General features: G+C 42.9%; 5 protein-coding genes and 2 pseudogenes across 10 annotated transcripts; 2 read left to right on the top strand and 5 right to left on the bottom strand.

The window, feature by feature from the left end:
• Positions 1–8,561: 8,561 nt before the first annotated feature.
• LOC311106053 (toll/interleukin-1 receptor domain-containing adapter protein-like) lies at positions 8,562–10,390 on the bottom strand (annotated as a pseudogene). The gene is made up of 3 exons: positions 10,224–10,390; positions 8,973–9,542; positions 8,562–8,822 (listed from the first exon to the last, which is right to left on the bottom strand). The product of its transcript is annotated as a toll/interleukin-1 receptor domain-containing adapter protein-like (transcript).
• Positions 10,391–14,236: 3,846 nt separating this feature from the next.
• On the top strand, positions 14,237–24,919 carry LOC311106020 (signal recognition particle receptor subunit alpha-like). Its single transcript, XM_084148289.1, has 14 exons — positions 14,237–14,582; positions 16,514–16,597; positions 16,743–16,906; positions 17,147–17,307; positions 17,653–17,815; positions 17,921–18,077; positions 18,272–18,405; positions 18,531–18,649; positions 19,662–19,748; positions 19,942–20,114; positions 20,369–20,582; positions 20,801–20,964; positions 23,387–23,485; positions 23,923–24,919. The coding sequence occupies exons 1-14, from the start codon at positions 14,460–14,462 to the stop codon at positions 24,049–24,051; spliced, it is 1,971 nt and encodes a 656-aa protein (XP_084004415.1). The 5' UTR covers positions 14,237–14,459; the 3' UTR covers positions 24,052–24,919.
• Positions 24,920–25,375: 456 nt separating this feature from the next.
• On the bottom strand, positions 25,376–35,876 carry LOC311106021 (protein FAM118B-like). Of its 3 annotated transcripts, none has more exons than XM_084148291.1 (8): positions 35,584–35,876; positions 34,461–34,553; positions 33,953–34,205; positions 31,316–31,543; positions 27,593–27,721; positions 27,119–27,416; positions 26,528–26,593; positions 25,376–26,259 (listed from the first exon to the last, which is right to left on the bottom strand). In XM_084148291.1, the coding sequence occupies exons 1-8, from the start codon at positions 35,706–35,708 to the stop codon at positions 26,246–26,248; spliced, it is 1,206 nt and encodes a 401-aa protein (XP_084004417.1). In that variant the 5' UTR covers positions 35,709–35,876; the 3' UTR covers positions 25,376–26,245. The 3 variants fall into 3 exon arrangements, with proteins under 3 accessions (XP_084004417.1, XP_084004416.1, XP_084004418.1); XM_084148290.1 differs by having other exon boundaries at positions 33,953–34,256; XM_084148292.1 differs by lacking the exon at positions 35,584–35,876 and adding an exon at positions 35,321–35,368 and having other exon boundaries at positions 33,953–34,256.
• Positions 35,877–44,622: 8,746 nt separating this feature from the next.
• Positions 44,623–50,044, bottom strand: LOC311106038 (2-hydroxyacyl-CoA lyase 2). Its single transcript, XM_084148317.1, has 14 exons — positions 49,630–50,044; positions 49,037–49,238; positions 48,740–48,867; positions 48,268–48,518; positions 48,076–48,175; positions 47,818–47,915; positions 47,593–47,729; positions 47,370–47,504; positions 47,137–47,251; positions 46,832–47,001; positions 46,549–46,619; positions 46,347–46,418; positions 46,146–46,251; positions 44,623–45,992 (listed from the first exon to the last, which is right to left on the bottom strand). Exons 1-14 carry the CDS (start codon positions 49,729–49,731, stop codon positions 45,814–45,816), a joined length of 1,866 nt encoding a protein of 621 aa, XP_084004443.1. The 5' UTR covers positions 49,732–50,044; the 3' UTR covers positions 44,623–45,813.
• Positions 50,045–51,148: 1,104 nt separating this feature from the next.
• Positions 51,149–78,404, bottom strand: LOC311105655 (beta-galactosidase-1-like protein 2). 2 transcript variants are annotated; one of them, XM_084147871.1, is made up of 19 exons: positions 78,123–78,404; positions 70,460–70,638; positions 70,296–70,364; positions 70,129–70,224; positions 69,915–70,023; positions 69,706–69,798; positions 69,515–69,596; positions 67,449–67,513; positions 67,275–67,359; positions 66,868–67,008; positions 66,693–66,773; positions 66,470–66,576; positions 66,189–66,335; positions 66,011–66,082; positions 65,537–65,615; positions 65,207–65,294; positions 53,012–53,126; positions 52,669–52,785; positions 51,149–52,446 (listed from the first exon to the last, which is right to left on the bottom strand). In XM_084147871.1, exons 2-19 carry the CDS (start codon positions 70,621–70,623, stop codon positions 52,336–52,338), a joined length of 1,821 nt encoding a protein of 606 aa, XP_084003997.1. In that variant the 5' UTR covers positions 70,624–70,638; positions 78,123–78,404; the 3' UTR covers positions 51,149–52,335. The 2 variants fall into 2 exon arrangements, with proteins under 2 accessions (XP_084003997.1, XP_084003996.1); XM_084147870.1 differs by lacking the exon at positions 78,123–78,404 and adding an exon at positions 72,507–73,135.
• LOC311105656 (beta-galactosidase-1-like protein 2) lies at positions 78,279–117,242 on the top strand (annotated as a pseudogene). Its single transcript, XR_014615855.1, has 16 exons — positions 78,279–78,367; positions 79,555–79,740; positions 79,836–79,904; positions 80,001–80,096; positions 80,838–80,946; positions 81,205–81,297; positions 81,455–81,536; positions 81,866–81,930; positions 82,281–82,365; positions 86,581–86,724; positions 87,353–87,433; positions 93,884–93,990; positions 97,577–97,721; positions 97,861–97,932; positions 99,628–99,744; positions 116,427–117,242. The product of XR_014615855.1 is annotated as a beta-galactosidase-1-like protein 2 (transcript).
• On the bottom strand, positions 105,703–115,535 carry LOC311105673 (galactosylgalactosylxylosylprotein 3-beta-glucuronosyltransferase 1; the record flags this gene model as incomplete). Its single annotated transcript, XM_084147890.1, has 4 exons — positions 105,703–105,789; positions 106,943–107,239; positions 113,209–113,720; positions 115,424–115,535. 4 exons carry the CDS (start codon positions 115,533–115,535, stop codon positions 105,703–105,705), a joined length of 1,008 nt encoding a protein of 335 aa, XP_084004016.1.
• Positions 117,243–144,179: the final 26,937 nt, after the last annotated feature.

Genomic DNA, 144,179 nt, shown 5'->3' on the forward strand with positions numbered 1-144,179 from the left:
AAACTGGCTGCCTAAGTATGATCCCCAATCAGAGACAACGAGGGACAGCTGCCTCTGATTGGGAACCACACCCGGCCAAACATAGAAATACAAACATAGAATCAACACACACGTGATATTCACACCCTGACCAAACTAACTAGAGTTCTATAGGTCAGGGCGTGACACAAGAAGGAAACGGTAATAGTGTAGACAGGAGTGAGTGGAAGTGTTACAATTGTGACAAAACGGGACATTTTGCTAGAGAATGTGAGGAACCGTGTAGTTACTGTGCAAGGAAAGGGCACCAGTTAAGAAACTGTAGGCAGAAGGGGAAGAGAGAAATCAGGAGTCCTCATGACCTGGCTATTTTTGGTTGTTGTTTTTCAATTGGGTTTTTCAAATAAAAAACAACACACCTAGTATGATGTTTATAAAGGGTTGTTATTTTGATTTTAGGGGGTTTTCAACAGGTCAAAGGTGATTAGTCTTAAAGGAGCACACACAGTGAATTTTATGGAGTTTTTCGGTTTTGACTGAGTTTAGGGTATATATGATTTCTTATGAGAATAAATGTCATGAGGACTTAATGAACATTTGGGATAAGTAACATTTATGAAATATTTAGAATGATGGTAATGTTTAGTATACTATGGGATGGAACAGTTCGTTGAATGATTTCAATTGCCTCTGAACTCTGGTGTTAATTGATCATCCACACTGGTAAATTCTAAAGGCATGAGAGGAGGACTTTAAGATAGTTTATTTTACCAAGTTGAGGGTTATTTATAGTACTGTGAAAAGTGTGAAGAAATTTATAATTTGGTAATAATATATATATGATTCGAACCATAAAATAACAGAAGAGAGAGAGAGCTTTCCCTGAATGAGGGATACCTGTTGCTAGTCAATTGTACTAATCTTGGATTACTTTTAGGGGTAGAAGTAAGTTGAGGTATTATCAAATGTTGTAAGCAGGGTTAAAACACTTCTCTGGTCCCAGTCAGCTGTCAAAAGAGGAAGTTTCGATAGATAGAGATCTACTTATAGAGAGCTACAGTAGGGCCCCAATTAAGGAAGTTCACGCAAGGCGGGTGAAGCAAGGCGCAGTAAATAAGGAAGGAATATGGGTCAAAGACAGTTTACCAATTCTCCCGAAATTACTGTTTAGATATGCTGCAATATTGACACACGGGCAGAGCCATGTGTCAACGGGAGGGATGGATGGTAGAGCAGATTACACAACACTTTGTTGCATATGGGATTACTAATTATAAAAAGAAAAGAAAAAAACAAGATGTGATATCTGTGCTCAAAATAATCACCAGGGCAGACAAAGGGCACCTCAGGGTGAGTATCCTCCGGCTAAGTACCCCTTCCAGCAATTGGAAATTGATTTTATAGAGTTATCACGGAGTGAAGGGAAGAAATTTAGAGTAACCCCAGATAACGATGGGTTATCCCATAAGTGTTTGGAAGACCTTACAGAATGCCACAGTTGGCAGGACCAGAACAAGCAGACATAGAATTAGAGAATACACTAGCAGAACACATGAGAAAATTGTTCATTAACCATACCCGTATGTCTAAGAATTTGTGTCCTACAGGAGAATTAAAGGAGAAGGTGATTCATAGTATATAACCTGGAGACTGGTTGTGGTTCCAATCGTTGAGGAAAAAGGATTGAAAGCAGTCACACTGGGAGGGACCATACCAAGTCCTATTGGTAACTGCCTTCGCTATAAGAATAGCTGAGAGAGCCACTTGGGTCCACGTTACCCACTACAAAAGGTAGGCCCACATACCAACACCGTTGAACACACACAGAGTTAAAGAGAAGAACTGACCCACTAGGGTTCGGGGGTAAACTCTGTTAACGAAGAAACCCTACCCCGACCTTTCATCACTGTGGGGTGTTTATAGAGGTGTGGGTATGGGGAAGTACCAGGCAGGTGGGTCAGGGACAGGATTGGGATGGCGGTTTTGGGGATTTTGGGGGACTCTGAGCTGCATCATCATGTTAACCATATTATGGATTAATCCAGGTCAACATAAACAGGGAAATGATGCACTGATTCGATCTCGTAGAAATACTGAAACCAAGAAAGACTATTGGGGGAATTATTATTTTAATAGTTAAAGTCAGTTTAGGACAAGATGGGGGATTCAAGATACCATTCGACTTCTCCCATGAAGAGATAGGAGGTTTTGGGGGCTTTGGTAAGAAGGGGGCGTGTACAAGAAAGTTAGGTCCTAGAAGGTATGGTAAATACATTGGCACTGGGGAACACTCATGTCCTTGGGAAAGGGTGTTTAAACATACCTGGGGAACATACTATGAGAATGGAATGGACGCAGTACACCGATGGGGAATTAAACAAACCCATGATAAATGTAAGACGGAACAGGTGATAACGGTAAAGTCAATTATGCAAGATGACATAGCAAGGAACTATTGGGCCTGTGTTTCGATGATTTCGGGGCAGATATACAGTGGGGAAAAAAAGTATTTAGTCAGCCACCAATTGTGCAAGTTCTCCCACTTAAAAAGACGAGAGAGGCCTGTAATTTTCATCATATGTACACGTCAACTATGACAGACAAAATAAGAAAAAAAATCCAGAAAATCACTTTGTAGGATTTTTTATGAATTTATTTGCAAATTATGGTGGAAAATAAGTATTTGGTCAATAACAAAAGTTTCTCAATACTTTGTTATATACCCTTTGTTGGCAATGACACAGGTCAAACGTTTTTTGTAAGTCTTCACAAGGTTTTCACACACTGTTGCTGGTATTTTGGCCCATTCCTCCATGCAGATCTCCTCTAGAGCAGTGATGTTTTGGGGCTGTCGCTGGGCAACACGGACTTTCAACTCCCTCCAAGATTTTCTATGGGGTTGAGATCTGGAGACTGGCTAGGCCACTCCAGGACCTTGAAATGCTTATTACGAAGCCACTCCTTCGTTGCCCGGGCGGTGTGTTTGGGATCATTGTCATGCTGAAAGACCCAGCCACGTTTCATCTTCAATGCCCTTGCTGATGGAAGCAGGTTTTCACTCAAAATCTCACGATACATGGCCCCATTCATTCTTTCCTTTACACGGATCAGTCGTCCTGGTCCCTTTGCAGAAAAACAGCCCCAAAGCATGATGTTTCCACCCCCATGCTTCACAGTAGGTATGGTGTTCTTTGGATGCAACTCAGCATTATTTGTCCTCCAAACACGACGAGTTGAGTTTTTACCAAAAAGTTCTATTTTGGTTTCATCTGACCATATGACATTCTCCCAATCCTCTTCTGGATCATCCAAATGCACTCTAGCAAACTTCAGACGGGCCTGGACATGTACTGGCTTAAGCAGGGGGACACGTCTGCCACTGCAGGATTGGAGTCCCTGGCGGCATAGTGTGTTACTGATGGTAGGCTTTGTTACTTTGGTCCCAGCTCTCTGCAGGTCATTCACTAGGTCCCCCCGTGTGGTTCTGGGATTTTTGCTCACCGTTCTTGTGATCATTTTGACCCCACGGGGTGAGATCTTGCGTGGAGCCCCAGATCGAGGGAGATTATCAGTGGTCTTGTATATCTTCCATTTCCTAATAATTGCTCCCACAGTTGATTTCTTCAAACCAAGCTGCTTACCTATTGCAGATTCAGTCTTCCCAGCCTGGTGCAGGTCTACAATTTTGTTTCTGGTGTCCTTTGACAGCTCTTTGGTCTTGGCCATAGTGGAGTTTGGAGTGTGACTGTTTGAGGTTGTGGACAGGTGACTTTTATACTGATAACAAGTTCAAACAGGTGCCATTAATACAGGTAACGAGTGGAGGACAGAGGAGCCTCTTAAAGAATAAGTTACAGGTCTGTGAGAGCCAGAAATCTTGCTTGTTTGTAGGTGACCAAATACTTATTTTCCACCATCATTTGCAAATTAATTAATTAAAAATCCTACAATGTGATTTTCTGGATTATTTTTTCTCAATTTGTCTGTCATAGTTGACATGTACCTATGATGAAAATTACAGGCCTCTCTCATCTTTTTAAGTGGGAGAACTTGCACAATTGGTGGCTGACTAAATACTTTTTTCCCCACTGTATGTTTGAGGTTCATTTTTCAGGAGAGAAATGAATCTTCCACCCCCGAGACAGAACAGCAGGTAGATCTAATGTTATCACCAGAGGTATCAACAAATAGTCTAATACCCCTTGGAAGGCCCTCAGAAGGAATCCTAAATAGCACTAAACCACCAAGGGTAGAATATTTCCTCTTGCAGGAAATGAACCAAGGAGAAGTAGAAGGAATTTCAAATGAGAACTTCTGGGTAAGGTGGATGAACTACACAGCTAGGGCGTTGGGTCAAACTAATTGTTATGCCTGTTCAACAGGTAGGCCAACCCTTGTAACCTCACCTATGCCTCAGACCATGTTCTCTTGTGTGATAGATTTGGGATCAAACCAAACCTCACCTAATTGTTCTGATATTAAAATAACCACTCTTAAAAAGGATAATACTAAGGCACCCCAATTCACCATGAACCCCAGAGATTATCAATGTTATAGACACCAAAGTAATGCGAATCACAGATGAAATTGGAGAAGGGTTGATAAAAATGTTGACTGGATTAATTACATCTACAAAGGTTCGTTAATTAGACAGGGGATGCAGTGAAGAGAATCTCAGGCCAACTATCCTCCACCTCACTCATGACCTGCAGAATAGTTTGGTTCTTGAAATGCTTTTAGCTGAGCGGGGCGGAGTTTGTATTCTGTTTGGATCTATGTGCTGTACTTTCATCCCCAACAATACAGCACCGGACGGGTCCGTGACCAAAGCTTTTCAGGGACTCACCACGCTGGCAAACGAACTGGCCGAGAACTCTGGTATTGATAGCTCCCTAAACGGTTGGTTTGATAACATGTTTGGTAAATGGAAAACTATTGTTGTAACTATTCTGGGTGCAGCTATAGCTTCTATGGGTATACTTGTTCTTTGTGGATGTTGTCTTATTCCCTGTGTCCGAGGGTTGGTGAGCAAGGCGTTGGAGAATGCAGTATCACAGCAGATGGTGAGATACGGCCCAATCCCGGACTCCGACCTAAGGAATGAAGAATATGACCCACCAGGCTTGGTGGAGGACAACGACGATTCAGATAGTTTGAGACTGGTTGTTTTCCTAGAACTATAAATCTCTAGATTAAAAGTAATTGTAATGATTTTCTGTGTATTAAAGTGTGGATAATTTAGTCAAAGGGTGGATTGATATAGAAATTAATTCTATATACAGGTTAAAAGTAATGACTTAAATATAGTTGTGAAATGTTCTTGTTTTAAGTATGATTAGTACTTTCTTAGTAGTGACTAATTATTACACTCTGAAACTGTGTGAGATGTGTTAGAATCTACTACCTGGTAATGTGTGAGTGTAGGACCAGTAAAGATTATGACATTGTGCTACTATTTAGCAATGTGAGTAAGCGTTAGGCCAGACAACAAAGGACAAGGAGAACTGTCTACAGGCAACTGAGAAACCAAGATAACTGAGGAATTTAGGGAGGAGAGAGACTATGATAAGAAAATGCATGTGTGTGTGTGTAATTCATGTGTGTGTGTATGTATGTGTGTATGTGTGTGTGTGTGTGTGTGTGTGAACTGATGGTCAGGAGAGCAATTATAAAGTGGAAAACTACAGCCTGCCTACAGAGAGGAGGGATTTGTGTATGACGTATGAGTATAAACGATGGACTCTGAAATTGTGATGGCAGAATTCTCAATGAATAAATATCTCTGACTATGCAGACCGGGACTCTGTCCGTTACTTAAATCCCAAAAGACTTACAACCTTCTGGGAGACGCACAGAGACACTGAAATAGTTTGTTAAATAATTCACATAACACATCTGCACCCAATACAGCTAGCCTTCAACATATTCCTATAGCATACATATTCTTACCACTTTGTTGATTGATATCCATCGAATTGTGTCCATTTTCTGTTTTAAAAAGATTTGCACAAATATGAAAAGATAGATGGTATCATCATAAAACAATATCAATTTAGATCATACAAGGGACAAACCTTACCTTAAATTGAGGAGATCTTTACATTTTTCAGTTAAGTGCCTGCAGCTGCTGTCCATTCAAATTCAAATCCAAATGTTTCAGTTGGGCAGTTAGGTTCCTGCAAGAACCCTCACCAACTAAGGAGGTTCCTCGATGAACCCCACCCACCTCCTATGGTGTTCTTGGAAGAACCTTTTGGGGTCCATTTTCAGTGCCAAGAACCCTAAGGTTCTTCAAAGAACTTTGAGAATATTTGACCCTTGTTGAACCCCTAATTTTTAGAGTGCAGTTTCAATTGGAAGAACCCCTAAAGGATACTCCAGGAACCTTTTCTTTTTAGAGTGTACAGACTTATACACAAAGCCCACAGACCGCAATACCCTGCTACGTGCGGATAGTATGCATATAGCCAGTTATGCAGGGTTAAACGAATCTGTGGCCACCAGTTAGATTTTCACAGCAATGCTAAGAAAATTACAGATAAATTCAAAATGAGAGGCTTCAAAGACAAAACTCTTGATGCTGCAATTATGGAAATATCTCAAAAACCAAGAGAGGAACAGTACCAGTCAAAGGTTTGGACACACCTACTCATTCCAGAGATTCTTCAAAGTAGCCACCCTTTGCCTTGATGACAGCTTTGCACACTATTGCAATTTCTGAGGCTGGTAACTCTAATGAACTTATCCTCTGCAGCAGAGGTAACTCTGGGTCTTCCATTCCTGTGGCGGTCCTCATGAGAGCCAGTTTCATCATAGCACTTGATGGTTTTTGCGACTGCACTTGAAGAAACTTTAAAAGTTCTTGAAATGTTCCGTATTGACTGACCTTCATGTCACAACACAACTGATTGACTCAAACACATTAAGAAGGAAAGAAATTCCATAAATTAACTTTTAAGAAGGCACACCTGTTAATTGAAATGTATTCCAGGTGACTACCTCATGAAGCTGGTTGAGAATGCCAAGAGTGTCCAAAGCTGTCATCAAGGCAAATGGTGGCCATTTGAAGAATCTCCGATATAAAATATATTTTGATTTGTTTAACACTTTTTTGGTTACTACATGATTCCATATGTGTTATTTCATAGTTTTGATGTCTTCACTATTATTCTACAATGTAGAAAATAGTAAAAATAAAGAAAAACCCTTGAATGAGTAGGTGTGTCCAAACCTTTGACTGGTACTGTATGTGAAATTAAATTAAACAATAATGTAAGTTGATGCTAATCTTATGCTAATGCTAACAATAGCCTAATATTTTCAATATGTTGTAAACTATGGTATTTTAACAGTTTCAGTCAATTCATTCAAATCAACCTAATAATTATGACACACCCCTCACTATTGTCATTGGTTGCACTAATTGCACTGTTTGTCTACATAACCTGGTTCAAGCATTCATTACATTACCCTGAAGAAGGCAGTGATGCCGCAACATTGGTGTTTTACCCATTTTACATTTACATTTTAGTCATTTAGCAGACGCTCTTATCCAGAGCGACTTACAGTTAGTGATTACATATTTTTTTTATACTGGCCCCCCGTGGGAATCGAACCCACAACCCTGGCGTTGCAAACGCCATGCTCTATCAACTGAGCTACATCCCTGCCGGCCATTCCCTCCCCTACCCTAGACGACGCTGGGCCAATTGTGCGCCGCCCATTAGTCTCCCGGTCGCGGCCGGCTGCGACAGAGCCTGGATTCGAACCAGGATCTCTAGTGGCACAGTTAGCACTGCGATGCAGTGCCTTAGACCACTGCGCCAATACATTACTGGGAGTTAATACATATGGAGTGTGCGACTCTCTTTGTTTTTGTAGTGCGGACAGTAACATTAGTACTCTCTAAAAATATACTTTAATGAAAATGCTTGTATAGTTTTTCATTTTATATTTTTATGTTTATCTCACATAATATAATTTAAAAGTATGCATTAAGGTGTCTTTAATAGAATAAACATATCAAACACGAATGTAGACATTAATAAATACATTTCTATAGCTTATATACTTTGATATGTCATAACCAAAATATTTTTTACACTTGAGGAGGAGTGCCAAGATGGCTGCCCGGTGGCTTCAATACAGTGCCCCCTGTCAGTCATCCAGGGTTTACACATAATTGGTTATGACATATCAAAGCAACATCAATGGTCCCAAAGGGATGTTCTGTCCTACTATCTTGCATCACTCTCACATGTTGGGTTACATATTATTCCACTGAAAACCCTGTCCAGGTAGGTTTCTATTGCACATAACACTGGCTTTTGAGCACCATGTGTGAATCAGTGTACATTGAGATCACAAGTCTGCACACAATAACATGGATTAGATGTATTAATATTTACATCTGTTGATAAGAAACTTGATACAAAAAATAAGTTAATTGTGATCATGTCAGATCAATCAACCATTGCAGTCCCACTGGGCACAGATGTAAATTTAACATCTATTATAGGTTGGTTCAAAATAATTTCATTGAATTATGTGGAAACAACGTTGATTCAAACAGTGTGTGCCCAGTGGGGTGTTTTTCATAAGGGGATTTCCCTAAGTCAGTCAGCAACCCTCTTTATTCTAGCTATCATGCGATTTACAATAGCCCTGTGAATCAGCAGCATCTGTCCTCTCAATCTCTTGAAGTGAAAGCAGAGGCGCAGAATGCTGATAGTTTGATGACAGTTTTGTCCTTGGAGAACAGGATGCCCCTTCCAATATGTTGCTAGTACTATCCATGTTGCAATCAACTTTATCAGCATCTTCTTCAACCATGTCCTCCAAGTCTACAAAGGAAAGTACAAAGAGGTTATTCAGCCTTAGATTTTAACGTGTCTCTAGCTGTTGTTGTCAGATTACTCTTTGTCAACAACCACACAGACTCATAATAGCTGAAGAAATGTAGAGGAAGTCTCTACCAGACTTTTACTACTCACACTTCAGCACCGTCTTGTACACCTGTGTGTAGCCTCGCTCTGGGTTCTTGCTCAGGTCCTTGTAGTAGTAAAAGCGTAGCTCCTTTGGGTACTGAGAGTAAGGCAGGTTCAGGACCAGGGGAATGATCCGGTTGGACATGGGCCCCTCAGACAGCACCTGGTGCATCATGTACTGGCACCAGTCATCCAGCAAGAAGTTGGGGGTGATGAGAAGGGCCCAGCAATGGCTGCTCTGCACAGCCTGGCATAGCTCAGTGGGGATGGCACCCCCCACGTTGGCGTCACGTTGCCGCAGGAAACAGCGCAGGCCACATGGCGGGTTCTCCAGGTAAGAGGCCAGACGGATGGCTTCTTCAATGTCCACAGGGCTATGGCACACACACACGTCGTAGGTCTGGCTCCAACGAATCGTGGAGCTCAGAAAAGGTGGTGGTGGGTTAGGAGTGGAGGTGGTAGCCAATGATAAGGCACCATCGACAGAAGGGGATGGGGTCCTGACCGGTACATGTGGAGACGGGCTGCTCTGTGGAGACTCTCTTTTAGGTTTCACTAAGAGTCGACGGAACCAACCTGAAACAAGATAATTAAACATGGGTCCTTTCCAGTGGTGTAAAGTACTTAAATTAGAAATACATTTAAGTACTACTTAAGTAGTTATTTTGGGTATCTGTACTTTACTTTACTATTTATATTTTTGACAACTTTTACTTTTACTTCACTACATTCCTGAAGAAAAGAATGTAGTTTTTACTCCATACATTTTCCCTGACACCCAAAAGTACTGGTTACATTTTGAATGCTTAGCAGGACAGGAAAAGTATCAAATTCACACACTTATCAAGAGAACATCCCTGGTCATCCCTACTGCCTCTGATCTGGCCGACTCACTAAACACACATGCTTCATTTGTAAATGATGTCTGAGTGTGCCCCTGGCTATCCAAAATAAATAAAAAACAAGAAAATGGTGCCATCTGGTTTGAAAAATTTGAAATGATTTATACATTTACTTTTTATACTTAAGTATATTTAAAACCAATACTTTTACTCAAGTAGTATTTTACTATTAAGATATCTTTACTTTTACTCAAGTATGACAATTGGGTACTGGTCCTTTCACATCATAACTGTTTACCAAAACAGGCAAGTTTGATATTGTATAAATATCACATTTGTGAATAGATTTTCTTGTTGTCAAGTTGATCAACTATATACAGTAAATGTGGTTTAGGAAAAAAGTATTTCAACTTACCATACATGCTCTTGACATCATACCTCCAGACTATTGCAATTTTGTACCTCCAATAAGAAAAAATGTACCCTAATATCCTTCACATTTGATTGATTTCTTTCTTTTAATAGATGTGCTGTTCTGTATACACAGTAAGCACTTAACAGAGAGTTGATCACATAAAACATGTACGCTCATGAATGAAGTATAAAATAAAAGTTAAATACAGTATATAACTACAAAAAATGTACTATAATTGCAAATATAACACACCAAAAGTTTCCCTGATACTCTCAACAGAAAAAGAGGAAGCTGAATCTGTAGCAGCTGCCGCTCACTGTTTGTCTAAATGTCTTGATTCCCACAAGGCACAATTTCTCTCATAAAATTGTAATGTAGATCTGTTTTTTTTATCCATAGTGCAGGACAGGAGAGGTCTAGCCTATTCCTCCACAGACTAAAAAGTTTCCTTGCGTAGGCTACTTGGTTGTCCAGCCTCGAGCCTAGAATTGCAGATTCATTATTCTTGTCTGGGTTAGAATCAAATCATGTAGTAGGAAATCAAATATTTTAGCGAACTATGTACGCAACAGGAAGGAAGTCATGCAGACGCAGTAACCCTTTTTAAGACTTTGTGGATGTGGTAATTATTATTGTCTGGGCTAGAATAAAATAATGTAGTAGGCAATCAAATATTTTAGCGAACTACGAACACTACAGGAAGAAAGTCATGCAGGAATCCTGTTCATGACTTTGTGGCTGTGGTAACTATTGACGACTACCATTTTTGGCTCGCTGACAAACAAGCGAAAGTACTTGAACTGCGTATGCGCATATCAGAGAAATCCACGCAGAAATGGCACGTAAATCACAGAAAATACAGTAGATGTTGTGGTGGCAGCTGCAGAGAAGTATTTGGGTATACGAGATTTGACTTCAGAAGAGTTACAGGGTGTGTTGAGTGGTGGTGACCGGTCCTAAAATAATCTGTAGCCTGTTCCTTGCGTAGGCTAACGTTACTTGGTTGGCCATCCTCAAACCTGGAACTGCAGATTCATTATTCTTGTCTGGGTTAGAATCAAATCATGTAGTAGTAAATCAAATATTTTTGAGAACTATGTACGCAACAGGAAGGAAGTCATGCAGTAACCCTTTTAGCCACAACTTCCTAAGAAAAGCTGTGGCCCTACTTGTGATGTACAGCTTTTTAATGTTCTGTCATGCATGTACTGTAGGCTACTGTATTTATTTCTCAAAATTTTAACACAAGCCATATTGATAGTAGCCTATTATGTTATTTGTATCTGAAGGAAATACTGTGCTGTTGTCTACCCAATACCATCAGCTTTATCAGACATATTCTCAAAATTGTGAATACAGACCAAAACGTACAGAACCAGTCAAAAGTTTGGACACACCTACTCATTCAAAGGTTTTTCTTTATTTTTACACTTTCCTACATTGTAGAATTATAGTGAAGACATCAAAACTATGAAATAACATGGAATCATGTAGTAACCAAAAAAGTTAAACAAATCAATATATATATTTTATATTTGAGATTCTTCAAATAGCCACCCTTTGCCTTGATGACAGCTTTGCACACTCTTGGCATTCTCTCAACCAGCTTCACCTGGAATGCTTTTCCAACAGTCTTGAAGGAGTTCCCACATATGCTGAGCACTTGTTGGCTGCTTTTCCTTCACTCTGCCGTCCGACTCATCCCAAACCATCTCAATTGGGTTGAGGTCGGGGGATTGTGGAGGCCAGGTCATCTGATGCAGCACTACATTACTCTCCTTCTTGGTAAAATAGCCCTTACACAGCCTGGAGATGTGTTGGGTCATTGTCCTGTTGAAAAACAAATTATAGTCCCACTAAGCCCAAACCAGATGGGATGGCATATCGCTGCTGAATGCTGTGGCAGCCATGCTGGTTAAGTGTGCCTTGAATTCTAAATAATTCACAGACAGTGTCACCAGCAAAGCCCCCCCACACCATAACACCTCCTCCTCCATGCTTTACGGTGGGAACTACAATTGCGGAGATCATCCGTTCACGCACACCGCGTCTCACAAAGACACAGCGGTTGGAACCAAAAATCTCACATTTGGACTCCAGACCAAAGGACACATTTCCACCGGTCTAATGTCCATTGCTTGTGTTTCTTGGCCCAAGCATGTCTCTTCTTATTATTGGTGTCCTTTAGTAGTGGTTTCTTTGCAGCAATTCGACCATGAAGGCCTGATTCACACAGTCCCCTCTGAAAAGTTGATGTTGAGATGTGTCTGTGACTTGAACTCGGTGAAGCATTTATTTGGGCTGCAATTTCTGAGGCCGGTAACTCTAATGAACTTGTCTTCTGCAGCAATAGTAACTCTGTGGCGGTACTCATGAGAGCCAATTTCATCATAGCGCTTGATGGGTTTTGTGACTGCACTTGAAGAAACTTTCAAAGTTCTTGATATTTCCCATATGACTGTCCTTCATGTCTTAAAGTAATGATGGACTGTGGTTTCTCTGATTATTTGAGCTGTTCTTGCCATAATATGGAGTTGGTCTTTTACCAAATAGGGCTATCTTCTGTATACCCCCGCTACCTTGTCACAACACAACTGATTGGCTCAAACGCATTAAGAAGGAAAGAAATTCCACAAATTAACTTTTAACAAGGCACACCTGTTAATTGATATGCGTTCCAGGTGACTACCTCATGAAGCTGGTTGAGAGAATGCCAAGAGTGTGCAAAGCTGTCATCAAGGCAAAGGGTGGCTATTTGAAGAATCTCAAATATAACATATATTTTGATTTGTTTAACACTTTTTTGGTTACTACATGATTCCATGTGTGTTATTTCATAGTAGAAAATAGTAAAAATAAAGAAAAACCCTGGAATGAGTAGGTGTGTCCAAACTTTTGACTTGTAGTGTACATTTACCAACTTCATTAAACATGCTCAATCCTTTTATATATAGTGCTTGTATTTAATTATATATTTGTATTTAATTGTAGGCAATCCAATCCCTACTTATATACTGACCCTATACTGACCCATCCCTACTTATATACTTATCCAACAGTATTTTACACTTATCCAACAGTATTCTATACTGATCCAACGGTATTCACCTGTAAGTGTAGAGAAACCAATCCCTATTTATATTTTGAACCAACAGTATTTATACTGATCCAACATTATTTTCAACTGATTGTAGGAAAACCAATCCCTACTATTAGATACACCCCTGTGCTCCCATTGATCAATGTTAACCGGCGAGATTCATTATTATAGGAAAATAACAAATTGAACCCCAAAATTTCGTAGATGAGGAGGACAAGAGATCTTCCACCATTAAGGCTTGGCTGGAAAACAGACAGTCCCTCACAGAGATTTTTAAATAAGGTCTCTTACCTTTTTTAATTGTGGCCAGAGGGATGTCTGGGTCCAAGCCGATCGAAACGGATCAGAAAGTCAAGTCGTTCTCATCCGGGTCACGGCAACAAATGTTGTGGAAAATTAGATCAAACGATTAAGGCAGAGACTATTTAATTGTATAATAGAACAATCTTTAATACAAGCAGCTGCAGGGGAGATCTACCTCAGATTTCACAGGGAATGGTTACATGTCTCTTATATAGTGGGAGGTGATAATACAATCATATTGTTTATACAACAGTTATTTTATACAAGCAACAGTTCCGGAACACAATAGCCTTGTGCTAGGGTGCAGACATACCAGGAGTCTATGAAAGGCACAACATCACAGTCTAACACAGAACATATCCCTTGAGAAGTTACAACAGCTCACCCCAAATTCTGCCACCAGAGTTGGAAGTGTGTTTATACATTTTTTAGTTGTAGTTTTTTAGTTGTTTTTCCTTTTCCACGTTTTGTATCACAAGGTATAATGGATTTAAATTATAGTCCCGTTTGGGGCGGTAATGCCACATATTGGATGTCAACCGCCGTTAAACTCCGAAGAAGAAGAAGACGAAAAAGAATCCGAAATCCCCGGAAGAAAACGTCATTTCCTGGTCTTGCAACTGACGTGTCTAAAACAGTTTTAGTGGAGGTAGCTAGACTTGGGAGGAAATGTTTCATCAGATAGTGTATATCTGATTAGATTTCCTTCTGGAGGTGGAAGGCACTTAAAAGATCTTGTCGGCTCACTTATTTATTGCGGGGGTTTTCCGTTTAACGTTGTTAGTGTTTGTTTTCTTTACATTTGTATATTATCTCATGTACGTGGTGTCAAGATGCTGGATTTCTTCACCATCTTTAGTAAGGGGGGCATAGTGTTGTGGTGTTTTCAGGGAACCGGTGTTACTGAATCCTTCACCGGGCCTGTCAACGCGCTGATCCGCTCCGTGATCCTTCAGGTGAGAAACGCTTGAAAATCAAGTGACAACTGTCATGTTTCCGTGCCGGCTAGTTATGTGTATGGTCTGTTTTTCAGCATGCGCCAGAGCGTCGCCACTTCATCAACAAGTTGGTTGGCTAATTTAGCTAGGTAGCTTTCGTAGATACACATATCATGTAAATTATTCTTTGTCTAAACTAAATAGGAGTTATGTTTTGGTTAAACTAGCGCACTAACTAACTAGTATATGGTTGCGTAATACAGACATGGGGAACTGGGGGTTACACGCGCACAGGTTGTTATTTTGCCAGCCACATCACACTATCACAGCATAGTGGGATTATTAGAAAATGCAAATCTATTACCACGTAACTAGCTAGATATCAAGTATTTATACTGAACAAAAATATAAACGCAACAATTTCAAAGATTTTACTGAGTTAAAGTTCATATAAGGAAATCAGTCAATTGAAATAAATTCATTAGGCCCTAATCTATGGATTTCACATGACTGGGAATACAGATACCTTAAAAAATAAAAAGGTAAGGGCGTGGTCTGGATCAGAAAACAGTCAGTATCGGGTGCCGACCATTTGCCTCATGCAGCACGACACATCTCCTTCGCATAGAGTTGATCAGGCTGTTGATTGTGGCCTGTGGAATGTTGGCCCAATCCTCTTCAATGGCTATGCGAGGTTGCTGGATATTGGCGGGAATTGGAACATGCTGTCATACACGTCAATTCAGAGCATCCCAAACATGCTCAATGGGTGACATGTTTGGTGAGTGTGCAGGCCATGGGAGAACGGACATTTTCAGCTTCCAGAAATTGTGTACAGATCCTTGCGACGTGGGGCCATGCATGATCATACTGAAACATGAGGTAATGGCGGCGGATGAATAGCCTCCCGAGTGGCGCAGTGGTCTAAGGCACAGCATCGCAGTGCTAGCTGTGCCACTAGAGATCCTGGTTCGAATCCAGGCTCTGTCGTAGCAGGCCGCGACCGGGAGACCCATGGGGCGGCGCACAATTGGCCCAGGGTAGGGGAGGGAATGGCCGGCAGGGATGTAGCTCAGTTGGTAGAGCATGGCATTTGCAACGCCAGGGTTGTGGGTTCGATTCCAGTATGAAAAAATAATGTATGCACTCACTAACTGTAAGTCGCTCTGGATAAGAGCGTCTGCTAAATGACTTAAATGTAAATAGGCCTCAGAATCTCGTCACGGTATCTCTGTGCATTCAAATTGCCATTGATAAAATGCAATTGTGTTCGTTGTCCGTAGCTTATTCCTGCCCATACCATAACTCACCGCCACCATAGGGCACTTTGTTCACAACGTTGACATCAGCAAACCGGTCGCCCACACGACGCCATACACGTGGTCTGCGGTTGTGAGGCCGGTTGGACGTACAGAGACAAATTCTCTAAAACGACGGAGGTGACTTATGGTAGAGAAATGAATATTCAGTTCTCTGGCAACAGCTCTGGTGGACATTCCTGCAGTTAGCATGCCAATTGCATGCTCCTTCAAAACTTGAAACATCTGTGGCATTGTGTTGTGACACAACTGCACATTTAAGTGGCCTTTTATTGTCCCCAGCACAAGGTGCACCTGTGTAACGATCAAACTGTTTAATCAGCTTGTTGATATGCAAACATGTCAGGTGGATGGATTGTCTTAGTAAAGGAGAAATGCTCACTAACAGGGATAAAGACATTTTTGGCAAACATTTGAGAGAAATAAGCTTTTTGTGTGTATGGAGCATTTATGGGATCTTTTATTTCAGCTCATGAAACATGGAACCAACACTTTACAAGTTGCGTTTATATTTTTGTTCAGTGTAGAACATATGTTCAAGAGAAATGTTTTCATTTCAGTGATGAAACCTCTGATCTGTGTTACAGTATTGAGTAGCCTAATATTAATGCTTCTCTGATTTTGTTTCAGGAACGCAGTGGCAACAATTCCTATACTCATGACGCCATGAGTCTTAAGTACAAACTCGATAATGAGTTTGAGCTGGTTTTTGTGGTAAGTTTCACATAGAACTACAGTGCATTATAACATTTACTATTTCCTGAAGGAAAATACCATACTAACATACAGCAGTCTTTGCTTCTCATGCAGTCTATGGACTCCAAACTGACCATGTTTCTCTTTTTTTTTTTTTGTACAGGTAGGTTTTCAAAAAATCCTGACGCTGACGTATGTTGACAAGTTCATAGATGACGTACAGCTCCACTTCAGGGATCGCTATAAGAATGAGCTGGAGCAAAAGGGGGCCCTTGCACTGTTGAACAGCCATTTTGCGTTTGAGGATGACTTCAAACTGCTTCTTCGGTAAGCAGTGTCACATCTTAGGGCGGATACTGCAAACAGAGCTGAAATAATGATGCATAAAGAGATAAAGATTTGACAGTCAAACTAATATGCTGAATCTCGCACAGAACCAGCTGTTGAGTTGTCAACCCACAGGTCTACAAGGACTTGTAGGCTACTTGTACAAAATATAATTTCACTATACTTCAAGTCAAATGCTAAGTGCTTTGACTCAAATGTTACTGTCCTGTTGTGCTCTAGTGAGGCGGAGGAGAGCAGCAAAGCTCGAGGTCCCACCTCCATGAGGAGCTTCAATGCTTCCCTGAAATCCCAGAAAACTGTGAAGTCCATGATTGAGACAAAGGGAGGGGATAAGGGCAAGGAACAGGGTGGCAAGAAGAATAAGAATGCCAAAAAAGAGGGTAAGGATTTGACGTGATTATTATGGAGGTGTTGTTGGAATACAAGCACTGTGGCATGGTTCTTCCTTAATTTCTGTTTAAAACCGGTCCCACATTTTTTTATTCATGTTTTAATTTCATGGGGACAAGTGGAGGCTGCTGAGGGGAGGACGGCTCATAATAATGGCTGGAACGGAATGGCATCAAACACATAGAAACCATGTGTTTGATCTATTTGATACCATTCCGCTCCAGCCATTAGCACGAGCCCGTTCTCCCCAATTAAGGTGCCACCAACCTCCTGTGATGGGGACATTGATAATGTTTTGTGTGGCTGGGGTTAGTTTCTGATATTTTTCCCCCTAGCTCCTGCTGCTGAGCCTATGAAAGGGGAAAAAGCCAAGGCTCCGGCCAGTGTGCAGAAGACAGTGGAGAATGATAACCAGGGCATGACTCAGGAGGAGATCATTCAGAAGAAGAGAGAGGAGTTTATCCGCAAGCGCATGGGGGCACCTGTGGAGAAGCCCAGGTGAGTTGGAGGGAGGAATGGAATACAATGTGGTTAAAGTTCTAATTCGGAATGTTGCTGACAGTTGTTTCCATACTGAAAGTCACATTGTCTTTTGCCTTCCAGTAAGTCCCCCAAGCCTGCAAAGGAGAAACCCAAGGGGAAAGAGAAGCGGGTGTGGACCTTGGGTGGGTGCAGCACCAAGGAACTGGACTACAGCCAGAGCAATGGCAACGGAGCCCATGCTGCTGGGGACCAAGGCCTGGACGCTCAAGCTGACCCGGTATGGGCCTGTTTGGTTTGAGAGCAGGCGAGCTAATGTAGCCTGGTTGTACATTATGTGCAGTGAAATAATGGTGAGCACAGCGGTCAGTCTGGTTTAACCAGACTAGAGCTAATAGCCTTCAGGGATGTGGTGTAGAAGTGCTTAGTTTATAGGAATTGCACATCTTAATAAAGCCTTGTCTTGTTGTCCAGGGGCTGCAGCTGAGCTCGATGAAGGGTGACTTGCTCGCCGTGGATTACGAGTCCAGCGAGGGAGATGAGGAGATGGAGGTGGAGGAGGAAGATGTGGTGAAGAGGGTGGTAGTTGCTGACACTAGCAAGAAAATGTGAGACCCTTAGATTATTTCATGTGTCAGATAATAGGAAGCATGGCTGATGAATGGAAGATGATATGAATGTGATGTTGTGCCCTATTGCTCCTGTCTCTGTGTCCTTTTAACATTTTCCTCAGCCCCAAAAAGGGTGCTTTTGGGGGGATGTTTGGGATGCTCAAGGGCCTGGTGGGTTCCAAGAGTCTGAGCCAGGAGGACATGGAGCCAGTGCTGGACAAGATGAGGGACCACCTCATCGGTATGGACTCCTCTGTTCCCCCACTACACTATCAGTTCCTTAACACATACACTCCCCTTCGTATTTATTTGAACAGTGAAGATAAAACTTGTATTTGTCTCTATACTCCAGCATTTTGGATTATAGGTCCTATATTCCTAGCATGCAATGACTACATCAAGCTTGTGACTCTACAAACTTGTTGGAAATATTTGGTTGTTTCAGATTATGTTGTGCCCAATAGAAATGAATGGTAAACAATGTATTGTGTCATTTTGGAGATAAGAATAGCATATGTTCCTGAACACTTCTACATTAATGTGGATGCTACCATGATTACGGATAATCCTGAATTAATTGAGAATAATGAGTGAGAAAGTTAGAGGCACAAATATCATACCCCCCCAAATGTTAACCTCCCTTGTTATTGGAAATGCTGAGTGGTTAGTATTTTATTTTACCTTTATTTAACTAGGCAAGTCAGTTAAGAACATTCTTATTTACAATGACGGCCTACACCGGCCAAACCCGGACGACGCTGGGCCAATTGTGCGCCGCCCTATGGGACTCCCAATCACGGGCAGTTGTGATACAGCTTGGAATCGAACTAGGGGGTCTGTAGTGACGCCTCAAGCACTGAGATGCAGTGCCTTACACCGCTGCGCCACTCGGGAGCCCAATGCCTTGGGGTTATGATCTTTGTGCCTCTAACTTTCTCACTCATTATTCATTCATGATTATCCGTAATCCTGGTAGCATCCACATGTACTTCAAATGGGGGGACTAGATACATAGTGCTTTCATTTCTAAACAGTGAAACGGATACGTATGAAAATCCCCTCAAATAAAAGGTGACATTTTGTACTGTCGCCTTATATGAAACATTTGATCTCAAATCCAAAATGCTGGAGTATAGAGCCAAAAGTTTACATAACTATTTGACCTAGATTTGTACATGTCCTAGTTTACCTGAGACAAAATCTTCACAGTCTACTTGTATTCATAGAATTTTCTCTCATCAATTTATTTGCAGCTAAGAATGTAGCAGCTGAAATTGCCTCTCAACTCTGTGACTCTGTAGCCAAGAAACTGGAGGGCAAAGTCATGGGCACCTTCACCAGTGAGTACAACTGTATTCCACATAGCCACTCTGAATAGAATTAGTCCACAATAGAATGAGTTCACCTGTGGAGAGATTTAACTGAACTAGATAGACTTCACTCCCCCAAAGAGATGTGAAGATGCTGCACAACAGTTCAGAGTACTCCTCTTGCTCTGATAAAGCCCCCCTCTCTCTCCCACTCTCTTTCTAGCTGTGGCCTCAACTGTAAAGGGGGCCCTGCAGGATTCCCTGGTCCAGATCCTGCAGCCCAAGCGGCGTATGGACATCCTGAGAGACGTCCTGGATGCTCGTACCCAGCGCAGGCCCTTCGTCATTACCTTCTGTGGGGTCAACGGGGTCGGCAAGTCCACCAACCTGGCCAAGGTGAGATCCACCAGTGTGTTTTTTTTTTTTTTTTTTTTATCTGTCATATTGAAAACATTGGTATTGCTGGGGATTTCAAACCTGGGTTGTATCCATTTAACCAAACCAGGTCCTGGTAGGACCTTTCCAGGCTGTACCCAGACCTACATAAATAGGCCACCGATAACCTAGGAAGCCCCCATTGACCACAGAAATACCAGCAGGGAAATTATATTTTTATTTGCTGAAACCCTCCATCCTCTGTCTGTGTGCAGATCTCCTTCTGGCTGATCGAGAACGGTATCACTGTGCTGATAGCAGCCTGTGACACGTTCCGTGCGGGGGCCGTAGAGCAGCTGCGTACCCACCAGCGCCGCCTTAACTCCCTGCACCCCCCTCAGGACCACGGGGGACGGCCCGTAGTGCAGCTTTATGAGAAGGGCTACGGGAAGGACGCCGCTGGCATTGCCATGGAGGCTATCGCCTATGGTAACCATACCATGCCCCAGCTTGCCATTCATAGACTAGATCATCCTAGCCACATAGCATGCCATAGCTCTGAAGTCTGTCCTCAAATAAATGTATGGTGATTACATAGGAGGGGTTCACGAATGCTTCTTAGTGTCTCACATATAAACTGAGTATACCGACCAAGTCAGATCTCCATTCAACCAAGTGAAGAAATCCTCCCTTGTCTCTCTGTCCAGCCCGTAACCAGGCCTTTGATGTGGTGCTGGTGGACACTGCTGGGCGGATGCAGGACAACACCCCCCTGATGACGGCCCTGGCCAAGCTGATAGCTGTCAACATGCCTGACCTGGTGCTGTTCGTGGGAGAGGCTCTAGTGGGCAACGAGGCTGTGGACCAGCTGGTGAGAGTCCTTATACAACTTCATAAAACATCCTACTGTTTAATCTGCCTCTGAAACTCAGATCCCTAGAAGGTAATCTGACCAATTGTTAAATAATTCCACATGCGTTTCAGATACTCTTGAGTTTATTCTGGATTATACTATAGCTTCAGTGTTTTTTCTGGATCAAAAAGGGGCCCCCATCTTGGCGGTGTCGAGACAATTTTGACTTTAAGCTAATTTCCTGTGATTCTACATATTCTGTCATGGAGCTGAGAGAATTTAGCAATTTTAAAACAATTTTTTTGCAATTCTATGCAGTTTGCCATGGCTAATGCTGTGTTCTTTTGCTAAAACGATAACAAAATGAATACTGCTAAATTCATTGTTTTTGGAATTGTCAATTCTCCGTGACTGTCTAGCTCTTATTTTGGTTACTCTTACTTCTCAAAGATTATATTATTTAAAAAATATATAGGTCCATTATCTTTTGTACACACTATCTGTTTTTGTCATTTAAGTTTACACTGAATGCGTTTGTCCATCACAAAAATATTTTTATTACACTGTTTGGAGTTAAGCGACCCGAAAAAATGCTTAGGCGGCCCGCGCAAGGATTATAATGGCAGAAGAATCCCTGAGCTTTATCTGTATTAACTTGAAATGGGCTATGCTATCAGATTATACAGTGCATTTGGAAAATATTCAGACCCCTTCCCTTTTTCCACAAAGCAGGCTTTTAGAAATGTTTGCAAATTAATAAAAAATAATAGAAAAATACCTTAATTACATAAGTATTCAGACACTTTGCTATGAGACTCAAAATTGAGCTCGGGTCCATCCTGTTTCCATTGATCATCCTTGAGATGTTTCTACAACTTGATTGGAGTCCACCTGTGGTAAATTCATGATTTGGAAAGGCACACACCTGTCTATATAAGGTCCCACAGTTGACAGTGAAAAAACCAAGACATGAGGTCGAAGGAATTGTCCGTAGAGCTCCGAGACAGGATTGTGCCGAGGCACAGATCTGGGGAAGGCTACCAAAAAATGTCTGCAGCATTGAAGGTCCCCAAGAACAGTGGCCTCCATCATTCTTAAATGGAAGTTTGAAACCACCAAGACTCTTCCTAGAGCTGGCTGCCTGGCCAAATTGAGCAATCTGGGGAGAAGGGCCTTGGTCAGGGAGGTGACCAAGAATCCGATGGTTACTCGGACAGAGCTCCAGGGTTCCTCTGTTGAGATGGGAGAACCTTCCAGAAGGACAACCATCTTTGCAGCCCTCCACCAATCAGGCCTTTATGGTAGAGTGGCCAGCCGGAAGCCACTCCTCAGTAAAAGGCACATGACAGCCCCCTTGGAGTTTGCCAAAAGGCACCTAAAGAACTCTGACCATGAGAAACAAGATTCTCTGGTATGATGAAACCAAGATTGAACTCTTTGGCCTGAATTCCAAGCATCACGTCTGGAGGAAACCTGGCATCCCTACGGTGAAGCATGGTGGTGGCAGCATCAGGCTGTGGGGATGTTTTTCAGCGGCAGGGACTGGGAGACTAGTCAGGATCGAGGGAAAGATGAACGAGGGAAAGATGAACGGAGCAAAGTGCAGAGAGGTCCTTGATGAAAACCTGCTCAGGACCTCAGACTGGGGCGATAGGTTCACCTTCCAACAGGACAACGACCCCCTAAGCACACAGCCAAGACGACGCAGGAGTGAATGTCCTTGAGTGGCCCAGCCAGAGGCCGGACTTGAACCCGATCTAACATCTCTGGAGAGACCTGAAAATAGCTGTGTAGTGAAGCTCCCCATCCAACCTGACAGAGCTTGAGGATCTGCAGAGAAGCATAGGAGAAACTCCCCAAATACAGGTGTGCCAAGTTTGTAGCGTCATACCCAAGAAGACTCGAGGCTGTAATCGCTGCCAAAGGTGCTTCTACAAAGTACTGAGTAAAGGGTCTGAATACTTATGTAAATGTAATATTTCCGTTTTTATAAATTTGCAAAAAAATCTAGCCCTGTTTTTGCTTTGTCATTATAGGGTATTGTGTGTAGATTAAGGGGAAAACAACTTTAATCCATTTTAGAATAAGTCTGTAACATAACAAAATGTGGAAAAAGTCAAGGGGTCTGAACACTTTCCGAATGCAGTGTAAATGGTATATTTTCAGTAATGTCATGCAGAGGGCATATTTTACATTTAAATCATTTAGAAGACACTCTTATCCAGTGCAATTTACAGGAGAAATTGGGGTTAAGTACCTTGCTCAAGGGCACATCAACAGATTTTTCACCTATTCGGCTCAGGGATTAGAACCAGCAACATTTCGGTTACTGGCCCAGTCCGCTTAACTGCTAGGCTACCTGCCATTTAACCCAAACATTTGCATAGCTGTCTCATGTTGGACTCCACACTGTATAACGAGTGTGATACTTTACTTTCAGGTGAAATTTAACCAGGCGCTGGCTGATCATTCCATGTCTGATAAACCTCGTCTCATCGATGGGATTGTTCTCACCAAGTTTGACACCATTGATGACAAGGTTTGTATGTCATTTAAATACAGACACTTCAGAACAATCTGTCTTATTTTTTTATATTTTTGGGGGACTTTTCCATGTAGTGAATCTGTTATTCAATGTGTTTGTATGGGCTAATAGCAGTAAGGCCCAACATTTATTTTTCATCAAATATTATTTATTTTATACTTCAAGGGCTGTTAAAATTCTAAATCAAATAGCTAAATTTAGCTTTGGTATGACCTTATGTAATTATTTTATTATAGCTTAGTAGAACCCCCTCCCCCTGGCTTAGACTCTTAAGGGTTAACAGAAGGTGCTGTAAATAAAATGTAAACAATGGTTTATTGACAGGAAGTCAAAGCTTTTTAAATGTTATTTATGACGTCCTTATCGGAATGTGTCAGAACATAAGTCTGCGTAGTTTGTGATTGCAAAGCTGACATCACTCCTCCCCTCAGGTTGGCGCTGCCATCTCAATGACCTACATCACAGGCCAGCCCATTGTGTTTGTGGGCACGGGGCAGACCTACAATGACCTGCGGAGCCTCAACGCCCGTGCTGTTGTGGGCGCCCTCATGAAGGCCTGAGTGGCTGCTGCCTGCATCTGTATCCACCACCATCGTGACAAAGCCAACCAAACACCGCGCTTTAAAATGTCCGGTCCTGCGGCTCACATCCTAACCATGATCCTTCACATAGCGCAAAACTCACAAGCACACAGGCTTCCTCCCATCTCCATCCGGGAAAGGGGCGGGTGTTGACTTTTAAGCAAGATTTGGAAAGAGAAATTGCGCTAAGAGTCTCTTGCATCATCTGTAAACTGATGTTCCAAATTCAAAAGTACCTCAATTTTTTTTGTCCTCACTCACAGGTTACTCAGATTGTCAAATTCACTTCCTGGCATTTGGTGTCTGTTTTCCCCCTTCACTTAAACAAGGAAATGTCAGGTATGAAGGCTTGCTGGATGCGACACGTTTCAGCAGCCGCCCCGTCCCAGAGGAAAGCTTAGTGACCATAGTGCCTATCCTATCCCATCCCCCTCTAGTCTCCCTGAAGCATCACCACTGCACGGGTTACTGTCTGCTGATATCTGAAACTTCATCAACAAGACTACACTACACCCAGTAACTATCTTCTCTGTTTCTCTCGCTCTCTGGATGGACTGATAGTTCATCCAGATAACTTTAGTTGTGACATTTTGGGGGGTTAAAAGTCCTCCAGAGGCTTCAGGGGTCTACACCTTAGTCTCTGGACAACTGGAGCACTAGGAGGCCTCATGTAGCTTTTCTTTAGGACTTCCCCTTTGTCATTTTGAAAACAAAAATACAAGTCTTACATTTTTCCAGTCCCTTTAATTTTCAGTATTGCAATGAGAATCAAGAGTTACATAGATTTGTCATTTATGAGAATGTAAACATTTCTAAAATAAAGCTGCTATGATAGCATGTAACAACTTACGGTTTTGTTATGTAACCTATAGTCTTAAATTTTCCAATTCCAACCTTGGAACATAAATGCTGATAGTGTGGTCTGGATAACAATGGCAAACTGCCAAAATGTAATCTCTTGGCAACATGGAAAAGTATTGCAACAGGAAGTCAGGTGGCGATTTCTTTATTTTTAAATAGCACTTATAAATACCTACACAGATTTCACAAAACATGCAGTATTAAAAATACAAAAGGCTTATAAAGAACAAACTGGGTGGTTCGAGCCATGAATGCTGACAATGTTTATTTTTACTGCTCTAATTATGTTTGAAACTAGCTTCTAATAGCAATAAGGCACCTCTGGGGTTTGGTGTATATGGCCAATATACCACGGCTAATTAGAACAGCTCTTAGCCGTGGTATATTGGCCAAAAACCACACCCCCTCGTGTCTTATTGCGTAAGTATACTTTTTTTTTGTTGCACAGGTGTGGCCAAGTGATTGTTACTTTACAAAGATGTCACTGCTTAACTTGCAGACACATGTAACCATCCTTAACTGTATCAAGTATTGCTTCAGATTGAACTTGTTGCTTTCAAGTTAGCATTGGGAATCCTGTCACACTGGCTTGCACTATTTACAGACTACATGGTTAGAGGAGGAGCATTGTTGATCCTAAAGGGGGGAGGATGGGGATCAGAGGAGGCTGGTGGGGGGAGCTATAGGAGGACAGGCTCATTGTAATGGCTGGAATAAATGGAACGGTATCAAACATATGGAAACTACGTTTGACTTAGTTCCATTTCAGCCATTACAATGAGCCCGTCCTCCTATAGCACCTTCCACCAGCCTCCTCGGATGTGAATGTTTTGTGCTACATTTTCACCACGCCTGCAGAAACTCAGGGAGTCTTTAGCACATTAGGTCCTCAGTACTGTACACTGGACTGACTCTCCAGCCATCCATTCATCCATTCAGGACACGATTCATTTCTAAATGATGTTGCGTGAGAAACCAGATCATGGACCTGTCCTTATGTCTTCCCTACTCCACACATCTATGTCCATCAGTCTGCCATTGCCCTTTCCAACATTCTATTCCAGATGTTAGGCTTTACTTTCCTGTTAGCTCCTTGGCTGGGTCTTTCCCTTTGTCGTGACTACCAGTACAGAAGAAAATAAAAACAATAAGCGGGTGACTAGAGACCAGTAACATGGTATCTCCTGGCCCATATCAGCCTGGAGGAGTTGTAGTAGTAGATCCAATGAAACCAGACCTGAGTAGTAGTAGACTGAACTCTATGAAGGAACTTTGGATGAAAATGACTGATACTCCAACTGTTTTGTGCCTGTCAAGAAGAATAGTCTGGGCAGAAAGAGAAGGAGAACAGGTAAGTGACAAGGAGAACCAACAGCTGTATATTACCACGGACTGCCATGCATTACAGGTAAGCCAGTTGTGTGAGGGGGTGCGAATTCCAATGGGGGTTTTCGCTTATGAAAAGCCTGGATATAAGCTTAATTCTAAAAGCATGCAGGGGAAATGGGTTCTAAGGTGAGATAAAATGAATTGTGGATTTTGGGAAATGCCTCTTGCATGCAAGCACCGACAAAGAGAAGCACACAATCCCAACCTTGAAGGAGGCTTTTCTGTGAATGAAAGCCATTCTGGGTTTCCTGTTCTTCTTGGGAGGGAGATCCTATGAAAATCACAATGAAATCAACAGATTAACAATAAATAGCGAACGCAAACAAAGGAGCTATTCATGTTATGGTAGCGGCAGGTAGCTTAGTGGTTAAGAGCATTGTGCCAGTAACCGAAAGGTCGCTGGTTCTAATCCCCGAGCCGACTAAGTGAAAAATCTGTCGATGTGCCCTTGAGTAAGGCACTTAACCCTAATTGCTCATGTAAGTCGCTCTGGCTAAGAGCGTCTGCTAAATGACTAAAATTTAAAATGTAATGTTTAAACACAGGTAATGTGCAACTCAGCTCACTAAAATGGAATTCCTCAGTAGCATCACCGTAAGAGAAGATCCTAAGTAGATCATTGTTTTATGATTTACACTTATAGTAACATACCACCAAATAAGTGATCTATTGTAGGAAATGGATACAGTATGATTACTAAACCTACAGTGAGAGAGTAATTTCACTGAAACTGGTAAGTTATGTATGTGAAAAGGATCTCCGCTTCCTATAAATGGTACCAGAGGGGCTTCCTTACCCCAGCCGTTAGTGACGGCGTCGCGGTTGCAGATCTCGTTAGCCAGCCGTTCAAAGTACTCGGGCAGGTCGGAATACTCGTTGCCATAGGAGATGACCTTGATGCCCTTGTCCAGCATGTTGTCCCGCAGCTTCTTGAACTCTCCCACGTCCTCGCGCCGCACCAGCATGAAGTGTTCCAGGTCCGACTTGTGTTTGACCGCCTCCAGGAACAGAGCCTGGAAGGTGGTGTCGTCCACTGTGCGCCCGCAGCCCAGGAACACAAACGACTTGGTCTCGTACAGTTTCTGGATCTCCCTCTGTCCAAGGGAATTCAGTTTGCATGAAGACACTGACAGAATTGACTTTACTACAATTTAACAATGTGTGATGGGTCTTAAATTGATTGAAAAATTTCATTTAAACATCAGCAACTGCTAAGAACTGAAACATTTCCAGGGTATCATTTAGAAAGGCTGCCTGTCTCAATGCTCACCATAACTTCAGTGTTTCTCAGTACATTCTGGTAGCCAGCAGGGTGCAGTACAATGCCGCTGGGATTCGTGTAAACACCGTGAATGTGCAAAACGCTCAGACTTCTCTTCCCCTGAGCCCACTCCAGGACCTGCGCGCACACACACATTTCACAGTCCATCTCACCAAATCCTGTTCTTACTGGGTAGGGAGTAACACCACTGTCAGACAGGGATATTAGTCATGATGGAGACAGGGCATAAATACCACACCTGAAGGGCAATATCGCAGGGTTCTGACAAATACATAAACTCATGTGAATAATTTAAGAAGATTGTCAATTATTTTAATGCTTCTACATAAATAACAATCCATGTTGGGTCACTGCTAAGGTAAGAGTAGGAATAGTGTTTATAAGTTCTGCTTAAGGAATCCATTTGTCATGTTAGTTCCTATTTCTGATCAAAGACATATTTATTCATCCATAAATGTTGACAACAGTTGGAGGAAGTTTGAAACTTTGACCTCAACATATACTAACTACATCCTACGTCTGTCAGAGAAAAAATACTGTACTTTCACAGGTCAATGCGTTGACCATTTTCTCTGGTTTAAGGACACCATATTAGAAGGGCAACACTATTAGAATACATACAGTGGGGGAAAAAAGTATTTAGTCAGCCACCAATTGTGCAAGTTCTCCCACTTAAAAAGATGAGAGTGGCCTGTAATTTTCATCATAGGTACACGTCAACTATGACAGACAAAATAAGAAAAGAAAATCCAATAAATCACATTGTAGGATTTTTTATGAATTTATTTGCAAATTATGGTGGAAAATAAGTATTTGGTCACCTACAAACAAGCAAGATTTCTGGCTCTCACAGACCTGTAACTTCTTCTTTAAGAGGCTCCTCTGTCCTCCACTCGTTACCTGTATTAATGGCACCTGTTTGAACTTGTTATCAGTATAAAAGACACCTGTCCACAACCTCAAACAGTCACACTCCAAACTCCACTATGGCCAAGACCAAAGAGCTGTCAAAGGACACCAGAAACAAAATTGTAGACCTGCACTAGGCTGGGAAGACTGAATCTGCAATATGTAAGCAGCTTGGTTTGAAGAAATCAACTGTGGGAGCAATTATTAGGAAATGGAAGACATACAAGACCACTGATAATCTCCCTCGATCTGGGGCTCCACGCAAGATCTCACCCCGTGGGGTCAAAATGATCACAAGAACGGTGAGCAAAAATCCCAGAACCACACGGGGGGACCTAGTGAATGACCTGCAAAGAGCTGGGACCAAAGTAACAAAGCCTACCATCAGTAACACACTACGCCGCCAGGGACTCAAATCCTGCAGTGCGAGACGTGTCCCCCTGCTTAAGCCAGTACATGTCCAGGCCCGTCTGAAGTTTGCTAGAGTGCATTTGGATGATCCAGAAGAGGATTGGGAGAATGTCATATGGTCAGATGAAACCAAAATATAACTTTTTGGTAAAAACTCAACTCGTCGTGTTTGGAGGACAAAGAATGCTGAGTTGCATCCAAAGAACACCATACCTACTGTGAAGCATGGGGGTGGAAACATCATGCTTTGGGGCTGTTTTTCTGCAAAGGGACCAGGACGACTGATCCGTGTAAAGGAAAGAATGAATGGGGCCATGTATCGTGAGATTTTGAGTGAAAACCTCCTTCCATCAGCAAGGGCATTGAAGATGAAACGTGGCTGGGTCTTTCAGCATGACAATGATCCCAAACACACCGCCCGGGCAACGAAGGAGTGGCTTCGTAAGAAGCATTTCATGGTCCTGGAGTGGCCTAGCCAGTCTCCAGATCTCAACCCCATAGAAAATCTTTGGAGGGAGTTGAATGTCCGTGTTGCCCAGCGACAGCCCCAAAACATCACTGCTCTAGAGGAGATCTGCATGGAGGAATGGGCCAAAATACCAGCAACAGTGTGTGAAAACCTTGTGAAGACTTACAGAAAACGTTTGACCTGTGTCATTGCCAACAAAGGGTATATAACAAAGTATTGAGAAACTTTTGTTATTGACCAAATACTTATTTTCCACCATATAATTTGCAAATAAATTCATAAAAAATCCTACAATGTGATTTTCTGGAAAAAAAATCTCATTTTGTCTGTCATAGTTGACGTGTACCTATGATGAAAATTACAGGCCTCTCTCATCTTTTTAAGTGGGAGAACTTGCACAATTGGTGGCTGACTAAATACTTTTTTTCCCCACTGTATGTTGAGCTTTGAATCAAATACCTTCCCTTGAATTTGCCTTTAATACACCTTAAAATATGTTTTATGTGTAAGAGCATTCCCTGTGTTGTGAGCCTAAACATGTGATCATAGTATAGTTAAACTGTCATGCCCTCAGTCTTTCATAGATAACTTCCCCTAACAGCTCTGATGCGGTCTTAAGGTCACAGGGGACCAACGCCTATGTTCCAGTGTCCACACTTGCATACCACTTAGAATACATGCCCAATACATTGCTTCTATAGACATGCAAATGTATATATTTCTTAACGTTTAAATGGCAATTCACGTAATTGAATTATTTTTTTCGTAACGTTTAAATTATTTTTAAAAAATTGTCATTTAAACGTTACGAAAAAAATAATTCAATTACGTGAATTCACAATGAAGATATGGTCCTGTGTATGCTCGCTAGGGGGCAATGCAGTTCCATCTACCATTGGCTACCAGATGGCGCTTATCTTACTGCTGTCCCCAACCCACTCAGCAACAATGGTAGTTAATGCCGTTTTTAGGTTCTCTGCTGTGTGCCTCTCCTCCATGTTCTCAGTGGTCAGTACATGGGACTTAACGTCCCACTTCTCATCAATATGATGGCTCGTTGCAGTGATGTATGACAGCTTTTTCATAGACATCCAACAATCTGTTATTAACGCCACTTATGGGGTGTTTGAGAGCTCACGCTTTGTACTTGCAGAGCAATCATTGTACAATTTCTCTATCCAGGACGTCACAGTTTTTCGACATGGCATCTTGTAGTCTGGTTCTAGATATGCCATCAGGGCATTAAAGCAGACATCCTCTACCATTGACAGTGGCTGCATATCAACTGCAATCATTTCTGTGATGCTCTCACTCCATCCCGTATCCCACTTCTTTGGTGTGAGGAGCCTGTCTAATGTCTGTTGCACTACTGCCTGCAACGGTTAGTGTCTCACAGTTCGTCCCTTTCAGTTGGGTAAGCATTGCACCTGTACTGCCACTGTAGCTCAATTCCAATATCTGTGGCAAATAATTTGAAAGATGCATATCTCCTCCTACTAACGTTACAGCATTGTTGTGTTAGGTATTTGTTACATGTTAAGTGTTTCCCTTTATGATGATGATCGGGACATGTCAGTGGTAGTTTTGTGATACCTGCACTGTGATTTTATTTTGGTTTTGTTTTTCCAGTTAGGGATTTTCTCTAAACGATAACAATCCCAATTTCGTTTAAACGTTCACACCCCTAATTGCGTCATAGCGAAGTGGTATGCTAGTGTAGCTTTTGGAACAGTGCCTAGATCTGCACACATGACATACTGTAACTAATATTTTCAGGCAAATCCCCAATTGGCATCAATCCATGATGTGTTATTTCAATGAAAGTCAGTTATGCACACACAATTTAGAATTTGGTCCTAAAGAGCACACAAGACCATGAAAACAGAGATCTTTCCAAAGGGAAAAGAAGGATCTGTTGTTACCTTCTTCTCATCTGTAAGGTCCAGAGACTCCAGCTTCGATCCCTGGTGGGCTGCATAGATCTCCAGCAGGTTGTCAAAGTTGGTGGTGAGGACCAGCGCTCCACTCTCCATCAGCTGCAGTACGGAGCGGAGAAGGTGCTTCCCCGCATTCTCCATCTTACACTCCAGATCGTCAAACACCTCGTACAGGCAGTCCTTGAAGAAGGTGGACCGCACGTTGCCTGTTCTCTGCAATGATAGGGCAGGAACACAGTGAATAGGGGTTAGTGGGTGTGTATTGCATTTCTGGGTCCAGATTATTCTGCTGGTACTCAACTACTAGGAGGGAGACATTTTATAAAAGCATTTTCTGTTTTTTAAAGGTACAATAAAGTGTTTATGACTGGTTGTGGTAGTCATGTAAATGAAAGGTGAAAATGTTTTTCCATCAGTAGCAGTGGCATGTAAACAGTTGCTTTACACAGTAAACATTATGGCTATGGAGCAAAGAGTTGGAGGGCAGGCTGTTTGAGTAGCCATGAGATTATGGCCGTCTGTAATGGATAAATCTCATTACCCAGAGCTATGCAAAACGCACACACTACCTGGCAGTGGCTGTAGGAAAACAAAGGTGAAGGGCTGGCCCGCTATGAATAGCACTGTCGAGGTGAGCTTAGCACAGCCAGCTGCCTGGCCGACTGCTGGACTGTCTAGAGATAAGAGATCTAGTGGGCTAATTAACTAACAACAGGATCCCTTTCCACAGGAAGGCAGTCATTATCACCAAGGGCAAGCATCTAGCTACCCACCCACCCTGCTGTTGACTTCTGCACTGAACGCATTCTCCTTTTTTGTTCAGGATTTATGTAATGACCAAATAAGGTAAAGTAGTACCACGCTCTGATACTGATGTTGAGATTGATATAGCCTAGGATTCGACACTAAAGTTGAGTTGTTTTCAACCAATCTAGCCCTAAACAGGGAAAGTTATAATATAATTGCCTTTAGTATTTTGCCTAGGTCATTCAACGACAGCATGAAAGGATTTAGGTCACAAACATTCTCTGAGTCTAACTTTCAGATTAGGCTCATTAACCGACATTACGTGCCAAAACACAGCCCTAATCCACAGTTTGGATTGCCCTCGTTGTAGCACCAACACCATTGGGTTAAACTGCTGTTTCCCACCTGGTATTTGATCCCTTCTTGAGACACGAGGGACACTCCTCACAGAAGCCTTGGTTATCTTCAGCTGTTCTGTGAACAAGCACCCACTGGGCACACACTGGTTGAATCAATGTTGTTTCCACGTCATTTCAATTAAATTACGTTGAACCAACGTGGAACAGACATTGAATTGACGTCTGTGCCCGGTGGGCAATAATGTGACCAAAGACTAAAAAAGGCGAAGCAATGACAAATCTCTCCTTCTACACTCTACAAGAGTCCTCAAGCTACGAGAGTCCTCTTTTCAATGTGTTTCTTTCTCTTTACGCTTTCAGCATATTCAATTCTACAAAATTTGAGACTCAAGCTACTTTATATAGCAAGCGCCATACATCTATACTTCGCTATTCAATCGTTTTATGTTCAGCTAAAGTTGCGTTTCCCATACTGATAAGATGCTGAACATGTACAGACAGGCCTGTGGAGAACCACTGCTTGCTAAGTAAGAACAGAAAAACAGAAAAAGATTTGCCATAGGGTCCATGGCTGTGTAATCACCTGATAATCATGTCTCTTATAAGCTATTTAGTCTGGCGGGGCGCTCTGTTATTCCGAGGCTGAATGGAAACCTTGGCTGGGGCCGGTGTTCCCGGATTCACATTACTCCATGATTACAAAACATTTTTATTTTTTTATTTTTTTTCAAGGCAGCAGCACTCCCATTAAAACGTTAAAGCCCCCCAAATCCATAGCCAACAGCAACGGGCCTGGGTCTGCATGATTGTGAACTGGAATAGAAACTATGGATAAACCCACAATGGGCTGTTTGTTCCCTTTGTGGTAACAGTCGGGCTGCTGAAACAAAGCATGTTTAAGCAATGTGAAAGGTGCGATGAGACATGACTAACACTGAAGGCAGATAGTATTAAGGCCTCATCAACCGGTTATGGTTTGAGCCGACCTGGTATGAAGGGGATATGGGCTGGTACAGAAATCCCTAAATGTTTTCCCCTTGAATTTCTCCATCATTTAGTCACGGTCCACTGGTTCGTTGACTTATTGAGAAATCAATGGGAGGTTATTCACTGGGGGGATTTCTTCATCTAGCGAATCAAATAACAGGCCTTAAAATACCTGTTTAAATTAGCCTGAGTGCCAGAACTTGTTGAGCTAACTTGTCAGTGGCTTTGAAAACAAGGCAATGAATGATGAAGTGTTGTTGTAATCTATCAGTGCTGTACTTTGGTTAGGGCATCACCTTTTACAAAGAACACAGGTTGAAAAACCTGAATCAAATGTTTTAGAATTTAGATATAATTATTCTGACTCCTTGCCACGGTCATTCCCACTAGGATAACAAATCCCAATAAAGGAAAGTTTACAATGAACGTCACTGGTGTTTCTCAACCAGCTGGAGACAATGTATTGGCAGTGTGCTGTCCACATCTGGCTGTCTGTGTGTGCACAGGAGCGGGGGAGGGGAAGCCTTACCGGAGAGAGCTTCTGGATGAGGTCATGAGCCACGTGGACTAGGTTCTTGTCGTCCTTCAGGCTCTTCTGAAAACGCCGACTCTCCTCTTCCTCTAGGAGGTCAAAGTCATTGGCCGCGTCCAACAAGGCCTGGATCAAACCCTTCCAGGAGCGCAACGCAGGGACCTGAGGGGCCACAGCTGAACTCACCCCTGTACCAATAACTAGGACCAGCTCGGAGGCCCGCTTGGTCTTCAGGCTGGGCAGCAGTTTCCTTTGGGGCAGGCAGAGATTGAGTGATGGTTCCATTGATGGTGCCCAAATCCTTAGACAACATGAAGGTTAAACAAATCATGGCAAGTTTACTTGGCTGCTGTTTGAACTCAAACCTAGGCTGAAAAGATAAAGAATGGGTTTAGGAACAGGAACTATGAGAAAATGTTCCTGACCAGTGACATACAGATAATGCATTGGCACATAAACAGGAACGGCGTGCTAAATGTAGGCTACTCATATCAATTTTTGATACCTGGGTTTTTTGGTGTTGGAGTCAACATCCTGAGTGTCAGCAAGAGCAGGTCTCTTCTCGGTTTTCACAACCACAACAGAGGCCATTCGGCTCCTGTAAGACAACCATGAGAGTAAATATACATACAATACCATAAAAGCAATAACTTAAGTGCAATGCAATCTGGAGTGATGATCTCAGTTTATTGTATCATACATAGAACAGCACCTTTACAGGGCAGTGTGCCACTGTCCCCATTACTACCGAAGGCAGGGCATCAGATTCACCTTACACTAACTAGCCTTACATAGTGGAACATTCATGGGGCTTTCCTTACACATCAGAGAAGATTTAATCACCAAGTACTGAGATGCCTAACTATGGGCAATTCCACGGTAACGTAATTAGATTGAGATGTTTCACTTTAAAATGTATGCCAAACAAAAACTATTGATTTCAAAGTTTAACAAACCATACAACTCTATGCACAATGACTACTTTGAACAATTTACACGGAATAAATTAAAAAAAACTTTTACTGGAAAAACTGCAGATGCTAAATTTGGTAACAGAACGGTAAAATCTCCCTCGGTTTCATTCTGTGTTACCAGACTTTGTATCGGCACAGTTCTTCATGTAAATGTGTATTTGTAATAAAAAATTTAAGTGGAAATTGTCAAAAGTAGTCCTCAAGTTCAACACAGAGTTATACGGTTTTTGTTTGGTATAGCTGCATTTTAAAGTGAAAAATCTCGGCGTAATCTATTAGCTAACTATCTAACGTTAGCTAGCTAAATTATCTTCATAATGTATTACTTCCGAAGTCGGGTTTGATGCCTATTTATTGTAATAATAGTCTTGGGGCAAAATAAGAATCATACCTTCCTCCTGGAAACATTTAAAAACTTCACCCCACGGAAACATTTTTTTTTTGGTGACGTGTTCATTCAGGATGGCGAAACCTTAGCTAGCTAAATTGGCTAGCTACTTACTAAGGATGGGAAGTACGCTGTCAGGAAGAATTGGCTAACGTTAGCAAAAATTCAACTAGCTAGAATAACGTTACAGTTGGACTAGCTACCCAGCTAAAACTGCGAAATAAGACACATTGGCTAGTTAAATTCACACAAGTATTTACACTTACCCTGATAACTCCAACAAGTTGCTTTTTTGGTCAGTGGAAATTTTCAACTTACTAGCGGACGACGCATTAACGTTAGCTGGCTTGCAACTGCGAGTTAAACATCCAGTACAGTCTACTACGGACATATCCTGCTTTAAAAGCCGGTATTTGAGATTGATGTACTTGACATGGCTGAGTCTGTGTGCATTTGGCTACTAGATGTAATTCTTAGCAAATCTATTTAGCTATCAAATTTTTCTCAGTCGACTTCCTCTGTGTACACAACCTATCGACTCATATGCGGCTGGAGGTCTGACGAAGATTGCGTTGGACAAGGGATGTGCTCAACCCGCTACTGTAAATCCCACTGGCTCTCTACATTCTGGAACGGAGGTAAACAATGTTTTACCCCCACTTACGACCGCCCCGTGTAATATTAGCTAGATCAGGGATGGGCAACTTTGATGAAAATCTGAACTCATCTTGAAGGGGCCGCAGTGACTCGCCGGTTTGCATACCCACATCCATACCCTCACATGTAGGAGCCGGCTCTAACAAAAAATGTGAACTCATCATGAGTGGCCCGCAGGTTTGCATACCCACATCCATACCCGCACATGCAGGAGCCGGCTCTAGCCTTTTGGGGTACCTAAGTGAAATGTTGTTGTTTTATAGTTAATTTCCTGCAATTCTACCCATTTCGCCACAGGGTGTAGAGAAAATGTTGCAGTTTTAAAGCAAGTTTGCTGCAATTCTACCCATTTAGCCATGGGGCAGAGAGAAGATTTTGCGATTTTCTAGCTACATTCATACAATAATACAAATTTTGCCATTGGGTGGAGAGAAAATGTTGCAGATTTACAGGTAATTTCCTGCAATTCTACACATTTTGCCATAGGGTGGAGAGCAATGTTTGCAGTTTTTTATATGATATCTGAGTGAGTGTCTAACAAAATCAACATGGGGCCCTGGTCGGTAATTAAACCATGATTACTACAAGTTTAGATAGCTGGCTAGACTAATTTACCAATCTAAAAATGTTAGCTGACAAGGGCTAATTGAGTGACTGTCAGTGATTGACATAACAAGATAAAAATAGCTGATGCAGCACAACCAAATTTCGAAATTGCCTTGTGTATTCTACTATTCCACAGTATGTTGAGACCGGACTCCGGGGTGGGGTGGGGGTGGGGGGTTGTTTATCCATTGGGATGTCTTCATGTCTAGTGCAGTTACATGAGTCACTGTTGAATGTGCTTGGACTAGGCCTATCTATTTAAGAGCTAGACCAGTTGCCTAATTCAAAAAATTGAGACCTATCACTTTCACACACAGTATGCAAATGACAAACTACTTATCTCAGAGTTGCAGCACAGTCCCCCACCCCCCTCCCCCCATGACCATATGGTGTTGCATTGATTGCTGAGAGCTTGTACAATTTTAGATATAATGCTACTCTGTGTCACTGGTAGTCAATTAGAGAGGGAGACCATGCTATTTACTCACAATACTGTTAAGAAGTTTTGTTGCCCACCATAAACTGTTCCCCGGTCCTGCAATTGTGTGCATCTGTTATATTAAGCAAACCTAAGTTTACTACCACCACCCTGGAGACAGAGGCATGCATGTTGCTGAGATTTTGTACTAGCACCATTCTGAAACTAGGAGACTGACCTATGTTGCACAGTATTATTCTTGGAGTAATTCATTGGGACAGAATCCATAAGAGAGCAAATGCATTTTCCTCTAATGGAAAAGGTTTCAGCTCTCTCAAAAGCTCATAGCCACAGCCTGAGAAAGGGCACAGAAAATGTATGACATAAATATAGGAGGCTCAGTATTACTGTGTATGAGGATGACAAGAGGGGCTTCAACTATTCCCATTCTGGAGACGTGTGTTAGTGAATGTGTTATAAAACAGCATGGTAGCCTCAGCTCCAGGCCTCTCTCACGTTGTTGATGAAAGCCTGTGGCATGTAGCAGCATGTAGCCTACAGTTTCCCATATCTGTTATCTGGTGCCTGTCTATCCTATCAGTCATCTTGAGAGAGCACACCTGGCTGGGGCTGTAACCAGCATGATAAACACCAACAGACCGACCATCAGCTGCGTTTCAGGGATGAGTTAAAATCATCAACCCTCTTGTGCTGTGAAAATGCATGGGAATAATTTTATGTTTTGACTTCAATAGCCTTTTAGCGCTCACCACAGTGCGTCTCCAGCTCTATTCCCTTCTATATATTACATAAATCGTTAATACATTTATGTGGGACTAATATGTATGACTGAGACAGACCTAAAAGGACACTTGAAAAGTACATGCTTGAGATCCTGGTGCACAAGAGGATTATTGTTGCACAAAAACAATCTGTGTACATTGATGATGGCTCTTTGTGATGATGATTAGGCATACCATTCATATAATGCATAAAAACAGGGTACCCAGGGTCACTTAACCCTAATTGCTCATGTAAGTCGCTCTGGATAAGAGCACCTGCTAAAAAATAAATATAAAAAAAAGTTCTGAAGGACCAGGTGGCTGCCAGAGGTAACGTCTAAACGGTAACCTTGGGACGTCCAACTCTGACATCATCCTATTGAAGTTGAAATGTAAAACGGTTAAGGGTTAATGGTGCTTTCAAGACAACTGGGACCTTGGGAAAAATGAGGTCGAATCATGACGTCAGTGACATGGGTGATTCTACAACTTCGGGCACTTTGGCCATGCAAGCTTTCAGAAATTAAAACTTATTGAAACTCCATTTTACCAGTATTACAATTGTCTTTAATTTGTCTAGAAACAATATCTGATAATTGCTGCAATCGTCCTATTCAGGAATTTATATATTTTTGTCATTTTTCTCAGACAGCAATAGACAAATGTAATTTCCATCACATTATTAAACATCAATTTTAGTTAAATAAAATATCATACAATTAATTTATAAAACATTTCTTATACCTTTGTACATTATGTCATATTATTTTAAGTGATTCTTACGTTTTTCCTAAAATTAATAACTCAACATGACGACTGAATGTTTAAACTTGCCTTTGTGACAGCTGAAAACATTTATTTATCATGAAAAATAAGATATTTCCACCCAACCTTTTTGTGAGATTATGATAACAACCATATGATTTCCCTGTCTAAAACAAATCAATCAATGTAAATTATACATAATATACTATTTTACCTCAAAAATATGGGTGTGGTGGAAATGACAAGGTGTGTTGGTCTGACTGCTATGTAAAGAAAAAACATATGAAAATAATATTTTATTGCAAACATTTTGAACAACAACCATTGGTATGTGGTATTTTTGGGGGTATTTTATTAGGATCCACATTAGCTGTTGCAAAAGCAGCAGCTACTCTTCCTGGGGTCCACACAAAACATGAAACATGACATAACAGAACATTAATAGACACTCTCCCGAGTGGCGCAGTGGTCTAAGGCACTGCATCGCAGTGCTAGCTGTGCCACTAGAGATCCTGGTTAGAATCCAGGCTCTGTCATGGCCGGCCGCGACCGGGAGACCCATGGGGCGGCGCACAATTGGCCCAGCGTCGTCTAGGGTATGGGACGGCAGGGATGTAGCTCAGTTGGTAGAGCATGGCGTTTGCAACGCCAGGGTTGTGGGTTTGATTCCCACGGGGAGCCAATATGAAACAAATATATATGTATGCACTCACTGGATAAGAGCGTCTGCGACTAAAATGTAATGTAAAATGTAAGAACAGCTCAAGGACAGAACTACATAATTTGTTTTAAAGGCACACGTAGCCTACATATCAATACATACACACAAACTGTCTAGGTCAAATAAGGGAGAGGAATTGTGCCGTGAGGTGTTGCTTTATCGTTTTTCTGAAACCAGGTTTGCTGTTCATTTGAGGAATATGAGATGGAACGGAGTTCCATGCAATAATGGCTCTATATAATACTGTAGACTTTCTTGAATTTGTTCTGGACTTGGGGACTGTGAAAATACCCCTGGTGGCATGTCTGGTGGGGTAAGTGTGTGTGTCAGAGCTATGTGTAAATTGATTATGCAAACAATTTGGGATTTTCAACAGATTAATGTTTCTTATAAAAAGAAGAAGTGATGCAGTCAGTTTCTCCTCAACTCTTAGCCAAGAGAGACTGGCATGCATATTATTTATATCAGCCCTCTGATTACAATGAAGAGCAAGACTTACCGCTCTGTTCTGGGCCAGCGGCAGCTTTACTAGGTCTTTCCTTGCAGCACTCGATCACACGACTGGACAATAATCAAGATAAGACAAAACTAGAGCCTGCAGGACTTGCTTTTTGGAGTGTGGTGTCAAAAAAGCAGAGCATCTCTTTATTACAGACAGACCTCTCCCCATCTTTACAACCATTACATCTATATGTTTTGACCATGACAGTTTACAATCTAAGGTAACGCCAAGTAATTTTAACATCCACACCATTCATTACCCGATTCAGCTGAGGTCTAGAACGTAGGGAATGATTTGTACCAAATACAATGCTCTTAGTTTTAGAGATGTTCAGGACCAGTCACCCATTCCAAAACAGACTGCAACTCTTTGTTAAGGGTTTTAGTCACTTCATTAGCTGCGGTTTCTGATGCATATATGGTTGAATCATCAGCATACATGGACATACATGCTTTGTTTAATGCCCGTGGCAGGTCATTGGTAAAAATAGAAAAGAGAAGAGGGCCTAGAGAGCTGCCCTGTGGTACACCACACTTTACATGTTTAACATTAGAGAAGCATCCATTAAAGAAAACCCTTTGAGTTCTATTAGATAAATAGCTCTGAATCCACGATATGGCAGAGGTTGAAAAGTCATAACACATGGTTTTTCTACAACAGGTTATGGTCAATAATATCAAAGGCTGCACTGAAATCTAACAGTACAGCTCCCACAATCTTCTTATTATCAATTTCTTGATAGGTCTGCTGTTAGAACCAGTAAAGGCCGCTTTACCACTCTTGGGTAGCGGAATTACTTTGGCTTCCCTCTAGGCCTGAGGACAAATACTTTTCTCTAGGCTCAGATTAAATATATGACAGATAGGAGTGGCTACAGAGTCATCTACCATCCTCAGTAGCTTTCCATCTAAGTTGTCAATGCCAGGAGGTTTGTCATTATTGATCGATAACAATAATCTTTCCACCTCTCCCACACTAACTTTACAAAATTCAAACTTGCAATGCTTTTCTTTCATTATTTCTTTTTTTATGCATGAATACGATGGCTCATTGTTCGTTGTTGGCATTTCCTGCCTAAGTTACCCCACTTTGCCAATTAAGTAATAATTGGCAACATCAAGTGGTTTTGTGATGAATAAGCCATCTGATTCGATGAAAGATAGAGTTGAATTTGTCTTTCTGCCCATAATTTCATTTAAAGTACTCAAAAGTTTTTTTCCATCATTCTTTCATTGATCTTGGCTTCATAATATCATTGATCTTGGCTTCATAATACATTGTTAAACATTTAATTAATATAAGACAAAGTAAGATTCCAAAAGTAGCCGATGGGCAGAGCTCAAGCAGATGGGCCCAGATAGCAGAGGGGTCATCCGCATAGAAGAGCTCAGTGAGCAGAGTGAAACTGTATCATTTGTGGTATATCAAACACAGGTGTGGAGGGTCACCTGCTTGTGAGAATCACCAAAGTGAACTACCTGGATTTCACTGGTGTATTTACACAGGTAGTTCTCTGCAAAGTCAATATGCACGATGATCTCCTCTTACCGCAGATTCTCTTTTAATTCTCTCAGTTTGGAGTATTGGTGTCGAATGTTGTACAGTTGTTTCCCCAACTTCTCTGTCAATCCTTTGGAGAAGTCCTGCAGTGTGCAACACACCGTTTCTTTTACTGTCAAATGTACAGTGAACTTCTCCATGTTTCCCTCTTTGTTTTTCTTCTCTCTCTTCAGCTGTTTTTCCACTCAAACCACCATGTCTGCTCACTAGCATCATAGTCAGATGTTTAAGCTCTTTTGCTTGGCAAAGGGACACTCTCTGTACATGCACTCTTTTTTCAGGTCCACAAAGACTCAATAAGGTTTTCAATGTTGCTGCAGCTGATCACTTTGTGATACTGTAGTTTGTCCGCCATGAACTGGAGGTTGCCGTGGGTTTTGCTGAGGCATGTGTCCCTATCCTGGACTGTTGGCTTGACAACCCAAAAAGGACACCTTTTGTAGATTTTCATCTCTGAATATTCCCTCTTAAACTTCTGATAAACGTTCTGAATTGTGCCATTCAAGAAGCGCTTCTGCTTGTTTTTCTTGTTCCTTTTTCCCTGTTGTTGTTCTACTGTTGTCATCATGTTCATAGAATCTAGTGATTTTCTCTTCTGTGGCTGTGCTAATTCTGTTACACTGCTTTTTCCTGGAGTATTGAAGACTTGTTGGCCTGTTTTCTTTTGCCTCATTGCTTTTGCTGAAAATCCAAATTCTCTGTTTGCGGCTTTGACCAGGCCATACTTTCTGGTATGTTTCTGGATGTTGCCTCTGAGCATTTTTTAAGCCACTTGTTTGTCCTTGGCACTGCACATTTTTTGATAATTTTGCTTTAACTCTGCTATGATGGCATTTTGAAACAAACGTTTTCTTCATTTGCTGTTTTGTCTTTGTCTTTGGGGAATCTTGTCTCTCCATTTTCTTCATCAGTTGATAATACATTTTTTTGTATTTCTCTGCTTTCCATAAAGGTTTATCAAGTTTGACATTTGTCATGCAAAGATCTCTGTATGTTTTTGAGCGACCTCTTCCAACCTTTTTCCTTCCCGCAAGTATTCGACTTCTCATTCCTGTTGCAGACGATGAGGAAGGTAAATTTACAGGGCATGCATCAGGGGCAGGTAAATTAGGGGCAGGTATGTTGGCCTCATGTTCTGGCTGCAAGTCATCTGGTGACTGAGGTGGTGTGTTGCCTGATAGGTAGGTCTCCATTGCAACTGTTCTCTTTCAAGTCTGTCTTCTATTCTGTTGGTTGCATTTCCATTGCCTTCTCTTGCTTCTTTGTTCTCGCTTTGTAAGCTCAGAGATAGATTTCACTTCTCCCTTCTCTTTTTTCTTCCAATATCTCTTCCTGTCTTTTTGCAGATGCTCCTGGTATCGTATAGGATAATTTTTTGTTTTGTTTCTATGTCTGTGACCTCTGTGCTGTTTTATGTGGCATCTTCTATAAACAAAGAAAAATACTACTTAAGTTTTCAACTTGTGCACAACTTGGAGCATTTTCTAAGTTATATGAATTTAAAACATGAATTAAATGAGCCTAAAGTAAATAAAGTAAAAATAAATAAAAACTAATAACATAATGAATTGTTTTCAATTCCACCACGATCTGTCATTTCCACCACAGTTAAGTTTGTGATGGAAATGACTGTGATGGAAATAACGCTTCTACAGTTTTTGGAGAAAAATGACAGACTGCTAGCATGCTTTGGCCAGTATTACAGCTAGCATATAGTTGATTCTAAATACATAAAATAAACGTTTTTTTCTAAATTCTACCACAAATTAAAGAAATTATACCCTGTTTGGAAATGACTGACAATAAAACTATTTTCTACACAAGCAATATTTTAAAAAGTCTAAAAGTATTTGGTTTTACATATACATAAGTATCAAAAGTAAAGTATCAATAATTTCAAATTCCTTATATAAAGCAAACCAGACAGCATAATTTTCTTGTTTTTTAAATTTACGGATAGCCAGGGGAATGCTCCATCACTCAGACATAATTTACAAACAAAGCATGTTTTAGTGAGTCCGCCAGATCAGAGGTAGTAGGGATGATCAGGGATGTTCTCTTGATAAGTGCGTGAATATGACAATTTTCCTGTCATGCTAAGCATTCAAAATGTAACGAGTACTTTTGGGTGTCAGGGAAAATGTATGGAGTAAAAAGTACATACTTTTCTTTAGGAATGTAGTGAAGTAAAAGTAAAAGCTGTCAAAAATGTAATGTAAAGTACAGATACCCCAAAAAGCTACTTAAGTAGTACTTTCAAGTATTTTTACTTAAGTACTTTACACAACTGGTTAGTTAGCCTACTTTGAGGATACCAATAATAGTATATGTGTGGCCGACACACCAACAATGGTGAGAGTCCACCATCTACCGGTAATTACGAAAATTGCACCCACAAGGAGTGGGCCAAAGGTTTCCAAGACACAGGTAGTACTGCTGTAAAAGCATAACAGAATTCAGGACAAAATTACTAAAGAAATCTGCATTAAATCAGTCAATTCCATTAGTACTGCTTGAGGAAAAATGAAAGTAGGACCAACCCAGAACATATGGAAAAGCCTTTTGCAAGCCATGCTGTTTGCTCTAGAGCTAATGGTGCTCCAGAACATCAGGAAAGGCACTGCTCACCATAGAAAGGTTCACAGGAGGTTAAACTCTCCCAGGAAAAGTAGAGAATAAGAAAGAGGTCTACAGGTGCAGTTCTGTGAGATATGGATTAACACTTCAAAGAAGAGAACATACAGCTGGAAAAGAAAAGGAAAATTAGTTAAGAGAAGCTGTTGGCCAAATAACAATCGTTCATTCATCAAGCAGACCTATAATTACTCTTCAATTTGTTTCGACCAATAGGACCAAAGTAAATGGTTAGGGTGCGATGATCCAAATTGTATTATTAATATGTAATACACTGGCTGTAACACTTGTAGACTTTGAACATTCAATCTAAAAGCAAACCATCATATCCTATTATCTAAAACAGTCAGAACATTTATACAGTAGAACAATCATTGAACAAGACTTGGTAGTATGGTAACGCAAGACTAGCATGTTTGTGACTATATAGCCAGAGACATATAGAGATCTGTATGTACAGTAGCTCTGCCTACAGCTAACACACTCTTGACCTCTGAGTTGATAAAAGTTCAAGGTAAATGATAGAGGATAAGGAGGCAGTGGAGTGGATAGTGTAGTCATACACTGGTCGTAACAATGGTGAATATCTCAGAATTAGACAACCAATACAGCCGGTGTCACAAAGGCAGGCATCACTCAATAGAGCGGAAAAAAACAATATACATGATTCTCTTTATTGCAATGCAAAAATAACAACTGTCCCTATAATCCCACATCGTTCTGATGACTAAATGCATTGGGTCAACATTGAAAAACAGAAGAGGCATACTAGTATCAGTGTGCTTATGTATAAGATAAAATATTATATAATCAAACCCAAAATGTCAGTGCAACAGATTCTCACACCCAGATTCAGGGCAGGTGTCTTCCAATCCCTCTCCTGACAACGACTCAAATATTATGAATAGTACATAGTGATTCAATCCAAAGCAAAACAGAAAATATTCCAATATTCTCAAAACATTCAAATTTAAGGTGGACTCCAATTTGCATGATCAGGATAATGCAGAATTCCTTAAAATAGGTAAACCTGAAATAGTATGAGCAGTGTAATAAGTAAGATTATAATGACCAATACCCAAATGGTAACTTATGATAACATCTTCCAGTTGAAATTCCTTCCTCTTTCATAGGGCGTCTTGTATTTGTGTACCCATTCTGTTGATTGATGTATTAGTAGAGTCTTACAGTACATTCAAAAATTTAAAAAGGCATACAATCATCAATTCTATACCATTTAAATTAAATGATTACAGTATTATTACAATTGTATTATTACCTTGTTCTTAACCCTAAAGACCCTGCTGCGGCTTGTAGGTTAGTGTATGTTTAACTTTCCTAAATATCCCTATGAAGGACATCATTCCAAAATTCACTTTGTTTTTCAAAATAAAATGACCAGCTTCAAGGTAGAGTTCAGTAGATCAATAGGCTATCTGAAGTCAATATACATGTATTAGTTAAGTGTATACAGCAAGGATACTGGCCTACTACATAATAACAGCAGCAAAGCCAGTCATAGTTCATTTTCTAAAGCATACAAGTCAAGTTTGATTATCTCAAGCAAAAACAACCCAAAATGGTTTCATTCATCCATTCAAGTCCATGATCAAAACGTATCTTAACAGCTGTTTGAAAGGCTGATAAAGGTTGAGAAGAATGAGTTCCTGAATTGTTGGGTTCATTCAGCAGACACACTCATCTTTTCCCTTCTTCACCAGATAAATGCAGCAGTTGTACTGTTCCACAGCATGTGAACAAATGTGGGTTTCTAGGCAAGGTGGGAAGGTTTTAGGACCCACAGGTCCAGACAGAAACCCAACGGGTTGCGGCCTGTCTGTCTGACCTACTCTACACAGAGATGGAGCCCTCTCTGAAGTTGGTCTTCCCTATGAGAACATTGAGTAGTGTGGCTCTCCCCTCTCGGGTCTCCTTCTGTGCCTCTTTTATGATGTCATCCAGCTTGTCCTCATCCTCGCGACCAATGAGGGTGCCCTTGCCGCCGTAACCGTCTGCAACTATGTGGTAATCTAGGGAAGAGGAAAATAGAGACAGCATGTTGGATGTGTGACATGACATCCAAACAGATGACATGGGCCAACAGAGACATTGCATGTGTGAGTATGGGCACTAGAGATCCCCAGTATGGTGGCAGTGGGGTTACAGTAGGCCAACATAAAGACCTGTGAAGGCCAGGCCACAGGCCACGTTGCTGCCCAGGATGGGAACCTGCTCCCTGGAGATCTGGCTCCAACAGGCATCGTTCCCCACCAGAGCAATTACTGGTGTCTGGGAGAGAGAGGGACAAAGCAGATTAACTGGTCGGAATGCAAGATTAGTTAGCTGATAAATTGGTCTGAATAGTGAATTGGTTATTACTGTACCTTGTGTCTGGTAAAGGTGTCAAATTCTGCAACACTGTATCCCAGGGATCCATCACCATAGATGATCCACACCTTAATGAGAAACTTAGTCAGCTAAACTCAACCAAAACCATACATGTTGTTTCATAACATGAACAAACCGACAAACCTAAACCCCTATAAAAACAGTGATCGATAAAGCCTGCTTGGTATTCTACTTTACCTCTGACTCAGGTCGACACAGCTTGGCTCCCAGAGCAAACCCTCCTCCAACACCAAGGGTTCCAAATGCTCCTGTTAGAATGACGAACAACATTAGGTAATCATCCATTAAAATATCAAGAACATCCAGGGTTCAAATTCAATAAACAAGTCCTACTTTTTTTTTTATTGTACTTGTTAATACCGCTCTTACTCAAGTGACTATATCCTATAACATATTTCAAAACATATTTTGTAAAAAAATAATAATAATAACTCTAATACTGTCCACTGAGGATCCTGACCTGGATCCAGCCAGCGGAGTGGGCCCCTTGGTCTCATGATGTAAGCAGCACTGCCCACAAAGTCGCCCCCATCCGCCACTATGATGCTGTCGTCAGCCATCAGCTCATCCACACGGTGCAGGACACTCAGGGGGTTCAGGTGGCGGTCCGTCTTCTCATCAGCCTTCCCCCTGCATGGAAAACACACTTTCACAGGGAACTAACACACCCTTTACTGGCTATGGTTGGTGCACTAGATGTACTGACTGTAGTCATTTGTATGGAGGCTTTCTGCCCAACTGGCTGAATGAATTCCACAACTGTACCGATTAGCCTTCTCTTTGGTGACATCTCCTGCTTTGAGACTCTGTGGCCAATCCTCAGGACATTTGTGGCCCTTGAGGCCATCGGAGAGGCGGAGTAGGAAGGAGCCTGCATCTCCTAAAAGACAGACAGAAATGTGAGTCTCCACAAGACCAAATAGCCCAAAGAGGTAGTGGCAGCATTATGTGAAAGCAAATAACACTTCTGATTGGACAATTCAGTCATCAGTACCAACCCTGAATGGCCACAGTGGGCTTCCAAAACATGTCAGAGTTCTTCAGAAGTTGAGTCTTGTCTCTGTTGACAGCAATGATCTTGCTGCGCCTGTTCAGCACTCTGCCATAGCTTAATCGGAAGTCACATACAGTTCCTGCAACACATGCCACCATTGTGAGACAGCCTCAAAGACACAACAACTGTATGAAGACAAAACTTATAGGTGGCAGTTTGTGTCTCACCTGCTAGCAGCACAAGGTCTGAGTCCTTTAGGGCGTCCCTCCTGTTCTGTCTGATGTGCAAGGGACTGTTCCTACCCAGCATGCCACGGGACATTCCACCCAGGAAGCAGGGGATACCCAGGGACTCCAGGGCCGCCCTGTAACAGGACAACTATATGAATTGGCATTGAATGGACCAGATGTCTGCTGATGTCTCGTGTAATATAAATGTGGTTGTTGAAATACCTGATGTCGTCTGCAGGTGTTGGAGGTAGTGTTGCCTGGCTCCCCAGTAGGATAACAGGCTTCTTGGCTCTGCTCACCAGCTCTATACACTTTTGTACCTGATGACAAATCAATAGAGGTTGAGCCACAAGGGATACATAACAAACATACCTTCATGTCTATTGGAAAACTGTAACTGGCTACAGTACGAACTGTCGGCTTAAATTAAGCCTTTCTCACTGTTGTTAGAGAACGACTGAGGGCTAGAGTTAGTCTTGCCTGATCGTCTGTGGCCTGAGGGATGTGCACTGGGAGAGGGGACACGTCTCTGGTTTCCCAGGCTCCAGCAAACAAGTTATTTAGGTGATTGTGGAGGTACCTTATGGAAAAAGATATACAGCATCTGTTACTTTCACAAATCACAAGGGATATGTGAAAGAATGGTCAAGCACAATCCTGCTGATTACTTACCAAGTGACAACTTTCCCCATTATTCCCTTGGGAGGGTTTTTCACTCCGAACTCTTTGGACACCAGGTGGAAGGGGTAGAGTGTGTCGATGGGGAACTCTATGAACACAGGTCCTGGAGTTCCAGACTGGGCGATGGCCAGGGCCTTCCTCACCGTGGGGGCGATCTCCCTCACACTCCTCACCGAGGCGCAGAACTTACACAGCGGCTTGAACAGGGACATCTGGTCAATGTCCTGCAGCGCTCCTCTACCCTGCACAACAAAAGTTCACCAAGAGGTCAAACCTCCACAATGGATAGGGGGAATCAGATGAGAGAGTGTGCTCACCCACAGTCACACAACTCTACAGTGCAAGATTATGGTATTTTGTTGAGTATAACTTGCTGGTGTAGCGTGACCTTAGCTTTAGTGTTAATGTTAGGACTAGGGTACCACCCATGCAGCCACACCAGTAAAAGCCCTCAGACACTCACCTGAAGTAGTGTTCCAGCAGCTCCCCCCAAGAGAAGCAGTGGAGACTCTGCCATCTGAGCGTTCTTCACTGCTGTGACTGTGTTAGTCAGGCCTGGGCCAGCAGTCACTGCAGCTACACCTACAGTGCCTGTTGGAGGGAGAATCACTGACAGTGTCAATGCTACAGTATGAACAAATTAGTAGACTATAGCGCACTAAGCAAGTTAAACCAGTCCCGGACAGTTCAGATAGACACCGACAACTGTAATGCAAGGTATTTGGGATATTATAGTAGGTCATTTATGTTACTTATTTACCAGAGAGCCTGGCTACTGCGTCAGCTGCAAAAACGGCAGTAGCTTCGTGCCTGGTGTCCACGATGCGGATGCCCAGCTTCTCGCAGGCCACCAAGATGGGTGAGATGTGCCCCCCCACCAGGGTAAAGACAAACTTAACCCCATGGGCACGCAGAACCTCTGCCACACTCTCCCCACCATGGCGAGGGCTCTGGGTCTCAGTCTGGGGGAAGAAGTAGAGGACTCAGGCAAAGGATTGAACAGGCAGACCTCAAATCGGGGTCATGGACTGTGAATATTAGATTTAATTAACTGAAAAGTGTTGTCGTAAACTAGAAAAGGCCTATTGGTTATTTATTACTACAGTATCTTGTAATTATCAATAAACTGCATATTGTCCTAGTAGGCCTAATGCTCCTTATGTAGCCTATTGTATGACTTCTGAAGAACCTGCACTGTGTCGTCATGGCCCTTGTGTTAGCCACAAGGCAGTTAAGAGTTCTCTCACATGCAGCAGGGTTACCTTTCACCTACTAAGTTTTAGAGTTGAGACAGCAAGTGAGCAGGCTGACGCCAAGTTAAAATGTAACATTGTTTACACGAAACAAACTTACCTTATGAAACAACTGATAAAGTAAGCCAAGTTTATACGCTACAAATACTAGTCCTCCGATGGCAAAACCAACAGAACACCCTAGCGCGGTGGCAATCTCCATTTTCAAGCGACGGCAATGTGTCAAAATAAAGCAGTAGCCAATATTTTATCCTGATCGGATAACTCTCCAGTTTAGGCTGCTGTTCATCAAAAGTACAACCTATTAGCAGTACAATTTATAGACAGGCATTTCAAATGCACCATTTACTAGCACACTGTACAAGAAACGCGTGGAAAACCATAATCCACCCGTTCATGCAATGAAACTAATCACCGTATTTCGATTTGAAATGACCGATGATTGCTATTGCTCACTGTCGACACGAAGTTCCGCAAATGTCGCAAAATGGCAAGTTTTTTATTTTTTTTGCTTCGGTTTTCTTCTCTCACCAAGCGTGTTTTTGTATGGGTGTTCATTGAGCCCCACACTGGAGGTGTCATAATACCCATAAAACCTAGCAGTCAAACAGGAAAATGGTTCCATTCATTTTTCCCATAGGGGATTTTAGAAACACTTAAAAATATGGGCTGTGTTTCGTGTAGGCTTACCCTGGCTTGACACTTTGATAACCATGTAAATCTCTCTCCAACAAGGTGACTTTTATCAATATATTTGTCTCTATTTACTTTCAGATTCGAAAATGCTAATTTGCGTTAAAGTAGACATCATGCAAAACTACAAATCCCTGTAAGCTCCTGCACCCTAATCTCTAGCTGACACCTTTGCTAACAGGTATTGTGTCAATTTAAAAACTTGCACAAGACAGTTCACAGAATTGTCCATTTAAAGAAATGTAGACAATTTATTCATTGCTACATTTATCTAACATTAGTTAATCCAGAGATTCTTACCTTTGCCTCGATTCGGCAGGCTTGTCCAGATCATTGAGCTACAGTGTGGTCCTCTGTAGCTCGATTGGTAGAGCATGGCGCTTGTAACGCCAGGGTAGTGGGTTCGATCCCCGGGACCACCCATACGTAAAAATGTATGCACACATGACTGTAAGTCGCTTTGGATAAAAGCATCTGCTAAATGGCATATTATTATTATCATGGCATTTGTGGTTCTTTATGATAGACACATTAGCAGCTAATTAGCATTTTCATTTTTGGGGGGTAAATACAGGCGAATATATTGATAAAAGTCTCCTTGTCCTAGAGAGATTTACGTGGTGATCAAAGCGTCACGCCAGGGTAAGCCTACACAAAACACAGCCCTTATTTTACATCTTTCTAATATCCCCTATGGGAAAAATGAATGGTAGAAAAACGACTGGAACCATTTCACTGTTTGACTGCTAGGTTTTATGGGTATTATGACTCATACTGTGGTACTCTATGAGTGTCGAATTTGGTTAACAAAAAATTGCATGGCTTATTTGCTGTGTGTGGCTTATTTGATTGAATAGATGTTTCCAAAACATAAGGTTGTTAAGAGTGTACCGATATACTGTAAGTAGGACACGTGACATCCCGGCAACTTTGAGAAAAAACACTTTATATCAGAGTTGTGCCTCCTCATCAATAGTTACCACAGCCACAAAGTCATAAACCTCGCCCATTTCCAGAATGTATCTTCTTAACAATTTATTTTAAACCCTAACCTTAAATTAAGACCCCCCAAAAATGTTTGTTTTCATTAATTCTTATGATATAGGCATACTGACTACAATGCAGAGTTAAAAAGTAAGAAAAATTAGCAAAAGAAATCCTAATGAAATAGTAACACAATAGAATAACAATAACAAGACTATATAATTTACAAGGAGTACCAGTACCGAGTCAATGAGCAGGGGTAAGAGGTAATTTAGGTAGTATGTACATGTAGGTAGGTGTAAAAGTGACTAGGAAAATCAGGATAGAAAATAAACAGAGGTGAATATAATGGATAATCTGTGATAAAAATATATAAATCAATGATATACAAGCAATTCATCCAATAAAAAGCCCCCATACACGAAGGGGCATGCCAGATTGGTATTATCCTACTGTAAACTACGTTCTTCTCTTTAATAACCTTATAATAATTTATGATAAAGAAAAAATAAAATGTCCTGTCCTGAAAATATTGTAGGTTAATGTTTACACATTAATAACTGGATCTTTACCATTCAAGATGAGCATAAGATGCGCTACTAACTATATTGTGTTCATGTACATATATAAAAAAATGCATTTTTTGTCAACCTAACAGCGAAATTATGCATAACAGTACTCAAGACACACATACTGTATATGTGCATTCAAGTGGTTTGTTTATTCATCTATATTTCATTTTAGATGGACAATAACACTGCCTATCCGGGCAACTAGAGTAAGGCACTGAAACTGGAATGTTTTACACACCTGCATTTTACCTTAAGGATCTTGGAACTTTGTTGTACTTTATCTCTTCCATCTCACCTTTCTTTGTTGTAATAGTCTGCATTCCGCCACTCAAGGTCTTGTCTTTCAATGTATGTAACTTGCCTTATGACTGTGCTCTAGGCTACATAAAAAGACATGTCTATCATCACATTCAGTGATAGACCCATCCCATAACAAAAACAACAACTTTACATACAGTACATAGTGTTAAGGTAAGCATAGCTTTTGTATTTTACCATGTTATTACTATGTTATAAGATTTTGCTGCGTCATCGTTTTATTTAAAATATGTATAATTTCAAAGCAGAACACAAAATGGATGTTTGTATACATCAATTGTTTTTCCATGATCAGGATTTTCAACAAATACTAATTTGTCATCAGCTTTCTGTTCCTCAAACACGATGATCTAAAACAATGAAAACAAGTAAAACAGGGATCCATTAAACAAACTATTCTAGCCAGTTTATGTATCAATGTCTTGATTTGAGGATAAACTGTACAAATAAAGGCTGATACACACTTTATAAGAATACATGGTACTGTAAACATGAGAACAACTTCTGAAAACACATCAGAAGACTAGAACCCTATATCTATTGGAATTTAAAGGAGCTTTTTTTAGTTCTACCTGATTATTTCCACTTTTAAGCCAAGGTCCAGGGAGGTAAAGGGTTTGCTGGGGACCGATGGACCAGTGGCGTCCAAGATTCTGCCCGTTGATAAAGACCACTCCTTTACTCCAGCCCTGTGGATGGAAACACTAATCAGTGACTTGACAATCAGAGTTTAGAGTTTCTCTGGGAACTTCTTTCATCACTATGTGTTTCTGATGAGGGATGGGCCTACTACCATATACACCAATAAACCAGAGATAGCTCTACCACACTATACAAATAAACCAGCAGGGATACAGTATGGACAGGTGGTGCTCTCTATCATAACCACAGAGCCTGTTGGGCTGCTTTACACACAGGCAGTCTGATGAAGGTGTCTCTGGGATGGCCGTCCACATACAGCCTGCCCTGGAAGAACCCTGGGAAGGAAGGCTTCTGGGGGACTGAGTTCCACTGGCTTGCTGCACTCAGTCTGAAACATGGGAGGAGATCACCCATTTAAACAAGATGTGGCAGCATTACAATATGAATCATCTAAACTTTAAAAGGTCAAATGCAGACATTTTTATCTCAATATGAAATAATTTATGGGTAACAATTAAGGACCCTGCTGAGATTGTTTTCAATTAAAAAATAAACAAAAATAGCTTCTTAGCAAAGGGCAATTTCTCAAGCAAGAATTTTGTTAGTACTGTTTGGGAATGGTCTAAGTGGGGAGGGACAAACTGAAAATTAGCTGTCATTGGCTGAGAGGTTTGGAACTCTTTCTTATTGGTCTATTAACTAAATTTACCGCATGGTGATATCACCATGGAAGGCCAAAACTCCGTCCCACCAAAACAGGCTGAAATTTCAGGTGATCTTTTCAAACAGCTCTTACACTAAAAGTGCATTATGCTAATTTTCACAATATTATTGCAACCTCAGTGTGGAAATATTTACAGTACCAGTCCAAAGTTTGAACACACCTACTCATTCAAGGGTTTTGTCTTTATTTTCTACATTGTAGAATAAGTGTGAAGACATCAAAACTTCACATATGGAATCATGTAGTAACTAAAAAAAAGTATTAAACTATTCTAAATATATTTTAGATTCTTCAAAGCCACCCTTTGCCTTGATGACAGCTTTGCACACTCTTGGCATTCTCTCAACCAGCTTCATAAGGAATGCTTTTCTAATAGTCTTGAAGGAGTTCCCACATACAGTGGGGAAAAAAAGTATTTAGTCAGCCACCAATTGTGCAAGTTCTCCCACTTAAAAAGATGAGAGAGGCCTGTAATTTTCATCATAGGTACACGTCAACTATGACAGACAAAATGAGATTTTTTTTTCCAGAAAATCACATTGTAGGATTTTTAATGAATTTATTTGCAAATTATGGTGGAAAGTAAGTATTTGGTCAATAACAAAAGTTTCTCAATACTTTGTTATATACCCTTTGTTGGCAATGACACAGGTCAAACGTTTTCTGTAAGTCTTCACAAGGTTTTCACACACTGTTGCTGGTATTTTGGCCCATTCCTCCATGTAGATCTCCTCTAGAGCAGTGATGTTTTGGGGCTGTCGCTGGGCAACACGGACTTTCAACTCCCTCCAAAGATTTTCTATGGGGTTGAGATCTGGAGACTGGCTAGGCCACTCCAGGACCTTGAAATACTTCTTACGAAGCCACGGGCCTTCGTTGCCCGGGCGGTGTGTTTGGGATCATTGTCATGCTGAAAGACCCAGCCACGTTTCATCTTCAATGCCCTTGCTGATGGAAGGAGGTTTTCACTCAAAATCTCACGATACATGGCCCCATTCATTCTTTCCTTTACACGGATCAGTCGTCCTGGTCCCTTTGCAGAAAAACAGCCCCAAAGCATGATGTTTCCACCCCCATGCTTCACAGTAGGTATGGTGTTCTTTGGATGCAACTCAGCATTCTTTGTCCTCCAAACACTAAGAGTTGAGTTTTTACCAAAAAGTTCTATTTTGGTTTCATCTGACATTCTCCCAATCCTCTTCTGGATCATCCAAATGCACTCTAGTAAACTTCAGACGGGCCTGGACATGTACTGGCTTAAGCAGGGGGACATGTCTGGCACTGCAGGATTTGAGTCCCTGGCGGCATAGTGTGTTACTGATGGTAGGCTTTGTTACTTTGGTCCCAGCTCTCTGCAGGTCATTCACTAGGTCCCCCCGTGTGGTTCTGGGATTTTTGCTCACTGTTCTTGTGATCATTTTGACCCCACGGGGTGAGATCTTGTGTGGAGCCCCAGATCGAGGGAGATTATCAGTGGTCTTGTATGTCTTCCATTTCCTAAAAATTGCTCCCACGGTTGATTTCTTCAAACCAAGCTGCTTACCTATTGCAGATTCAGTCTTCCCAGCCTGGTGCAGGTCTACAATTTTGTTTCTGGTGTCCTTTGACAGCTCTTTGGTCTTGGCCATAGTGGAGTTTGGAGTGTGACTGTTTGAGGTTGTGGACAGGTGTCTTTTATACGGATAACAAGTTCAAACAGGTGCCATTAATACAGGTAACGAGTGGAGGACAGAGGAGCCTCTTAAAGAAGAAGTTACAGGTCTGTGAGAGCCAGAAATCTTGCTTGTTTGTAGGTTACCAAATACTTATTTTCCACCATAATTTGCAAATAAATTCATTAAAAATCCTACAATGTGATTTTCTGGAATTTTTTTTCTCAATTTGTCTGTCATAGTTGACGTGTACCTATGATGAAAATTACAGGCCTCTCTCATCTTTTTAAGTGGGAGAACTTGCACAATTGGTGGCTGACTAAATACTTTTTTCCCCCACTGTATGCTGAGCAATTGTTGGCTGCTTTTCCTTCACTGCGGTCCAACTCATCCTAAACCATCTCAAATGGGTTGATGTCGGGTGATTTTGGAGGCCAGGTCATCTGGTGCAGCACTCCATCACTCTCCTTCTTGGTCAAATAGCCCTTACACAGCCTGGAGGTGTGTTGGGTCATTGTCCTGTTGAAAAACAAATGATAGTCCCACTAAGCGCAAACCAGATGGGATGGCGTATCGCTGCAGAATGCTGTGGTAGCCATGCTGGTTAAGTGTGTCTTGAATTCTAAATAAATCACAGACAGTGTCACCAGCAAAGCACCCCCACACCATCACACCTCCTCCTCCATGCTTTACGGTGGGAACCACACATGCAGAGTAGGGGTGGGCAGTATACCGGTATGAACCGGAATACCGGTATGACTTTATGCCATGATCTGGATTTTGCCATATGGTGCCTATCATGATAAATGAATAAAATAAGGCGTTTTTGTTTCGTTCAAAATTTCAGTCGAGTGATGCAGTCTAGTGGGCTAGTTCAAATTGTTTATCTTTTACTAAAAACAGCCTTAAAAACTAGAAGCATGGACATTACACGCAATCTGCCTGCCAATCAGTCAACAAACAAGCATGCGCAACTGCAGAGTAAGCGAACATTTAGTGAAGTAAACTCCTTTCGTTAGCAAAAGTGTCCGAAAATCAAGCATTGAGGATGACTGAAGACAAAGAAAATAAAGCTATGGAGGTTGATTTGCAGGACGACGAAGCATTGGTTCGAAAAAAGGGGGCCTCCTCTGTCATTTGGAATTGGTTTGGCTTTAAGATATCTGACCTCGATCAACAAACAGTACTGTGTAAGTTGTGTCTACGCATTGTGCCAAAGGTGGAAACACCAGCAATCTTTTTCACCACCTGAAAACCTTGCATGTGCACGAATATGAAGAATCTACCAGAATGTGTGCAACAAACCCCCGGAGCAGCAAAGCAAGTCCCAAGACATCTTCAAGCCAGACCCGCACTCAGCTATCACTCAAGTCATAAATTCATTAGTGGTACTTCCTATGACAAGAAGAGCAAGAAGTGGAATGAGATAACGAGTACAATTACGTATCACAAAGCGAAAGACATGGAACCAATTCAAACGGTGGAGAAAGACGGTTTCAGAAAGTTGATTCGAACTCTAGACCCAAGATCCCGAGCCGTAAATACCAGAACTCTACACAGAATGTTGGTACAGAGTTGCCAACCAAATCCATTACGCTGCATTCTTCTCTACCACCGCCGACATATGGTCAAGCTGGACCACAGAGCCATACATTAGCCTCACGATTCATTACATTGACGACAACTGGATGCTGTAAAGCAGGGGTGTCAAAGTCAAATGGACGGAGGGCCAAATAAAAAATTTAGCTACAAGCCGAGGGCCGGACTGTTCGAATGTTCATTGAAAAATTTTTAAATGACGCATATAGTCTAGTGAACCTAATTGAACCTACTGAAAACCTAACAAATATATTCCAATATGATCAGATAAATAAAGCAATATTTTCTTATGGCTCTGTCAGTAATCTTTAATTTTCAACAGACACAAAAGACAAATTTCCTTTATATAAAAATCCCCATAACATGAACATTAAATGAAAGAAACCGGTATTCAAGGCACCATCAGTAGCCTATATTTTCTATTTTAGCAAAAGTGGGCTAAATTTACTTCAAAGAAAAAAACAATAATAGCAATTTTCTATCATCCACTCAACTGAAATATTTTTAAAATATAATTGGATTGAAATACAATAAAATAAAGTGCAAAAATCTATTAATCAAAAACAACACTTTGTTTAAGGAGAAGTAACATGCAGTGAAAACAAATATTAAACTTTAACTTTTAAACTTGAACTGAGTAAAAACTCTAAATATGTGATTGCACAGTAATGTTCACTTGTTTGAGGTTGAGGGTGATACTTGGTGGTGTCCCATCTTTTCCACAAGTTCATCAATGTTCGGGGTAAGGCTCTGAGCTGAGGAAATCCTCAGAATTGAGTGGAGGTGTTCAGCAGTAAGTCGACTTCTGTGTGATGTTTTGTTCAGGTTCATCAAAGAAAACAGTTGTTCACACAGGTATGTGCTGCCAAACATAGACAACGTTTGAGCAGCCTGGATGCGCAGCTGGGGCATTGTGTCGGGGAGGAAACGGGCGAACTCCGCAGCACCCACTGCCGCATATTTTGCCCTCAGTGCATCATTGCATTGGAGGTCAATCAACTCCATTTGGAGGTTTGGTGGTGAGCTTTCCACGTCAACAGCAAATGGGTTACCGAGCAGTTCCAACCTGCTTTTTTGTGCTTCAAAGTCAGCAAATCGGCGTCGAAAGTCAGCGGCAAGCATACCTATTTTATCAGCCAACTGTGCGCTCGGGAACGCACTGGTAGAGAGCTTCTCTTTCATGGTCTGGCAGCTGGGAAAGTGGCTCAAATTTTCTTTCCGCATCTGCGTCTCCCACAGAGTCAGTTTGGTTTTAAATGCCTTCACTGTACTGTACATATCAGAGATGACATGATCCCGACCCTGCAGCTGCAAGTTCATTGCATTCAGATGACTCGTAATGTCACACAGAAAAGCCATTTCACACAGAAACATTTCGTCTCGGAGTTGTGTTGTGTCTTTCCCTTTGCTGTCCAAGAACAGACAAATCTCCTCACAAAGCTCGAAACATCTTTGAAGCACCTTTCCCTGGCTTAGCCATCGCACCTCTGTGTGATAAGGCAAATCACCATGCTCCGTTTCTAACTCCGTCAGAAATGCCTTGAACTGGCGGTGATTCAAACCTTTGGCTCTGATAAAGTTAACTGTGCGCGTGATGATGCTCATTACATGCTCCATTTTCAAGGCTTTACCGCACAACGCTTCCTGGTGTATGATACAATGATAAGCTGTCAGCTCACCTGTCGCGTTTTCCTCTTGCATCTTTTCCCGTATCTTCGCCACCAGTCCGCTCCTGTGTCCACACATCGCAGGTGCTCCGTCGGTTGTCAAACCCACGAGTTTTTCCCAAGGCAGCTCCATCTCATTTACACATCTTGACACCTCTTCATACAAATCATGCCCCGTAGTTGTGCCATGCATAGGACGTAAAGCCAAAAACTCCTCTGTCACGCTTAGGCTGGAGTCCACTCCGCGGATGAAAATTGACAACTGGGCAATGTCAGAAATGTCGGTGCTCTCATCCACAGCCAAGGAATATGCAATGAAATCTTTTCCCTTTTTCACAAGCTGCTCTTTTAGATTGATGGACAACTGGTCTACTCTCTCGGCAATGGTGTTTCTGCTCAGACTCACATTTAAAAAGAGTTGCCTTTTTTCTGGGCAAACTTCGTCACAAACTTTAATCATGCAGTTTTTGATGAAATCCCCCTCCGTAAATGGCCGGGCTGATTTAGCGATCTCTTCTGCCAAAATAAAACTGGCCTTGACAGCAGCCTGGCCTTGTGATTTGGCTTTTTTGAACAGAGCCTGTCGAGATTTGAGGCCTCGTTTTAATTCCTCTGCCTTTTGTAGCCTTTGTTCCATGTCCATATTCTTGTTTTTGTCCGCGTGTTTCGTTTCATAATGTCGTCTCAGATTATACTCTTTCAGTACCGCCACACTTTCTCCACACAGAAGACACACACGTTTTCCAGCTACCTCCGTGAACATATACTCCGACTCCCACCTTGTTTGAAACCCCCGGTTCTCAGTGTCCACCTTCCGTTTTGCCATTTTTGATGGGTATCTGAAAGTTAATTTTACTGTGATGCTGACGACTGCTGTGCCAATAAATATTGAAATGAAGCAGCCTACTGCTCGGTGCGTCACCGTTGCATTGTGGGAAATGTAGTATTGGTGCGTGTAAAAGATCTGCGGGCTGCCGGCTTGCTGCGGTCTGCGGGCCGGTTCTAATAATAAATCAAGATCATCCCAGGGGCCGTAAAAAACCTTCTCGCGGGCCGGATGTGGCCCGCGGGCCTTGACTCTGACATATGTGCTGTAAAGCAAATGCCTTCAAACCTCTTATTTCCCAGACGACCACACCGGATAAATAATTACAGCTGGGCTGAGGGAGGCACTTTCATCTTTGGGCTTGAAAGAGTCTCGTCAAGTATGTACAGTAAGGGAAAAAAGTATTTGATCCCCTGCTGATTTTGTACGTTTGCCCACTGACAAAGAAATGATCAGTCTATAATTTTAATGGTAGGTTTATTTGAACAGTGAGAGACAGAATAACAGCAAAAAAAATCCAGAAAAACACATGTAAAAATTTTATGAATTGATTTGCATTTTAATGAGGGAAATAAGTATTTGACCCCCTCTCAATCAGAAAGATTTCTGGCTCCCAGGTGTCTTTTATACAGGTAACGAGCTGAGATTAGGAGCACACTCTTAAAGGGAGTGCTCCTAATCTCAGTTTGTTACCTGTATAAAAGACACCTGTCCACAGAAGCAATCAATCAGATTCCAAACTCTCCACCATGGCCAAGACCAAAGAGCTCTCCAAGGATGTCAGGGACAAGATTGTAGACCTACACAAGGCTGGAATGGGCTACAAGACCATCGCCAAGCAGCTTGGTGAGAAGGTGACAACAGTTGGTGCGATTATTCGCAAATGGAAGAAACACAAAAGACCTGTCAATCTCCCTCGGCCTGGGGCTCCATGCCAGATCTCACCTCGTGGAGTTGCAATGATCATGAGAACGGTGAGGAATCAGCCAAGTACTACATGGGAGGATCTTGTCAATGATCTCAAGGCAGCTGGGACCATAGTCACCAAGAAAACAATTGGTAGCACACTACGCCATGAACGGCTGAAATCCGGCAGCACCCGCAAGGTCCCCCTGCTCAAGAAAGCACATATACAGGCCCGTCTGAAGTTTGCCAATGAACATCTGAATGATTCAGAGGAGAACTGGGTGAAAGTGTTGTGATCAGATGAGACCAAAATCGAGCTCTTTGGCATTAACTCAACTCGCCGTGTTTGGAGGAGGAATGCTGCCTATGATCCCAAGAACACCATCCCCACCATCAAACATGGAGGTGGAAACATTATGCTTTGGGGGTGTTTTTCTGCTAAGGGGACAGGACAACTTCACCGCATCAAAGGGAAGATGGAGGGGGCCATGTACCGTCAAATCTTGGGTGAGAACCTCCTTCCCTCAGCCAGGGCATTGAAAATGGGTCGTGGATGGGTATTCCAGCATGACAATGACCCAAAACACACGACCAAGGCAACAAAGGAGTGGCTCAAGAAGAAGCACATTAAGGTCCTGGAGTGGCCTAGCCAGTCTCCAGACCTTAATCCCATAGAAAATCTGTGGAGGGAGCTGAAGGTTCGAGTTGCCAAACGTCAGCCTCGAAACCTTAATGACTTGGAGAAGATCTGCAAAGAGGAGTGGGACAAAATCCCTCCTGAGATATGCGCAAACCTGGTGGCCAACTACAAGAAACGTCTGATCTCTCGGATTGCCAACAAGGGTTTTGCCACCAAGTACTAAGTCATGTTTTGCAGAGGGGTCAAATACTTATTTCCCTCATTAAAATGCTAATCAATTTACAACATGCGTTTTTCTGGATTTTTTTGTTGTTATTCTGTCTCTCACTGTTCAAATAAACCTACCATTACAATTATAGACTGATCATGTCTTAGTGGGCAAACATACAACAATCTGCAGGGGATCAAATACTTTTTTTCCCCCTCACTGTATGTCTACCCACAGCGGATCGAACATTGGAGCTGAACAAATGGACAAGACTAGGGTGTTTCGGACACAGGCTACACATTGCGATTGGTAGGTTTCAACGTCCAAAACACAGAGCTAGGTAGAAAAATAACGTAACTTAAAAACAACATAACTTAAAATGCTGAATAACTGTTGTATTCCTTATCTCCTCTGTTTAAAGTTATAGCTGACTACACTGTCTGATCCTTCTTTTACGTTAAGCCGAATATATACAGCTATGCAAATCTTTAATTCTTGTAATTTGTAAATGTGTGCAATATCCAAACATAACATGGATTACATTGCTTTTATTTATAATTTATACATTAGCCTATGGTTTCAATATATGAATCCATCCTTTCTCTTTCAATAATAAATAGCCTACTCAGTAAATTATCCCATTTTCTAAAGCAACATAGCTCTCTTAATCACAACAGTTGTATGTACATCTATAGATGGATTTAATTTGTAATCATGCCCAGTGTCCATGCTGTAAATTGTTGTAATTATAGCAGATGCAATGTTATTTATATTGAATAATTGTGATTCATATGTAATTATTTTTCAACTTTTAATTTTTCAGAGAGGAGTGTCCAAAACAGCACATTGGTCAGCACATTTTCCTATAGTTGGAAGAAGCAGAAGGCCCTGACAAGTGCACAGAATAAACTGAGCCTGCCCCTCCACAAGCTCATCATGGAATCCCCGAAAAGGTGGGGATCTCGACTGCAGATGATGGAAAGAGGCCTGGATCAGGAAAAGGCCATCACACAAGTCCTGGCAGCAGACAAAAAAACACGGCACCTTGCACCCTCCTGGCAAGACATTGAGATCTTTGAATCTATCACGGCAGCACTTAAGCCCCTCCAAGGATTTCACAGATGCCCTGTCAGGAGAGATATACGCGAGTGTGTCCAATCTGAAGCCGGTCCTCCATTTGTTCAAGACGGAGGTTCTGAAATCAAATGATGGCGAAGCCAAACTGACCCGAGAGATTAAGATGAGGGTGCTCAATTACCTGAATGACAAATACATCGACACTGAAACCGATGAGCTGCTCACCATGGCTACCTTTCTGGACCCAAGGTTCAAGACCACCTACATGACCACTGAGAAGCTGGTGGAGGTGAAGGTGAGAGCTGCCTCAGAGATAGAAGCCCTCCTGGTAGGGAACACAGCCGTGGGAGACTTCTCTGTTGAAGAGGTCCAGAGTGAGAGAGAGAAAGAAGCTGCCACTGCTCCACAACCAGCAAATAAGTCCAAGAAGAGCCTTGGGAGCTTTAAGAAAACCAGTAGTGCACCTGCCTTAAGAACCCAGAGACAGGTCATCGAGCAAGAGCTGGACAGCTACACTCTGATGATTGCAGCAGACAGTGAGGCTGATCCTTTGGAGTGGTGGCGAGTTCACGCATCCAACTTCCCACAGGTGAGTTGTCTGACAAATAAATACTTATGCGTCCCTGCCACAAGTTCACCCTCTGAGATAGCATTTAGCACTGGGGGCAATGTGGTCACACGCCACAGGGCAACTTTGAAGCCAGAAACTGTCAATAGGCTGATGTTCCTGGCACAGAACTTGTGAAGAGGGAGGCAGTGAATTGTTACATTGTGAACTGAGAAACATACAGACTGTCTGGTTAATGCTTGAAGAAGTTAGTTTGAAAAGGTTTACAACTTGAATTTTATGCTGAAAAAAAGACTGCACTACTTATATTTGGCAGGAATTTCTTCCCCACATTCTCTTTACATCCCGAGTACTTTAAATATTTATATTTTTTATTTAACTCATAACTTTGTTTGTTTCATGTTTGCACAGATTTACCACAGAAGTAAACATTTTGCAATGCCCCCTTTCTGTTTCTATAATGTTAAAAGCAATATTTTGTCATTTATTAACTTTGAAGGGCTCATACATTTTTTTAAACAAATCGTACAGTATATCGTGATATTATATCTTTATCGTCCGGACAGTGGAAAATATTGTGATATGAATTTATGTTCATATCGTCCACCCCTAATGCAGAGATCATCCGTTCACCTACTATGCGTCTCACAAAGACACAGCGGTTTATTTGGGCTGCAACCTAAGGTGCAGTTAACTCTAAAACGTATCCTCTGCAGCAGATTTAACTCTGGGTCTTCCTTTCCTGTGACGGTCCTCATGAGAGCCAGTTTCATCATAGTGCTTGATGGTTTTTGCAACTGCACTTGAAGAAACTTTCAAAGTTCTTGAAATTTTCGGGATTGACTGACCGTCATGTCTTGAAGTAATGATGGACTGTTGTTTCTCTTTGCTTATTTGAGCGGTTCTTACCATAATATGGAATTGGTCTTATACCAAATAGGGCTATCTTCTGTATACCAACCCTACCTTGTCACAACACAATTGATTGGCTCAAACGCATTAAGATGGAAAGAAATTCCACAAATTAACTTTTAACAAGGCACACCTGTTAATTGAAATGCATTCCAGGTGACTACCTCATGAAGCTGGTTGAGAGAATGCCAAGAGTGTGCAAAGCTGTCATCAAGGCAAAGGGTGGCTACTTTGAAGAACCTCAAATATAACATATATTTTGATTTGTTTAACACTTTTTTGGTTACTACATGATGCCATATGTGTTATTTCATAGTTTTGATGTCTTCACTATTATTCTACAATGTAAAAATAATGAAAAACCCTTGAATGAGTAGACGTGTCCAAAATGTTGACTGGTACTGTATAAAACACAGAATAATACTGTTTATGACTGCACTGGGCCTTTAAGACAACCTGATATGCCAGTTAAACGTACAATGACAACAGTTATACAACGGGTGGGTCTAATCCTGGTTGGTTAAAACCGTATTCCAGCCAGTGTCTATTCCACAAGTTACCACCAGCGAAAGCTATGACGTTGAAATGCCTATTTACTCTGTTCCATCTCACTACGCGATCCACTGTCTCAGCCCAACCAGACAATTTATAAACTTGATCTCCACTGTAAAAAGCATCTAGACATTATCTCCCATTTCTTTTAGACTAGCAATTGGTTTTCAGTAGATAAATACTTATTTCAGGAGATTTGTATAAAACATGCAGTCTGTCTCTCTGACATTTGCAACATTGTTTCAATATTGAAATTCGATCTCCAGCTGTCCCATAGTAATGAATGTGTAGGAGTCGGAATGCGGGATGAGACAGACAGGCAGGCAGCTTTTCTCAGCCAGTCGAAATCATGAATCAGCATAATTTTTATGGACCTATACAAAGAAATGTCAATACAAAAAAACAGGTAAAACTAAACGAATGCAGCTAGTTTGTAGTCTTTCCAGCTTCAGTTTGAAGTGATTGTGTTAGCTGTGTTGTTGGCTAGCTCCTCTGAACAACAGTGTCCTGATGAGAGCGCACATTTTCTATGACAGGTGAAATCGAGCAGCAGTAGCTCATTCTTATGAATGTATCCAAATAAATGTCACAAGAAAACAGCTTAAACAAATGCAAATGCAGCTACTTTGCTGTTATTCTGGCTGCACTGTTTGATGTGACTGTAAATTAGCCGTAGTTGGCTAGCTAGCAAGCAAGGGATAAGAACGTTGCCAGCCAGTACGGCAATAGAACATTTAGAACGAACGATTGGGTCGCGTCCATAGATACAGAACAAAAAAACGTAACAACTGGGTCGCATCTCTGGCAAGCGAGCCGATAGAACGAATGACTAGCTGGCTTGGGTAGCAATTCTAGATTTGTGTCAGGACTATATCTCGTGGAAGGATGAAATAGTATAAATTAATTAATCAAAATAAAGTTTATGAAAATATGTCAATCATTATTTGAATATGTTGGAAACCCGTTGTATAAAAGTAATAATGCCCTCAAAGCCGGTGCGTTTAGATTCAAGCTATAGGTGTGCTGCCTAACAACACCTGTGCCAATATATCCTCCAAACACCGGCTTTTCGGGCATTATCACTTAAATGATAAACTGTAAGAGTCAGAATGTATAAATTAAATGATCAGGACAAACCTCTTTAGGAAGTTTGGTTTCATATCCAAACAGTAGATTGTAAAGCCCTTCAGAGGCACGTGGTTCAATACAATGTCTCCCACCAGACCTAGAACAGGGTGATATGTGACTAAAGATTAAGAGCTGCATGGGCGAGTAACAATACAATTATTCCAAGACCTCATGGATACTGTCGCTATTTGTTGAGAATTCAGGTCTATCCACTTTAATGACTATGTACAGTTGTCACAGCAATGAAGGATTACACCTGAAGGTCTACAGTTCCTTCAACATATGCTTTCTGCCATGGAATTCTGATTGTTAAAGTGGTAGTAACTAAGAATAGCATACCTTTACGCTGATCATCCAGGGCTTTCCCATAATTCACTCTTCCACAGTTCTCCACAAGTAAACTCAATGTTCTCTCCCCCTTCAATGGAAAATACATAAAACATGTGGAAACCACTAATTGAAGCACTACAGTCAACAATGCATAGTACCCAGAGACAATAGAGGAAACGTGGCTTTCAGTTGGACTGCAGAGAGTAATTGATCAAGTCCAATCTTCCGCTGTGCTATAGGATAAGCAGCATGGACTTGTTTTCCATTAACAGGCAGGTGCAAAGTTAGTGATTGTGATTCCTCTTTGTTAGAACAACGTTTGTCTGAAAACTTTCTGTTGGCATCATCCTGGCACCTCAGTAACAAACGCATTTATCAGCATCACCAGAAGCTTTCACCTCTAACATGGTGTTGAATATTAACTAGCCAGTTTAGAAAGCAGCACACCTATAGCCTGAATCTAAATGCAGAGTATCACCATACCTTCCCATCAGGCAGTGCAAACTCCACCGTTTTATAGTCCAGGATTCCAACAAAGTGTCTGTCCACAAACACCTAGAAGACAAGCCAACTTTATTAGTACAAATGATGTATTGTCATACGGTGTGCACCATTCAGTATAGTACATTCATGCCATTTAGCTGTGTCTGTCTGTACTCACCAGGGCCCTGTCTTTAACATTTTTCTTGGAGTTCAGAAGGCCTCCACTGCTGATGGTGGTCTCATATAGAGTGTAGCCATAGGACTGACCATTGTTATTGTTGACAGGAAGGTTCTCCATGTTGACAGGCCCCTCTGACTTCAAGGGCTTGATGATGAAACAATTCAATGTAGTGCATTCAATTAAATTAAGACCATTATGGAATCAACATCAACCCTTGAAGAGATAGAGCATTGCCAGGTCACAGTAGACAGCATGCTACTTGGCCCCTAGCTGCTCACCTTCTCAGTAAACTGCAGGCTCTCCCACAGTGACAGATGCTGCTGAATGACGACAGGCTCATACACTCTCCTGGCCTGGAGAGAAGGAGCCTCAGGAAGCTTCTCACCTGAGTCACACAGATACATGTGCCAAGTTAGACATTTTCTCAAATGACATATGGTGCCTGTTGTTTTCCAAAACGCAAATAGTATTGTATGTGAATGTTTGAAAGAGAAAGCATACTGTGAAACTGGCTGAATAAATTCCTCAAGAGCTGATACTTGGTGGTGTAATCTCCGGCCTCGGATAACGGAGCATCATAATCTAAAAAAAAAAAAAAGATCCAGATGACAACGTTTTTCTTTGCAAGTAATATTACATTTGGGAAATGTCCGTTCATAGGATACATAAAACCTACCATAGCTGCCGACCTGAGGTTTGTAGGTGCCAAGGTTTGCCACAGCTCCATTCATGAACCCAAAGCTGGTTCCACCATGGAACATATAGAGGTTGATGGATACACCTCGCTCCAGTATCTGTGACACCACAGCCAACATGTCTATCAGAGGAGGAGACAGAATCAATGCTAGACGGTGGCCACTCATACAGTCCTTAGATTGATGGATGGATGGTCCCATGTGGCTCAGTTGGTAGAGCATGGCACTTGCAACGCCAGGGTTGTGGGTTCAATTCCCACGGGGGACCAATACAAGCAAAAAATGAAAAAGTATGCACTCACTACTGTAAGTCTGCTAAATGAGCGTCTGCTAAATGACTAAAATGTAAATATGACATGATCTTAACCTAGTTTGTAATTAAACTTACCCTCTGCTGGAAACACATGGTGAGATTCACTCCAGACATCGAACCACCCAGACCAGTACTCCATTACAAGCAGAGGTTTCTGGGGCTACAGTAAGGGCAAAGTCACACTTAGCCTTTGGACCACTATGTTTTCTCAGATGCAAGACACAATAGAAGAAAATAGAGAATCATTACCTGCAGGTATGATAAATATTGTATGGTTCCATAGGCCAGTCTTTGAAGGTTTACCGTCTTGAGAACTTAAAAGAGGAGGGGTTCAAGTAAAACAAAGGTAGACTAAATAAGGATATTTTCTAGCAGCATCATTACTCTATTGAAATCAAATGGCACAGCGATGTGCTATACTGTACATGTCAACTAATAGTCTTGGAAGGATCCTGCTTGATTATGTTCCCTTGGAGAGTTCATCAATGAGCTTGACGCCTTGATAAGTTCCTTTCCTGAGGATGGCTCACCCCTTCTGGATGAAATCTTGCGACTTGTGATGGCCGGCCGCTCAACAACCTGCCCGCTTGACCCTATCCCCTCCTCTCTTCTCCAGACCATTTCCGGAGACCTTCTCCCTTACCTCACCTCGCTCATCAACTCATCCTTGACCGCTGGCTATGTCCCTTCTGTCTTCAAGAGGGCTAGAGTTGCACCCCTCAAAAAATCTACACTCGATCCCTCCGATGTCAACAACTACAGACCAGTATCCCATCTTTATTTTCTCTTCAAAACTCTTGAGCGTGCAGTCTCTAGCCAACTCTCCTGCTATCTCTCTCAGAATGACCTTCTTGATCCTAACCAGTCAGGTTTCAAGACTGGTCATTCAACTGAGACTGCTCTTCTCTGTGTCACGGAGGCTCTCCGCACTGCCAAAGCTAACTCTCTCTCCTCTGCTCTTATCCTTCAAGACCTATCTGCTGCCTTTGATACTGTGAACCATCAGATCCTCTTCTCCACCCTCTCCGAGTTGGGCATCTCCGGCGCTGCTCACTCTTGGATTGTGTCCTACCAGGTGGCGTGGCGAGAATCTGTCTCCGCACCATGTGCTCTCACCACTGGTGTCCCCCAGGGCTAAGTTCTAGGCCCTCTCCTATTCTCTCTATACACCAAGTCACTTGGCTCTGTCATATCCTCACATGGTCTCTCCTATCATTGCTACGCAGACGACACACAATTCATTTTCTCCTTTCCCCCTTCTGATAACCAGGTGGCGAATCGCATCTCTGCATGTCTGGCAGACATATCAGTGTGGATGTCGGATCACTACCTCAAGCTGAACCTCGGCAAGACGGAGCTGCTCTTCCTCCCGGAGAAGGACTGCCCGCTCCATGATCTCGCCATCACGGTTGACAACTCCATTGTGTCCTCCTCCCAGAGTGCAAAGAACCTTGGCGTGACCCTGGACAACACCCTGTCGTTCTCTGCTAACATCAAAGCGGTGTACCCGATCCTGCAGGTTCATGCTCTACAACATTCGCAGAGTACGACCCTATCTTACACAGAAAGCGGCACAGGTCCTAATCCAGGCACTTGTCATCTCCCGTCTGGATTACTGCAACTCGCTGTTGGCTGGGCTCCCTGCCTGTGCCATTAAACCCCTGCAACTTATCCAGAACGCTGCAGCCCGTCTGGTGTTCAACCTTCCCAAATTCTCTCACGTCACCCCGCTCCTCCGCACACTCCACTGGCTTCCAGTTGAAGCTCGCATCTACTACCAAACCATGGTGCTTGCCTACGGAGCTGTGAGGGGAACGGCACCTCCTTACCTTCAGTCTCTGATCCTACACCCAAACGAGGGCACTACGTTCATCCACCTCTGGCCTGCTAGCCCCCCTACTTCTACGGAAGCACAGTTCCCGCTCAGCCCAGTCAAAGCTATTCGCTGCTCTGGCACCCCAATGGTGGAACAAGCTCCCCCATGACGCCAGGACAGCAGAGTCACTGACCACCTTCCGGAGACACTTGAAACCCTACCTCTTTAAGGAATACCTGGAATAGTATAATACTAATCCTTCTACCCCCCCTTTACTACCACTGTCTTTTGTCTAAACTAACACCTGACTTATTTCACCTGCTAGCACTGACTTGTTTAAAGAAATGTACTTACTGTGATCAAGATGTGGTTGTCCCACTGGCTATCCTAAGTTGAATGTACCAATTTGTAAGTCGCTCTGGATAAGAGCGTCTGCTAAATGACTTAAATGTAAATGTAAATTACCAAATCTCAAGATCTAGCAATAGAAATTCATTACCTCCGTCCACTCCTCCACATTTTAGCCCCTCCCGGTTGTCTGATGTCAGCAGAAGTTCATTGATCCCTCTGGATAGTAGAGCCTGCCAAATGAGAGTACAGTTTTACTATACATTTAGAGGTCACTGCAAAAGTCTATACTGGGCATACAGTATGATGCAGATGGTGAGAAACAGTACAGTATCAAAGTACCTCCTTTATAAAAGACATGTATCGTTCATCCTTTGCATATGAGCCATACTCATTCTCCACTTGAACTGCAATGATGGGGCCTCCCACTTCAAACTGTAAAACAAAGAGGACAACATTTATTGACAGCTAGCCCACTAATGCCCCTGCGAACCTCTCTAACAGATATCAGGACTTGATAACTTGGATAATAAGGTAACTTATTTACATACTTGTAGAGGCTTAATGATTGGGATGAGTTCGTCAAAGAAAGAGGTCACTGCTTCTGTGAAGCCAGGGTAGGTTGTTCTCAACTTCATGTTTTTGTCACGTAACAGCCAGCTGAAAGGAAAATAACCGTTATAAGGCTGTCTCATTGGACATTCAACATGTTGACTTGTGTAAAATTGGACTACAAAGTTAAAGGCTTAAAGTAATGGAAACAACCTGGGGAGCCCTCCTAAGTCCCATTCAGCACAGATGTAGGGTCCTGGCCGCAGAATCACCCAGAGCCCCAACTCTGCTGCTAGGCTGATGTATGCCCTGAGAGACACAGAGAAAAACAGAGAGACAAAGCTCAACAGCTCTATCAAACATATCAATGTCTTCCTTACTTTAAATCCAACTGGTCCTGGAAGTTGAAAACCCCCCTCTCTGGCTCATGAAGGTTCCATGGCACATATCTGAAAGATAAACCAGTCATTCTCAGTATCTCTCCATAGTAGAGCAGCAGTGAGTGGTGGTATAAGAGGACATGAGGTGTTCTGTGTGTCCCTACGTGGTGAGAGTGTTGACCCCACAGGCCCTCATCTTCAGCAGCCGGTCCTCCCAGTAGGCTCTGGGGACGCGGAAGTAGTGGATAGAGCCCCCCAGGATGCGAAAGGGCTCTCCCTCCAGAGTGAATTTAGAGGAGTTGGCCCTCAGTCCCTCTTTCTGGCTCATTCTCCTCACCTCAGGCTGCAAGGAAAAGACAAAGCGCTGGTCAACTTCAGATTGTTGGTCAATATTACATTGTCTGGATCTCTTATGAATGTTATGAATAATCACACTTAAGACAATAATTAGAGAGACTGTGTAGTGACTAATAAATGCATACAACTTGTAATGTACTGTATGATGATAGCTATCAATTCTGGTCATAATATAGGCTGTTAATCTAAGTCAGTCAATTCAACACAATATCCTTATGCAGATTGACCAATCTCAACTAATGTCAAATTCAAGAATCTTACTGTGTACGTTGATTTTCACAAAGTCTAAAGCTGAAATAATTTTCAGTATAGCTTATACCTATCTACTGAAGCAGAGCTCGCGTTGAAGGCTTGAACGAATGGAGAACAATGAAGAAAGGCCTAGAATGGTATGAACAATGGAAACCATTGTTGCTTCAGAACACGGCTGTTCTTTTTGTGAAGCCATAGTATACTGAACGCAACATGTAAAGTGTTGGTCCCATGTATTATGAGCTGAAATAAAAGATCCCAGAAAAGTTCCATACGCAAAAAAAAGCTCATTTCTCTCAACTGTTGTGCACAAATTTGTTTACATCCCTGTTAGTGAGCATTTCTCCTTTGCCAAGATAATCCATCCACCTGACAGTTGTGGCATATCAAGAAGCTGATAAACAGTATGATCATTACACATGTGCACCTTGTGCTGGGAACAATAAAAGGACATTCTAAAATGTTTGTCACACAAGACAATGCCACAGATGTCTCAAGTTGAGGGGGTGTGCATTTGGCATGCTAACTGCAGGAATGTCCACCAGAGCTGTTGCCAGAGAATTGAATGTTAATTTCTCTACCATAAGCTGCCTCCAACGTCGCTTTAGTGAATTTGGCAATACGTCCAACCAGCCTCACAACCGCAGACCATGTGTAACCACGCCAGCCCAGGACCTCTACATCTGGCTTCTTCACCAGCGGGATTGTCTGAGACCAGCCACCTGGACAGTTGATGAAACTGGAGGTTTGCACAACCGAATAATTTCTGCACAAACTGTCAGAAACCATCTCAGGGAAGCTCATCTGTGTGCTCGTTGTCCTCACCAGGGTCTTAACCTGACAGCAGTTTGGCGTCGTAACCGACTTCAGCAAGAAAAAGCTCACCTTCGATGGCCACTGGCACGCTGGAGAAGTGTGCTCTTCACGGATGAAACATGGTTTCAACTGTACCGGGCAGATGGAAGAAAGTGTGTATGGCGTCGTGTGGGCGAGCGGTTTGCAGATGTCAATGCTGTGAACAGAGGGCCCCATGGTGGTGGTGGGGTTATGGTATGGGCATGTATAAGCTATGGACAACGAACACAATTGCATTTTATCGATGGCAATTTGAATGCACAGAGATACCGTGACCAGATCCTGAGGCCCATTGTCGTGCTATTCATCCGCCGCCATCACCTCACGCTTCAGCATGATAAAGCACGTCCCCATGTCGCAAGGATCTGTACACAATTCCTGGAAACTGAAAATGTCCCAGATCTTCCATGGCCTGCATACTCACCAGACATGTCACCCATTGAGCATGTTTGGGATGATCTGGATCGACGTGTACGACAGGGTGTTCCAATTCCCGCCAATATCCAGCAACTTCGCACAGCCATTGAAGAGGAGGGGGACAACATTCCACAGGCCACAATCAACAGACTGATCAAATCTATGCGAAGGAGATGTGTCGCGCTGCATGAGGAAAATGGTGGTTACACCAGATAATGACTGGTTTTCTGATCCAGACCACACCCTTTCCTTTTTAAAGTATCTGGGACCAACAGATGCATATCTGTATTTATATATATATATATATATATATTTTTTTTAATGAAATACCTTATTTACATAAGTATTCACACCGTTTGCTATGAGACTTGAAATTGAGCTCAGTTGCATCCTGTTTCCATTGATCATCCTTGAGATGTTTCTACAACTTGATTGGAGTCCACCTGTGGTAAATTCAATTGATTGGACATGATTTGGAAAGGCACATATAAGGTCCCACAGTTGACAGTGCATGTCAGAGCAAAAACCAAGCCATGAGGTCGAAGGAATTGTCCGTGGAGCTCCGAGACAGGATTGTGTCGAGGCACAGATATGGGGAAGGGTACCAAAACATTTCTGCAGCATTGAAGGTCCCCAAGAACACAGTGGCCTCCATCATTCTTAAATGGAAGAAGTTTGGAACCACCAAGACTCTTCCTAGAGCTGGCCGCCCGGCCAAACTGAGCAATCGTGGAAGAAGGGCCTTGGTCAAGGAGGCTCCAGATTTCCTCTGTGGAGATGGGAGAACCTTCCAGAAGGACAACCATCTTTGCAGCACTCCACCAATCAGGCCTTTTTGGTAGAGTGGATCAAGGGAAAGATTAATGGAGCAAAGTGCAGAGAGATCCTTGATGAAAACCTGCTACAGAGCGCTCAGGACCTTAGACTGGGGTGAAGGTTCACCTTCCAACAAGACAATGACCCTAAGCACACAGCCAAGACAACGCAGGAGTCGCTTCGGTACAAGTCTCTGAATGTCCTTGAGTGGCCCAGCCAGAGCCCGGACTTGAACATCTCAGGAGAGACCTGAAAATTTGCTGTGCAGCGACGCTCCCCATCCAACCTGACCGAGCTTGAGAGAATCTGCAGAGAAGAATGGAAGAAACACCTCAAATACAGGTGTGCCAATCTTGCAACGTCATACCTAAGACTAATCAAAGCTGTATTCGCTGCCAAAGGTCCTTCAACAAAGTACTGAGTAAAGGTTCTGAATACTTATGTAAATGTAATATTTCCGTTTATTTTAATTTTATAATTTGCTCAAAGAAAATAAAAAACGTTTTTTGCTTCGTCATTATGGGGTATTGTGTGTAGATTGATGAGGGGGAAAAAAAACAATTTAATCAAAATGTGGAAAAAGTCAAGGGGTCTGAATACTTTCCGAATGCACTGTATCATTCACAATTATCCATCAGACACATTTTCGGAATGTTCAGGCCAACAGAACTTTGACCTCTACGGTACAAATCAGAATTACTAGTATAAATTGCTTTAAAAAATAAACCCTGATACATTTGAAACTTTGTTTGACAAGTGGTTCCTAAAGGCCATGAAATTACCTTTCAAATTATATATAATATAACCAACTTTGAAAGCACCACCTACAAATATTGTTTAAAAATAGACCAAATTTTGCCATTGACATTAAAATGTTGGAAGCTTAGCCATAGAATTCCATGTAGTGGCTAATGTTTTGGATTGTAACTTTGGTGATAGAATCTCCAAATTGCACACACACAGCTAGAACAGGATTTAAAAAAGATTTGCAGATACAGTGGCTTGCGAAAGTATTCACCCCCCTTGGCATTTTTCCTATTTTGTTGCCTTACAACCTGGAATTAAAATGGATTTTTGGGGGGTTTGTATCATTTGATTTACACAATATGCCTACCACTTTGAAGATGCAAAATATTTTTTATTGTGAAACAAACAAGAAATAAGACAAAAAAAAAAAAAGACTATTCACCCCCTCAAAGTCAATACTTTGTAGAGCCACCTTTTGCAGCAATTACAGCTGCAGGTCTCTTGGGGTATGTCTCTATAAGCTTGGCACATCTAGCCACTGGGCTTTTTGCCCATTCTTCAAGGCAAAACTGCTCCAGCTCCTTCAAGTTGGATGGGTTCCGCTGGTGTACAGCAATCTTTAAGTCATACCACAGATTCTCAATTGGATTGAGGCCTGGGCTTTGACTAGGCCATTCCAAGACATTTAAATGTTTCCCCTTAAACCACTCGAGTGTTGCTTTAGCAGTATGCTTAGGGTCATTGTCCTGCTGGAAGGTGAATCTCTGTCCCAGTCTCAAATCTCTGGAAGACTGAAACAGGTTTCCCTCAAGAATATCCCTGTTTTTAGCGCCATCCATCATTACTTCAATTCTGACCAGTTTCCCAGTCCCTGCCGATGAAAAACATCCCCACAGCATGATGCTGCCACCACCATACTTCACTGTGGTGATGGTGTTCTCAGGGTGATGAGAGGTGTTGGGTTTGTGCCAGACAGAGTTTTCCTTGATGGCCAAAAAGCTCAATTTTAGTCTCATCTGACCAGAGTACCTTCTTCCATATGTTTGGGGAGTCTCCCACATGCCTTTTGGCGAACACCAAACATGTTTGCTTGTTTTTTTCTTCAAGCAATGGCTTTTTATGGCTTTTTTCTGGCCACTCTTCCATAAAGACGGCTTAAAGTGGTCCTATGGACAGATACTCCAATCTCCGCTGTGGAGCTTTGCAGCTCCTTCATTGTTATATTTGGTATCTTTGTTGCCTCTCTGATTAATGCCCTCCTTGCCTGGTCTGTGAGTTTTGGTGGGCGGCCCTCTCTTGGCAGGTTTGTTGTGGTGCCATATTCTTTCCATTTTTAAATAATGGATTTAATGGTGCTCTGTGGGATGTTAAAAGTTTCAGATATTTTTTTTTATAACCCAACCCTGATTTGTACTTCTCCACAACTTTGTCCCGGACCTATTTGGAGAGCTCCTTGGTCTTCATGGTGCCGCTTGCTTGGTGGTGCCCCTTGCTTAGTGGTGTTGTAGACTCTGGGGCCTTTCAGAACAGGTGTATATATACTGAGATCATGTGACAGATCATCTGACACTTAAATAAAGTCAATGTGTGTGCAATCTAACTAATTATGTGACTTCTGAAGGTAATTGGTTGCACCAGATCTTATTTAGGGGCTTCATACTAAAGGGGGTGAATACATATGCACGCACCACTTTTCCGTTATTTATTTTTTAGAATTGTTTGAAACAAGTAATTTTTTTTCATTTCACTTCACCAATTTGGACTATTTTGTGTATGTCCATTACATGAAATACACATAAAAATCTATTTAAATTACAGGTTGTAATGCAACAAAATAGATAAAACACCAAGGGTGATGAATACTTTTGCAAGGCACTGTAGAGGGTCATCACAGGATTCATGCATTAACCCCACAGAAGCCTTTTCCCAATATGGCCGGCAAACAATTCAATGGGGTCTTATTTAATCAATTTCGCATGACTATACCTGTATGTTTGAAATATAGGCCTAATTGTAGTATGCCCAATAATATCTTAAAATGTTAATAGTGATGTAGAAAGCACAATCAAATATGCCAGGTGTGCCAGATATATAAAGACGTTAAAGTATTCACTGAATTGTGGTAAGAATGTGCCCAAAAAGATGTAAAATGTCTATGTACATGTGAATAGTCATTGATGTGAGCTGATTAAAATGATATACAATGTTATCCTATTAACTGTTTTTATAAAACAGAGGACTGGAAACTTGTACAATTCCATACGAATGCCAATACAATACAATGACTATGAGGTTAAAGTGCAGACTGTCAGATTTAATTTGAGGGCATTTTCATCCATATCGGGTGAACTGTTTAGAAATCACAGCACTTTTTGTACATAGTACCCCCATTTTAAGGGACCAAAAGTATTGGAACAAATTAAATTATCTGTGTATTAAAGTAGTCAAAAGTTTAGTATTTGGTCCCATATTCCTAGCACACAATGATCACATCAATCTTGTGACTCAACAAACTTGTTGGATGCATTTACTGTTTGTTTTGGTTGTGTTTCAGATTATTTTGTGCCCAATAGAAATGAATGGTAAATAATGTATTGTCATTTTGGAGTCACATTTATTGTAAATAAGAATATAATATGTTTCTAAACAGTTCTACATTAATCAAATCAAATTGTATTGGTCACATGCGCCGAATACAACAGGTGCAGACATTACAGTGAAATGCTTACTTACAGCCCTTAACCAACAGTGCATTTATTTTTAACAAAAAAAGTACAAAGAAAACAACAAAAAAAGTGTTGAGAAAAAAAGAGCAGAAGTAAAATAAAATAACAGTTGGGAGGCTATATATACAGGGGGGTACCGGTGCAGAGTCAATGTGCGGGGGCACCGGCTGATTACGGGGGCTACCATGATTACGGATAGTCCTGAATGAATCATGAATAATGATGAGTGAGAAAGTTACAGACGCACAAATATCATACCCCAAAGACATGCTAACCTTTAAACATTACAATAACAGGGGAGGTTAGCATTTTTAGAGGGGTATGATATTTGTGTGTCTGTAACTTTCTCACTCATCATTATTCATGATTCATTCATGATTTTTAAAAATAGTTGTAGTTGGTGTTTCAAAGTTGGTTATATTATATCATTTGAAGGTCATTTCATGACCTCTCAGAACCACTTGTCAAACAAAGTTGAAAATGTATCAGCATTTCCTTTTAAAGTAATTTATACAACATTCCGAAAATGTGTCTGATGGATAGCTGTGAGTCGAAGCTTTCAAAATGATATATGATTAAAGGGTATACATGAGCAATAACTTGTTGTATACTGGCATTGTTTGTCATAGGGTAAACAATCCCTATGGGAAAAATGAATGGGATGGAGGGATGAAAGAGTGACAACACAGAGAAAGCTGTCATTGCTGCACTGCTATCACACATTTACCAACTCTAGGGACATAGACCTTCAAGAAAATCACTATGAGACATCGTCACCAGTATAATATAGTACAGCATAAAGGTTGAAGCTGACAAACAAAGTCAGGAATTGCAGGGATGGAACGTAAGTCGCAGAAAATAGAGGTTGTGGTGGCAGCTGCAGAGAAGTATTTGGGTGTACGAGATTTGACGTTAGAATAGTTACAGGGTGTGTTGAATGGTGGTGTCCCATCCTTTCAGGTTGTTGGCCTGAGGTAGGACTAGATAGGTTTAAATAGTTCAGTAGAGTGGTGGGTTTTTAATGAGTGTAGGGTTAGACGGTAGGGTATTTGTTGATCTAGTTGTCTTTTTTCAAGCAAAGTTTAAGGGAGTTTAGTCCAGTCTAGTAGGTGGCGGTAATGCAACATTTATTGGATGCCAACCGCCGTTAAACTAAAGAAGAAAAAGAAAAAGACGTCAGGAATAATAGCGTCATCTTGCGGACAGTTGGGCCGAGCAAGAATGTGATGGCTGCAGTTCAGCGTGTGTGCGTGAGAGTTTGAAAGTTACATGGGTAAAATAAATTGCGCCTTTTCCCATTACAATCTAGTGTAAACAGTAGGCTATGACGCCAAATGGTATGATTCCGGTCTTGCAAGTTCGCCTGACCTGTCTTTTTACTGATTTTGGTTGTAAGGACAAAACATTAGTTTTGCCTACCAGTCGGTACAATATATAACAACTATCCGTTTCATAGTGCCTATTGAAGGCGAGCAATATACTACGACTACCAAAACGCACAATGTAAAGGCTACTGCCTGCTGAAAATCGAATTATGATAGCCTAGTGAGAAACACTATGGGCTTTGTCAGAACTAACAGTAAGCCTTTCCACTTGCATTAGGATTGGAGTTTTGTGCAGATTGATATTGTAATTCATTATGGTCTATAGCTCTCACCTGTATTTTCCCCTTGAGTGAATCGCCCGTACTACAGTATTATTAGCCTGTTCTTCCGGTGATGTGTTGTCTGCCACGGGGTCTTTGAAGGCGTGGGCTGTCAACGCAGCTGTTGCAACGTTGCATCGTTATTCGTAACATTTTTTAAATGCATCCATGATCGTCAGGCTGTCTCTCACACGGAGACGGCGGTATGCCATTCTCGGTTTTATTATCGTCGGATATATCATCTTTCAATTCACACGGTAAGACCAAAGATTGTTATAAATAAACGAAGATAAACCACAGGTCTGTCGTGTCAAATTGAAACAAATGAGTCATAGTGGGCAGAGCCAAGCACGAGATAGCGAGATCCTATTGGTGCGTTCTAGCCAATATTTGCATATTTCCGTTAGGGAACGCCTACTCTGCAAAGGGCGCAACAACGCAATTCGCCTTTACACTCCTTCTAAACATCGCAATTTTTAAAAACTTTGGCAAAGGGTAAAGTCTACAAAACTTAGTGCACCCTGTTTGTAACATATTCTAGTTTTGGGAACAGAAAACTGTATTGAGATCAAATGTTTAATTGATGAGAAACTTAGCAGAATGTCGGACAAAATCCATCTCTTTCCATCTTCTCCCACTACCGGCCACTGGGCTTCCTCTCACTATCATATTTGGTAGTGAGTGGAAACGCAAGCGAATGTTTCACATTTATACATCCGGTGAAATATCTGTCTCATTGTTCTATCTGTGGTAAGACTTTATGGGCAGGGCTCGAGAGTCTGTGCAAAGTTATGTCCTGTTTGTTGTTGTTTTTCCTCATGTTGTCATGGACCTGCAAATGCATCAATAGGCAACCAGTATCCCAAACGGACCCTTTTCAAACTGGTTATTTAAAGAAAATGTATTATAGGCAATGCTTTAAAGACAATTCATAATGACAAAATGTTATCAGATTGTGAAATATTATTACACAGAAGAGGTAGGACTATACAAATGTGAGAAGAAGAAAAATAATATGCAATCAATACTTTCCATAGTCTAATTAATGGAATATATATTTCATTTACCCCATCATGAACTTTCACCTGACCCACCTACTATGGACATTAACCTTGTGTAGACAAACACTTAGCTTGTATGTTGCCATTTGTTATGGCTCTGTTCAGTACTTGTTCCACAGTGGGACAGTGTGAGCAATTGACTATGTACGTCTCCCTCATATTCAAATAGAGATTTGCATTCTTGTAAGATAAGAGGAGTAGCATGCATGTAGCTTATGCTAAAAGCTTTGTTGATTTATCTAAAACTGTTGGGTGTGTCTTGTATGCTTGTGACAAGTATTATAAATACTTAGCTACTCACCTTAGATGCCATTGTCTAGTTCCTATGACTCCTATTTAGTCTAACTTTCTGGGTTGACCAGCAGTTTGTCTTTTTCTTCCAGCCAACACCCAGAGGTGGGGAGAATGAGCCAGAAAGAGGGACTGAGGGCCAACTCCTCTCAGTTCACTCTGGAGGGAGAGCCCTTTCGCATCCTGGGGGGCTCTATCTACTACTTCCGCGTCCCCAGAGCCTACTGGGAGGACCGGCTGCTGAAGATGAGGGCCTGTGGGGTCAACACTCTCACCACGTAGGGACACACAGAACACCTCATGTCCTCTTATACCACCACTCACTGCTGCTCTACTATGGAGAGATACTGAGAATGACTGGTTTATCTTTCAGATATGTGCCATGGAACCTTCATGAGCCAGAGAGGGGGGTTTTCAACTTCCAGGACCAGTTGGATTTAAAGTAAGGAAGACTTCCACTTTTTTATATGATTTTGTGATTAAAATGTTTGATAGAGCTGTTGAGCTTTGTCTCTCTGCTTTTCTCTGTGTCTCTCAGGGCATACATCAGCCTAGCAGCAGAGTTGGGGCTCTGGGTGATTCTGCGGCCAGGACCCTACATCTGTGCTGAATGGGACTTAGGAGGGCTGCCCAGGTTAGATGTTCCCAGATCTGTAGCTCAGCTGGTAGAGCACGGCACTTGTAACGCCAAGGTAGTGGGTTCGATCCCCGGGACCAACCATACACACAAAAAAAAAAAATGTATGTACGCATGACTGTAAGTCGCTTTGGATAAAAGCGTCTGCTAAATGGCATATTATTATTATTATTTTAGCCCAGGTTGGTTTCAGCTCCCTGTATGGATAGGTCCATCCCTATAAGACGTCTCATCCATTTTTCCTCATCCATGTTTGTAATGCTCATTTCCATTGTGGTGTTATTTCCTTCATTGCCTAGTCATTTAGTCAATCAGCTACATTGATGTTTACAGTCAGGTCTCTGTAAAAGGGTAGACAGGCCCACATTCCTTCTTAGTAATGTGGCTAAATATAGATTATAGATCAAAGTGGAAAAACAGATATTGCTCACACACAGAGAGAACGAAAACATTTATTTACTGAGCTTTCCCCCTCAATGAGTGTCATTTGACTGACTCTGATCATCATCTAAATGAATCTAGGAAGGGTAATTGGTCCAGAAATATCCCAGTATGTACCACTAGGTTAACCAGATTATAGATATTTGGAAATCCATTAAACTCACACTGTGTTATGAAGCACATTAACAATCAATGCAGTCATTATGCATTCATGCCATCAGTGCAACCAGTATTTAAATGTAACTGCATACATTGTTGATAACATTAGAGAGTTGTTAAGTATTGCTGTCTTCCTAGTTGGTTGCTGCGTGATCCATACATGAAGTTGAGAACAACTTACCCAGGTTTCATAGAAGCAGTCCACTCCTTCTTTGATCAACTCATTCCAATAGTTGCACCATATCAGGTAATCTTTTCTCACTTTCTCACTACTCTTCTATTAAGTACACTTGGGTTTCCAGTTTTCCTGTTCAATTGTGAGTGACCACGATGTGACTGCATAGATATGTTCGTTGATTATGGCTATCAAAATACAAAAATATTCCTAAAATGTGCAGCTTGGTGTTTTATCAATCCCAAAGGTTTTGAAAATATATGCTTGTGACTTATTCTGGAATCAATTTACAGCTCTGCTCTTATTTGATGTATTATTGAAAACGCTCAGTACTCCAAGGGGGCCCCAATTATAGCAGTTCAAGTGGAGAACGAGTATGGCTCTTATGCAAAAGACGTTGAATACATGCCATACATAAAGGAGGTAAGGCAGTGCATCTGCTTTGTTACACACACACGCGCGTACATGCAAACACACTGTGCATCACTTTCACTTGATTTCACTACAACTAGTTTCATTTGCAATAGTAGGATATCTACTTGGAAATATGAGCATGATTGAGATGAGATCCTTGTTCTAGGCACTATTGTCCAGGGGGATTGAGGAGCTGCTCCTGACCTCAGACAACCAGGATGGACTGAAGCACGGGGGAGTGAATGGAGGTATTGTACTGACTGGACAAACAGACAGACAGACAGCTGCACTATAGTAGAGCCTCTGGCCCATCTGACGCTGCAGTCTCTGCCTGAACTGTAGTTGGTATTCTCCCAAAACACAAGGGCTCTGTCTGTGCCAAGGTCAGGCAGCTGCTGTTAGGCTTCATTAGAACTGCTCCTTGACTAATTCCCTTTCCACTTGAAGCCTAAACACAAAGGAGACTGATGAGATGAGTGAATGTGCTGTTTAGATAGATACAGATTAAGAGAAAACAAGACAAAAATAGAATCTGTTAAAATGCAAAGCAGTTTTTGTTTTCCGTTTAAGTCAATAGTTCTAGAAACCATCAATTTTCTGAAACTGAGCCCAGAGGGATTAAAGTATCTGGATGCAATTCAAGTGAGTGAATGTATTGAGTTGTGTTCAGATGATTGTCTGCTAATATTTATCATTAGATTTATCCAGCTCCAGCATTGTAGTTGATCAATTACTCAGTTTCATCCGATACTTGTAGATTAAATTGCTTTGAACCACAGTCTTGAGATGCCTATAGTCTGGGCCCAGTTTTTCAGAAGTTATCTGATCGGATTTCGGCTAGGATTAAATGATCCGATTGCCAAAATCCGATCGATAACTTAAAAAAAACGGGTCCCTGTTGTTCAAGGAGTAAATACTGTGTCTACAAGGAGTAACATATATTTAGTTTTTTTGTACCTCTCTGTTGAACATTCCCCTTCCCATTCTTCTAGCCCCAGAAGCCCAAGATGGTGATGGAGTTTTGGTCTGGGTGGTTTGACCTCTGGGGTGACCTTCACCATGTTTTTGCTGCTGAGGGTAAGTCATATTTCCTCAAACAGCAGTCTCTCTTTGCCACACCGCATGAATCACACTCAATAGATTGGTCACATGGTGCTTAGCATATGGTCAGTTCTCCTTTGTGGTATGTTTCTGTCAGAGATTAATATGCTTTCCATGTATGCTTGTTTCCAAGCCAAGCATCATAAAACAGATTTGGTCTTTATTCCCCATAAAATTATATTTTGATCCATGTAGTCAATTTCAACTGAACCAAGCTGTCTTTTATATACTGTTTTATACTGTGGTATGATTTTATACTGGCCTTCAGTGTCTAGAACCTTCAAAGTAAATGGAAACTGCAAAGCCCCTATTGTTAACCTACATGTACAGACAATGTGTATGTACATGTAGGTACAGACAATGTGTATGTACAGACAATAGAAGAGCATTCCATGCAGTGTGTACAGTGAGGGAAAAAAGTATTTGATCCCCTGCTGATTTTGTACGTTTGCCCACTGACAAAGAAATGATCAGTCTATAATTTTAATGGTAGGTTTATTTGAACAGTGAGAGACAGAATAACAACAAAAAAATCCAGAAAAACGTGTGTAAAAAATGTTACACATTGATTTGCATTTTAATGAGGGAAAAAAGTATTTGACCCCCTCTCAATCAGAAAGATTTCTGGCTCCCAGGTGTCTTTTATACAGGTAACGAGCTGAGATTAGGAGCACACTCTTAAAGGGAGTGCTCCTAATCACAGTTTGTTACCTGTATAAAAGACACCTGTCCACAGAAGCAATCAATCAATCAGATTCCAAATTCTCCACCATGGCCAAGACCAAAGAGCTCTCCAAGGATGTCAGGGACAAGATTGTAGACCTACACAAGGCTGGAATGGGCTACAAGACCATCGCCAAGCAGCTAGTTGAGAAGGTGACAATAGCGATTATTCGCAAATGGAAGAAACAAAAAATAACTGTCAATCTCCCTCGGCCTGGGGCTCCATGCAACATCTCACCTCGTGGAGTTGCAATGATCATGAGAACGGTGAGGAATCAGCCCAGAACTACACGGGAGGATCTTGTCAATGATCTCAAGGCAGCTGGGACCATAGTCACCAAGAAAACAATTGGTAACACATGACGCCGTGAAGGACTGAAATCCTGCATCGCCCGCAAGGTCCCCCTGCTCAAGAAAGCACATATACAGGCCCGTCTGAAGTTTGCCAATGAACATCTGAATGATTCAGAGGAGAACTGGGTGAAAGTGTTGTGGTCAGATGAGACCAAAATCGAGCTCTTTGGCATCAACTCAACTCGCCGTGTTTGGAGGAGGAATGCTGCCTATGACCCCAAGAACACCATCCCCACCATCAAACATGGAGGTGGAAACATTATGCTTTGGGGGTGTTTTTCTGCTAAGGGGACAGGACAACTTCACCGCATCAAAGGGAAGATGGACGGGGCCATGTACCGTCAAATCTTGGGTGAGAACCTCCTTCCCTCAGCCAGGGCATTGAAAATGGGTCGTGGATGGGTATTCCAGCATGACAATGACCCAAAATACACGGCCAAGGCAACAAAGGAGTGGCTCAAGAAGAAGCACATTAAGGTCCTGGAGTGGCCTAGCCAGTCCCCAGACCTTAGTCCCATAGAAAATCTGTGGAGGGAGCTGAAGGTTCGAGTGCCAAACGTCAGCCTCGAAACTTTAATGACTTGGAGAAGATCTGCTAAGAGGAGTGGGACAAAATCCCTCCTGAGATGTGTGCAAACCTGGTGGCCAACTACAAGAAACGTCTGCCAACAAGGGTTTTGCCACCAAGTACTAAGTCATGTTTTGCAGAGGGGTCAAATACTTATTTCCCTCATTAAAATGCAAATCAATTCATAACATTTTTGACATGCGTTTTTCTGGATTTCTTTGTTGTTATTCTGTCTCTCACTGTTCATATAAACCTACCATTAAAATGATAGACTGATCATGTCTTTGTCAGTGGGCAAACGCACAAAATCAGCAGGGGATCAAATACTTTTTTCCCTCACTTTACATGTTTGCAGATTGTTAGATAAGAGTGACTCAGCTCCTCTCAGCAGGGAACAGTACAGTATGTGAAAGGGCTACTGACTAACCATTTAATATACACACACACACCATCCGCATAACACTGTAGCCACTGCTAGCTTTGGGATATTTTGGCCATACATTACAATTTACATGATGGTGAATTTTTTTTTTTTTTACTCAATTTTCACGATCCTCTCATTAGACAATGCATCACTGCAGTAAATACTTGTCAGTCGTCATACAGCTTGGCACACAGTTGTGGAGGTGTATTAATGTCATGTAGATTCTCCAGACTGTCCTTCTTATGTTGAACAACAGCCACTGATAACTCGTGTCCCCAGGCCTGGTTTTGTCTTCCTGTCATTGCCAGCAGCATCCACGTCTATCTCGCACACTGGATGCTAATCAAGTCATGCTCTGTCACTCCATGCTTGTTATTCATTATTCCACTGCCCTTGATTTAAATCGGTAAAGTCAGCTCAATTTGAATGTCTAATTAAATGCGTCGCTATGTTCTATACAGGGGTTCCCAAAATTTCACTCGGGGGCCCCCTTTCCAGCATTGGAGATCATCCCACCCCCCCTCCCCCCGCAATTCCATAAATTGTGTCATGGGGTGCAAAGAACATTTAGCAGTTTTAATGCTAATTTTCTTGCAATTCTATACATTTTGTAATGTCTGTGTATTCATGTGATATTTGAGTAACAAAGAAATTACACCAATATCTATGGGCTAAAAAAAAGAAAACATGACCTTACATGGGCTTGATCTGGACTTTTCTGACAAGTTATAAATAGCTCTCTAAGGTATGCAATGACTAACAGGACAAGAGAAACTGATGATGCACTACCCAATTTCGAAATTGCACCTTGTGCATTCTACTATTACAACTTTCAAGAGTAAGTTTAAAGCCGGACTGAGTTCCTTAAAAAAACACCGGCCCACAGTTTGGGAACTGTTCTATGCAATATGTGTAGCTAATCAGTATGGTGAGGGAGGTGATTTTGAATGTGGATCGTGCCTGCTCCTCGCACCAGACCAGTGGTGCGTGTCTCCAATCCGGTACGGCCCGTGCCTGCTCCTCGCAGCAGACCAGTGGTGCGTGTCTCCAATCCGGTACGGCCCGTGCCTGCTCCTCGCAGCAGACCAGTGGTTCGTGTTTCCAGTCCAGTACGGCCCGTGCCTGCTCCTCGCACCAGACCAGTGGTGCGTGTCTCCAGTCCGGTACGGCCCGTTCCTGCTCCTCGCACCAAACCAGTGGTGCGTGTCTCCAATCCGGTACGGCCCGTGCCTGCTCCTCGCAGCAGACCAGTGGTGCGTGTCTCCAATCCGGTACGGCCTGTGCCTGCTCCTCGCACCAGACCAGTGGTTCGTGTTTCCAGTCCAGTACGGCCCGTGCCTGCTCCTCGCACCAGACCAGTGGTGCATGTCTCCAGTCCGGTACGGCCCGTTCCTGCTCCTCGCACCAAACCAGTGGTGCGTGTCTCCAGTCCGGTACGGCCCGTTCCTGCTCCTCGCACCAAACCAGTGGTGCGTGTCGCCAGCCCGGTACGGCCCGTTCCAGTGCCAGAGCAGTCCGCTCCACCGGTGCCAAGTCCAGCTCCGGTCAGCGGCTCCACTCCAGTGCCAGAGCAGTCCGCTCCACCGGTGCCTAGTCCGGGTCCGGTCGTCTACTCTCCCACACCAGGGTCCAGACAGGGCTTGGTGCATCGTGGGAGGACTGAGAGGGGAAGCATCGCGCCTGGGTCCAGACCGGACCAGGTGTGCAACGGGGAGCCAGAAAAGGAGAGGACAGTAAGGTTGACGTCGCGCCTGGTGCCGGAGCCGCCACCTAGGCTAAAATGCCCACCCGGACCCTCCCCTAAGGAGTCAGGTTTTGCGGCCGGAGTCCGCACCTTTGGGGGGAGGGTACTGTCACGCCCTGACATTGAGATCTCTAGTTGGTTTGGTCAGGGTGTGAATATCTATGTGTACATTCTAGAATGTGTATATCTATGTTGGCCGGTTGTGGTTCCCAATCAGAGGCAGCTGTCGATCGTTGTCTCTGATTGGGGATCATATTTAGGCAGCCATGTTGCCTACCTTAGTTGTGGGATCTTGTTTCTGTTTGGCTTGTTGGATGTTTAGCCTTTTGAACTTCACGTTCTGTTGGATTTTGTTATTTTGTCTGTGTTTATATAATAAACTACTATGTACGCATACCACGCTGCACCTTGGTCCAATCCTTTACTCAACGAACGTGACACACGGAGGAACACATTTTGGCTTCATGAACGGGGCCTTTGCAATTGCCACACCCATGCCTAAGCCAATGGTAACAAGCTATGGTAAATTATATTTGGATCTTTATATTACTTGCTGTCCACTTGTTTTAGAATCAATGTGTTCTCATAGTTTACCTTGTTATTTATCTTTATTGAAACATACCTCTGATAAGGACGTTACACCAGCCAGTTATACAGGCAGGGTTACAGTAATATATTGTCACTGTACTGTTACTAAAGGCCAATAGATGGTGCTTGACCTCGGGCTGCATTTTTAGCACTCACTGCATAATTAAAATTCATCGGCTAATAAAATGCATGGGAAATGTAAATGAAAGACGGCATGATGGGTTTTGTATCCTCTTTACAACCGTTGACATTGTAATGACCTCGCTCCTCAGAGGAGAATGACGTTGATGTCAAACATTAGTAACAGTGGCACATTGGCATTTGCTCTTTGAACTTCAAGTTTAACAGTAGTCTGTATTTAAATTGTATTCCATCGACTGCCTCTTGCCTCCATCCAAACTCCTGCAGCCGCATCTGTCAAGATAACCACAAAATATGTGTCTCCTGCTGGCTTGAGATGTTTGATAGGAGCAGAGTGAAATTCATCGGACACGGGAGGAGGCATCCCCGCCTCTCACTCCTCGTGCCTCTTGCTGTTCTGATAGTGGCATTCTCTTTACAGATTATGATGCTGCATTATCTGAGGCAGGGGATTACACCACCAAGTACACTCTTCTGAGGAATGTATTGAGCCGCTACCACAGTGAGTGTCGCCGTGAGGGGCTCTTCTTTGTATCGTTCTCCAAAGTCACTTAGTAAGGCCCTACGGGGAACATTGAGTCAGTGTTGCCCAATCAGAGATGAGTATGTGTGAGATTGACGCTGGGTATGCGGTCAGAACAATCTTACATGTATCCAGCCTCCCGGTAAACTAAGATCTTCAGGGCTATCTTAACACGATTCATCCTTACGTTGTGCAGTATGTTGAACAATGAGCATTGGCCTGGATGAGAGCAAGCACTAAAGCGTCTGAGAGTGTGTATCTTCTATTCAGCACCACATATACATGACCTAATTCTGTATTTAGACCCTACCCGATATCTGCTATTGTTTGGCTCTCAGCTGATATGGGTTTCATGATTCATGCATACCCTTTGTAAGTAGCCTTGTACGAGCCTTGGCTTTTGCAAGCCGGAATGGCTCATAGGCTCCTGCACCTATCTCCTGTTTCTATAGCATGAGGCACCTTAATGTACAGGTACACCCCCTGGACAGGACGCTAGTCTATCACATGGATTTTGTGAGTCACAGATTAAAACATTATCTCTAATAATTTCCCATGTATCAAAGGAAAATAGTTTAAATTGAATATCTAACACTTGGTTTAATAACAACATGAAATAGTCTTGTTTTTCAAAAAGGACAATAGATACTGTCGGAGCAGTGGTTAAAAGCCAAGGTAATAAGATTTGATTATGCATGTGGCAGGCAGTCCAAATTGCACAACGTTCTTTAAATTGAGTTCAAATTTAACCCACTTTTACCAAAATACCAATCCACTGTAGAATCCAATAACATGAAAGTTTCAAGTTTATATAACTGCAGCTGAAGATAACTTTGTCAGGCAGCTCACACAATATCAAACAACAGCAAGTGTGTGGAACTGCAATTTTCTCCATACAAATACTCTGCTTGTAAACACAGAATGCCATTTCAGGGCGAGGTGATTTCTGCCACCCATTATCCCCTTTTGAACATTGTGATAGGGGAGCACTTTCCACCAGTAACCCCGAGTGGCTGCAGGTTTCTCAGTGCTTCAACACCTTAAAGAGTGCTGGAGGATATCTCTTAGAAAGGAGCAACAATCAGCTCCAACAGTATATAGCTAACAGTTTATTCAGACTGTGCCGTTGCTAGGTAATAATATAAATGATCAGTTACAAGATAATTAAATCTATTTATTTTTGTCACAACATAATAATTTCATATGAGCATTCTGACCTCTGCATTAAAGTGGTATGTGATGAATGACAACAGAAGTGGAAAAATTCTGTGACTCAGGAAATAACCCATGCTTTTAAGAAAATTTCTGGCGCAGGCGGTAGCACTATAGCTAGGTTCAGGGGTATTTTTGTTATTTTCACTATTACAATTATTGGCGCACTTGCTGGCGTTGGCGCGAATGGGCTGGGTTTCGATGACTAAATACATTGTGGGTGTGTTGAGGCTTTAGCCAATCACTGGCCAATCAGAACGTGCTCCATGGTGAAATACAGTGGGGGAAAAAAGTATTTAGTCAGCCACCAATTGTGCAAGTTCTCCCACTTAAAAAGATGAGAGAGGCCTGTAATTTTCATCATAGGTACACGTCAACTATGACAGACAAATTGAGGGTTTTTTTCTCCAGAAAATCACATTGTAGGATTTTTAATGAATTTATTTGCAAATTATGGTGGAAAATAAGTATTTGGTCACCTACAAACAAGCAAGATTTCTGGCTCTCACAGACCTGTAACTTCTTCTTTAAGAGGCTCCTCTGTCCTCCACTCGTTACCTGTATTAATGGCACCTGTTTGAACTTGTTATCAGTATAAAAGACACCTGTCCACAACCTCAAACAGTCACACTCGAAACTCCACTATGGCCAAGACCAAAGAGCTGTCAAAGGACACCAGAAACAAAATTGTAGACCTGCACCAGGCTGGGAAGACTGAATCTGCAATAGGTAAGCAGCTTGGTTTGAAGAAATCAGCTGTGGGAGCAATTATTAGGAAATGGAAGACATACAAGACCACTGATAATCTCCCTCGATCTGGGGCTCCACGCAAGATCTCACCCCGTGGGGTCAAAATGATCACAAGAACGCTGAACAAAAATCCCAGAACCACACGGGGGGACCTAGTGAATGACCTGCAGAGAGCTGGGACCAAAGTAACAAAGCCTACCATCAGTAACACACTACGCCGCCAGGGACTCAAATCCTGCAGTGCCAGACGTGTACTCCTGCTTAAGCCAGTACATGTCCAGGCCCGTCTGAAGTTTGCTAGAGCGCATTTGGATGGTCCAGAAGAGGATTGGGAGAATGTCATATGGTCAGATGAAACCAAAATATAACTTTTTGGTAAAAACTCAATTCGTTCTGTTTGGAGGACAAAGAATGCTGAGTTGCATCCAAAGAACACCATACCTACTGTGAAGCATGGGGGTGGAAACATCATGCTTTGGGGCTGTTTTTCTGCAAAGGGACCAGGACGAATGATCCGTGTAAAAGAAAGAATGAATGGGGCCATGTATCGTGAGATTTTGAGTGAAAACCTCCTTCCATCAGCAAGGGCATTGAAGATGAAACGTGGCTGGGTCTTTCAGCATGACAATGATCCCAAACACACCGCCCGGGCAACGAAGGAGTGGCTTCGTAAGAAGCATTTCAAGGTCCTGGAGTGGCCTAGCCAGTCTCCAGATCTCAACCCCATAGAAAATCTTTGGAGGGAGTTGAAAGTCCGCGTTGCCCAGCGACAGCCCCAAAACATCACTGCTCTAGAGGAGATCTGCATGGAGGAATGGGCCAAAATACCAGCAACAGTGTGTGAAAACCTTGTGAAGACTTACAGAAAACATTGACCTGTGTCATTGCCAACAAAGGGTATATAAAAAAATATTGAGAAACTTTTGTTATTGACCAAATACTTATTTTCCACCATAATTTGCAAATAAATTCATTAAAAATCCTACAATGTGATTTTCAGGATTTTTTCCCCTCATTTTGTCTGTCATAGTTGACGTGTACCTATGATGAAAATTACAGGCCTCTCTCATCTTTAAGTGGGAGAACTTGCACAATTGGTGGCTGACTAAATACTTTTTTTCCCCTCTGTATGTGGTTGCTTCAAGTTGTGTATTTACGGTCTTTTATGTATTGCCTTGGAATCAAATCCAATTCCAATGTTAGTCCATTTATAGTTTGTTAAATGGCTTACAGAAACGAAATAACTAAATGGGGACCTATCTTTGCTAAATACGTTAGCTTGAACCCATTTGCAGTCCACATTGTTCTAAGTAATTGCATGGCTTCAATAGCATTCACACTGATATAGGGGCTAGGCCTACTGTAAATTGCATTATGGCTGAGCATGGACATACCAAACATTGTCAATAAGCAGATTCAATTCATTATTGATGAGGTCTAAAAAGGGAACAGATAATTCTAATCAAATTCTAAACAAAACGAAACAACAACTTGTTTTACATAGGAACACTTATAGGCACCATCATTTCTCCCTGTGGGCATATAATATTAAAACAGCGCAGACTATGGAGGGTTTTACGCACATCCAAACTTTTCACAGGACCTGGACAAAGGTGCAATATAAAGAGAAAGGTGGAATATCCACTCCATCCTCCAAATAGGCTTATGTTTTATGAACATAATCGGAACCATTTTACAGATCACATCGCATTCACACATCTCCAGAAGTTGCATTGGATGTGTGCCACGGACCTTGTAACCATAAAAGCAGGAAGGTGAATCATTCTAATAAGATTGTTTGTTTGGTTGTAATAAAATGTAACGAAAAACAATCTGTTTATATATATATATATATATTAGTGAGGGGAAAAAAGCATTTGATCCCCTGCTGATTTTGTACGTTTGCCCACTGACAAAGAAATGATCAGTCTATAATTTTAATGGTAGTTTTATTTGAACAGTGAGAGACAGAATAACAACAAAAAAATCCAGAAAATCACGTGTCAAAAATGTTATTAATTGATTTGCATTTTAATGAGGGAAATAAGTATTTAACCCTCTCTCAATCAGAAAGATTTCTGGCTCCCAGGTGTCTTTTATACAGGTAACGAGCTGAGATTAGGAACACACTTTTAAAGGGAGTGCTCCTAATCTCAGTTTGTTACCTGTATAAAAGACACCTGTCCACAGAAGCAATCAATCAATCAGATTCCAAACTCTCCACCATGGCCAAGACCAAAGAGCTCTCCAAGGATGTCAGGGACAAGATTGTAGACCTACACAAGGCTGGAATGGGCTACAAGACCATCGCCAAGCAGCTTGGTGAGAAGGTGACAACAGTTGGTGTGATTATTCGCAAATGGAAGAAACACAAAAGACCTTTCAATCTCCCTTTGCCTGGAGCTCCATGCAAGATCTCACCTCGTGGAGTTTTAATGATCATGAGAACGGTGAGGAATCAGCACAGAACTACACGGGAGGATCTTGTCAATGATCTCAAGGCAGCTGGGACCATAGTCACCAAGAAAACAATTGGTAACACACTACGCCATGAAGGACTGAAATCCTGCAGCGCCCCCAAGGTCCCCCTGCTCAAGAAAGCACATATACAGGGCCATCTGAAGTTTGCCAATGAACATCTGAATGATTCAGAGGAGAACTGGGTGAAAGTGTTGTGGTCAGATGAGACCAAAATCGAGCTCTTTGGCATCCACTCAACTCGCCGTGTTTGGAGGAGGAGGAATGCTGCCTATGACCCCAAGAACACCATCCCCACCGTCAAACATGGAGGTGGAAACATTATGCTTTGGGGGTGTTTTTCTGCTAAGGGGACAGGACAACTTCACTGCATCAAAGGGACGATGGACGGGGCCATGTACCGTCAAATCTTGGGTGAGAACCTGCTTCCCTCAGCCAGGGCATTGAAAATGGGTTGTGGATGGGTATTCCAGCATGACAATGACCCAAAACACATGGCCAAGGCAACAAAGGAGTGGCTTAAGAAGAAGCACATTAAGGTCCTGGAGTGGCCTAGCCAGTCTCCAGACCTTAACCCCATAGAAAATCTGTGGAGGGAGCTGAAGGTTCGAGATGCCAAATGTCAGCCTCGAAACCTTAATGACTTGGAGAAGATCTGCAAAGAGGAGTGGGACAAAATCCCTCCTGAGATGTATGCAAACCTGGTGGCAACTACAAGAAACGTCTGACCTCTGTGATTGCCAACAAGGGTTTTGCCACCAAGTACTAAATCATGTTTTGGAGAGGGGTCAAATACTTATTTCTCTCATTAAAATGCAAATCAATTTATAACATTTTTGACATGCGTTTTTCTGGATTTTTATGTTGTTATTCTGTCTCTCACTGTTCAAATAAACCTACCATTAAAATTATAGACTGATCATGTCTTTGTCAGTGGGCAAACGTACATAATCAGCACGGGATCAAATACTTTTTTCCCTCACTGTATATATATAGATATATATATATATATATATATATGTGTGTGTATATATGTATGTGTGTGTAAAATGTAATGATATCATAAAATCGGCAGGATAATAATACGCTCATTGCTGTTAAACCAGCAGTTATAGTAGGCCTAAGGGAGGGCTTTGGTTTTGAACATACTGTATGAAACGGAAAACAAGACATTGTTACAGATAACTTCTAAATACGAGTTTCACCGGTATTCACCGGAGGTTCTCATCTCTCATTTCATGATGGGCTTGAAAAGTAGCCTACAACATGGAGGGGGTTTACTCACGTCCAAAACGGGACCTGCATGGCTAAAATAATGTGGGCCTGCCTACAATGCATAGATAAAAAGGGAATGTCAGCTCAGTATTTTACTCCTCTCAAACTTTAAATTGTAATAACGTTTTGGTGATCTAAGATTTATTTCTCAGGAGCCAAACCCTTTATCAACAGTTGACTACTTCGCAATTGCATTGGGCAGGAAAAAAAAGCCTTAATTGAGAAGAGGGGAGGCTATACTTCGTTCCGTGCGCATACAGGCAGTGTGCGTCACCGCTGGATAGGCTGCGTTTCCACTGTCAAAGTTAATGCCATAACCAACTGCGTTACCACTAAAACCAGCTTTTGGTTGGTCTTAAATAGTACTACCAGCGGTGCCTGATATTAGCACTTAGCATTTTTAAAAGACATGCCTAAATTATTTCCACCCCTCCCATCTGAGTGCCAGCTTGCTGATATAAGAGGTAAATTGTCGAACCTGGCGTTAGGGCTTGAAAATGCCATTGCGCCAGTTTCTACATGACGAACTTGCAAACTAACGTGCATTTGACACTAGTGCCGCCTTAACGCCAGCCGAAAATAGAGCCCTTAGAGTGCATTGATGTTCCTACAAACCCTCTGCTCGTGTTGTTAAGCTCAAATGTCCCATTTCTGTCTCAGTCCCCCAAGAGACTCCTACTCCCTGCATGTTCTATATCTGGCTGTGTGTCTCAGGTGAGAAGCTTCCTGAGGCACCTTCTCTCCAGGCCAGGAGAGTGTACGAGCCTGTCGTCATTCAGCAGCATCTGTCACTGTGGGAGAGCCTGCAGTTTACTGAGAAGGTGAGCAGCTAGGGGCCAAGTAGCATGCTGTCTGCTGTAACCTGGCCTGGACTGCTTGGTTGTATACAGTTGCACTTGGTTGTAGACAATATCACTAGAATTGGTTGTATACAATATCACTAGAATTGGTTGTATGCTGCATCACTAGACTTGGTTGTATGCTGCATCACTAGACTAGACCTACTTACATGCTCTCTTCATTGTTGTTTATTTTGTGGGCAGATGCAGCAGCACGTCTGGTACTTGCTTAGACCATTAATTATTCACTAGCCGCTGCTGTAATTTGCTCCCTTCTGAGAAGACAATTATTTTCACAACATCTAGATCCAGACACACACTTGTAGAAATAATGTATTTCATAATACATTATTAATTATGGTAATTGGCTGTCTAAAAATGGATATTGACCTTTATATTAGATATACTGTGCCTTCAGAAAGTATTCATACCCCTTGACTTATTCCACATTTTGTTGTTACAGCCTGAATTCAAAATGGATTAAATATATATTTTTCTCTCACCCATCTACACACAATAACTTATAATGAGTTATTGTGTGTAGATGGGTGAGAAAAGTATGTTTTTAGAAATTTTACCAAATTATTGAAAATGAAATACTGTAATATTGAATATGCATTAGTATTCACACCCCTGAGTCAATACTTTGTAGGAGCATCTTTGGCGGCGATTACAGCTTTGAGTCGTCTTTGGTATGTCTGTATCAGCTTTGCGCATCTGGAGTTGGGGATTTTCTCAAGCTCTGTTAAGTTAGATGGGGAGCGCTGTGAACAGCAATCTTCAAGTCTTTCCACAGATTTTCAATGGGATTCAAGTCTGGGCTTTGGCTGGGTCACTCAAAGACTTTCACAATCTTGTTCTGAAGCCATTCCAGCTTTGCTTTGGCTGTATGCTTGGGGTCATTGTCCTGTTGGAATGTAAATCTTTGCCCCATTTTTTAAGGTTGTTTACACTAGCAGGTTCTCATCAAGGATGTGCCTATGTTTGGCTCCATTCATTGATCCCTCTGTCCTTACCAGTCTCCCTGCTGCTGAAAAGCATCCCCATAGAATGATACTGCCACCAGTAGACGGGTGATGAGCTGTGCCTGGTTTTCTCCACACATAGCGCTTTGGATTCAGGTCAAAGAGTTACATTTTTGTCTCATCAGACCTTAGAATCTTTTGCCATATGCCCTGAGTATTTCACGTGCCTATTTGCAAACTCAAGGCGTTATGTCATGTGACTTTTTCTCAGGAGTGGCTTCCGTCTGGCCACTCTCCCATAAAGTCCTGATTGGTGAAGTGCTGTAGAGACTGTTTCAGCCAAGGATCTCTGTAGTTCTGTCAGTGTGTTCGTTGGGTTCTTGGTCACCTCCCTGACCAAGGTCCTTCTTGCTCGGTTGCTCAGTTTGGTCGGACGGCCAGCTCTTGGTAGTTCCATATTTTTTACAGTTCCCAATGATGGACACCACTGTGCTCTTGGAAACTTTCAACACTTGTTTGATACCCTTCCCCAGATATATACAGTGCCTTCGGAAAGTATTCAGACCCCTTTACTTTTTCCACGTTTTGTTACATTATAGCCTTATTCTAAAATGGATTAAAAAAAATAATCTCAGCAATCTACACACAATACCCCATAATGACAAAGCGAAAACAGGTTTTTAGAAAAACAGAAATACCTTATTTACATAAGTATTCAGACCCTTTGCTATGAGACTCGAAATTGAGCTCAGGTGCATCCTGTTTCCATGGATCATCCTTGATGTTTCTACAACTTGATTGGAGTCCCCTGTGGTAAATTCAATTGATTGGACATGATTTGGAAAGGCACACACCTGTCTATATAAGGTCCCACAGTTGACAGAGCATGTCAGAGCAAAAACCAAGCCATGAGGTCAAAGGAATTGTCCATAGACCTCCGAGACAGGATTGTGTCGAGGCACAGATCTGGGGAAGGGTACCAAAACATTTCTGCAGCATTGATGGTCCCCAAAAACACAGTGGCCTCCATCATTCTTAAATGGAAGAAGTTTGGAACCACCAAGACTTCCTAGAGCTGGCTGCCCGGCCAAACTAAGCAATCGGGGGAGAAGGGCCTTGGTCAGGGAGGTGACCAAGAACCCAATTGTCACTCTGACAGAGCACTAGAGTTCCTCTGTGGCGATGGGAGAACCTTCCAGAAGGACAACCATCTCTGCAGCACTCCACCAATCAGGCCTTTATGTTAGACTGGCCAGACTGAAGCCACTCCTCATTAAAAGGCACATGACCGCCCACATGGAGTTTGTCAAAAGGCACCTAAAGACTCTCATGCCATGAGAAACAAGATTCTATGGTCTGATGAAACCAAGATTGAACTCTTTGGCCTGAATGCCAAGCTTCACGTCTGGAGGAAACCTGGCACCATCCCTATGGTGAAGCATGGTGTTGGCAGCATCATGCTGTGGGGATGTTTTTCAGCGGCAGGGACTGGGAGACTAGTCAGGATCGAGGGAAAGATGAACGGAGCAAAGTACAGAGAGATCTTTGATGAAAACCTGCTCCAGAGCACTCAGGACCTCAGACTGGGGCGAAGGTTCGCCTTCCAACAGGACAATGACCCTCAGCACACATCCAAGACAATGCAGGAGTTGCTTCGGGACAAGTCTCTGAATGTCCTTGAGAGTCCCAGCCAGAGCCCAGACTTGAACCCGATCGAACATCTCTGGAGAGACCTGAAAATAGCTGTACAGAAACGCTCCCCATCCAACCTGACAGAGCTTGAGTGGATCTGCAGAGAAGAATGGGAGAAACTCCCCAAATACAGGTGTGCCTCGCTTGTAGCGTCATACCCAGGAAGACTCGCTCCTGTAATTGCTGCCAAAGGTGCTTCAACAAAGTACTGAGTAAAGGGTCTGAATACTTATGTAAATGTGTTATTTCAGATTTGTATTTGTAATAAATTAGCAAACCTGTTTTTGCTTTGTCATTATGAGGTATTGTGTGTAGATTGATGAGGGAAAAAACAATCTAATCAATTTTAGAATAAGGCTGTAACGTAACAAAATGTGGAAAAAGTCAATGGGTCTGAATACTTTCCGAAGGCACTGTATGCCTCGTCACAATTCTATCTCGGAGATCTACAGACAGTTCCTTTGACTTCATGGTATAGTTTCTGCTCTGACATGCACTGTCAACTGTGGAACCTTATATAGACAGGTGTGTTTCTTTCTAAATCATGTCCAAACAATTGAATTGGCCACAGGTGGACTCTAATCAAGTTGTAGTGACATCTCAAGGATGATCAAAGGAAATTGGATGCACTGGAGCTCAATTTGGAGTGTCCTAGCAAAGGGGTGTGAATACTTATGAGATATTTCTGTATTTCATTTTCAATAAATGTGCAACAATTTCCCCAAATTATGTTTTCACTTTGTCATTATCGGGTATTGTGTGTAGACGGGTGAGAAAATCAATTTTGAATTCAGACTGTAAGACAACAAAATGTGGAATAAGTCAAGGGGTATAAATGCTTTCTGAAGTCACTGTATCATATAATGTATAATCATGTCAGAGGATGTTGTCGTTGTTTTGTCCTGCTGTAGCCCTTGAAGTCAGAGGGGCCTGTCAACATGGAGAACCTCCCTGTCAACAATAACAATGGTCAGTCCTATGGCTACACTCTATGAGTCCGTCATCCACAGTGGAGGCCTTCTGAACTCCAGGAACAATGTTCGAGACAGAGCCCTGGTGAGTACAGACCGACACAGCTACATGACATTATTACATACTGTATTTTTTTCATGATATTAGAAAATGTCAAGTACCCTATGATGCACACACTATGTCAGTAAATTATTTGTACTAATAAACTTGTCTTGTCTTCTAGGTGTTTGTGGACAAACTCTTTGTTGGAGTTCTGGACTATAAGACGCTGGAGTTTGCACTGCCTGATGGAAAGGTATAGTGATAGTGTGTGTTTCGTGCGACAGGTAGCCTAGCGGTTAGAGTGTTGGGCCAGTAACCGAAAGGTAGCTGGTTTCGATTCCCGAGCCGACAAGGTGAAAAATCTGCCGATGTGCCCTTGAGCAAGGCACTTAACCCTAGTTTGCTCAAGGGGCACCGTACTGCTATGGCTGTCTCTACAAAACAACACATTTCACTGCAGCTATCCGAGTATGTGACAATAAAACATATATATTTTTTAAATGTATTCAGGCTATAGGTGTAATGCTGAGCTGCTTTTTACACTGGCTAGTTAATATTCAACACCATGTTAGAGCTGAAAACTTCTGGTGATGCTGATAAATGCGTTTGTTACTGAGGTGCCAGGATGATGCCAACAGAATGTTTTCAGACAAACTTTGTTCTAACAAAGAGGAATCACAATCACTAACTTTGCACCTGCCTGTTATTGGAAAACAAGTCCACGCTGCTTACTCTATCGCACAGCAGCAGATTGGACTTGATCAATTATTATCTTCAGTTCTATTGAAAGCCACATGTTTCCTCTATTGTCTCTAGTTAGTCTACTTTGCATTGTGGACTGTAGATAACACCTCCAAATGTTTCCACATATTTTATGTACTTTCCATTGAAGTGGGAGTGAACATTGAGTTTACTTTGGAGAACTCTGGGAGAGTGAACTATGGTAAACTCCTAGATGAACAGCGTAAAGGTAATTCGATAGTTTCACCTACTGTATCTGGGTCAGTGATAGCCTTGTGGTTGTGTAACTAGACACATCTATTGGTAAATCCTTTCAGAATAGGAGCTCAAAAGCAGCTAATTAACAACTGAATGTAGAAAATCAAAGACCGCCTTATTTCAGCCATGGCTTATTTTTCCAGGTCTTGTTCGGAGACATTGAGTTGAACAATACCCCACTACGAGGCTTTATCATTCATAGTCTGGATATGAAGCCTGGTTTTGTAAATAGGTTTGTACTGATCATGTACATCTTTTAATTTCTGCCCCCATGTTTATTTGTTCTGTTCTGAGTCTCTGTCATTGCTCCTGCCTAGCTCGGATTCTGTTGATTATCTTCTTGGTTCTCGCTGAGCGTGGAATTACAATGCCAGATTACAGAAATAAGTGGTTTCCCACTACCATGTTAAAAACCCATTATAATCAGCTGGGAAATTAGCGCCGTCTTGAAAATTCTTGCCCACTGAGATCCAAAGTTCAGAAGTGTAATTAAAACAATTTATATATCCACAACTGAAGCCATGCCAGTGTACACTCTCACAAATTATCTTGTTACATGAATAAATATGTCAGTGATTTTCTGTGTTATAATAGGGTGATCTCCTCCCATGTTTCAGACTGAGTGCAGCAAGCCATTGGAACTCAGTCCCCCAGAAGCCTTCCTTCCCAGGGTTCATCCAGGGCAGGCTGTATGTGGACGGCCATCCCAGAGACACCTTCATCAGACTGCCTGTGTGTAAAGCAGCCCAACAGGCTCTGTGGTTATGATAGAGAGCACCACCTGTCCATACTGTCTATTGATGTGTAGTATAGTAGGTCTATCTCTGGTTTATTGACAGCTAGTGTAGTAGGCATCACACATCAGACCAACATAGTGATGAAAGAAGATCCCAGAGAAACTCTAAACTCTGATTGTCAAGTCACTGATTTGTGTTTTTTTAATCCACAGGGCTGGCGTAAAGGAGTGGTCTTTATCAACGGGCAGAATCTTGGACGCCACTGGTCCATGGGCCCCCAGCAAACTCTCTACCTTCCCGCCCCCTGGCTTAATCGAGGAAACAATCAGGTACTGATGCCGTAACTGTTACTGCCTCTCTGTCTCTAACTGGTTCCTTGGAAAAAACACCCTCCACAGGAGTTCACTCAGATGCCTCTGTTAGTAACGTCACAGGTCAACAGTTTTGATATACAGCTACAGTGGGGGAATAAAGTATTTAGTCAGCCACCAATTGTGCAAGTTCTCCCACTTAAAAAGATGAGAGAGGCCTGTAATTTTCATCATAGGTACACGTCAACTATGACAGAAATTTTTTTTTCTCCAGAAAATCACATTGTAGGATTTTTAATGAATTTATTTGCAAATTATGGTGGAAAATAAGTATTTGGCCACCTACAAACAAGCAAGATTTCTGGCTCTCACAGACCTGTAACTTCTTCTTTAAGAGGCTCCTCTGTCCTCCACTCGTTACCTGTATTAATGGCACCTGTTTGAACTTGTTATCAGTATAAAAGACACCTGTCCACAACCTCAAACAGTCACACTCCAAACTCCACTATGGCCAAGACCAAAGAGCTGTCAAAGGACACCAGAAACAAAATTGTAGACCTGCACCAGGCTGGGAAGACTGAATCTGCAATAGGTAAGCAGCTTGGTTTGAAGAAATCAACTGTGGGAGCAATTATTAGGAAATGGAAGACATACAAGACCACTGATAATCTCCCTCGATCTGGGGCTCCACGCAAGATCTCACCCCGTGGGGTCAAAATGATCACAAGAACGGTGAGCAAAAATCCCAGAACCACACGGGGGGACCTAGTGAATGACCTGCAGAGAGCTGCCACCAAAGTAACAAAGCCTACCATCAGTAACACACTACGCCGCCAGGGACTCAAATCCTGCAGTGCCAGACGTGTCCCCCTGCTTAAGCCAGTACATGTCCAGGCCCGTCTGAAGTTTGCTAGAGTGCATTTGGATGATCCAGAAGAGGATTGGGAGAATGTCATATGGTCAGATGAAACCAAAATAGAACTTTTTGGTAAAAACTCAACTCGTCGTGTTTGGAGGACAAAGAATGCGGAGTTGCATCCAAAGAACACCATACCTACTGTGAAGCATGGGGGTGGAAACATCATGCTTTGGGGCTGTTTTTCTGCAAAGGGACCAGGACGAATGATCCGTGTAAAGGAAAGAATGAATGGGGCCATGTATCGTGAGATTTTGAGTGAAAACCTCCTTCCATCAGCAAGGGCATTGAAGATGAAACGTGGCTGGGTCTTTCAGCATGACAATGATCCCAAACACACCGCCCGGGCAACGAAGGAGTGGCTTCGTAAGAAGCATTTCAAGGTCCTGGAGTGGCCTAGTCTCCAGATCTCAACCCCATAGAAAATCTTTGGAGGGAGTTGAAAGTCCGTGTTGCCCAGCGACAGCCCCAAAACATCACTGCTCTAGAGGAGATCTGCATGGAGGAATGGGCCAAAATACCAGCAACAGTGTGTGAAAACCTTGTGAAGACTTACAGAAAACGTTTGACCTGTGTCATTGCCAACAAAGGGTATATAACAAAGTATTGAGAAACTTTTGTTATTGACCAAATACTTATTTTCCACCATAATTTGCAAATAAATTCATTAAAAATCCTACAATGTGACTTTCTGGAATTATTTTTCCTCATTTTGTCTGACATAGTTGACGTGTACCTATGATGAAAATTACAGGCCTCTCTCATCTTTCTAAGTGGGAGAACTTGCACAATTGGTGGCTGACTAAATACCTTTTTTCCCCACTGTATAGCGGCTGGGCCACCCCGTGGGTTTGATGATATTGAACTTGGCAGTGCTTTGCGGGAATAGTCCTCAGACGACTTCTCTTCCCTCTGAACGTGTTGGCTCCACACATTGGCTTCCTGGCTCCACACCCTACAGCTGTGTTGACCTCTGCTGTGTTTCAGAGCCTTTTGTTTTTGTTAATCTCAGGTCGTTGTGTTTGAGGAGCAGGAAGCTGATGGTCAAATCCAATTCGCCAGCGAGCCTGACCTTGGAATGACTGTTGATGTATAGTGAGGATGGCCTGGTGGAATGGAGGTATGGTTAGGAGTTCCATCCTCTCACATTTTCAAACTGCCTGCCATCAGGGACCTAGCTAGATAGCTACTCAGAATTGATGCACATCACTGCAAATGGCATTTATTTCCTGTCGGGAAGCCCCAGCCTCTGAATGATCCAGACTAATAAAGCATCCTACTAGATCTTGCAAATGTAACTGTGCCTTCATTATATTCGATGGGTCACTGCAATATCTGTATTGCAATGTACTGCAATACCTTTACATATGTGTATTGTGAGAATTGTGTCAGAGATACTAATTTCAGGTATTTTAATGTATAGGTGTTTGTCCGGATTCAAGTACACATCTACTTGTCATTGTATTTCTTTGAATGGACAATTACAACGAATACACAGATTGTTCTTTTGAGATTAACCAGTGACGTGTGATGGTGAATTAAACTGAACCATCAGTGCAGTGGAGACTCTGAAATACAAAGACATTTGTCAAGTACTTCACTTTTCAGTTGTTTATTTGTCTTGATAAATGTCATATGGAATCTCTGAGATAGAGTCATGAGGAGAAATGAACAACCTTTAGAGTTACATGCAGAAGAAGTGATTCACACAAGGATGGAAGATGACTGTGGATCAAAGTAGGTAAAGGAAGGGGGAGTGGAGGAAATTGTGATTTGCCCTAAGAAAGCATTTAGGGCCTAGTATGAGCCATCACCTTTGTTACATTATGTATGTCCCACTACGAAGCTAAACACTGGATAAGGCTGTTCCTTTACGTTAAAGTCGTTTCTGACGGTCAGAACAGTATCGCTTGTTGATCGAGCTGTGAGAGTGTGAGAAAGCCAGGGATGGAAGGAGAAGTTTGAGTTTTGTACCATCAGAGTACTACAGCTAACTTATGATTATTTAAGTGATTACAACAGTGTAGGAGCAAGCGCCATTAAATGTCCAGGAGATGAAATTGCACTTCCATTATGTATAACTCATGGCTTAGTGTTGTCTGGGTTCATCTCTGCAGGGCTCTCTAGACAGGCCCAAACATTTTTCCTAAAATCACATTAATGAATACAATCAATTCTAAGAAAGGTAATTGAAAATGAAGGCTATTGATGGCGGTTGAAGTCAGAGCAATACAGAATTTATGTTAAATGTTGTGTCTCAGTTTGTTGGTGTTGCCCGCAAACCTAAATGTGACCTCAGAAGAGCTTGTCTGTGTGTGTTTTCTGAACCTCAGTGGCTGAGAGGCAGCGATGAGAGAAGAAGGGGGTGGGGGCAAACATGGACAAAGAAATGTTCAATTATAATTCAATTTTACAAGAGGACATTCATACTTCAAATAAATACATAAATAAATATATTACTATTGATTTTCGCATAAATAGACAGACTTCACTTGACATTTTGGAGAATGGAAACAGATCAGAAGACATTGATTCTTGCCTAATGATCTTAATGGTACTTTGCGTGCAATCCAAAGGCGAAAGATGAGGTCAACATGAAGATTAACAGCCACACACATTGTTTGATCTCAAAACATTCGGTTTGACTTCCTCAATGAAACAATACTATTTAATAGAAATGATCAGAAATGACATGTTGGTATGTCCACTTGACCTGATGGGGTAGCATATTTTTGGGGGAGCCGTATCCGATGGGGGAACAGCACCTGATGGGAAAACCGTATCTCTGATCTAATACTGCTTTGGATAAGTTAAAAGGCCATAACTATCCTGGTCATTGATCTTCCTTTTTCATAGTTTCCCATAGTGTCTTCCCCTACATTTGAGGTATAACTGAAGGATATTAAGAAATTTAAACGGACATGAAACCTTAATACTGTGGCTGAGCGTAACACCAATTCAATTGTGCTTGTCATTTAGTTTTGCCTGCTATTGCCAAGAATTGTCACAAAGTGTGTCACAAAACTAACTTCAACCCGTATATGGTACAGTTTTATCAGGGCAAGAAACTAGGTTTGAGCATGCATGGATATAATGGTGTTGCAGACTGGGGTATCTTGCTAGAAGTTGTCCAAAGCAGAGGATCTTATTCTAGTTTTCATGGTATATTTTATTTGCCTTCTTACTCGCCTACAGTTCATAGACCCATTAATGAATGAGGGTTGTTTCTTGAAAACATTTAAGCATGATTGTCTGTCTACCTCTGATGAAACTGAGGTTAAGTATTCAGTAATATTTCTACACTGCAGTGGGTTTATAGATGTAGCTGTTGTGCGAGCGCAAATATCTAACTTACGTACAGTAGGCAATACCCACTGTGAACCTGGATACTTATGCAGATTGTACTGTATATCTCAACTTGTACTGTCAGTGCCTTTAGCTTGGATAACGTCAATTGCTTTCTTTTGTCCTACTCTACTAGTTAGCTACTGTGGTTATATAAACCAGCATACTATATGGCCATCTGCCAAACTGCTCATCATTGGGTAATGGAATACTGTAACATATGCACAAAGTTGGGTTAAACCTAACTTGGTGGTGTGCCGTTATACTGTCCATGTGATGGAAAAACAGGAGAGAACATGTGCTATACCAGTTGTCATACAGTAAGGTGTTATTGGCAATTCTTAGTTTTGATTTTACATTTATATAAATACAGTAGTTACATTTTATCTGAGAGGACCTTACTATGAGTCCTCTAGTTGTTCCTGTGTTAAATTAGTATGTACACGTGTTGCCACTTAGGAACACCGTCACTGGCAATTTTAAGTGCTAAATTAAGTTTTGGGACTTTGACCTGTAATATTGTGTGCCTCCCAAGCGTTAGGAGCCCATCTTGATGTCAGTTATTTCAAGTGAATAGCTTCAGTACACACTGAATTACATGTCTGAGAATGACACTGAAAATGGATGGTGCCCCATCTTTAGCTTTCAAAATGGAGGCAAGAATCAGTCAGTCATATTGAACTAGCAAGAAAATGCATGTAAACACCAAAAACAAACACATTAAATAAAAGCAGACAGTTTTAGTTATACAAAAAGGACATTCCTTCCCTTTTTGAACTTTCAGTGTTTGCTGAAAGTAGAATTGATCTTCTGAGAGAGAACTTGTTCGGATTCTCCATGATTGTTCGGTCTGAAGACATGGAGGCCATTTCAGTACATGTCTATTAAAGGTGTCCAGGGGCTCAGTGTCCAATCAGATCCTTCAGTCTCTTACAGACCCTACTAAGAGCTCATCCCCTGCCCTGTAGATCCACGTCTATAGAGGGAAAGCCAATGGATATCTCATTAGCCTGTTCAGGCCAGTAATGGTCCATCTCACTGGCTGCCTAACTCCCGCTCTCCCTGCAATGTTTGTGTTGTGCTGTCTCGTGTTAGGACACTACAGATGCAGTTTGGTGCCATGCAGGTTCCGAGAGCATCAATCTCCCGTTGATCCTTAATGACTCAGCTCTCACTGTTTGCTTCATGTTGGTGCTGCTAGCAACATTTAACCTGATAAATATTGCCATCTTGTACTAGTCTGTGCTTTAATATGATACATTTGTACTGTTTTAATCCCAATATTAAAAGTGTTTAGTTTCAGTCAAGGGGATTTTGCCCCCGAGGCAGTCTTTTCTGAGATGATTAAGACATGAACACTGTTTGCGCTGGGAGATGGCCTCTTTTTCTTCTCAGGGTCCATATTAGACAACCACCTGGAACAGAGAGCAGGGACTCACTGAGAAATTACACACATTCATAATTAAGTCAATTTGCAGTACAGATTAGTTTTAATAACGCTTACAGTTATTAGTGACCTTCTTAGCCCAAAAATGTGGGCGTCTGGAAAAGCAATGGATAAGTCAAACAAGTCCCGAAATGTGTTTATCATTGGTATACCATTTCCCTGTTCGCCAGATGTTCTAAAAATATTTTTATATAAATGAGTAAATTAAGTCTGAGATGTGATCTCATTTGAATAATTTCTCTCTTTACCATCGCCCGAGGAGACAACGTCAAATCTCCACGTTGGGGTCTGTAAATCCTTTCTTTCCCTCATTTACAAGGACAGGTTTTTCCGTCCTAGTGTGCCAAACGAGAATCTGTAGAGAAATATCAGAGAAAAGAATCAGCATCAGGCAGCACTCTCACGAACTAACACACACCCATTCACTCCTCCACACTCCTCTTTGCGTGGGCTGTGGCAATGTTCTTCTACTCCCAGATATAGCAACAAGAACAGTACAATAGGAAACCTATAAGTATGTACTCCGGCGTGTCAGCTCGGCCCTGCTTAACATTAGATGATAGTGAATAGAGAGTTCCCCCGTAGTGAAAAATAAGAACTTGCTCTTCTTTTTGGATCTTTGTAAGTGATGCAGCTCAGTTCTTTTGGGTGCGTCACATACCGGTAACTATAGCCCCAATCAAGCCTTTGGAGTGGGATGATTTGGCCCTGGAGACCAGACACACATCCAGGAGATTGATGGTGGAAATGAATCGACGTATAGAGCTCATTTTCTTCCTCTCTCCCCTCAGTCTCTGAGCAGCCCTACCTTTCATCTCCTCCACCTCAGTAATGAATTATGCATGAGGCGTGTTTGAGCTGCCTCCGCCAGAAGCCAACTCCCACTTTACCCAGGTGTAGATGAGGTTAATAGTCACACTTGCGTCTGAAGAGGTAGATTATAAGGAGGAGAGGTGCCGGAGCCCGGCTCAACCCCCATCCCTCTCCCTGTGCTCATCTGGGCTGAATGCATACTAGGACGCCCCCCTCTTTTAATCTACTCCCCTCCAGGAGTCCTGAATATAATCAGGCTGAATATCCCATCCTGTGAGTGTGAGTGGTGGTGAGCTAAGGCCCCTGGCCGACTCCTCTCTGCCCAGCAAGAGGCTTAGCGGCTGGGGCCAGGGCCAGGCAGGGAACAGCCAGGCCGGAAATGAAGTGGGCATGAAACACCACACTGTGTCCTGAAGCCTTTTACAATCACACCCACCGTGTGGGGAGCCTGCCAGTTACCTAATGGATCCGCTGACTTTTTTAGCAACTGGTTATATATGAAGTTGTTTTGGAGAGGGTGAACTTGCCTCTGCACTAAAGTTGGATCTACCAGAGGATCATCTGAGTATGGATTTCACATTTGCCTGACATTATATAAAATACCAATAGATAAAATGAGGATATTCTGGTGTAAAATGACAGAGTCTAACATGTAAAAAGAAAGCATCTATTTTGCTCTATCTGCTGTGCATTACCTTAGTGCAATTAGCTGCTTTGGGCTCCAGGTCGTTGAGTGTGACCAGCTCCCGGAGCAAGCTGCTCTCCTGGTAGCCTCCCTTCACTCCCCGCAGCTTGAAGTAGGCCTGGGGCTTGAAGAGGATGAGCCGCAGGTTGATGGCGAAGCCCGCCATGTCGATGGCAAAGGGCCGGTGAGGGTCGAACACAGTCTTCCAGCCGTACACCTTCCCTGCTGCGTTGACCTTGGGCGACTCGTAGCGCAGGCCGCCAACGAAGGCCACGGGCCATACAGATACCTTCCTTGTTGACCTCATCTGGATAGAGAGGAAGAGAGGACAGAGAGAGTTACGCATCTTTGCGCTGTTTGTATTTCTAATGAACAGGATCAGTGTGTCAGTGTCTATACGAGATGTGCCAACAAGGCAAGATACATTATAGTTTTCATTGCAAACAATTATATAAATAGAGCCAGACAAGCTGAAAGCGACAGTTGCATGTATCACAGGAGCCATGCAGGCCCACCGTGATGGACCCAGCCCAAGAAGAGCAAACATGGACAGAACTAAGTGGGTTTGAGGACCAGGGCCATTATACAGAGTGGATGAGAGCAGGTTGGTTGAGGAGATGCTTGAAAGGTGCCTGGACTCTTCCGTTCCTCAGAGGCTCAGGTTTGTTCTTTAATCTTCCAGCATCAAACGATCTCCCGGCCGCCAGCTCTTTGTCGACTGTATTTCTGCACCACTGGCAGCGAGAGAGAGCTGCCCAAATAATGAAAGGAAGTGTTCTAATGAGGATGGGTGAACTGTAGAGTCATTTATACACACTCAATGCAGTAGAAATAATAGTGGTGCTGGTGTACTGTTGTGGAAGTGCTTTTTAAATGAGGTGTGTAGCAGAGAGAGCAGGGGCGGTCTGTTCAATAGGGCGATATGGGCGACGCACTGCCAAACGGGAAAAGGAAGGGAATTTTTTTCTAATCAATTATATCACGGCAACAGTAGTTATCAGTGTTGTAATCTAGACTCTGATCTGCCACAGTGCCACACTGCCACTAAATGTCCAATCAGGCGAAAGTCGTGCTTCAAATGGCTCCCCCCCCTTTTGGGGCGATTTCAGTCAGGTTGAAAATCGCCCAGAAGTCTGTCATAGACTCCCATGTAAAATCTATTTTTTTCAAATTTCAGAGCTTTCAATACAATCTCTATGGGCTTCTGAGGGCTTGCACTTACGCACTTTCGTCATACGTAACGTAACCATGAACGTAACTAAGAAAAGAGCGGGTAGCCTCATCAATCAATTCACGTACTACTATCAAGATGGCTATAGCGTTCAGTGCAACTCGATTGTCTCTTTGAAATAAGTTACTTTTTGTCGGCGAACAAATCAAGATAAATTGGCAACGAAACAATTAGGACCTCCCAGACCAAATTTAATAATTCAACAGGTTTCTACTAAAGGCGGAAAGTCCTACACCCGAGGATTTTTCTGTTTGAGATTGTCTGCTTTGGGGAGTGAACATTGCCACTCAACTGGATGAGGGATACAGGCTAGCTGTCCGCCGCCACAACGATGAGGTTAGTGTTGATAATCACAAGTTTACTGGAGAACTGAGACCAAGTAGAGACTTTGGACAGGGTGGATATGGTATAATAAAGGCAGTTTATTCAGAGGTAAAGATATCTGGAATCGCGTGCACGGACCCGTTCGTCAAACTATTAGGGAGCTATACATTAAGCCCCATTACTTACCATATCAGATAAGAGAAATTGCTGCAGCTACATATATTTTACATCCTGGCCCTACATAGTTCACTATTTGCATCACTTACCAAAATATTACATGTGGTCATATATGCTTGGAAAGTGGAGATGCCATAGAACGTCAAAAAAGTAAACATTGCTGGAGACACATTGCCGTTTTGGAGAAGACATCGCGTTTGCTAGCGAAGAGATTTGTTGTGGCAAATGAACTTGGGCTGGGAATTTCCAGGAACCTCACGATAAGATATATGCATTGCGAGTCTCATGATTCTATACGTATTGCGATTCGATACTGTGATTTTATTGCGCACCATATGTCTGTTGCAGAGGGATCAGAAAGCCATGAGAACGAGTTTTGACCAGTCATGGAAATAAAAGTGCTGAAAACAAATTGGCTCCCCAATGTGAAAAGATTGAGAACAAGCTATGAAGGAACAATAATGGTGTTTTGGTGCAGGTACAGCCAACTAGCGCTAAAATATTGCGATATTGTCAATACAGTATATCGTAAAGTATCACTATGTAACTCGATTTCTTTCCCCCAATCCCTAAAATTAACGGTAAATAACTGAATTGTTTGCCCCACATTTAGCTAAGATGATTAGCTAGCCAGCTAAAATGTTTTATTTAGTTAGCAGTCGCATCTACAATAGTTTACTGTCAATAACATGTCTCCAAAAATGACGTGGTGTCTCCAATTGTGTTGACATTTTACAATTGCGATGCGCATCCATGAGTATCCACTTTCTGTAGCTCAGCTGGTAGAGCACGGCGCTTGTAACGCCAAGGTAGTGGGTTCGATCCCCGGGACCACCCATACACAAAAATGTATGCACGCATGACTGTAAGTCGCTTTGGATAAAAGCGTCTGCTAAATGGCATATTATTATTATTATTATTATTATCTGAAGAGAGCCCCGAAACATTGTGTGCAGACATTTTATGCAATAAATGAAGTAGGTTGAATCTAGTAGTTCTGATCTTCTGATTGGTCCTGATGAGTTGGGCGAGGTCCCCTCCAGGCTACTGTCACTGTTGCATTGGCTCTGAGTCGGGTTCTCTGTCTTCAAATGTTCAGCCTAAGAGAGGGTATTTTTGTGTGTGTGTGTGTGTGTGTGTGTTTAACAGTGATGATGTGTGTGTGTGTGTGTGTGTGTGTGTGTGTGTGTGTGTTTAACAGTGATGATGTGTGTGTGTGTGTGTGTTTGTGTGTGTGTGTGTGTGTGTCCTCAGAGCAAGAACTCGTGAGTTGGAAGAACTGAGAGGCCTATGGCGTGGGTGTTGTCCTTGGCCACCTGCTGACAAGGCTGACAAGATAGGACCCTTTTGTCCATTGTTATTGGATAGGAACAGAACTTATAACCAGCTCCTGACCTAAATAGATCTTAGCACAACATTTTACTCAACATATCATATTCCATATTCACTATAACAAATATATTTACTACGACATTAGCAAGAACCGCCACATCCTCAGCCGGCTAATCCAGTGTGTGAAGTTTTGCGGAGTGTTTGAGTTAGCTTTGCGAGGCAAAGATGAAACTGAGGGCTCCACCAACCCTGGTAAGCCAACACTTTTGAGATCAGTCAATAAATGCTTCTGGTATTGACTTATATGCTGCCCCTGTCTTCATGTTGTTGCTGGACATATCTTTTTTAAAATGTGTGTAGGTCACCTAAATCATCAGAAAAATTGCCCCCCCTGAGAATTTTTTCAGGAGCCGCCACTGAGAGAGAGGTGTGTGGTGGGTGGGACAACACTGTGGAAACAGGTCTCTGTGTGTCCCAATATTCTAGCCGTATCTGATGATTACCCATCAGCCCAAGGGATCAGAGCGGAGTTGTGTGTCTGTGTGAACAGGATGGAGATGGCCAGGGTTTATGAGTGAAGTTTGGAAACACATCTGGGCCACCGAGACCAGGACTCTGCCAGGCTAGCCACCCAGATAACATTTCACATGATAGTGTGTTAGGGATGACATCACCTTCTCCCAAGGGTCACATGTGATTTATGTTAATTAGAAAACAGACTTTTATCACAAGTTTAGATCATGCATCTTTCCAATGAGTGAAATAGCTGTTTTCCTCAAGGGTTTGGTTCTGGAATGAAACTGTCTCAAACATCGTCAGGGGGGTTGCCCCTCTCCCTCCATGCTACAATGTGAAAATTAATGTTTCCAAGGCTGCCACTAACGGGAATCAGTGCTAAAACGGCACCCAGTCTCTCCTCAGTTTAGAGCTGAGCTGGTGGAAATGCCATGAAGTGCTGCCCCATTTTTGTGGATTTGAAGTGTTTCCTTTTTTTTCTCTCTCTGTGTGTGTGTGTGTGTGTGTGTGTGTGTGTAAGCTATGTTTCTTTTATTGGGGCGAGGCGAGTGATGGGGGAGGCCCACAGAGACAGCTTGCCTATGTTCTTGAAGTCCGAGCACAACAAAGGAAACTAATCCCAAACTTTAAAGGGAGACGGGAGACATCCGGGTGTATTAATCAATCTGGAGCACAGGAGAGGGTGAGGAGAGTCTCTAAAGTGAGTTTTACATTTACATTTTAGTCATTTAGCAGACGCTCTTATCCAGAGCGACTTACAGTTAGTGAATACATATTTTATATATTTTTTATTTTCTGGCCCCCCGTGGGAATCGAACCCACAACCCTGGCGTTGCAAACGCCATGCTCTATCAACTGAGCTACATCCCTGCCGGCCATTCCCTCCCCTACCCTGGACGACGCTGGGCCAATTGTGCGCCGCCCATGAGTATCCCGGTCGCGGCCGGCTGCGACAGAGCCTGGATTCGAACCAGGATCTCTAGTGGCACAGTTAGCACTGTGATGCAGTGCCTTAGACCACTGCGCCACTCAGAAATAGGCTGATACTGCTATCGGGTGATTTATACTGCTATTGGTTGATTATCTGTCTTTAATACATGGAATTGATGGCTTAATCCATAGAGAACACAGTAGAAAATGATTAGTTCAACTCCTAAACGGTGGCCCATTTTCATCAATACAATGATGCCTAAGCCAGAAGCAAATATCAAATACTTATTTTATGATCTAAAAAGGTATTCAACTGAGGTGATATATTCTATTCTAAGTGATCTGGTTGACATTGTTGAATGTGGATGCTGATAGAGAAGGATAGATATGATTAAAATAGAGGCAGGCGCTGCTGGTAAATATTCCTTGTGGCTTTGGAAAGGCAACATAAGCATTTTTTTACAAAAGCTTAATAATGAATGCACCCATTTTAGTCATTTAGCAGATGCTCTTATCCAGAGCGACTTACAGGAGCAATTAGGGTTAAGTGCCTTGCTCAAGGGTACATCGACAGATTTTTCACCTAGTCGGCTCGGGGATTAGAACCAGCGACCTTTCGGTTACTGGCACAACGCTCTTAACCACTAAGCTACCTGCCGCCCTGAGTGGCTAGCCTGGCAGAGTCCTGGTCTCGGTGGCCCAGATGTGTTTCCAATCACCCCTTTACAGTGATTTTCTAAAACTATGGCAGATGCATATTTCATCAGCTATTTTAATTTTCACAATTTACAGCAGAGTCTCTGCCCATGTCTCTCGACATGGAATGTTTCCCCATGGTTTGGTTTACTCTGGGTGAGAGCATCTGCTTAATGTAATGTAATGGAGCAATACCAGAAGGTTAGGTTGGCCATTACAGTTCCTTGCTGTACATATTTTATTCAGCTGTTGTATTTGTAACCCGTGTATCCACATCGAATTCATGCCATGTCTGGGCAAGAGTTCATGACATTATGATTTAGTTAATTTGTAAAAAAAATTATATTTCAAATGCCAGGTCAAGCTGAACAAGCTGGCATCTTTCCAGTCAGGTTAATTCATGTCCAGATCACAACAACATACAATCTCTTGGATGGATGTCTACTTTAAACCCCTTCACATGTAGCTGTTTTCTGCCTTATCTCCATAACCATCACCTCCATGACTTACACCTGTTAGCGGGTCTATGAGAATGGTCTGATATTTACTGCTCTGTCAGTTGGGTCGGAGTGGTTTCTCACTGAGTGGTTTCTCTTAAGTGATGGAAGGCTTCTAGGGATAGGGAGAGCACTCTGCCTGATTTCCAGGGAAAGGTAATGACAGGCCCATCGATACAGAGCGCATCATTTACAACCTGCCCCGTTCACACTAGCAAGACCTGAGGCTAATGCCCCAGGGCCCAACAGCATCCATTCAAGCCAGGCCAATGTGTCTTGAGTTAAAATGGATGGCCTGGGGCACTAATTACCAAGTTCAAACTTATCCTCGGCCCACTGTTGTTGGTAATGGGAATCAAAATGCTTCAAGCAATAACCACAATCTATTACTACTAGGAGTAGGAGTAGCCACCATTCGATGTACTAAAATTGTTCCAAATTAAAATAAATGTAATTAATTCTTAAATTATGTGCTGTGAACTCCCCACTACTATTGTGATCAGTGTTACTAAAGTGAATCTAGTGGACCAGACGTGGCCATGAGATGCCAGTGCGCCCCAGGCCTGGACTGACCTCCTCAAACAGCTCCAGGCTATAGGTGTTGTCATCATCAGCGAAGTAGACAATGCCTGCCTGGCTGCTGTTGGAGTTGAAGGTCTCTCTGAGCCAGCGCAGTGCCAGGTTCCTCTGCATGGTGCCCCGGGGTATCCTGGGGTCCCGCGTGTCCCCACGCAGCTTATAGTTCCTGGGAGTCTCCACGTTCAGGTGGGTGTAGTTGAGGCCTGTTTCCCGGAGCATGCGTGTGACCAGTGGGGTCCTCCTCTGAGAGTCCTCCACCAGGATCCAGTGCAGGTTGGACACATGGAGGAAGGTGTTGGCCAGCCGCGTCAGCTCTGCCTTCTGGACCGGGCGGCTGTAGGTGGGGGTGATGATGTGGATGGTGGGCAGCACGTCGGACCATGGCGGCGGCCGCGTGTACACGTACTCCGTCCTCACCACCTCCACTATGTCCTTATCAGAGGAGCAGTACTCCTTAGAGTCGCTGGCCTGGCCTGCCTCCCGCCGCCCTCCGTCGGCTCCGTCATCTGCAGGGGAACAGGAAGACATGTAAGGCATTAGCACGCCCCAGGGCGGGGTTTCCCGCTGTATAATCTCAAGTGACACAATCCAAGAGGCAAGTACCTGCGAAAGTACCTGCGAGTCGGTGTCGATGGACTGCAAGCCTCTCTGGTATGATAAAGATATCTTTTACTAGGTGGTGACAGGCTGCAAAGAGTGAAAGCAGGCAGCGTGAGGTGAGTGGACAACATGGCTACAGTATGGTTAGGGCAGCGGCTCCCCTGGCTGCCTCTACTCATTCAGCTGGAACAGCCGTGGCAGGGACAGGGTCTATTCCAGTAGTGGAGCTCTGATTACGTGGCCCCTATAGCCCTCTATGATGGATAGAATATCATTATTGGATCATTAAGGTAGTTAATTTCTCCCCACATTGTTCCATAGTTAATGGCAAACTTTATCAGTGCTCTGTTAGAGAGGAGGTTCTCACTTCAGACATAAAAATGATATTTCTGCATCACACAGCAGATTAACACAATCTCGTGATGGCCAGATGTTCTGCGGTGGCTGCCAGAAAGCATTCTTTGAAGGATTCAGTTGATTTGTGGAAACCTGCCTATTTTACATCCTACATTTCACCTTGATGGCAAATGGAAGGAGGCAAAGAACGCTATTGATTTACTGTCACCTTAAAGGCCCAGTGAAGTCAAATTTTTATTTTCCTGTGTTTTATATATATTTCCACACTGAGGTTGGAATAATGCTGTAAAATTGTGAAAACGATGACAATGCTGTTTTAGTATAAGAGCTGTTTGAAAAGACCGCCTGAAATTTCAGCCTGTTTTGGTGTGAAGGAGTTTTGGCCTGCCTGGTGACATCACTAGGCGGTGTAAGTTAAAAGGCCAATAAGAAAGAGAGTTTCAAACCTCTCTGCCAATAACATCTAGTTTTCAGGTTACATATCCCTCCCATTAGGCTCGTCCAATTAGGCCCCTCACTCAGACCACTCCCAGACAGTCCTAGCAAAATCCTTGATTGAGAAATTGCTATTTTTTACCATTTTAATTGAAAAAGCTAACAGTAAGGTACTTAATTGTTACCCAGAAAGGATTTGATATTGAGATAAAAACAGCTGCATTGGGCCTTTTTAATATGGTTCTGTTCACCAGACAGAGTACTGTACTTGACATATCACACATTGGTTTATTATGGTCACTTGGGGTCACAATGTGAGTGTGAGATAAAGTCTCAGGCTTGTGTACAGTATGTGGGAGCCACATAAGCACATTGACACAGAATATTCAATAAAGCCTGCCTGGAAGCCATCAGGGAGCACAGATTATTATTTCAGATGCTGATTAAAGGGCATTAGAAATTAATCTAGTCTCCTTTTTGATTTGAAAAGTCTGCTACAGTTTAACTGCTAAAAAGATTAGCTGAATGACTGCTGAAGACCATATGCTGAGTGTAAATTAGCTTTACTCCAACCACAAGCTGCGGATGGTGGCTGTGCGAATCAAAGGACACTTACCAAGAAGTGGATAGCCTTAACAGACAATTGACCTATATTACAATATGATGAAGCAGACCCTGTGGAAGGCATGTGTTGGACTGTATGTACTGTACCATGATGTTCTGTGACTGGGCATGTGACTGAATTGGAATTGGCTATTGAATAGTCCTACACCATGCAACAGAGGACTTATGACAAAGCGGAGGATTGAGTATGTACCCTTGCGGATGGCGAGCAGCGGAGCGATTGCGCTTTGGTGCCAAACGGTGATGAGCAGAGTCCACGGTAACACTATCAACACGATGGCAAGAATGTCTCTTCTCTTCGGCATCTCCAGGATTGGTTTTATGTCTCTTCATTACCTGCCAGGAGAGAGGAGGAGCGACAAACATGTCAACAAGGGCCACTAGCTAAATTATCCACTCTGCATTTTATTTCAAGATGTGGTGGCTTGGCTGAGAGAACCACTAACTTATTTTACCATGAGGAAGGTGACAGTCTTTTAGCACAGTGACATAATACCATGTAAATTCTGTTTATCTTCCCGGCGTATAAATACTCAATTTATACACATGCTGTCAGGCAAAAGGCTTAATTTCCTAAGTGTGAATGCATCTGACACAACATAAGCCCCATAAAAGCCTTCCACTGATAAAGAAATGGGTCAAGAAGAGTTTTAAGCAGTTTTATTCTGCCTCAGTGGAGAGTAGGCAGAGGGAAGTCCTCAGTGGAAATTGCCATTGTTGTGCTGCCTGAGTATCTAGAACTGTATACAGCAGTGGAGGCTGCTGAGGGGAGGACGGCTCATAATAATGGCTGGAATGGAGTAAATGGAATGGCATCAAACACATGAAAACCATGTGATTGATGTATTTGATACCGTTCCACTTATTCCGCCGCTCCAGCCATTACCACGAGCCCATCCTCTCCAATGAAGGCGCCACCAGACTCCTGTGGCGGGCACTATCTGGAACAAATCATTTCAATTATTTTTGCATATGCACATTTCATTGCTTTGGAATATCAGTGATTGATTAGACTGATGGATCAATGTGTTTCTGCTGTGGAAGGAATCCATGCTGTGAGACTAATATGGTATCTTGCACTCATTAAAGCCTGTCATAAACAGACCTATGGCCATATTACAACAATGGCTGTAATGTATTGTGCTAAACATGTTGATGATTATGGTAAATGACTATGATTCCTCACCCACGGTTAGAACTGGATCATGGCACCATCAGAGGTGCAGCTGGAGGAGCCGGGGCCGCACAGCAGCAGCACGTGGAGTAGAGTGGTGTGATCGTCCACGACATCTCAGCCAGCCATGCCTCCTCCTCACACAGCCAGGAAACACCACCCGGAGACCTGGATGGAAGACAACCGGCCATGGCTTAGTCACCGCATGATGACATCAGTCAGTCACGTTACAGGAAGACATGACATCAGTCACATTAGGGTGCCATTCAGACCAACTCTAGGCTTCAATAACTGTACTCAAGTATCTGACAAGGTTGCCTATCAAATCTAATCAAATGTTATTTGTCACATGCGCCGAATACTTACTTAGAAGCCTGTAACCAACAATGCAGTTCAAGAAATAGAGTTAAGAAAATATTTATTAAATACACTTTTTTTTTTTTTAAGTAACACAATAAAATAACAATAACGAGGCTATATACGGGGGGTACCGGTACCGAGTCAATGTGCAGGGGTACAGGTTAGTCGAGGTAATTTGTACATGTAGGTAGGAGTAAAGTGACTATGCATACAGTGCTATGAAAAAGTATTTGCCCCCTTTCTAATTTTCTCTACTTTTGCATATTTGTGATACTGAAGTTTTCAAGCATGAACTGCTCGTTTCAAGTCCTGCCACAACATCTCAATTGGGATTAGGTCTGGACTTTGACTTGGCCATTCCAAAACTTCAAATTTGTTGCTTTTTAGCAATTTTCATGTAGACTTGATTGTGTGTTTTGAATCATTGTCTTGCTGCATGACCCAGCTGCGCTTCAGCTTCAGCTCACAGACGGATGGTCTGACATTCTCCTGTAGAATTCTCTGATACAGAGCAGAATTCATGGTTCCTTCTATTAAGGCAAGTCGTCCAGGTCCTGAGGCAGCAAAGCATCCCCAAACCATCACACCACCACCACCATGCTTGACCTTTGGTATGATGTTCTTACTGTGGAATGCAGAGTTTGGTTTTCGCCAGGCATTACTGGAACTATGTCGTCCAAAAAGTTATACTTTTGAATCATCTGTCCATAGAACATTCTTCCAAGAGTCTTGATGATCATCCAGGTGCTTTTTGGCAAACTTGAGTTCATGCTTGAAAACCCACACGTCACTGAGTTAAAGCAGTTCTGCATGGAAGAGTGGGCCAGAATTCCTCCACAGCGACGTGAGAGACTGATCAACAACTACAGGAAGCATTTGGTTGGAGTCATTGCAGCTAAAGGTGGCACAACCAGTTATTGAGTGTAAGGGGGCAATTACTTTTTCACACAGGGGAATTGGGTGTTGCATAACTTTGTTTATGAAATAAATGAAATAAATATGTAATTGTTGTGTTATAAACTGGCCAATAAAAAGAAAAGATTAAGATGGGCAGTCTGAGATATGGCTTTTTCTTTGCAACTCTGCCTAGGTCAGCATCCCGGAGTCGCCTCTTCACTGTTGATGTTGAGACTGGTGGTAGCAAGAATTTTGTATAATAATTTAAATTGAAAAATTATACGTTTTGCGTATCAGTTCATAAACACTATGCCATGGTATCGGTACATCAATCTCTTCCCAACTATTTTGCAATCTATATGGGACGGCTGACAATCCTTTGGTCCTTAAATGAAACTGGTATACTTTTTTATTTATCACAATTTTCTTTAACCAATTATGTTCTTTAATGCAGGGCCGACAGACAAGTTCCTTACTTTTTCCCCCTTCCACTTTCCTCTTCCATTTAGCTGCATGTGCGACATAACTCCACCAGTCCTACCTATGATATAATTTACAAAGATAACTTTTTTCAACATTTTTTCAAAAAATAATGTTTTTTTATCAATTAGTATATTTGAGTTTAACCACAATATGTGTTGCTTTATTTGATCTGTCGTTTCTGGAGGATTCAATTGAAATTGCAACCAACTTTCTATTAGAAATAGTGATATTTGGGAGATGATTTCCTTTTCAAATAACTGAAAGTGAGAGGTTGTAATCTGAATAAAGGGAAAAAGGCCATTCTTGAACATGGGGTGAGACAATCTTACTAATTTGCTAGAGAACCAGTTCGGATTTAAGTATAACTTTTGTTTGACTGAATATTTTAGTGATAGGTCTAATGTTTTAATATTTAATAATTTCTGTCCTCCGAATTCATATTCATTATATAAATAGGCCCGTTTAATTTTGTCTGGCTTGCCATTCCAAATAAAATTGAATATCTTTTTTCCATATAATTTAAAAAACTGTTTGCTAGGAGTAGGCAAGACCATATGCAAATAGGTAAACTGGGATAATACTAAAGAGTTAATCAGGGTGATTTTTCCACAAATAGACAGGTATTTACCTTTCCATGGTAGCAAGATCTTATCTATTTTTGCTAACTTTCTATTAAAATGTATTGGAGTGAGATCATTTATTTCATTTGGGATATGTATTCTGAGTATATCCACATCACCATCAGACCATTTTATTGATAAACTACATAGTAATGTACCATTTTATTTTTTAGTGATCCAATACGTAATATAGTACATTTATCATAATTGGGTTGTAATCCAGAGAGGTTACAAAATGTATCTAGATCCTCTATGAGGCTGTGGAGGGATTTAAAAGAAAACATGAATCATCAGGGTCCTTAGCTTAGTGATGAGCTTTGTGGGCACTATGGTGTTGAATGCCTATCAATCTACCTCGGCTGCATGTGCATCCACAATGTAATATCCCTGTCTCAACCATCACAGAACTACTGTTCAAGAGCAGGAGCAGCAGAGGACTACAGTACAGAACTCCAATCAGGACTAACGTCATTCCCCACTGGGCAAAAACTGATTGAATCAACTTTGTTTCCATGTCATTTCAACCCAAAAAGTGTATGTGATGACGTTGAATCAACATGGAAAATGTATTGGATTTGCAAAAAGTCATCAACATAAGGGCATTTTACCTAAATCCAATGACACAGTGACATTTTTTGTTGATTTCATGTTGAATTCAGGTTACTTGACAACTCAACCAAATGTAAATCAAAACTAGACGTTGAACTGAACTCTGTGCCTATTGGGTTCTGTTTACAGTAGGAATCTGTGGCAGTGACAGGTTGTTTCCATACTGGGAGAAAAGCGTACAGCCATGTCACTTGCTAAGAGTCTGGTGCTGTGGATGGAGAATGGTGATATGAAACAATTAGCATCCTATCTCATCCAAAATCATAGGAATGAATGAATGAATGCCACAGAACGCTAAACTGAGCCACGTTTTCTGTGTAGGCTGCAGCTCAAATATTGTTCGGCTGCAGATGCGACTGGGTGTATATTTTTAGACGCTTTGTGATGAAAGATCAAATGAACTGCAAAGATGTTTTTTGTTGTTGTTCAGAGCGAACAGCAGGGGCCCAGTCTTATTGAGGCATAGTATAAATGCAAATGGCCTCTGACCCGGTAATTTGGTAGGGAGGGTATATGCTTGATGTGCACAAGATTTCACAACAATCTCTCCTTACAATGACCCAGCTCATCTAATTTACAGACATGTCACAAATTGAAGAATGTCTTCTGAGAATTCAGACCAATCAAATGGAAGGATGACAACCAGGAACACTATTTTGAATGGATGACTGGAAGTGCAACAGATGGATAATACTTCACTGTATTGACAAAAATAACCATGCTTGCTGCTATTGTCACTGCATCCATGCTCACAAAACACAGTGATGTAGGGTATATGTATCTCAATGGGAGTGCTGCATGAACACCTTCCATTTCCTCAGCTCGACACAACCAAGACATTGTACAGCACAACAACCTGTCAACATTTCAGTCCGTCAAAGAGAACTAGAAAACAGATGCATCCTGACAGCCTTCAGCTTCTCTCTACAGTGTTATGTTATAAATCTTAATTGAATAGGATGAACAAGCTACGGTCTTAATCATCAAGAAATCATTAGAAAAACTCAATACCAGGTAGACTAAATAGTAGTCCCAGCTCAATACCAGGTAGACTAAATAGTAGTCCCAGCTCAATACCAGGTAGACTAAATAGTAGTCCCAGCTCAATACCAGGTAGACTAAATAGTAGTCCCAGCTCAATACCAGGTAGACTAAATAGTAGTCCCAGCTCAATACCAGGTAGACTAAATAGTAGTCCCCCCCATGGTGAACAGTGGGATCGGCACTGCTTAACAAATGTGTGAAGATTAAGGTAAACAAATGTGTATTTGACCTGGAGACTGCTACAATCAATGTCAGACAGTGGGGCTCGACAGCGTTTCATGTCAACCGTCTAACTAGGCGTGAAGGGAGGAATGGATGGAGTACCTGCTACTGGTCCTCTGTAGCTCAATTGGTAGAGCATGGCGCTTGTAACGCCAGGGTAGTGGGTTCGATGCCTGGGACCACCCATACGTAAAAATGTATGCACACATGACTGTAAGTCGCTTTGGATAAAAGCATCTGCTAAATGGCATATTATTATTATTATTATTATTATTATTACATGTTAGTAATGCTGCACTGATTGGGAGGTACTGAACTACATAGCCTTTGACCCCACCCCTGATGACTGCAACAACAGGAAATGGGAGAGGAGCACAACAGAAAACAAATATTTCCATATTTTGTACCTACAGTGGGTGAGAATAAGGGAGGTGAGGTACAAAAGTACCATTTGAGGGTAGTCAAATTCAATTTTAGGATAGGATATAGGGATTCACATTGAGGTGAAATAATTCAAACTCTACATGAGTCTTACATCTTGTTATGTTCTTTCACCCCTTTTCCATGTCTCCGGTCTATATGAGAGTGTGTCACAATATACCACAAGACTATTATTATTATACATCAGACTGTTAAACAGTCACCACTAGCCGGCCTCTGGCCAGTACCCTGCCTTGAACCTATGTGTTGTGATAATTGCATTGTTTGCTCTATAAGCTGTTAATTCATATGCCTTGCGACCGTGATATCTAGGCCTAAAGGCAGAGACAATAAGAAGACACAGTGGCAGAATAAATTCAACCACACCTTTGTTTAATCACAAAACCGGATAGCGACCTGTGTCCAGTGAAGTCCACAAAGATATTGCATGTACAGTAAGACAGTTACATGACCTCCAGCATGGTCAAGCAAGGTAATGTTTCCGACATTTCCGGACCACTAAACAACTGTTGATTTAGAACCAGAGAGAGTTACCGCAAGTCGCAAAGAAAACAGGAGAAGCCTCCACTATTCCAGCACAATTTCAACTTCAACATTTCAACATCATCAAATGCCCTCTGCTTAGTCTCATACAGTGACAATTTAAAGATGCCAAAAACAATTTAGTTCAACCAACGTAAGCTACAGTGCATTCGGAAAGTATACAAACCTCTTCCCCTTTTCCACATTTTGTTACGTTACAGCCTTATTCTAAAATTTATGAAAATCTTTCCACACACAATACCCCATAATGACAAAGTGAAAACCGGTTTTTAGATTTTTTAAAAACATTTATTAAAAATAGAAAACAGATACCTTATTTACATAAGTATTCAGACCCTTTGCTATGAGACTCGAAATTGAGCTCAGGTGCATCCTGTTTCCATTGATCATCCTTGAGATGTTTCTACAACTTGAGAAATTCAATTGATTGGACATGATTTGGGAAGGCACACACCTGTCTATATAAGGTCCCACAGTTGACAACGCATGTCAGAGCAAAAACCAAGCCATGAGGTCAAAGGAATTGTCCATAGAGCTCCAAGACAGGATTGTGTCGAGGTACAAATCTGGGGAAGGGTACCAAAACATTTCTGCAGCATTGAAGGTCCCCAAGAACACAGTGGCCTCCTTCATTCTTAAATGAAAGAAGTTTGGAACCACTAAGACTCTTCCTAGAGCTGGCTGGACTCTCAGACCATGAGAAACAAGATTCTCTGGTCTGATGAACCCAAGATTGAACTCTTTGGTCTGAATGCCAAGCGTCACGTCTGGAGGAAACCTGGCACCATCCCTACGGTGAAGCATGGTGGTGGCACCATCATGCTGTGGGGATGTTTTTCAGCGGCAGGGACTGGGAGACTAGTCAGGATCGAGGGAAAGATGAACGGAGCAAAGTACAGAGAGATCCTTGATGAAAACCTGCTCCAGAGCGCTCAGGACCTCAGAATGGGGCAAAGGTTCACCTTCCAACAGGACAACAACCCTAGGCACACAGCCAAGACAACACAGTGGCTTCGGGACAAGTCTCTGAATGTTCTTGAGTGGCCCATCTCTTTAGAATCATAGAATCATAGAAAATAGCTGTGCCGCGACGCTCCCCATCCAACCTGACATAGCTTGAGAGGATCTGCAGAGAAGAATGGGAGAAACTCCCCAAATACAGGTGTGCCAAGCTTGTAGCGTCATACCCAAGAAGACTCGAGGCTGTAATCGTTGCCAAAGGTGCTTCAACAAAGTACTGAGTAAAGGGTCTGAATACTTGTGTAAATGTAATATTTCAGTAAAAAAAGACAAATTGACATTTGCAAAAATGTCTAATAACCAGTTTTTGCTTTGTCAATATGGGTTATTGTGTGTAGTTTGATGAGGGGAAAAAACTATTTAATCCATTTTAGAATAAGGCTGTAACTCAAGAAAAAGTGGAAAAAAGTGAAGGGGTCTCAATACTTTCCAAATACACTGTAAATATGATGTGGCTGTCCATGGTTCTGATTTCTGTGTGTGTAAGTTTGTGCGTGCGCGTTCATGCAAGTAGAAAAACATGTTGACTCACCCTACTTGTAGAGAAACGCCAATGCCATCCTCCCTTTCATGTTGACGAAACGGTCTATCACTATGTTATTCAGTACACACTTTTATTTTTTGTTGTCCTAGGCTACCTGGCTGAAATGCTTGCTCGCTAGCCTAACTTCCATTCATGGGCAACGTTAGCTAACAGTAGCCTTCTAGGCCTACATCTAGCTACATATTGAACTTCCATCCTCTCAGGCTAGGGGCACAACAATGTATGAATTAATGGTTGGATCAGAATCGCCGTTATAATCATTGGCCAGTACAAATAATTAATTAAACCACAAGTCCAAATCCCTATCTCCATCCATGGCTAATTTAGGAAAGGGGCAATTTTAGCTAGCTGGCTAGCTAGTCACCGGAGGACAACAACACAAACAGATGCAACAATTCAAGTTTTTCTGTCAATGACGTATGCTCTCAATGGGATTTGATATGAGTGATAACAAATCCAAACTGGCTTCCCTTGACACTTTTTTTTGGTGCGCCAGGACCATTCACAGTTGAGCTCGAGACCAAGCGGCTATACTTCCGTTTTGAGCACGTCACTTGTTGCGGTGCTGCTGTGCTGTGCTGTTTGCTGCTACTTGGCTACCTGCCAAACTTTATGGCTGTTACTTTTTTTTACTGTTTAATCAATTTAACACATTTTACCAACGTCGTAGTTATTATTTTATAATTTTTTTCCTCGCTCGACTTTTTTCATTCAACTTTTTCACCCCGGACGCTTTATCTGGACATGGTTTTACAGGACCTCCACCAGCCGAAGCTAAGTAGTAACATTAACACTATGCCATCTAATTGCAGTCGCTGTACTCATAATGGTGAGGATAGCCGTGCTGCAAGCCCAGCTTCAGATGCAATCGTTAGGCAAGGTTAATTTAAGTGTAGGAAAGGATGAAACAGTGTCTGTGCCACCAGTAAGTACAGATAGTAGTATAAATCCCCTCGCACAGTCCCCGCAGCCGGACAACTTTCTCAAGGCTTCTGGAAAGAAATGCTGATGGCATGCTCAACCGGTGTCGCTCATTCAGACAGAAACGTTCAACCGGTTCTCCCCATTAAGCAACGAGTCGGAGTCAGAGGCCGAGCCTTCTCAGGTCTCTCCTCCACCTGTTACGGGGTCTGAGCCACCGAAGCCTCCCACCATTAGCTTGGACAAATTGAAAACCCTAGACATTGGCGACTCCATTACCCTTAAAAAGAATCATCCAGCTATCATACACTGTTTACAAGGGGGCAGGTCTACCGACGTAAAGGCTAATCTGAAGATGGTGATGGCTAAGGCAAAAACTGGCAAGTGTAGAGAGTATAGGGATATTGTTATCGATGTCGGTACCAACGATGTTAGGAAGAAACAGTCAGAGGTCACCAAGTGCAACATAGCTTCAGCGTGTAAATTAGCTAGAAAGATATGTCGGCATCGAGTAATTGTCTCTGGCCCCCTCCCTGTGATGAGCTCTACAGCAGAGTCTCACAACTCAATCTCTGGTTGAAAACTATTTTCTGCCCCTCCTAAAATATAGAATTTGTAGATAATTGGCCCTCTTTCTGGGACTCACCCACAAACAGGACCAAGCCTGGCCTGCTGAGGAGTGACGGACTCCATCCTAGCTGGAGGGGTGCTCTCATCTTATCTACCAACATAGACAGGGCTCTAACTCCTCTAGCGCCACAATGAGATAGGGTGCATGCCAGGCAGCAGGCAGTTAGCCAGCCTGCCAGCTTAGTGGAGTCTGCCACTAGCACAGTCAGCGTAGTCAGCTCAGCTATCCCCATTGAGATCGTGTCTGTGCCTCGATCTAGGTTGAGCAAATCTAAACATGGCGGTGTTCAATTTAGGAATCTCACTGGAATAAAGACCTCCTCCAGTCCTGTCATTATTGAAAGAGATTGTGATATCTTCTAGTCATGAAATCTATGCAGCCTACTCAATCACTTTTTATAGCTACTGTTTACAGGCCTCCTGGGCCGTATACAGAGTTCCTCACTGAGTTCCCTGAATTCCTATCGGACCTTGTAGTCATGAAAGATAACATTACAATATTTGGTGACTTTAATATTCACATGGAAAAGTCCACAGACCCACTCCAAAAGGCTTTTGGAGCCATCATCAACTCAATGGGTTTTGCCCAACATGTCTCTGGACCTACTCATTGCCACAGTCATACCCTGAATCTAGTTTTGTCCCGTGGAATAAATATTGTGGCTTTAAATGTTTTTCCTCATTATCCTGGACTATCGGACCAACATTTTATTATGTTTGCAATTGCAACAAATAATCTGCTCAGACCCCAACCTAGGATCATCAAAAGCCGTGCTATAAATTCTCGGATAACCCAAAGATTCCTAGATGCCCTTCCAGACTCCCATTATCTACTCAAGGACGTCGGAGTACAAAAATCTGTTAACGACCTACATTTTCACAAGAAACTAGCTCCCTGTTATACAGAAAATATCCGAGCCCTGAAGCAAGCTTCCAGAAAATAGAGAGCAAATTACGGAATCCTCTTTGAATCTGCGTATTTCTCCAAAGCTCAAATGTCCTGAGTCTGCACAAAACTGCCAGGACCTAGGATGAATGGAGACACTTAGTTTTTTTAATCCTATTTCTCTTGACACCTTAATGAAAATAGTAATGGCCTCTAAACCTTCAAGCTGCATACTGGACCCTATTCCTACTAATCTACTGAAAGAGATACTTCTTGTGCTTGGCCCTCCTATGTTGAACATAATAAATGGCTCCTTATCCACTGGATGTGTACCAAACTCACTAAAAGTGGCAGTAATAAAGCCTCTCTTGAAAAAGCCAAACCTTGACCCAGAAAATGTACAAAACCATCTGCCAAATCTCCCATTCCTCTGATTGTTTTGTTGTTAAAAAAGCTGTTGTGCAGCAACTCACTGCCTTCCTGAAGACAAATAATGTATACGAAACGCTTCAGTCTGGTTTTAGACCCCATCGTAGCACTGAGACTGCACTCGTGAAGGTGGTGAATGACCTTTTAATGGCGTCCTCGTGCTTTTGACACCATCGATCACCACATACTTTTGGAGAGATTGGAAACCTTAATTTGTCTACACGGACAAGTTCTTGCCTGATTTAGATCTTATCTGTCGGAAAGATATCAGTTCGTCTCTATGGATGGTTTGTCCATTGCTATGCGGACGACACACAGCATGGCGAAGCCCCAAAATTGCCTACCCTGGAAGCCTGTATTTCAGACATAAGGAAGTGGATGGCGGCAAATGTTTTACTTTTAAACACAGACAAAACATAGATGCTAGTTCTAGGTCCCAAGAAACAAATATATTTTCTGTTGGATCTGAAAATTGATCTTGATGGTTGTACAGTCGTCTGAAAAAAAACTGTGAAGGACCTCAGCGTTCCTCTGGACCTTGATCTCTCTTTTGACGAACATATGAAGAACAGCTTTTTTCCATCTTCGTAATATTGCAAAAATCAGAAATGTTTTGTCCAAAAATGATGCAGAAAAGCTAATCCATGCTTTTTGTCACTTCTAGATTAGACTACTGCAATGCTCCACTCTCCAGCTACCTGGATAAAGCACCAAATAAACTTCAGTTAGTGCTAAACACGGCTGCTAGAATCTTGACTACAACCCAAAAATGTGATCATATTACTCCAGTGCGTCCTGTTAAGGCTAGGGCTGATTTCAAGGTTTTAATGCTAACCTACAAAGCATTACATGGGCTTGCGCCTACCTATCTCTCCGATTTGGTCCTGCCATACATACCTACATGTACGCTACGGTCACAAGACACAGGCCTAGAATTTCTAAGCAAACAGCTGGAGGCAGGGCTTTCTCCTATAGAGCTCAATTTTTATGGAATGGTCTGCCTATTTTATGGAATGGTCTGCCTATCCATGTGAGAGACGCAGACTCGGTCTCAACCTTTAAGTTTTTACTGGAGACTCATCTCTTCAGTAGGTCCTATGATTGAGTGTAGGCCTGGCCGGTTCCCGTCTCTCCATTGGGATTCTCTGCCTCTGACCCTATTACGGGGGTTGAGTCACTGGCTAACTGGTGCTTTCCATGCCGTCCCTAGGAGTGGCGCGTCACTTGAGTGGGTTGAGTCACTGACGTGATCTTCCTGTCCGGTTTGTCGCCCCCTTGGGCTCGTGCAGTGGAGAAAATATTTGTGGGCTATACTCAGCCTTGTCTCAGGGTAGTAGGTTGGTGGTCTGTTGATATCCCTCTGGTGGTGTTGGGGCTGTGCTTTGGCAAAGTGGGTGGGGTTATATCCTGCCTGGTTGGCCCTGTCCGGGGGTATCATCGGACGGGGCCACGGTGTACTGGATACTTTTGTACCTGTTTCCTCCAGCATCTTCACAAGGTCCTTTGCTGTTGTTCTGGGATTGATTTGCACTTTTCGCACCAAAGTACGTTCATCTCTAGGAAACAGAACGCGTCTCCTTCCTGAGCGGTATGACGGCTGCGTGGTCCCATGGTGTTTATACTTGCGTACTATTGTTTGTACAGATGAACGTGGTACCTTCAGGCGTTTGGAAATTGCTCCCAAGGATGAAACAGACTTGTGGAGGTCTACAATTTTTTTGGCTGATTTCTTTTGATTTTCCCATGATGTCAAGCAAATAGGCATTGAGTTTGAAGGTAGGCCTTGAAATACATCCACAGGTACACCTCCAATTGACTCAAATTATGTCAATTAGCCTATCAGAAGCTTCTAAAGCCATGACATCATTTTCTGGAATTTTCCAAGCTGTTTAAAGGCACAGTCAAATTAGTGTATGTAAACTTCTGACCCACTGGAATTGTGATACAGTGAATGATAAGTGAAATAATCTGTCTGTAAACAATTGTTGGAAAAATTACTTGTGTCATGCACAAAGTAGATGTCCTAACCGACTTGCCAAAACTATAGTTTGTTAACAAGAAATTTGTGGAGTGGTTGAAAAACAAGTTTTAATGACTCCAACCTAAGTGTATGTAAACTTCCGACTTCAACTGTCTCCAATCAGACACTGAGTAGGACTGCTGGACATAGAGAAACTAACAGAGAAAACTGAGCAAGGGAACACAGGGAAGTGAGGGCATAAGTACACAGGTGAACAGGTAGACACAGGTGACACCAATGGGTTACTGATTAGTCCAGACTGTGAGTGAGGAGGTGCCTAAGGTTGTCGGAGGATGACACCTAGTGGGTCGCTCCGGAACGGCAACCCCCTCCTGTAACACCGTTGGCTCCCATCTGCTCATATGTCTGGGATACCAATAATAACACCATCTTTTCCTAGCCACTTCACCAAGGCATAATTTTGATGTAGTCTCTAGTCAGTTGGAGAGCCACAGAGGAGATATTATGTCCTTGTCTGTCTAATCATTCACTCCTACTTATTAATTTATTGGTCTCCTACCAACTGGCCAGGCTTTGGAACAGTTTTCAGTGACGTCTTGGGGACTTTCTAAGAGAGAGGCTGCGATAGGTCATTATCGATGTTCCTGTCACAGCCCAAAAAAGTACTTCGCCTGCAGGTATCATTAAATGTTAATTCTGGATTTGTGAGGTATTGATTCACACGACCTTAATTGCTTTAGAAATGACCAAGAATGGACAGCCTGGCTGAGTGGTTTCTACAATCTCTACTTTTCATTGTGTTCTCTATTGCGCTTGTATTGGATTCAGAGAAGACAGAATGAATACAGCTATAGAAAACCAAGATGGGCCATATACTGTATGAAAAATAGATTACATTTCTGTAAATAATTGGTTCCATAATGCAAGCCTGAAGGTTAACTTCATCCAGGCACTCCATACATAGAAATACTGTAACATAATGAGCTACACTAAATACAAGAAACAGAAGCACACCGAATTCTATTTACATTCTGTTTACTGTACATACATCTCAGATGCCTCCATTGTATTTATAGCCTTATCCAGAGGCCATAAAGGTGAATGGGAGAAAACAACTTGGGCCTACAGAGTACCCTTGGAGTAGAGTAATATGCCACAACATATTGGTCCAATGGCTATGATTCACAGAGAGTGACAGAGTCAAACAGGATATTGTGTAAAGTCAACCAAATGCAAACCCAGTCTGGACAGATGTTGCACTGATGTCTTGGTAATGTGAAATTCAGAGCAGTGACTAAATACTTCTCCCCCTCAAAATAGGCATTTTACAGAAATAATTCTCTATTTTGCGATGTTATTATAAGAATGATAATTTCCCTATAGTAGGCTTATGCTGCATGGAATATGGGCAAGTTGACATGTAATCAAAGATAATCCATCTCTAAATGTGCCTAATGGGTGTAAGGATGCAAGATCACCTCATTTCCACCTACTGTTAAGTCAGCCCATATAGATTTACACTCTTCGCTTTGCTTAACACGAGACTGGCGAACTGTCCACTTTAATGCTGTTTAATAACTTAATCACTCCAAAAGAGCGGCGGGGAGTACACATTCCCATTTGATTTAGATGAGAATGGCTGTTTAATTTCCAGGAAAAGTTAAGTAAGCCATTTTCTGCGTGCTTTGCCCTTGATTGATGGCCGGGTCCCGTCCAGAGTCGGCTGCCTCAGCATTGATGAAAGATTTAGGCGCCCATTCCAAGGCAGGTTATTCTCTACTGATAACCACAGGCCGGGGCCAGCCAGTCTACCACTTTCCCTTCAAATTTATTTGCAACAGCTCAGCCAGGGCAACTTATTTTGGCTGATCCCGGGATTAGGCACTCACAGCTGGGTTATGAAGCACACAGACGTCCCCTAGGACCATGGGGACTGAAACCGAAACCTTGTGCAAAGGGTAAAGATCAGGTAATGTCATGACATGTCTCATAGTGACCCATGTGTGGCGGTAAACTAATATGATTAAGAAAACAAGTAAAAGGTCAAGACTCTTGTAGGAGATCTTAGGACAGAAAGAACATTTACATTCTATGGGGGAGACTGCTTGCCATCGTTGTCCCACAGAGCACCATAATTCAGCGTGAACAGTGACGTACAATCAAGCATAATCTTTTCCCAAAGATATCCATAGGCTTTATTCACATAACACTGTATTCACTTCATCCATTCTTCCTTAATTTTTTTCATTGTGCACTTATTTTATTTGACTTGTCTGATACAGTAATACAGCATCAGTTACAAAATACAGTATTGTATTTTCAAGCTCTTATTTTGCTGTGTCGAGCTGTATGCTGCTGATCCATGGCTATTCTACACCACAGGCACTGGACACACTGAATAGCTTGTTTAGCAATAATCTGATCCATGACATCTACAAAATGTGAGATGAATCTCATATAAACGGTTCATGAGCTATCAGCATTGTACTGAATGCTATTACAGCACATTTTGAAATATAATGGGTATCAGAATCTGACCTGTTGGTGAAAAACGGTAGATTGTACACTTGTTCAGTTCATTGCCATAATCATGAACCATTTAGAAGTAAATATAGTAAGGTTCCAGTGTTCAGTGTGGAACAGAGATGTATGATTCATCTAGCCATAGATCAGGCCCACTCATAAACATGGACCAAGGGTTAGCACCAAGAGCCTCCTAGATAGATTAATTAGTTAATTAAAGTTAGTGTACTGAGTGGGAGTTCAGGCCAACACGCCCCACTGTCTTCTCCTCTCAGACGCCACAGCATGTCCTGGTGGTAGCTAGTGCTAACTCTACTCTAAGTTCCCCTGATGAGGGAGAGACGATGGATTCTTCACATAAAGCCTTCTCAAGAGCCAAAATCCCCAATTACTGTAAATGGCTGTGTGGAGGGAAAATATATAATTATGAATCTGATCATCAATAATTAAACCAGGGGGAATTCATCCAAGGCTGAGGCAGCCAGCACATGACATTTGTTTATTAAATTAGTTTGGCTTGGAAAATAATTGGTAGAGGACTGATAAGGAGAGAGAATAATACCAGAACAGACTGAAACAGTGAGCTGTGGCTGTGTTGTTAAATAGCAACACTCACATTGATGGTGTTTATTGAATGACTGTAATACATTAATAAGTGCAGGGTAGTCTAACATGAACATCAAATAGCACTAAGCAGCTATTGTAAATGGCTTGACAACATTATGAATGTTGCTAAGAATCTAAATATCAACGATATCGATGACGACCATTATAAGGGAGATAAGGTTAAACTGGACATTGATTTCAATGTAGACTTGCATTAGTGTGTCACCATACACATAATTTACCAGTCTACATGGGCACCATTTCTCTACATCCCTGTTGTTTTCTTAATTGCATAATTCGTGAGACTGTTGGCGTGACATGCTGTCATTAGCCTTTAACCTGTCACTAAAAGGCAGCCCCCTGAAGTAAACAATTTTTTGGTGGAATTGTATTTAATGGCTTTGCTAATTAGAGTGAGAGCTAGCTAGTAGTTGGTTCCTGCACACTTTTTCTTACTATATGAGAGTGATTCCGTTTGGTAATGCAGCCCGCAGGATACATGTTGACCTTCATACACCCACTGGATTGGCTACTCTGGATTTAGTGTTGTGTTTACACGTCTAGCTGCTGATTTTAGTCTAAATGAAAGCTAGTATAAATTCATGTATCTCATTCAACACAGAATACTAAAAGCAGAATGATGGGGGGCATGGACATGGCCTATCAAACTACTTAATACTGAACATTACAGCCAAAGCGTTCTATATGAGCAACAAGGCCACCCTGTATTTTGTTCAGTAAAGAAACATGGCATGTCATTGCACACAACATAAACCATCTTACTTATTTATTTAAGCAGGGAGTCCCATTGAGACAAAGGTCTCTTTTTCAAAATGTAATGAATGTCACTTGACCATACTGAGTGATCTTTATGTCAAGGGGTGCTGAAGGTGGGTGTGGTGCAGGAATCAAGCGCAGGACGCAGAAGCTCAGTCCAAAAGACTTTAGTGAAATATTCACGGAGTAAATGAGCACAATAAGCCCGGAGGCGAAATAACGGCGCACACAGGCGTCAAATAAACGGTGCACTAACATGTGCGAAAACCTCTCCAAACACTGGAGGGAAGTACGTAGCTCAAACACCAAAACAGAAGAGCAATCACACACAAACACAGACACACACAACGAGACTTAAATAGGACACTAACGAGGACTAACTAGACACAGGTGTACAACATCAAGACAAAACCAAACGAACATGAAACATAGATCGGCGGCAGCTAGTACTCCGGGGACGACGACCGCCGAAGCCTGCCCGAACCAGGAGGAGGAGCAGCCTCGGCCGAAAACCGTGACAGTACTCCCCCCTTGACGCGCGGCTCCAGCCGTGCGCCGACCCCGGCCTCGGGGACGACCAGGAGGACGCGGAGAAGGGCGCGCGGGATGGTCCCGGTGGAACTCCGACAGGAGAGATGGGTCTAGGATGTCCCTCCGCGGCACCCAGCACCGCTCCTCCGGGCCGTACCCCTCCCACTCCACGAGATACTGGAGATCCCCCATCCGGCGCCTTGAGTCCAAGATGGACCGAACGGTGTACGCCGGAGCCCCCTCGATGTCCAGTGGGGGCGGAGGAGTCTCTCCTATCTCACCTTCCTGGAGTGGACCAGCTACCACCGGCCTGAGAAGAGACACATGGAACGAGGGGTTAATATTCTAATATTCAACAGGTAGATGTAACCTATAACACACCTCGTTCAATCTTCTCAGGACTTTAAAAGGCCCCACAAACCGCCGACCCAGCTTCCGGCAGGGCATGCGGAGGGGTATGTTTCTGGTAGAGAGCCAGACTCGATCTCCGGGTGCGTACACCGGCCCCTCACTGCGGTGGAGATCGGCGCTCGCCTTGTGACGACGGATGGCCCGCTGCAGGTGGACGTGGGCAGCGTTCCACATCTCCTCCAAGCGCCTCATCCAATCATCCACCGCAGGGGCCTCGATCTGGCTCTGCTGCCAAGGTGCCAGAACCGGCTGGTAACCTAACACACATTGGAAGGGGGTTAGGTTGGTAGAGGAGTGGCGGAGAGAGTTCTGGGCCATCTCGGCCCAGGGAATGTATCGAGCCCACTCCTCAGGCCGGTCCTGGCAATACGACCTCAGAAACCTACCCACATCCTGGTTGACACGTTCTACCTGCCCGTTACTCTCCGGGTGGTACCCTGAGGTAAGGCTAACCGAGACCCCCAAACGCTCCATGAACGCTCTCCAAACTCGGGAGGTAAACTGGGGGCCTCGATCAGACACTATATCCTCGGGTACCCCGTAATGCCGGAAGACGTGGGTAAATAGGGCCTCTGCGGTTTGTAGGGCAGTAGGCAGACCCGACATAGGGAGAAGACGACAGGCCTTAGAGAACCGGTCCATAACGACCAGGATGGTGGTATTCCCCTGAGAGAGGGGAAGGTCTGTCACAAAATCCACCGAGAGGTGGGACCATGGTCGTTGTGGAACGGGCAGGGGTTGTAACTTACCCCTGGGCAGGTGTCTGGGCGCCTTACACTGGGCGCACACCGAGCAGGAGGAGACATAAACCCTCACATCCCTGGCTAACGTGGGCCACCAGTATTTAGTGCTAAGACAATGCACTGTCCGGCCAATACTCCGGTAGTATGGGAGTAGGCTCAACGGACCTCTCCTCCGTGTCATACCGCCGGGACAGCGCATCTGCCTTACCATTCTGGGACCCAGGGATGTACGTGATTTTAAATACGAACCTGGTGAGAAACATACTCCATCGAGCCTGGCAAGGGTTCAGTCTCCTCGCTGCCAGGATGTACTCCAGGTTCCGATGGTCAGTCAAAATGAGGAAAGGGTGTTGAGCCCCCTCAAGCCAATGCCTCCACACCTTAAGGGCCTGAACTACAGCTAACAGCTCCCTGTCCCCGACGTCATAATTACGCTCCGCCGGGCTGAGCTTCTTTGAGTAAAAAGCACAGGGGCGGAGTTTAGGTGGCGTGCCGGACCGTTGAGAGAGAACGGCCCCTATACCAGCCTCAGACGCGTCCACCTCAACCTGAAAGGGTAATGCGGGATCCGGATGCGCCAGCACCGGAGCCGACGTAAACAGGTCCTTCAGTTTCCTAAAGGCCCCGTCCGCATCAGCTGACCACTGCAGGCGCACCGGACCCCCTTTCAGAAGGGACGTGATGGGAGCTGCCACCTGTCCAAAACCCCGGATAAACCTCCGGTAGTAATTCGCAAAACCCAAGAACTGCTGCACCTCTTTGACAGTGGTTGGGGTTTGCCAATTACACACAGCGGACACACGATCCACCTCCATTCTCACCCCTGACGCGGACAACCGATAACCCAAAAAGGAGACCGACTCCTGGAAAAACAGACATTTCTCTGCCTTGACATATAGGTCGTGCTCCAACAGCCTCCTCAATACACGACGCACCAGGGTTATATGCTCGGGTAGACGAGTACACCAGAATGTCATCAATGTACACGACCACCCCTTGCCCCTGCATATCCCGGAAAATGTCATCTACGAAGGATTGGAAGACTGATGGAGCATTCCTCAACCCATATGGCATGACGAGATACTCGAAATGACCTGACGTGGTACTAAACGCTGTTTTCCATTCGTCGCCCTCCCTAATGCGCACCAAGTTATACGCGCTCCTGAGATCCAGTTTTGTGAAAAACCGCTCTCCATGCAATGACTCCGTCATGGTCGCAATCAGAGGGAGTGGATAACTGTATTTCACAGTAATCTGATTGAGACCACGGTAATCAATGCACGGGCGCAACCCTCCATCTTTTTTCTTCACAAAAAAGAAGCTCGAGGAGGCGGGAGAAGTGGAGGGCCGAATGTATCCCTGTCTCAAAGATTCGGCTATGTAAGTCTCCATAGCTTTTCTCTCCTCTTGAGACAAAGGATACACGTGGCTCCGTGGGAGCGCTGCTCCTGCCTGGAGATTAATCGCACAATCCCCCTGTCTATGAGGAGGCAACTGCGTCGCCCTAGTCTTACTAAACACGAGAGCTAAATCCCCATATTCAGGCGGAATGTGCAGTGCGGGCACTTGGTTTGGACTTTCCACCGAAGTCGCCCCCACGGAAACACCCAGACATCGCCCCTGGCACTGAGCAGACCACCCATCGAGAGCCCTCTGTTGCCACGAAATAGCAGGGTTATGGGTGCTTAACCAGGGAAGACCCAGCACCACTGGGTACGCAGGAGAGTCGATCAGATTCAGCTGTATAGTCTCTTCATGACCCCCCTGCGTACACATCCTAAGTGGTGCTGTGATCTCCCTAATCAACCCCGACCCCAACGGGCGGCTATCTAAGGCATGAACGGGAAAAGGTTTGTCAACAGGTAGGAGAGGGATCCCTAAATCTAGGCAAAACTTCCGATCAACAAAATTCCCAGCTGCGCCTGAATCTACTAGCGCCTTATGCTGGGAATGAGGTGCAACCTGTGGAAAACAAACAGGTATACAAAAGTGCGCAACAGAGAGCTCTGGGTGAGTGGGGCGTCTACTCACCTGGGAGGGCTCCCCAGTGCGTGGCCTGTTGTCTTCTCCCCCGGAGAACCCTCCCCAGCACCTGGCCGCAGTGTGCCCTCCACAACCGCACTTGGTGCAGGAGACAGGCCCCCTCGGGCTCCTCCTCCTCCTTTCTCTAGCGCCGGCACCCCCGAGCTCCATAGGGCTCGGCTCGGAGGTGCCAGAGGGCGGAATGGACGGACCCCCCTCGGGACGTCCACGGGTGGCCAGCAGGGTGTCCAGACGGATGGACATATCGACCAACTGGTCGAAGGTGAGATTGGTATCCCTGCAGGCCAACTCACGTTGAACGTCCTCCCGTAGGCTACATCGAAAATGGTCGATGAGGGCCCGTTCATTCCACCCTGCGTCCGCCGCTAGAGTCCGGAATTCCAGCGCAAACGCCTGTGCGCTCCTCCTCCCCTGTCTCAGGTGGACTAGACGCTCCACCGCCACTTTGCCCTCAGGTGGATGGTCGAACACGGCCTTGAAGCGACGGGAGAACTCGGCGTAGGAGATGGTGGTGGCGTCCATCTTCCTCCACTCGGCGTTGGCCCATTCCAACGCCCTGCCCGTGAGACAGGAGATGAGGGCGGAAACGCTCTCGTGTCCCGAGAGCACCGGGTGTACAGTGGCCAGGTAGAACTCCACCTGCAGGAGGAACCCCTGACACCCGGCAGCTGTTCCGTCATACGCCCTCGGGAGCGAGAGCCGAATCCCCCTGGGTTCCGGACCTGGGACTGGTGGACCGGCCGATGGGGTTGGCAGGGTAGGTGGAGGTGTGGGTACCCCTCTGGCCTCCCATCGGTGCAGGGTGTTGATGACGTCCTGTAGAGCGGTCCCCAGTTGTCGTATCTGGTCATCCTGGCCGCGGACATGCTCCTCGAGCGACTCAGGCGTGACTGTTGATCCTGCTGATTCCATTCAATTGGTGTGTGATTCTGTCAAGGGGTGCTGAAGGTGGGTGTGGTGCAGGAATCAAGCGCAGGACGCAGAAGCTCAGTCCAAAAGACTTTAGTGAAATATTCACGGAGTAAATGAGCACAATAAGCCCGGAGGCGAAATAACGGCGCACACAGGCGTCAAATAAACGGCGCACTAACATGTGCGAAAACCTCTCCAAACACTGGAGGGAAGTACGTAGCTCAAACACCAAAACAGAAGAGCAATCACACACAAACACAGACACACACAACGAGACTTAAATAGGACACTAACGAGGACTAACTAGACACAGGTGTACAACATCAAGACAAAACCAAACGAACATGAAACATAGATCGGTGGCAGCTAGTACTCCGGGGACGACGACCGCCGAAGCCTGCCCGAACCAGGAGGAGGAGCAGCCTCGGCCGAAACCGTGACACTTTATATAAAACATGTCCTTCTTATATAAAACATGTTTATATAAAGCAATGCCTAGCCTCTCCTTATAACACTGCAGCATAAAGAGAGATGTTTCTTTTTATATATATTTCAAGTTTTGAAGGATGTCTTTCCGGTAAACCTACTGCAGCCAATTCATCCAGCGTAACTGTCACAGTTTCAGCAATGAATAGACAGGTTGGTTGTTTAGCAACAAAAGCAATGCGTGCCCAACTATGGGGCAAAACTTGACAGGGTTTGTGAACTATATTTAGTCTCCAATTTCCATTGAAAACATAAATACATTTACACAATGAGCACTTGTCTCTCAAATACATTGTTACAGTTGTTGGTTACCTAGCAAGCGAATTTTTGCCATATTAGCATAGACGTGACATCAGTCAAAACACCTCAAAACAAGACATGGTTTCAAGAACAAGATGAAACTAACTGAAACGAGCCACCTACGATTCCCCACATGGCAGCTTCTTATCATTGTTGCTAGCTATCTGGCCATCCAGAATCATAACAACACACACCCTTCTGGCCCATTGAAGCGTGCGCATCGTTTTAGTGACGTTGTCAGCTAACCCGTCTATAGATAGAGAATGTAGAGTTGAAGCATTTGCTCAGAAACTTCAAAGTGTACTCTGCACAGACTGGGATGTTAACATTTTGAGAAGCAATGACATTTAAAACCCCTTGGTGAAATGCCAAGTAAGTGTCACACTGGACATAAGCGTTAATTAAGTAGTCCTATTTGTTTAGTTAATCCAGAGGCCTAACTGAAAATGACTCATCTTAAATTTAAATTCACTTCTTAACGAGGGGCCTCTGACATTTCAACACTCATCTCTCCATATTCCCCTTTTTTTACCCTCTCAAATTACCGACTGGCTGGCATATTTTTGTCAGCCCTTTTACCTCTGCTGTCCTTGTACATAAGTGGTGTGATCTAATACAGAGAGTCACATTCCAAAGTGCTGGGGGGAACAGAAAAATGAGACGCTCAGAACAGTGTTGACACAGCATTTCTGCATCTGCTGTCACTGACTCGGCTGGAAGATGACTTTGCAGAGAGCTCACCGTTGACTTTGATTGCATGCCCTCTTCTGGCAATTCCAGCAAACTCAGAGGCTATTTTCAAGAGTCAGGATAATCTATTCTTGCCAGCCATCATCAAATCTCGAGATAGCTATCTAATTTGAATGTCTGTAAGTGAGACTAGGATAATCCGATACATACAGTACAAGGACCTACCTCTTTAAGGAATACCTGGGATAGTATAAAAGTAATCCTTCTATCCGCCCCCCGCCTACCCCACCCCCACAAAAATATAAATAAATAAATAAATAAAATAATAATAATAATAATTTAAATAAAAAAACACATAAAAATAAATAAACAACAAAAATAAAAAAACAACAACAATATATATATATATAAAACAAATGAAAATTAAAAACATACCCTAATTATTTTTGAAAGAAAGAAAAAAAATAAAAAAAATAAATGTAAAGTGGTTGTCCCACTGGCTATCATAAGGTGAATGCACCAATTTGTAAGTCGCTCTGGATAAGAGCATCTGCTAAATGACGTAAATGTAAATGTAAATGTCAACCATGGGATTGTTGAATAGTTTAACTAACTGGTAGTCTATAGATAACAAAGAAGCATGCACCAGTGCAACCATGGCAACACTCCCCTTCACAACCAGGTGGCCCTGAAACATCTGAGAGGATTCCTTAATAAAACCCTTTGTTTCCCTGGACCCTCTGTCTCCAACCCCTATCCCTCCAGAAAGACCCTTGGCAACTAGAGCATAGCGATAGGATCACACAATAAAAAAAAAAAAACTTTATTAAACCAGGTAAGCCAGTTGAGTACAAGTTCTCATTTACAACTGCGACCTGGCCAAGATAAAGCAAAGCAGTGCGCTAAAAACAACAACACAGAGTTACATATGGGGTAAAACAAAACAAAAAGTCAAAAATACAACAGAAAATAGAAAATATATACAGTGGGGGAAAAAAAATTTTAGTCAGCCACCAATTGTGCAAGTTCTCCCACTTAAAAAGATGAGAGAGGCCTGTAATTTTCATCATAGGTACACATAAACTATGACAGACAAACTGAGATTTTTTTTCTCCAGAAAATCACATTGTAGGATTTTTAATGAATTTATTTGCAAATTATGGTGGAAAATAAGTATTTGGTCACCTACAAACAAGCAAGATTTCTGGCTCTCACAGACCTGTAACTTCTTCTTTAAGAGGCTCCTCTGTCCTCCACTCGTTACCTGTATTAATGGCACCTGTTTGAACTTGTTATCAGTATAAAAGACACCTGTCCACAACCTCAAACAGTCACACTCCAAACTCCACTATGGCCAAGACCAAAGAGCTGTCAAAGGACACCAGAAACAAAATTGTAGACCTGCACCAGGCTGGGAAGACTGAATCTGCAATAGGTAAGCAGCTTGGTTTGAAGAAATCAACTGTGGGAGCAGTTATTAGGAAATGGAAGACATACAAGACCACTGACAATCTCCCTCGATCTGGGGCTCCACGCAAGATCTCACCCCGTGGGGTCAAAATGATCACAAGAACGGTGAGCAAAAATCCCAGAACCACACGGGGGGACCTAGTGAATGACCTGCAGAGAGCTGGGACCAAAGTAACAAAGCCTACCATCAGTAACACACTACGCCGCCAGGGACTCAAATCCTGCAGTGCCAGACGTATCCCCCTGCTTAAGCCAGTACATGTCCAGGCCCATCTGAAGTTTGATAGAGTGCATTTGGATGATCCAGAAGAGGATTGGGAGAATGTCATATGGTCAGATGAAACCAAAATATAACTTTTTGGTAAAAACTCAACTCGTCGTGTTTGGAGGACAAAGAATGCTGAGTTGTATCCAAAGAACACCATACCTACTGTGAAGCATGGGGGTGGAAACATCATGCTTTGGGGCTGTTTTTCTGCAAAGGGACCAGGACGACTGATCCGTGTAAAGGAAAGAATGAATAGGGCCATGAGATTTTGAGTGAAAACTTCCTCCATCAGCAAGGGCATTGAAGATGAAACGTGGCTGGGTCTTTCAGCATGACAATGATCCCAAACACACCGCCCGGGCAACGAAGGAGTGGCTTCGTAAGAAGCATTTCAAGGTCCTGGAGTGGCCTAGTCTCCAGATCTCAACCCCATAGAAAATCTTTGGAGGGAGTTGAAAGTCCGTGTTGCCCAGCGACAGCCCCAAAACATCACTGCTCTAGAGGAGATCTGCATGGAGGAATGGGCCAAAATACCAGCAACAGTGTGTGAAAACCTTGTGAAGACTTACAGAAAACGTTTGACCGGTGTCATTGCCAACAATGGGTATATAACAGAGTATTGAGAAACTTTTGTTATTGACCAAATACTTATTTTCCACCATAATTTGCAAATTAATTCATAAAAAATCCTACAATGTGATTTTCTGGATTTTTTTTCTCTCATTTTGTCTGTCATAGTTGACGTGTACCTATGGTGAAAATTACAGGCCTCTCTCATCTCTTTAAATGGGAGAACTTGCACAATTGGTGGCTGACTAAATACTTTTTCCCCCCACTGTATACAGTGTGTGCAAATGTAGCAAGTTATGGAGGTAAGGCAATAAATAGGCCATAGTGCAAAATAATTACAATTAGTATGAACACTGGAATGATAGATGTGCAAGAGATGATGTGCAAATAGAGATACTGGGGTGCAAATGAGCAAAATAAATAACAATATGGGGATGAGGTAGTTGGGTGGGCTAATTTCAGATGGGCTGTGTACAGGTGCAGTGATCGGTAAGGTGCTCTGACAACTGATGCTTAAAGTTAGTGAGGGAGATAGAGTCTCCAGCTTCAGAAATTGTTGCAGTTCGTTCCAGTCATTGGCAGCAGAGAACTGGAAGGAATGGCGGCCAAAGGAGGTGTTGGCTTTGGGGATGACCAGTGAGATATACCTGCTTGAGCGCATACTATGGGTGGGTGTTGCTATGGTGACCAATGAGCTAAGATAAGGCAGGGATTTGCCTAGCAGTGATTTATAGATGGCTACAATCAAGACAGCGGGACAGTTGTTCCTTCCTTCACACTGTCCATTACAGAAGCTTTATCTGGCCTATGGGAGCTGGGAGGCTGTAGTGTCACGCCCTGGCTCTGGGGACTCTTAAATGTTGAGTCAGGGTGTGGATTTTCTATGTTTAGTTTTCTATGTTTTTGTTCTAGATCGTGTTGATCTATGTTGGCCAGGGTGGTTCCCAATCAGAGACAGCTGTAGCTCGTTGTCTCTGATTGGGGACCATACTTAGGCAGCCTGTTGGCACCAGTTAGTTTGTGGGATCTTGTTCCGTAAAGGTTTGATGTTGTTGTAACCTCAGGACTTCACGTATCGTTTGTTTTGTTGTTTTGTTCGTGTGTTGTGTACTAAATTAAAATGTACGCTTATCACGCTGCGCCTTGGTTACACGAGTCATCAGTCAACGTGCGTGACAGAAGATCCCACCTAAAGAGGACCAAGCAGCGTGTCCAGGAACAGACAGCCTGGACTTGGGAGGAGATCCTGGACGGGAAGGGATCCTGGACTTGGGAAGAGATTCAGGCCGGAATGGATCGCCGTCCTTGGGAGGAGACTGTGGAGGCGCGCTACAGAGAGGAGCAGCGGCAACGCAGAGGGTACCGGCCGAGGAGGAAGCCCGAGAGACAGCCCCAATAATTTTTTTTGGGGGGGGGGCTAAAGGGTGGTTGGCGGAGCCTAGAGTTAGAGCAGAGCCAACTCCCCGTACTCAGGCTAGGAAGCGTGAGACTGGGCAGGCTCCGTGTTATGCGGAGCCACGTACTGTGCCGCGAGTGTTCCGGCACAGTCCTGTACGTCCGGTGCTAGCACCACGCACGTGTCGTGCTAAGATGGGCATGCAGCCAGGACGTGCCGGCTCAACGCTCGTGGCCTCCAGTACGCCTCCTCGGTCCCGTATATCCTGCGCCAGTGCCACGTGCTGTAGCGCCAGTACGAGTGCACAGCCCTGTACGTCCTGTGCTGATGCCTCACACATATTGTGTGGAAATAGGCATTCAGCCAGGACGGGTTGTGTCAGCTCTCCGCTCCAGACCTCCAGTCCGCCTCCACAGTCCGGCCCGGCCCGTTCCCAGTGGTGCGTGTTCCCAGTCCAGCCTGGCCTGTTCCTTCTCCCCGCACCAAGCCAGTGGTGCGTGTTCCCAGTCCAGCCCAGCCTGTTCATGCTCCCCGCACCAAGCCAGTGGTGCGCGTCGCCAGCCCGGTCCGGCCTGTTCCTGCTCCCCGCACCAAGCCAGTGGTGCGTGTTCCCAGTCCAGCCCGGCCTGTTCCTGTCCCTCGCACCAAGCCAGTGGTGCGCGTCGCCAGCCAGTCCAGCCTGTTCCTGTCCCTCGCACCAAGCCAGTGGTGCGCGTCGCCAGCCCGGTCCGGCCTGTTCCTGCCCCTCGCACCAACCCAGTGGTGCGCGTCGCCAGCCCGGTCCAGCCTGTTCCTGCTCCCCGCACCAAGCCAGTGGTGCGCGTCGCCAGCCCGGTCCAGCCTGTTCCTGCTCCCCGCACCAAGCCAGTGGTGCGCGTCGTCAGCCCGGTCCGGCCCCTTTCTGCTCCCCGCACCAAGCCAGTGGTGCGCGTCGTCAGCCCGGTCCGGCCCGTTCCTGCTCTCCGCATTAAGCCAGTGGTGCGTGTGTCCAGTCCGGCACGGCCCGTGCCTGTTCCACCGGCACCGGTTAGCTGCTCCACTCCGGAGTCAGAGCAATCCGCTCCACCGGGTCTGGTCCAACTCCAGTCAGCGGATCCACTCCGGAGCCAGAGCAATCCGCTCCAACGGTGTCCAGTCCAGCTCCGGCCAGCGGCTCCAGTCCGGAGCCGGTAAGGTTTGGTCCACCGTCGTCGGGTCCAGCTCCAGTCAGCGAGACCAGACCAGGGGTGCAACGGGGAGGTGGAGAAAAGGTGGTGGTCACGCCCGGAGCCGGATCCGCCTCCGAGGAGGAATGCCCACCCGGCCCCTACCCTCTTGTGTTTGTGTGGCGCGGTCGCAGTCCGCGCCTTTGGGGGGGGGTACTGTCACGCCCTGGCTCTGGGGACTCTTAAATGTTGAGCCAGGGTGTGGATTTTCTATGTTTAGTTTTCTATGTTTTTGTTCTAGATCGTGTTGATCTATGTTGGCCAGGGTGGTTCCCAATCAGAGACAGCTCTAGCTCGTTGTCTCTGATTGGGGACCATACTTAGGCAGCCTGTTGGCACCAGTTAGTTTGTGGGATCTTGTTCTGTAAAGGTTTGTGTTGTTGTAACCTCAGGACTTCACGTATCGTTCGTTTTGTTGTTTTGTTCGTGTGTTGTGTACTAAATAAAAATTTACGCTTATCACGCTGCGCCTTGGTTCCACGAGTCATCAGTCAATGTGCGTGACATGTAGTCTGTCAGGCCGGGAGACTAAACCATGGTGCACCCAGGAGACCCAGTAGTACTAATGCAGAATTACCAGTGGAAATGGATCCAATTAAAACGTCCAGACATAAATTCCAGGGGATGGAGGTTGAACATTTCACTTTAATTAAGTTAGGGAAGGTTATGGGTATGACCACGGCGACTGTAATCAGGTGCCATCAGCACTGCATTCAATCACACAATCCTTTATCCGCAGACCTGAGACTTTCCTTCCGTTAAGGCCTCCTGATTGGGCAATTCAAAGGCTATTTTCCCCCCTCCCCTGCATGGTTTGTGTAAGTCACACAAATCCACCGATTTGGATTCTGACTTGATGTATGCCGTGCTTGAGATATGAATCCTATGTTACATTGAAATATTGTCAATGCCACAGAGGCAATGCGTGATCATTGTGATTATTATGCGGTCAACTGTTTTCTTCATCAGATGCCATCTATATGTTATGTATATGCACATACATAGCTGTCTGAGTGGGTGGGTGGTGATTATAATAAGAGTTATATTCACTGAACATTTTCCACTGTAAATAATAATAATATGCCATTTAGCAGACGCTTTTATCCAAAGCGACTTACAGTCATGTGTGCATACATTTTTACGTATGGGTGGTCCCGGGGATCGAACCCACTACCCTGGCGTTACAAGCGCCATGCTCTACCAATTGAGCTACA

The sequence above is a fragment of the Coregonus lavaretus genome (assembly GCF_964263955.1).
Source record: "Coregonus lavaretus genome assembly, chromosome: 30".
Lineage (NCBI taxonomy): Eukaryota > Metazoa > Chordata > Actinopteri > Salmoniformes > Salmonidae > Coregonus > Coregonus lavaretus.

What these genes read in the sequence shown, in the direction of transcription:
- LOC311106038 (XM_084148317.1), bottom strand. Translation starts at nt 49,731, where the DNA reads ATGGAGATTGCCACCGCGCTAGGGTGTTCTGTTGGTTTTGCCATCGGA. An exon ending in CTGCTGGAACACTACTTCAG is followed by an intron (nt 48,519 to 48,739) that starts GTGAGTGTCTGA and finishes TTTGTTGTGCAG; the next exon opens with GGTAGAGGAGCGCTGCAGGA. An exon ending in ACCAAAGAGAAGGCTAATCG is followed by an intron (nt 47,002 to 47,136) that starts GTACAGTTGTGG and finishes TTTTCCATGCAG; the next exon opens with GGGGAAGGCTGATGAGAAGA.
- LOC311106021 (XM_084148290.1), bottom strand. Translation starts at nt 35,708, where the DNA reads ATGTCCGTAGTAGACTGTACTGGATGTTTAACTCGCAGTTGCAAGCCA. An exon ending in AACTTGTTGGAGTTATCAGG is followed by an intron (nt 34,554 to 35,583) that starts GTAAGTGTAAAT and finishes GTTGTCTTACAG; the next exon opens with GAGCCGAATGGCCTCTGTTG. An exon ending in TCATCCAGAAGCTCTCTCCG is followed by an intron (nt 31,544 to 33,952) that starts GTAAGGCTTCCC and finishes CTATCATTGCAG; the next exon opens with AGAACAGGCAACGTGCGGTC.
- LOC311106020 (XM_084148289.1), top strand. Translation starts at nt 14,460, where the DNA reads ATGCTGGATTTCTTCACCATCTTTAGTAAGGGGGGCATAGTGTTGTGG. An exon ending in GCACCTGTGGAGAAGCCCAG is followed by an intron (nt 17,816 to 17,920) that starts GTGAGTTGGAGG and finishes TTTGCCTTCCAG; the next exon opens with TAAGTCCCCCAAGCCTGCAA. An exon ending in AGTCCACCAACCTGGCCAAG is followed by an intron (nt 20,115 to 20,368) that starts GTGAGATCCACC and finishes GTCTGTGTGCAG; the next exon opens with ATCTCCTTCTGGCTGATCGA.
- LOC311105655 (XM_084147870.1), bottom strand. Translation starts at nt 72,800, where the DNA reads ATGCTGCAGAAATGTTTTGGTACCCTTCCCCATATCTGTGCCTCGACA. An exon ending in ATGTTAAAGACAGGGCCCTG is followed by an intron (nt 66,083 to 66,188) that starts GTGAGTACAGAC and finishes CTTGTCTTCTAG; the next exon opens with GTGTTTGTGGACAGACACTT. An exon ending in AAACCAAACTTCCTAAAGAG is followed by an intron (nt 53,127 to 65,206) that starts GTTTGTCCTGAT and finishes CCCATGTTTCAG; the next exon opens with ACTGAGTGCAGCAAGCCAGT.